The 121,896-nt window shown below is 45.6% G+C and overlaps 4 protein-coding genes and 1 long non-coding RNA gene across 6 annotated transcripts; 1 reads left to right on the top strand and 4 right to left on the bottom strand.

Moving 5' to 3' along the window:
- Positions 1-1,127: 1,127 nt before the first annotated feature.
- LOC125704115 (potassium/sodium hyperpolarization-activated cyclic nucleotide-gated channel 3-like) lies at positions 1,128-67,448 on the bottom strand. Its single transcript, XM_048969444.1, has 9 exons — positions 66,754-67,448; positions 40,398-40,821; positions 30,065-30,226; positions 24,876-25,094; positions 14,396-14,542; positions 13,775-14,015; positions 6,273-6,437; positions 3,546-4,205; positions 1,128-3,245 (listed from the first exon to the last, which is right to left on the bottom strand). The coding sequence occupies exons 1-9, from the start codon at positions 67,419-67,421 to the stop codon at positions 2,407-2,409; spliced, it is 3,525 nt and encodes a 1,174-aa protein (XP_048825401.1). The 5' UTR covers positions 67,422-67,448; the 3' UTR covers positions 1,128-2,406.
- Positions 41,677-42,751, bottom strand: LOC125704277 (uncharacterized). Its single transcript, XR_007381071.1, has 3 exons — positions 42,742-42,751; positions 42,042-42,137; positions 41,677-41,751 (listed from the first exon to the last, which is right to left on the bottom strand). It is a non-coding gene; the product is annotated as an uncharacterized LOC125704277 (long non-coding RNA).
- Positions 67,449-69,544: 2,096 nt separating the features above from the next.
- Positions 69,545-78,267, top strand: rec114 (REC114 meiotic recombination protein). Its single transcript, XM_049030868.1, has 6 exons — positions 69,545-69,761; positions 70,501-70,590; positions 73,342-73,425; positions 76,103-76,291; positions 77,608-77,685; positions 78,071-78,267. Exons 1-6 carry the CDS (start codon positions 69,627-69,629, stop codon positions 78,233-78,235), a joined length of 741 nt encoding a protein of 246 aa, XP_048886825.1. The 5' UTR covers positions 69,545-69,626; the 3' UTR covers positions 78,236-78,267.
- Positions 78,268-78,356: 89 nt separating this feature from the next.
- nptna (neuroplastin a) lies at positions 78,357-105,582 on the bottom strand. Its single transcript, XM_049030867.1, has 8 exons — positions 105,233-105,582; positions 90,970-91,147; positions 89,957-90,051; positions 86,628-86,761; positions 85,746-86,019; positions 81,182-81,203; positions 79,573-79,653; positions 78,357-79,421 (listed from the first exon to the last, which is right to left on the bottom strand). Exons 1-7 carry the CDS (start codon positions 105,303-105,305, stop codon positions 79,593-79,595), a joined length of 837 nt encoding a protein of 278 aa, XP_048886824.1. The 5' UTR covers positions 105,306-105,582; the 3' UTR covers positions 78,357-79,421; positions 79,573-79,592.
- Positions 105,583-108,801: 3,219 nt separating this feature from the next.
- On the bottom strand, positions 108,802-119,415 carry ighmbp2 (immunoglobulin mu DNA binding protein 2). 2 transcript variants are annotated; one of them, XM_049030866.1, is made up of 16 exons: positions 119,343-119,415; positions 118,969-119,049; positions 118,131-118,300; positions 117,830-118,025; positions 117,510-117,607; positions 116,793-116,956; positions 116,223-116,423; positions 113,887-114,034; positions 113,393-113,567; positions 112,757-112,939; positions 112,222-112,340; positions 111,794-111,888; positions 111,566-111,689; positions 110,459-111,256; positions 110,154-110,335; positions 108,802-109,091 (listed from the first exon to the last, which is right to left on the bottom strand). In XM_049030866.1, the coding sequence occupies exons 2-16, from the start codon at positions 119,043-119,045 to the stop codon at positions 108,894-108,896; spliced, it is 2,928 nt and encodes a 975-aa protein (XP_048886823.1). In that variant the 5' UTR covers positions 119,046-119,049; positions 119,343-119,415; the 3' UTR covers positions 108,802-108,893. The 2 variants fall into 2 exon arrangements, with proteins under 2 accessions (XP_048886823.1, XP_048886822.1); XM_049030865.1 differs by having other exon boundaries at positions 119,305-119,389.
- Between the last annotated feature and the right edge of the window lie 2,481 nt (positions 119,416-121,896).

Genomic DNA, 121,896 nt, shown 5'->3' on the forward strand with positions numbered 1-121,896 from the left:
TGATTCACTCCAATCCTGTCTGATTTACCACAACAGGAGCAGGTAACATAACAGATGGGAAGAGGGTTAAACCAATGATCTGTCCAACACTAGTCCACACTGCTCTGCCTCAGCCCCTGTCTATTCCAGAACAGGGTCTGCACTTGGCAAACTCCAGTGGTTTAGCTGTCAGCTACCATGTGGACCCTGGTGGAACATCAGTGCTTCAAGGACTTCTGGGCTGCGACTCACTGCCATCAGACACAACTTGTTAAAAAGCTGCAGAACAGGAAATATAAGCAGGGAAAAAAATCTACTGGATACCTTTGGCCAAATATGGGTCAGAGAAAATAGGATTTGTTTCAGGAGAAAATAGGATTTCTTTTCTTAAAATGGCGACAGGCGACAATATCCAGAATACCGTCACGGGTGTCTGTATCGTTCAGTGGCGGTCCACTCTCAACCGTCACTGTCACAATCGCTATGGACGACACCTCATCCATTAGGCTTTCTGGACACGCACCTGCCGGATGCGATGGATGCAGCTGTCTGTCATCGCAGAGGTGGCTTTGAGATGCTATGTTTCCCTAAATCCAGCTGTTACCGTCAATCCTGTATATAACTGTACAACTAGGGGGCACCATCCTGTCTGCCTCTTCCCCAGCTGACATCAGTATTAGCAACATACTAAAATAAAACTACATGTGTGTGTGGGGGGGGGGTGTCTGTCTCGGAGATCAAAACCACTTATTTTGCCTCGTGGTGGGGGGGCAGAATCTGTTGGAAGATTCTGCCAAAAGCAAACCAAAGGGGTCTTGAAAAAAGCGCCTGAAAGATATAGCAAGGGCCCTGCGCAAAGGGGCAGTGCCGGGATGATTGTGTTGGAGGCTGTCGAGTCTTCTTGTTACACGGTGACCGAACGCTGTCAACAAGCCGATGCAGGCCCAAAAGGGGCAAAGTGTGCAGGGAAGTTGAGCGCCTGTCTGCTCCAATTAAGTCTGGGAGATTGAGTGGCCAGCTGAGAATCCAACGCAGTGAGAGCTCCTGTAGCTGTCAGACAGGAAGAGGGGGACAGCCTGACCGGGACTTCCTTTGTCATATTAATGACTGACAGCTATAGCTACCAATAAATAGCGTATGGTAACACATTCCATTGGCTGTTTATTTTCATGGCTGGTTAGGCATGCTACCCTGTAACTACAATCTCTGGACCCAGCAGAACACTCATTTTTAAATCAGCAGCTTCTAAGCAGAGGAACACTGAATTTTATGGAAAAGGAGACCAATAACATGAATATGAATGAATGCATTTACTCAGCAGTCATTTGGCAATGCAAAGCACATGGGTGTACACTAAACATCCGATTCATCTTTAATTTAACTCCTTATTGCCTGTAAAGTATCATTTTCTTTGTAATCCCTGACTGGATTTGGGTTGGAATCTATAAACCTTTCAGAGAAGACAGGGGAGAGAAGCCACATACAGTATATTAGGAGAGAAGATCTGGTGAAGCGCTGCCTCTAGTGGAAAACAAACTCAGGGTTAGGCCCCCCCACAGCTATGTGCCCATTCCCCCCCCCACACACACACACAAAGGCAAACGTAAAGCCCTGTCTCCTTCCCTGCTACCTGTACTAGGAAGACTTTGAAAGTTTAGTGATTCTTTAGGATACTGCTGCGAACAGTACAGTCAGCCTGTCACAAAAAATCGTGACGTTTTCAGCATATAATCTCACAGATCTGTGACTCTCTGCAGTAGTATTCGATAACACTTCTCATAAGTAAAATGCTGAAAATAAGAAAACACCTGGAATGATTGCTAAAGGAGTTATTTTGGTTTTCTTTAAATGCCAAGCCACTTGCTCCACCAATGGACAGCGTGGCTAAAGCATTTCGGTAAAACAAAATCAAACAGGATCGGCTCCACCTGAACCCGCATGCGACGCTACAGGAGATATGTTTGCATCCCAGAAACACGTCTCAGGTCTATAAAAACTCGTTTTGTATAGAGGCCTCTTATGCATGCGGGGGTCAGAGCAGGAAGCACCTGCAGGGCCGGACCCGTATGGAGGATTACCATGACCTCTTCTCCATATCACCAAAAGAGCAGGAGATGATCACTTGGCATAGTTCAGAAAATATATACCCTGTTCCACGTGACCCTCACACCCACTGGGCACAAAGTTTCCTTAATCCTCTGCTTAAGAAGCAAAGGACACAAAGGCTAAACTAAATTTTGATCTAGAACCCTAATTCACCCCTGTCAACCTGTCTTTGAAAACACAGTTATATTATGAGGAGGGAAATAATGACGCTTGAAACACAGTGAATCTTGGGGATTAAAGGAGAAAGAAAAAAAGAAAAATATCACAGGACAAAATAGTTTCTCTCAGTCCAGAGGGGGTGTGGAAGGGCGTGACTCTGTTTCACAAGTTGGACGGGAGTTTGGAGCGAACTGGTTCCAGGTCAGAGGTGAGGCCTTTATGAGGCGGCAGCGTGGGTGACGACCCCGCAGATGGAGTCTGAGGCGAGCCTGTGGGGGAGGGCTGCCTGGAGAGAGTCATGTGACTGGGAAGGGCACTGCAGGGCCTGCTGGCCAGTGTGGGCGAGGAGAATGGAGAGAAGCACGAGCCCAGGTCCCGAAGGGGCGGCGGGTGCGGCGGCGAGGCACTGATGGCCCAGGCCGCGCCCTGGGAGAGGCTGGGGTGCGAGGTGGAGATGAGTCTCAGGTCCTGGGAGAAGCGGCCTTGTGGCGAATCAAAGGCTGAGGGCGGGGCCCCGCAGGTGGGCGTCTGCGGCTGAGGCAGCGAGCTACGAGAGCTGAAAGTGCTGGAAGGCTCGAGGAAAGGGAAAGTCCGGCCAGAGACAGGGCTCTGGGAGGCAGGGCTGGGCACCAAGGGCGTGCAGCAGGGGGAGCCATACTGTATTAGAGAGGCTAGGGGAGAGCGTTCCGGGGCTGGGGGCAACTCTGCGGCTGGCGACCCCGTAAAGGTCCTGCTGGGCGACGGGGAGCCCGATGAGGGCTCCGGGAAGAGCCCACCGCTTACAGAGGTCCTGCCCCCGATCATACACTGCTTGAGGGAGCCTGCCTGGGAGGGCCGACGCGGCGGGGGCTGGAGCTGGGCCTGGAGGAGGCTGGCTGAACTGGAGCTCAGGGGGCTTGTGTGGGGGGCTGACGAGCTGCTAAGTCCTCCTGTTGCCCCCCTACTGCCAACCCCGGTACCTCCCCCAGTATCTGCTCCTGATACCCCACCAGTAATTCTATCTGAAGCCCCCCCGATATCTGCCCCTAATAACCCACCTGTAACTCTTCCTGAGACCCCCCCAATATCTGCCCCTAATAACCCACCTGTAACTCTTCCTGAGACCCCCCCAATATCTGCCCCTGTTACACCACCTATAACTCTTCCCAAGGCCCCCCCAATATCTGCTCCTATTACCCCACTTGTAAATCTTCCCGAGGCCCCCCCAATATCTGCCCCTGTAAATCCCCCTGAGGCACCCCCACTAACTTCCACAGTAAGCCCTTTTGCAGATCCCCCTGCAGTGCCCCCTATAGCCCCACCCATTGCTTCCCCCAGTGCCCCCTGCTGGAAGAGGCCTGTCAGTGAATGCTGGCTACCCCGAGAGGCCTGCTGCTGGGGGGGTGGGTGATGCAGCTGTGCTGTACTGGAAGATGGCGAGCTGGACACGGAGAAGCGTCCCAGGGAGATGGAGCCAGACCTGTGGGACCTCGTTTGGGACCCGGGGCCTGACACTGGATGCTGACCCTGAAGGGAAGCCAGCAGGGGGACATCCGTACCCGTCCGTGACCAGGGAGAGGGCGTGCCAGGCTGAGAGTCGATGGCGGAGCTGGGGGAGCCAGAGGAGCGGGCCACCGACGGGCCGAACCTTTTGGGGCGGCTGGACGGGTCCTTCATGGAGCCCAAAACAGAGGCAGGAGGACGGAAGATGGAGGTAGGCAGGTGGGGGTGGTGAGTCAGCGCAATGGCGACTGAGGTGGTGGCGGCCGCCGCCTGGAGGGGAGCCTGGATGAGCGGGGCCCATATGACGGGCGTGGGCGAGGGCGGGGCCGGGGGCGGAGCCGACTGCAGCAGGTGCGCGCAGTGCGCCATCTCCCGGTCGTGCTGCACTATCTGCTGGATGATCTCGTTCTCCTGGTAGTTGAACATGCCTGAGCTGAGGTCGTGCTGCACTTTGTGTTGCAGAATGGAGTTCTTCTTCCCTGGAAGGTCATGGAGAATTAGAAGGTCACCATTTATAATGCTTTATGAATGCATTATTTAATACGAATGTGTTTATAAATGACTAAAATCATGGCCTTAAGTGTTACTGATTTTAATTTAAATTGTACATAAACAATGAGATGAATAGTACAAAAACTAGACAACTGCGGTGGAACCTTTCCCAGGTCCAACACACCTCTTAAAGGTACAACAGCAGAAGTGCACCTGAAAGTCAAACTGGCAAACTCATGGCCAGAAGATCAGTCGCTTAAGGACTCTTCTAGCTAATTGACTGTATCACCTGAACGTGCTCACAGACTATTTCAGGGAACAGGAAGAGCAGGGTGTCAATGGGGCTTGGAGTCATTCTGAAAGCGCCATTTGGTTTCACTGGTGCTCCTGAAAAAAGCGTCACACAAACAGCCAAGCGCACGTGTGTCAAGGAGCCGACGTTTGCTTAAGGGGAAGAGTGGCTCATTCCAGCAATTCTGTATGGGGCCATAAGAGTCCACAACAAATACTGCATTTAATTATTACTACATAAAAACGGCCGTTTTATCTTCCGTCTGGTCGCTTATCGAAGCCTGCAGCTAGCAGCCTCATAAAATATACAGTGAAAATGTTATAACCTAAACCACGATCCATCATTTCAAAGCAGAAACGGAAGATCAAACACCAGACAGTGTTGGGGAACACTACAGTGATACCATGCTGTAAACTCATTGTTTTAAAAAGCAAGAATAAAATGTCAGATTTTAGCCATCGCTGGTAAAATATGTCTATTTGCAGAGACAGAAACATTGCTTTGTATAATGCATATAGCATATGGAATAAGAGGCAGAGACGGGTCTATTTCCTTTCGGGGTTGTCAAGTGCATGGCAGGCAACTCTGTCTGTAAACATCGGTCGCATAATAACCCAAATTAATTTGGTTCGGGGAGGAAGGAGGTGACACACATGCTGGCCAGTCGACACCAAAGGTACACCTGCATTCTGGCTATGGACTGATTGCTCAGCCGGAGACAGAAGTCATCTCAGAATAGAGAAGAGCAAGGTCCAGCAGCACACCGAAGAAAGGGCATCTATAATGTACAGAGACTCTACAGATAGGTTACAAGGGCTGAACCATTCGGAGCATGGGGGAGGGGTGCTGCTGAATGTACCAATCGCCCACAGACACAGATGCACAGACACAAAACTGCACTTCCTCTATCTCTTGAATTCATAAAAATAAACGGCAAATATTGCTGCCATGCCACATTTTGTAAATATAAGTACAGCTTGGTCTGAATTAAAAAAATAAATAAAGTTACATAATAACAGATGGAACTGAATTATAGATTTACTGACAGATTATAGACAGATCATCACTGCAGGCTAGTAATTGACCTCTGACCTCTGGGGACCCCCGGTTCATCTGGTGAGTGGTCATCGGATTGCCTCAGCCTATTAAGGTTCTGATTAATTATCGGAGTAGCCGTTGTTTAAACAAGTTCATTATACAGAAGAGTTCAGAAAGGCAAACACGATTTATTTATGGGGCTCGAAGCAGCTCAAATCCGAGAGGTCAAAGGGGAAAAAATCAGCAGCTGATGACATCACCCTCGGTAACATGGATTCATCTGGGGGGGAGGGGGGACTAAAACCACAGAAATAGAGCAGTCCCATTCTTTTTAATTATTAATTTAAAAAAAATTTCTTTTCCACTACAGAAGGTCAGGAGAGTTAACAGTTTTGGTGACAGACCCATTTTTGGTCCATCCGCCGTGGAGAAGATCTGCTTCTCTGCACCAGGAATAATAACCTCGTTTTCGGGAGACTTTCACTCAAAATGGCTCCCAGCGAAAGCCCGAAATGTCAATCCCTTGGCAGCTGTTCCACAGCCAGATGTTGCCCGGGCTGTGCGGAGCGCGCCGTTTGGGGGCTGGGGAGGACAGGACTCGAAAGGCAGGGACACAGCGACTGGCACGCCAGCCTCTAGGAAACGTCCAACGCTTAAACAGTCGGGTCCCCCATCCATGGTGGTCACTGCATCCCAGACCGTATTCAGGACACCATGCTCTCACCTATGCGGTCGAGGCGGTCCAGCGCCACAGTCTCGAAGGCCCGCCGCATCATGGGATACTCCTCCAGCACCTCGTTAAAGTTGTCCACAGAGAGCGAGTAGAGCCGGCAGTAGGTGTCCGCCCGCACGCTGGCCGTCCTCCTTCCCCGGGTGAGCAGGCAGATCTCTGCAGGGGAAACAGACCAAAGCCATTACTACCACTGCTGCCGTCGTTATTAGTATTGAATTACTTATTATTATGATACTGTTGTTTAGCTGCTTTGCAGACGGTGTGTGTAGCTCAGCAGGTCAAGGCTCTGTGTCTGTCACCAGAAGGTTGGCAGTTAGAATCCCAGGACTGTCACATGAATGCCATTATCAGGCCCCAGAGCAAGGCCCCTAACCCCCCTCCCCCACCGGACCCTGCACTGTGACCTCCAAGGTTAGTCTCACCTGTCTGTGTGTCTCACGGACAGCAAGAGAATCCCCCCCCCCCACAGGGATGACTAAGCATCCCTATTGACACATGTATCTCCACTCCACAGTACCCTGTTTTAGGTGGGAGACATTACAGCAGTTACGTAAACATAAAAACCAGGCCTAATCGAAAGCAGAGAGCAGCACACATGTAATGAAATAACGCACCATGTCTCCTTCAGCTGTGAATTCAATTAAAACCCCATTGGTCGTCTTCCTTTCCACGGTGGATACGGTTAACTGGAAGATACCAATGAAACCGTCATCTGTGAACATCTTGTGGAGGAGTAGAGGGGAAGAAGTGAACTTCCCAGCATGCTTGCTTTCCTTCGCTGCATTATGTAAATGGAGCGTAATCCGGCACTGGCATGCTTTAAAGCGGCTCTGGAAACCTGGAGGACTTCCCCTGCCCTGCCGGATCCGAGGGCCTGGGCCTCGTTTAGGGGGCACCCTGCTGCCGGAAGCCTGCACCTGGCAACCTGTGACACTGTGGAGCACAGGCTTGGCGTCATGACAAATTCTGAAGTCTGAGAACAAAATTGCTTTTTGTGTTAGATTTCAAAAGGCAATACACGTTATTTCAGCTCAATTTATTTTTATATAGCGCCTTTCATAAGGATCGTCCCAAGGTGCTTGACTAGAGCATGTGGCAATCCAATATTACGTCATTTATACAAAACGGTGCATAAGAAAGTCAACAGGGAAGAGGGAAACAAAGAACGCTGAAAGACAATGGAGGAGAGGAAATAAAAAGCAAAAAAGCTACTGTTACTGCCATGTCTATAGCCCTTCTTTTTTTGAAGCTAATCCGCAAATCTTCTACGAGGTCAACATCAAATCCGGATCCCCCCCCATCTCCCTGACTACAGATTCTCCCTCCATCTCCCTACTCAGGATCCCCCCCATCTCCCTACTCAGGATCCCCCCCATCTCCCTACTCAGGATCCCCCCCATCTCCCTGACTCAGGATCCCCCCCATCTCCCTGACTCAGGATCCCCCCCATCTCCCTGACTCCGGATCCCCCCCATCTCCCTGACTCAGGATCCCCCCCATCTCCCTGACTCCGGATCCCCCCCATCTCCCTGACTCCGGATCCCCCCCCATCTCCCTGACTCCGGTTCCCCCCCCATCTCCCTGACTCTGGATTGTCCCCCCATCTCCCTGACTCCGGATCCCCCCCCATCTCCCTGACTCTGGATCCACCTCCATCTCCCTGACTCCGGATCCCCCCCCATCTCCCTGACTCCGGACCCCCCCCATCTCCCTGACTCCGATTCTCCCTCCATCTCCCTGACTCTGGACCCCCCCCATCTCCCTGACTCTGGATCCACCTCCATCTCCCTGACTCTGGATTCCCCTCCATCTCCCTGACTCTGGATCCACCTCCATCTCCCTGACTATGGATTCCCCTCCATCTCCCTGACTCCAGATTCTCCCCCCATCTCCCTGACTCTGGACCCCCCCATCTCCCTGACTCCGGATCCCCCTCCATCTCCCTGACTCTGGACCCCCCCCATCTCCCTGACTCAGGATCCCCCCCCATCTCCCTGACTCCGGATCCCCCCCCATCTCCCTGACTCCGGACCCCCCCCCATCTCCCTGACTCCGATTCTCCTTCCATCTCCCTGACTCTGGACCCCCCTCCATCTCCCTGACTCTGGACCCCCCCATCTCCCTGACTCTGGATCCACCTCCATCTCCCTGACTCTGGATTCCCCCCCATCTCCCTGACTCTGGACCCCCCCCCATCTCCCTGACTCTGGATCCACCTCCATCTCCCTGACTCTGGACCCCCCCCCATCTCCCTGACTCTGGACCCCCCCCCATCTCCCTGACTCTGGATCCACCTCCATCTCCCTGACTCTGGACCCCCCTCCATCTCCCTGACTCTGGACCCCCCCCATCTCCCTGACTCCGGACCCCCCCCCCATCTCCCTGACTCCAGATTCTCCCTCCATCTCCTTGACTCCGGATTCTCCCTCCATCTCCCTGACTCTGGATTGTCCCTCCATCTCCCTGACTCAGGATCCCCCCCCATCTCCCTGACTCCGGATCCCCCCCCATCTCCCTGACTCCGGACCCCCCCCATCTCCCTGACTCCGATTCTCCCTCCATCTCCCTGACTCTGGACCCCCCTCCATCTCCCTGACTCTGGACCCCCCCCATCTCCCTGACTCTGGATCCACCTCCATCTCCCTGACTCTGGATTCCCCTCCATCTCCCTGACTCTGGATTCTCCTTCCATCTCCCTGACTCTGGATCCACCTCCATCTCCCTGACTATGGATTCCCCTCCATCTCCCTGACTCCAGATTCTCCCCCCATCTCCCTGACTCTGGACCCCCCCATCTCCCTGACTCCGGATCCCCCTCCATCTCCCTGACTCTGGACCCCCCCCATCTCCCTGACTCAGGATCCCCCCCCATCTCCCTGACTCCGGATCCCCCCCCATCTCCCTGACTCCGGACCCCCCCCCATCTCCCTGACTCCGATTCTCCTTCCATCTCCCTGACTCTGGACCCCCCTCCATCTCCCTGACTCTGGACCCCCCCATCTCCCTGACTCTGGATCCACCTCCATCTCCCTGACTCTGGATTCCCCCCCATCTCCCTGACTCTGGACCCCCCCCCATCTCCCTGACTCTGGATCCACCTCCATCTCCCTGACTCTGGACCCCCCTCCATCTCCCTGACTCTGGACCCCCCCCATCTCCCTGACTCCGGACCCCCCCCCCCATCTCCCTGACTCCGATTCTCCTTCCATCTCCCTGACTCTGGACCCCCCTCCATCTCCCTGACTCTGGACCCCCCCATCTCCCTGACTCTGGATTCCCCTCCATCTCCCTGACTCCGGATTCTCCTTCCATCTCCCTGAGTCTGGACTCCCCCCCCCTCATCTCCCTGACTCCGGATCCCCCTCCATCTCCCTGACTCTGGATCCCCCTCCATCTCCCTGACTCCAGGTCCGGCTCTGAGTCCCCGACTTTTCCAGGACTCTCTCAGCTCGCATGGGGGGGTGGGGGTTGTTATGAGGCGAGCAGCAAACAGTGCACAGTGCCAGGACCAAGCGTGATTATATTAACGGTCGTCTGGAATCAATTAAAATGACCTCTGCAAAGGGCTGGGCGAAGCGAGTTAGTCCATACGGCTTGGGTTTGGCAGTTTGATGCTCCTGGTTGCATCTAAAAGCAGGCCGGGGGTCCTACTGTACCTCAGCATCCTGCCACAGCTGGCTATGTTTGACCCCTCCCTCAACCTACCATCGCTGTCAGGCTCCTGTGCCCATTACAGCGGGCAGCCCCCAGGGACGGGGAGGGGGGGGGCATGACCTTTCCAAGCCTCACGCAGGCTGGCCAGATTCCCCCGACACACAGCCTGCGGGGGTCCCTGTGGTTATTAAGGCTGGTAAATATGAGCTGTGTTGAACACCGGGTGGTGGAGGGGGGTGTCTCTGCCTCATCTTATTTTCTTATTTCTGTTTTTTTTTTTTAACTGTGTTTATACCGTATTTTTTCTGTGAGTCAAATGCCACACAATTCTGAGGAACACACATCACTTGAATGCCACCCCTGGGGGGGGGGGGGCATCCCTCAAATGACCCCTTCAGATCCCCCCGCTGCTTTGATCAAACAAGAGATGGGAGGGATGGGGGGAGGTCATTTGGGCCCCCCCTGCACTCCGCGGTAACGTATGGGATGCGGGGCTGGTATGCAGAGCCCCTGGATCTGCCTGCAGATTAGCAACATGCTGATGTGTGATGCCCCTGACTGGCCACAGGGCTCGGGGGGGGGGGGCAGAGGTGTCATGGCCACAAACAAGGGCTACAGCCTAAGGCTCCAGTAACATCAGGGACCCCACCTCAGAAAATAAAGGAACCGTTAACGGCTTATTAAATCGGGGCTATTGATCCACCAGCACACTGATTAGCACATTGACATTGCATCTTTTTCATCAGCAAAACTCATGTTTCTCTTTCAGCTCCAAAAAATAGCTCAAGCCACATCAGCCTAGAGCCCCCAGACAAGTTAATGCAGCCGGGGGCCACAGAACCACCCTTGAAACAAAAAATATCCTCTAAGGACAAATTAAGAAAACTGTGGCCTTCAAACTCTATGCATTACATTTCGGAAAATCAAGTAGAAAAGTGTTTCCCAATTCATACCTCAGGAACCCCCAGATGGTCCACATTTTTGCTCCCTCTCAGCTCCCAGTAGGGTTAGGGATGTGGACTGTCTGGCAGGGAGCTGTGAGGGAGCAAAAACGTGGACCGTCTGGGGAGTCCCGGAGGACCGGGTTGGGAAACACTAAATTAGAAAATGAGGAAAGTAACTAATCATCTATCCATTTATATCTTATTCTTTTGAGTCAACACTGAAAAATTACAATGGGCTATGAAATAATGTACCATACAGGTAAGCGATAATAGCAGCGTCCCAGAAGGTTAGTCCGGTTTCCTGTCCCGTTCATATTACCTTCAGCAATAATACACCTCCATCCCCCTGTCAACCTAAATCCTCCTCCCAGATACTGGTTACTCCACTTCTCCCCTCTGCCACTGAGAGATAAATCGCACCATCTAAGTGGAAAGACATGGATGGACTAGAAAATATAAATCAATGGCTCTAGTCTTCTGACACACCACCAACATAACCCCTCTGTTACAATATGAAAAGGAAAAACTACAAAAAACACAAGTATTTCCTTAGCTTTCAACAATTCAGAATTTCCCAATTCCCTCCCCACAGGATATTAATCTTGTTTTACTGAATAAAAGGGCCAGCATTTTTCTGTAAAATAAACTATGGAGAAAGATTTATGTCTAAAGAAATCATACTTAAATGTCACAATAATGTCGTAATTTTATGAAACACAAATCCATGTTCAGACTTGCAAATGTATGCGTGTGCCTTTCCAAGGTTACGAATTTCAATTTACGCGTTTACAAATTCAGCCTTAAATTTACGAATTACTAGTTAAGTGTGGAAAGTTACGTTGCCAGTGGCCAATGAGTTTTGACAAAAAAAAAATCTCAGTGCTATAAACATCGGATGACTGTATGCCAAATGGAAAGCTCCGGAGAACTGAGGGGGCTGAGCTGAAAGCGGAAGGAGACTTACGTCTTGCGAATCCAAAATCACAATGAGATTTTTTTTGTTAAAAGCCATCGAGTCTGAGGCTACAGATCTGCACTAGCAATCGGAAAGTTGCCAGGTCAAATGCCATGAATACCAGGAGTGATTCTACGAGGTACTTCTCCGTTGGACCCTTGAGCAAGGCCTTCAACATGCAGCTCCTTCATCCTGGGTATGACGTTAAACCCACGTCTACAGTAGCCCTGCAATCAGGTCCTTCAACTTACAGGGAAAATTTGGGGGTTGGTGGCAGGACTGGCACTGCAGCCACCGGCAAAACAAAACTTCACACTCTTCCATTCCATTTGGACTAGTGTGGTCCTGAGGTATCACCCGCCGCACGGCTGCTCTCGGGTTCTCACGCCTGTGATGGGTTGTCGTGTGGAGGGTACAGCAGCACACCGTATCAGCACACACTCCTAACCTCTACCTCACTGGCCACTGGCAACATAACTTTCCCCAATTAACTAGTGATTAGTAGTAACTAGTGTTTCATCAACATAGTTCTGAAGTTGCAAATATAAAAACTGTGATTTGTAATCACAACTTGAATATCGTAAACTCATCCACTTCCGGGATAGGCTCTGGACCCCCCGCGACCCAGTAGGATAAGCGGTTTGGAAAATGGATGGATGGATGGATGGATGGATGGATGGATGGATGGATGGATGGATGTTTAGCGTCCTCAAACTGAATCGTCCAGAAACACAAATCCCAAGGACAAAGCAGGAAATCTTCAGACAAAACACCGTACAGGCAATGTCGCTGAAACCCTCACTAAATAATAGGGGATTCTGGAATGTTCTGGCACATTTACAGTACTGGGGAACCCAAGTAGGAGCAGGGATTGCTGCTAGCATGTTTAGTCTCCCGATACACCAAGAAAAATCTGAAACTCGGACAGACCAAGTTCCAGGAAATGCCCGGCTGGGGGATTTTTCCAGGTGCAGCTTCCCTGGCAAGTCAGGAATATCTTCTGGGTAATGAGAGCAAAAACAAACCTCCCTGCTGGCCCAAGATCATTGCAGGATGTGCCATTCAAACTGCCCAAGGTAGTTCAGTTTCTTGATGCATGCTTATTTAAATACGCAAAACCAAATCGAACTGGAAATCCAAGAGTGTTTAGCAGGAGCTGAGTGTAATTTATCGACCTTTGGGGAAGTGTGTGAAATCATGTAAATCTCATAAGAATTCTTTATTAAAAAAAACCTACTGTACATACAAGTGTACAAAACCACCTATGTGACACTGAATTACATCTGCACCATTGCTCGCTATTTTTGAAACAAGATTAAAAACATATTTTTACTCGTTAGCATTTGAAGTACCCGATGGTTAAACTATGATTGTTTTATTCATTTTATTTATTTATGTATTTTGTTCTTGTGGTTCATTGTGTTTACTGGTGTTTTGTACAGCACTTCGGTTGAAACGTGGAGCCTTTAAAAGTGATTTATTGATTGATTGATCTGGGCACTTGTGCACATCAGCACTGAAATCTGATAACCATCTGAAGAGCGAAAATCACGCGAATGCAAGTTCATTTACTTTTGTTTTCTGACCAATTCTGCAAACACACAGAACAGCCACTTATGTCAGCTTTCTGTCTGTACCTTCTGGGCTCTTAAGGTCCCCCGGGAATCCCAGAAAATTACTAAAATTCAGCTGTTTGCGCAGAAGACTCGCTTTTACCTGGGTTCTGCTGGTGCTGTGCTTTTACCGGTGCTGCTCAGGAGAAGCTCACCTCAGAGATGAACACTCTGTCCACCTGCTTTGGTGTCTTCCTCACATGCCATGGAATGGTATTATGAATACTAAAGCTGAAGTGGGTTCTATCTCCCTGGCCACATGACCTCTTGTCTGAACCCCCCCTCCCTTTCCCTGTCAACGATCTGCCAAAAGGCCCCCTCCTTTACCCCCGAAGTAGGATCCATCGGAGAGTTTGGTCTCCTTGTTGCCCTTGGTGAGCACGCTCACCACCCCGTGCTGGATGAAGTACATCTTCTTGCCGATGGTGCCCTCACGGATGATGTAGTCGCCCGGCTGGAAGACCTCGAAGCGCAGCTTGGTCAGCATGGAGGTTACGAAGTTGGGGTCAGCGTTGGCGAACAGCGGCATGGAGGCCACCAGCTTGCGGCAGTTGAAATTGATGATCTCCTGTTTGATGAGAAAGGCATCGAGGCTTGATCTCTCTCCACTGAGAGTTATACTTTAACCCATTGAAAACCCAAATGCATATTGATGTCAACTTTCTACGATTCTAGGTCCAACACAAAGCTTTTCATGGGGCTCCAGCCATGCCACAACACTGGTTCAGGTACTGTAGTATTAATTGTAAATAACTCAGTTAATTAGTTGTTCGAGCAAATTTCAGGAATTGGTGGTACTCTTTCAGAGGAACCACTGCTGTGATTGTGAGATGATGAGAGGGACACAATGAGAATGATCGTACAGGGAGAAGATTCATAATGTCATGGCAAGAGTGATGATAGAGGGTGCAATGATCCTATTGGTCACACCGAAAGGAATCCACCCACCTCCCTCAGCGGCTCGTTCAGCTCCCCTAGGATACTCTCCTCATCAAACATCTTGCCCTGGTAGCGGTGCTCGTAGTAGTCGTGGATCCTCTGCCTCATGTCAGCAGGAAGCTTGTGGAAGGACATGTACTGCTCCACCTGCTTGTACTGCAGAGAGAAACCACAAGGGGGCCCCGTGATCACTGACGGGGCCCTGACACCCGCAGCTGACGGCCCAACAGATTCATAAACACAGCAGCTCCCGCTGAACACAAAATACAAACACGTCTTCCCCCGCCATAAAACATTTTCATTCCTGGGGCGCTGATACCATGCAGAGTCTACGGAATGTTTTCACCTGTACGCTGTGCACCCAGCAACGCGGAACAAAGAGCGTCAAAGTGTGACAGGAAGAAACTCCGGAAAGCATTAATCTCTGCATCTCGCTACAGTGCAAACCGCCGCGTCGACTGGATTCATTCTTTATTCCCAGGATGCAAAGAAACTTTGGGGCGCGGAGTTGCAATGGGAAGCAGCCGCTCAATTCAGGCGATGGCATGTCGTCGGCACGGGAACCTCGCGCTGTCACCTGTCACAGCACACCGGGACTCATTAGCCAGGGACACCGGCAGATCTCCCAGCGACCGCGACGGGCATCACGGGAGGGAGGGAGAGATGGAGAGAGGGAGAGATGGAGCGCAGCTGAAGAAACACAGCATGGGGGCAAGTGGGGAGACAGCTGTACTGGTGTAAGAGGCACGCATGTGCATACACACAAACACGCACACACAAACACGCACACACAAACACGCACACACAAACACGCACACACAAACACACACACACAAACACGCACACACAAACACGCACACACAGGGAGGCCCTGACAAAGACCCACCTATACACAATACATTAAGACACATATTTACACACATACACTTAAAACCACACTCACAATACACTGTACATGACAAGCTGTGGGAAGAGTGTACTGTATCTCAGAAAGGACCTCCCAAAGACTCTCATTTCTTTTTGACTCTCATTTAAATTAATTTGTAATCGAACCGCAAAAACAAGAAAAAGAGGAAAATTGATTTCAATAAAAAAGTAAAAACAACAGTGTGTCCTCTTTGTTGGTATGTCCCTATGCAGCAAAATGAACTGTATGGGGACTGGTTGAATAAACACGGCCTGCAGAAAGTTAGAAACACACTCACGGTGTACATACGCAAACACACACATACGCGCAGACACACGCAAACGCACACATACGCGCAGACACATGCAAACACACACATACGCGCAGACACACGCAAACACACACATACGCGCAGACACACGCAAACACACACATACGCGCCAACACAGACACACGCAAACACACACATACGCGCAGACACACGCAAACACACACATACGCGCAAACACAGACACACGCAAACACACACATACGCGCAGACACACGCAAACACACACATACGCACAAACACAGACACACGCAAACACACACATACGCGCAGACACACGCAAACACACACATACGCACAAACACAGACACACGCAAACACACACATACGCGCAAACACACACATATGCGCAGACACACGCAAACACACACATACGCAGGCCGGTGATGAATTTAGGGGGGCGGCGGCCCCTGGGCTAAAATTATTGTTGGGCCCTACCTACAGCATAAAATGCTGGTGTAACAACCAGAAAAAATAAGGCCCCCCCAACGACTTGAAGCCCCATGCTACAGCCCTGGTTAGCCTGTGCCTAGGTCTGGCACATACAGTATAGAGCACAGCAACCAGTAAGATCAGAGATCCAGTCATTGATTTTATATTTACACAGGATGGTCTTGCTAGGAGTTGGATGAGTGGAAAAGAAGAGAGAGAGAGAGAGAAACAGCAGTTTAATAATCAGAATTTGACGAAGATTTAGGCAAAGACTCCATGGGGAGAGCCCTGCTTAGTGCGGCACTGACACCGCTGTCAGAAAGGCTGTGTCTGACCGCAGCAAGGGTGGGGGGGGGCAGCACAGCGGGGTACACAGAAGACGCGTGTGTGGGGCCGTCTCCCAGTGCCATGCTGTGACACGCGGTTCACCGCAGGACGAATATTTTACCCCACTGTGACCCTGTGAAAACAAATAATCACCCTTTAGTGTCTGAGTGGCTGCAGCTCATTAGCATGCGCGGCGCAAAGCTCCAGGACGTCTTTGATGTTACGAGCGGCCGCATGCAGGGAGCCTTCTGATGATTTTTTTCTCCTAAGGAACGTTGTGCAGTTGCTGGATCCTCGAGGAACCTATTTGGACATCACAGACTTTACATTTATTACCTGCACATCGCCTATGGTTACAGCCAGCCCTGTGTTCCTGGGGGGGGGGGGGGTGCGGCACTCTGCACACAACAATCCTGCTGCAGACCAATCACACACACACACACACACACACACACACACACAAACACACACACACACACATACACACACAAGAAGGGAGCCTAATTTCCACCCAGTGGTCATGAGTCACGCAGATGCCTTCAAGGAGAACACACCCGTGGAATCAGGAGTTCACCGGCTGCCTGCTGGCTTGGCCTGATGGATGGACCCCCACAACGGCTGTCTGAAAGCCTGCCTGACAAAAATATACAACTCTCCAAATCATAGGCCTCGTCTAGTGCAAGAGGATCACTTAACGTTTGTCATCTATTGCTCTTTTATACAAATGCGGGTGTAGGAGATGAGGAAAGAGAAAGGGGTTATGCAATTATGCTCACCTTTTCTATCAGGGACAAGACAGCAAGCTAATCTTTCTCTCTTTTATCTTTATCTCCATTCGTGTACCTGGCCATGCTATTCTCTAATGCACATTCTCGCGGTCTCTCCTGTCAAGGTTCTTCTCAGCTATCTGTATCTGGCCCAGCCATTGTTTAAATCTCTGTTTTGTTCTCTTTAATTTTTTTTAAAGATGCTGCAGCAATGCAGTATAGCAGTAACACCCACAGCACAAAACCACGCCCCCTTTTAGCCCCTCCCCCTCTTCTGAATGGGTCCTTGTTCTGCCACTCAACCTTCGACAAGTCATCAGTGCAGAAGTTCAGGCTGCTGCACTGTACACATGCATGCACTCGCACACACACACGCACGCACGCACACACACGCACGCACACACACACACGCACGCACACACACATGCACACACAAAAAGGGTTATACGGAAAGGAGCCCAAGGGCACACTGTCTGCTGCAGAATGATTTGACTCTAAGCAACACAACAACAATCTTTACAAATTACCTGGCGGAGTCCTGCCCTATACAGTCCTGGCGGAGGACTGTATCCTGCCCCATCTTTGAAGTCTCCCATGAAGCGAGAAGTCTACATGCACAGAACGTAGTGAAACAAGGAGCTTCGAAAACAGCATTAAATAAATTAACATATTAATCCCCCAGGCTAGTGCGAGGAGAATTGAGCATTCTAGTAAATCAAGAAATCGATTTCTAAATAAAACCTCAGATCGACACAATCTAACAAACTGAACCACCTTTTCAGGTCACCTCTGCGGCGTGCCGGACCTGACAGGGCCTAGGATCGTGCCGCCATATGACGTCGTGGAAGCCCAATTGGACTCGTTGCTTAAGGGGAGTGTTACAGGTACCAGAGCGAGGAGGCTCTGCATGTCCGCAGAGAGTTTCACGCTTAAAGGGACAGGTGCTATTTTAGCCACGTTCCTCCAGGGGGCAGCGCTCAGTGCCCCCCGCCCCCCCACAAGGCTCCCGTAGCAGTACGCTAACGTCCTTCCTGCTCCCCCTGCGCCTCCACAATCCAGCCATGAGTCACTTTGCGAGGGGGGGGTGCTGGTTCACTGAGCGAGCACTTTAAGCTCCATTTTAATAATGGCTTACCTGCGTAAGCACAATAGCACGACTCCGCCTGCTGGGAGCGCCGCACCGCTCCACTCCCCACCTCGCCATCTGTTCCTCTGCTCCCAGGCAGAGGGGGCATCCTGTGGGGGGGGGGTCATAAATCACCCCTTTATGACGTGCCGCTGCGTCCCACGGGATGAGACCCGGCGTTCACACAGCGCGTTGCACCCGAACCCACTGCACTCGAACCCGCTGCTCTCTCCCTAACCAGGCACCTTTTACTCCAAGATGGCTGTCACCTGGATAACCGAATACAACTCACATGTTCCCTAGATGGAGGTGGGAGAGACGAAGCTTCGAACCGCACCATGGGTGGGATTCCGGTGATGCTGACCCACTACCATGGTCACGGTGCAGCAATACCAGAGCAGTGTGGCTTAGCAGGATCGGAGGCTGTTCCTGTCATCAGAAGGTCACCAGTTTAAATCCCAGGATAGGCAAAGTGATTTCTCTGTTGGACCCCAGAGCAAGACCTTTAACCCCCCGTTGTTCCAGGGACACTGTTTTCACTGTTCTATGCCACTTTGGATAAAAGCATCAGATAAATGAAGGTCATCTTCAGTTAATGCATCGTTTCCTGGTAACGTTAGAGAAATATTTCATTCTGTTTTCTTGGGGATCCGTGGCGGGGGCAGGAGAGTACTGGAATATTCCAGCTTACACCCCCCCCCCCCCCCAATCTGCTTTGTGCTTCCAACAGACCAGTCCCCAAGGAGAGGCACTTAATTGGCAAGTGTTAATTAGCGAGGCCCATAGCGTTAGCCGCTAATGCCATCCAGAAGCCAGCGCGTCACGACTTGCAGAGCGCAAACGGGGGCCCTCCTTACGAGGCAGGACCAAACACACAGTGAAGGAAATGCAACCTGCGAGGACAGAGACCATAGCAGATGTCCATTCACCCAGAAGCCTTCTGAAGAACATCACCGAGATCCTCGTTCCACAGTTGCGAGGTCACGTATTCGCGCTGCCAAGACGCAGTGCAGATCTGAGCCACGGGGGTGGGGTGGGGGGGGGGGGGGGGGCGATTAATAGCCCGTCAACAGTCCTGGGTCAGCACCGGTCAGGTTTAGATAGAGAACAAAACCCACTAGGAGACTCAGCATTGCGGGGAGAGTGATCTGAAGATGCTACAGAATACATCACAGCGTGGCTTTAAGGAAACGCAGCAATCGGGCAGTCAGCCGATTAGCTAGCAGTCATTACAGAAACTCCTCCTACACAAAGGGAGGAATGAAAAGCCGAGCGTGGAGACGGGAGTCATCATCACTGCAACCGAGAAACAATCACAGTGCAGACAGACAATGCCGGCCCGCTGATTGAACTGGAATCTCTAGCTGTGGGGGAGCTCTCTGCTACCCCTGTTGGGCCGATGCTTCCTCTGATAAGTTTTTGGAGAGCCTGAGGCAATCCTGCAGCACTGATAGAAGGTGGGGGGGGGGTGCTGTTTCACCCACGCTGCGGCAAAACTTATGCGGACGCATGCCGTCCGTTGTCCTCTGATGCTGGAGGTGCAATTTCCTCCGGGCAGTGCAGGCGCCCCCATCTTGCGACGATGCCCACTGGGACAAGCAGAGGTGTCGGCAAGATGCGGCCTGCCCGCCCCCCCTCCCAACCCCACAGAGCTCCTAGAAACACGCAGAGTTGAAGGGCGACGCTGTTCTGACACGACTCCTGGGGAAAATGAGATGTTTATGAAAACAACAATGACAAACAACAAAACCTAATTCGGAATGGCGGGGGGGGGGGGGGGGGATTCATTTCTTCTCTTCCATCCACTTATTTTGGCGCTGAATTTAAATGAACTGCTTAAATAGCTCCTCTGAAAAGACACAAAGCATATCTAATCAGTGCCCTTTTCGGTGGGAATGAGATTTTTCATGACAGTATTAACATACCAGTCCTGACAGATGGCACAGGACTGTAATGTCACAAGTTAATCTATAGGATATCAAAATCCTCTGCGACCAACTGTCTCTGCAGTTAATACAGTTAACCGCGCTAACTAAATTCCGGCAATTTCCCTCTCTAAGAACGTTCACTAATGAGCTATAATGTCACAGTCCTCTTACATGAAAACTTGCCCAGTGTTTTGTTGCTCATTGTAATGAAATAAAATTATTTACATGCTTTATTTATACAAGTATGAGTGCATGGAAATTGGAACGCTTTCTTGCATCTCGCTCTCCTTTAAGACAGACAGACAAAAGGGGTAGAACTTCATCATTTTTGCTGCTAGCCAACTGGGCTAGTTCAGTAAAAAAAAAAGTCTGTTTTTTTGTATTCACCCTAAATGACTCGCAGTTTAATTTTCAGCAATGCATGTTCAGGTGAGAGTGAAGCTTGAGGTCTGAGCACAGGGGCAAACGGCACCCATGGAGCAGCTGGTGGGGGTTAAGGGTCCTGCTCAGGCGCCCAATGGCAGCATCAGTCTGCTGGTCCTGGGATTCGAACCGATGGACCTTGCGCTGACAGTCCCAGGCCGCTGAGCCATACCCTGTATCATGCATTTCCTGTGTTGCGTGTTTTACTTTCTAAAAGGAGCATCGTCAGCGGACTTTGTAGCTAAATTGCAAACCAGAATATGCAAATATCTCCCAAATACTGCACTTCACATGCAGCGCTGCGCAGAGCTGGGATCCCACTTCATTCCGCCAGCCAATGTGTCACGCCTCCCTCCCCCCATCCCAGACCAGCTCAGCCCTCCTCCCCACCCCCCCCCCCAACAGCGAACCTCGTAAGAGTGAGCCCCAGTGCATCAGCTCTGCAGCCATCCAGACTGTCCCTGGTTCGGTTCCGCTTCACAAACGCTTTGTTTTGCTCTGTCATTAGGGGGGGAGGGGTAGCCGAGGCCCGGTTCTGCCGCATGGCTGCGGGAAAACCACGAAATGCTAAAGACAGAACCAAACCCGGCCCCGAGTGGGTGACGTGTGATGTCATCGCGCTCCACAGTCATGCACGTTTCCATTTTAAACCCCCTTCGACCTGCCTGTGTCATTCACACTTCATATTTCATAAGTCAAACAAAAAGTCCCCCCCAGTCATATTCAACAACCACAGCGGATCTGAATTAGGTTCCAAAAACACTTTCTCCCAGTTTGGTTTCATATCTACCAGTGGAACCCAGGTAGCTTCCATAAACACAAGGTCCACCAGATAGAGTCGATAACCGCAGTGAGGCTCAATTATGTTCCAATAGCACAATGTCTCCCAGATACGTTTCACAGACACAGTGAGGGAGCTTAGCGGCTGCACTGCAGTTAGACTGGTGGATGGAATAAGCCAGTGAATGTCAAAAACAGGCTGTGGAGAGGTGTGCAGGGCCTCAGATGCACTCTGAGGCATCTACCACTCAGGACCAAGGGCTACACTGGCTAGACTTACCATATTTGGTGTCCGGGGATCAGAATATTAATGCGTTTTCCACCCTATAAAACTAAAATTTGTATCTGGAGAAACCCAGACATATGGTAGCCTTACAGTTAACTCTCATTTTACAATCTATACATAATTGATGCAATATATGTGTATACAAGCCTTTTTTCGACAAAAGTTACAAAACGCTAAGATAAAGTTTCTTCAACATTCAAGCAAATCACGCGATTCACTGTTCACACGAAAGCAAAAATAAAGTGTCAAAGTGCCAGTGGTTTCCGGAGCCTGAAGTCACTTATGAGCAACGTGACACATAGGGATGTGTACATCATTCAAAAGCAAACATGTGCAGGAGCCCCGCAAGCACTGTGTGATGGTACTGAGCCGCTGCCGTACACTTGGTGCCTTTTCCTTCACATGGCACTACAGTGTATCTCGTAACTGTGGGTCATACGGGCTGCAGCCCTTAAACCTGGACAGGCCGGTGATTTTTGAAAAACGGCACAGACGCCAGGGGCCCAAAAAGACGAGGAAAACCTGGACATATGGCAACAGTGACACTGCATCGTATAACCCAAGACGAAGCAGTAGGCCTTTCTCCAGTACTCACAACGCAATTGCCCAAGTTGGCACGACGTGGAAGGACAGGGTTCTGAGGGCTCTAAAGCAGAACTTGAACCTACATGCCTGACTGTCATTTGCACATGCAACATGTTTGGTTAGGGGAAGAGGACTTACAGGCCTGGAAGCTATAGGTCTGTAGTTATTTGGGTGGGGTTGTGATTTATGTTCCGTGTGAATGAGGATTTTGGGGAAAGTTAACTGGATTGTAAAAACTGAACTTAACAATCTGACTTTGGGAATATTAACACCCTAGCTTGGCAGAGCTACTTATAGTAGTTCCTTAAATATCAAGAAATGAATCATACCTTAGGCTACTTTAAGAATCAGGTGGCTTCACCTAAGGACCAAACATCCTGTCGACTCAAATAAAATGGTTGAGGCAACTGGGCAAAACTCCTTCACAGAAGAGCCAAAAGTCAGGAAGCTTGATTGATATGATGCAGTCACCTTATCTAGTCAGATTTCAATGATACTGAATCAGATTGAAATCCCTCATTAAATTACTTTCAAAAATGACACCATTGATAACAGACACCTAAAGATTGACAGCTGGCTGCATTTATTTAATTACACTGAGACCAGGAGAGAGACTAGCTTTGCTGGCTAATGTCAGATTATAATAAGACCCTGGTCAGATAGCAGATGGGTAGGCATAGCGTCCAGGCTAATGCCTCTGAGTACGAACTGGGTAAGACAAATAAGCAGGCAGCGACAATTTTTCATATTTAAATCTTCATAGCTAAGTGGGGGGGGGGGAGCTATCTAGCTAGCTCTGCTATGGGTCATCTCTCAGGTCTTGTGGTGGTAAAGCTTATATTACTATAAGAGAGCTTTCATGTAACTCCTGCACTACGTTAAATATGCAAGAAACTAATACATCTAATAATTCCAAGTCAACATGCAGAATATTCATCACTGACCCTATTTATACCATTTATTGACAACATGTAATATTTTTTATTCTCTGTGTAATAACATATGTCTTGTTTCATGGAAGAACACAGTTGACCAAGACTAACCCATGCAACTAAGATTTCTTGCGTGAGCGTGAGAGTCAGAAACTGTGAGTGCCACACCAGATGCATGAGAGTTGGCGAACCCTGAAGAGGCAGCTGAAATAATAGAATAATTGAAACCTAAGACATCCAAGTCTTTTAGAGAAAAAATGGAAAAGTGAGTCCATCTATCCATTTTCTGTAACCGCTTGTCCTATTCAGAGTTGCGGGGGTCCAGAGCCTATCCTGGAGGCTACGGATACACAGCAAGGAACAACCCAGGATGGGGCACCAGTACACACAGCATTTGCTCACAAATGCACACCTACAGACAACATAATGAAAAATCAGTCAGTATATCTCATTTTTATATTGCGCAAATTTCACTCCAGAGGGACAGAAAAAAAACAGATATTCTTACAAATGTGTCTGGGCCTTTTCACTCTTACATCCGCATGTTCTGCTGCTCCACCTGCCTACCGAGTCTACCGGACCTTGACTCCTGTCCCTGGCTTGAAGGACAGAGTATCTCTATGTTAGCATTTAGCATAGCGAGGAGTTTGGGGGGGAATCACACTAGCCTCTCCCCGTACCCCCCGCCTGGAGCTGTTGCTCACCGTGGGGCCCTTCTTCAGGGAGGGGCCCTGGGCGGCCTGGCAGCAAAGCTAATTATCACCCAACCGGGCTCCACCGAGAGTCAGGCAGGCAGGCAGGCAGCTGCTGTGCCGTCACACTTTTGGGGGGGGGGGGGGAGGGGTTGCACACCAACATGCTGGGATTTGAATCTCAGAGAAGGTGAGGCGGGGTGACCAGATGTCACCGTCTGTCCTCAATAACATCCTAAACTTAGCTAAAGAGCGCTGAGCAGCTTATCGAGGCTGCGCATCGTACCGGGCGCTCAGTCTAAGCCTGTTTAATGTGAACATTGGCTGAAAAGCTGCAGGGAAGGGGCCACTCATTTCGGGACGTCTTTCAGATGACCTGGCCTCCATTCCGCTCTTCAGATATGCGGCAATTTACCTTTAAGCTGACAGGTCGAGCGACCACACCAGACGGTTATCAGTTTAAGCACAGGAAGGTGTATATCAAGCCCAGCCTTCAGTGGGCATCAAGTATAAAACAGGATGATTAAAGTGCTATTTACTCTCCTGCATTTCACATTTACACATGTAGTTATGCAATATGCAAAATATTATTAGTAGTTAGTGTTTGGCAAAATGACCATACATGTGCTTTACAGCTGTCCACATCAACTAACAACTCATTAGAGCGGATCTTCATTTGATGCCCTAACGGTCCAGAATGGGGATTAGTACGAGAAGCATATGAGGGCCCAGCCCATGGTACAATACTGAGCTCAGTTTCCCAACAAGCTGGTCCGTTTCCATGGTTACTGTAACATCCCATTCAGGCATCCACACAGGGCACAAGTACAGTCTGAATGGAATGCATTGATCACCCGCAGGGCTCGTAACGTCGTGTGGTGTAAAAGTGGGCCGCGCTTTTCGTACATCTAACAACTAAGGAGAAGCTGGCCCTCTGAACCCTATCCAGCCCAAACATCTCCACTCAGCCACTCACCTTCTCTTGGTACTGGCGACGGGAGGAATCCAGAGACTGGATGAGTGCCGTGGCGTGTCCCACAAACATGGCGTAGCAAGTGGCGCCCACGATCATGCTGAGGATGGTGAGCCAGACGTCCGTCATGCCCACGGGGGGGTACATGCCGTAGCCGATGCACAGCATGTGGCTCATGGCCTTGAAGAGCGCGTAGGAGTATTGCTGGCCCCAGGTGTCATTCTGCGGTGGAGAAGGACATAGGTTTACCACCAGGGGGCACTGTGTGTCTCGCATCCACCCCCCCACCATCCCGGCACCACGGGGACCATGTTGGTGCGTGTGGAGACGTCACCGTGACGACGCAGCTTTCCGTCCCGCTCAGGACAATCTGTTAAAGGATTAACAGTTCAAACACACTCCCGCATGCAAAGTACAAGTTCAACACCCGTCCCCTGTTTACCTGCCGCCTCCTGAATACCGAGCGTATTCATACAAACACACATATTTGCCGCGCAACGTGAGCAAATAATGAATGAATGATTCAACATGTCCGGCCCGCTTCCCGACACGATTCTCCGAAGGCAAAAATGTAGGTAGGCGGCTTAAAAGGAAATGGATGCGGACGAATCGCCCATCGCCCTTTTGTTTCCAGCGCTGGCACGCGCCGGATCGATATGGTCTCTCTCCCGAGGTGACACGCTTGAATTGGATTCAAACCAAATTCTCGGCGGAGAGAAACCTGGAGGAAGACATGGTGATCACTGAAAGGTCCTACAGAAAGGTCAAGGTCAGAACAAAGAAGGGCCAACGAGAGACGTACATATTCTGTGCGTGACTGAGGCCGAGGGTGGACCAGTCATGATACGAGCAGGGGGCTGCCGCGATGAAGACGATTATATTTTGCGAACACTCCTTAGCCTCACTCATGGCTGCTCGTGCATTTAAAATTGTGTCATTTAATCTGTCCAATTAAGTTGGCCAAGCGACATTCAGGAGGGAGAGCCAGGTCTGCGTGCATCGATTCGTTTCATCTGAGAAATCTCAGCACCCAGGAGTTGACACCAGTCCCAAGAACCGTAATCCCTGCTGATGTCACACACGTATTTCCTTGACATTTTCACTGGCTTCATTTATGTATCGATATGTAGCGATATTTTTTTTTACACAGTTTTAAGGTATTACTGAATAGGTAATATCACTTAATTTGTAGTATTACTGTATTTAAAGTATCATAGGATTTTACTACACTGATTCATGGTGGATGCATATATTCCTTTTTACCATGACAATAATGCTTACCAAACAAATGAACGTAAATGTTTATACTCTAGTGAATAAACAAAAAAGACTCAAATACATCTACAAAAATGTGCTGCATGTTTCCCTCTAATTTCTTTAATTTTGATCATTATGATTACTTGGATTGTGATTTGAACTGCCAAAACAGTCAGTGAGCCTACCGTTAATCTTTTATGTGAAAACTGACATTTTAACAACAATTAAATATTACCACCAAAAATCAAAACTGGGTTTCAACTTCAAGCCAAGTAAGGACTCCATTCAAAACAGCTCAGTCCTATTGGACCGGAACAAGTTTTCTGCCTGCTGAGTGGTCAGTGACCTGCATCTGCATTCTCATGAACAAATAAAATGTTTCCAGTAAACTACTTGTATAGCATTTACTCTCTGACAAACAAATCTGTTTTACTTCATGACTTTTATAATAGTATGATGGAAACCTGGAAGAGACAATTTTCAGATATTCTCACCATTTTAAGTCCCTGTTCATATTACTGAAATTTTTCACCATCTGTAATAACGAGCCTGCAGATCGCTGGCTGTGAATGTTAAAAACTTGCTTGATTGTTTTAAAATGATACAGAATGTTATGATTCCTACTTGCAGAAAAGGAGAAAGTCGATCCATCCATCCATTTTCCAAACCGCTTATCCTACTGGGTCGCGGGGGGGTCCGGAGCCTATCCCGGAAGCAATGGGCACAAGGCAGGGAACAACCCAGGATGGGGGGCCAGCCCATTGCAGGGCACACTCTCACACCATTCACTCTCACATGCACACCTACGGACAATTTAGCAACTCCAATTAGCCTCAGCATGTTTTGGACTATGGGGGGAAACCGGAGTACCCGGAGGAAACCCCAAGACGACATGGGGAGAACATGCAAACTCCACACACATGTGACCCAGGTGGAGACTTGAACCCGGGTCCCAGAGGTGTGAGGCAACAGTGGGAGAAAGTCTTGATCTAGTAATCTCAGATGTACCTGATATCTTGATATCTATGACTTTGAATGCCAGAGCCTCAAATGCCTTAATATCTCTGGGTTTTTGGACAAAACTGACATCCTTTACATTGCCTTCAATTCAGTGGCCCCTGTAAAAACTCAAATCATGTCCGTTAAATGCTCCCAGCTGCCGTTTACAGAACAACTTCACCTTATGATGTCCCACCAGTTCTACTATACAGCAGCTCTGAAGGCAACTTAGAGGGAATATTTTATAATGTTAGTCAGAAACTGGAAATTCCAAAGTCTTCTCTTATACAATACATCAGCTTCTCAGTACTGCTTTACCAGAAACAAATTCTGCATTCATTCAAACTGCTTTCGTGATGTTTTTTTTTTTTTTTATGGACAAAATGTCCAACATCAATCTATTTATCCACCTTCCAACCGCTTATCCTGGACATGCTGGTGGTGTGGCCTGTCCCAGGCAACACAGAGCAGAAGGCATTAGTGCCAACTCTAATAAAACACCAGTCCATTGCAGAAACTCTCCAATATTCAAGAAAAAGTTCTTCTATGTCAACTAATAAAGTGGTTTTGCTCATTAATCCTGATTCAGTTTATTATCATTTTGATTAATAAATCTCTTAAGACTGGTGAAGTTCCAGTACTGTTCTAAACAAATACTGTCACTCCTTCACGACAGAAACAAAGGCTCGATCACAATGTATTCTCCTCCAGTTACAGGCCCATCTCTCACCTCCCGTTTGTTGCTAAGGTACTTAAAAAGGCAGTTGCTAATCATTTGGTGTTTCACATGAGCTCCCGTAATCTCTTTTAAAAATTTCAATCAGGTTTTAGACCTTTACATAGTACAGAGATTGCCCTTGTGAAAGTCACCAACAGCTAGCTAATGGCTACTGACTCTGGTTCTCCTTCAATCCCCATTTTTCTTGATCTCTCAACAGCTTTTGACACAGTAGATCAAAACATTCTCCTGAAAAGATTAAGGGATTAGATTAGTCTACACGACACATGTCTGGAATAGTTTTCCTTTTATCTCTCTAATAGACGGCATTTTGTTTCTGTTGTTCAAATTGGGTCTTGTGTCACTTGTCACATGTGCTGTCTCCAAGGGTCAAGGCTGGGACATTGTTTTTCTCATCTTCACGCCAGATGTTCAATGTACACAGCTATGCATATGACATACGGCTGTGTATCAACACCCAGCCGGACAACTGCACTGTCACCGAGAATATAAACATCCGTTTTGGAAGAGATCTGGAGGTGGGTGAGCTATACTCTCCAAATCCAAGGCCCTATGAACTGCATCCCTTAGCTAATTTTAGTAGCCACTACTGAAGAGAATCTTATCGCCATATGTTAAGTGGTTTCTAAACTTCTCTAAACGTTCATGCCTGCTCACAAAAACTGCTGGTAAGCCGTCATACTCAAACATCTACCCAAAACATGTCCTGGTTAAGCTCCTCAGATGTTGAAAAGCTTATTCATCCATCACATATGGACTGTGGTGGTGCATTTTCATGTGACTTCCCCTACTATACACTTCTTCTCTAGGATATTGCTGCTGTCAGGGGCGGAGTTACTTATCTTGGCGCCCTAGGCTGACATCAGCATGGATAATTAGGTGTTTTAACTAACCATTCTATTCCCCCCAAGGCAGGACAGGGCCCTGATGTTTGCCGGGGTCCTCTGACAGCCTATGCATTAGTCTGCCCCTGGCTGCCGTGGTCCTTACAAGAGAAAGAGAGTTGACCCATATTGCCACAGTTTTAGCTCTACTGCACTGGCTTCCTATCAGACAAAGAATAGACTGCATCGTGCTCCTACCGGTTTCCCAGTCTATCCATGACAAAGGCCCCACTTATCTTATCGACCTCCTTTCTGCTCCAACCTCCATGTGTCCTTCATGATCTTTATGGTTCAACATGCTACACTTTCCCAGGACCAAATTAGGAACTACAAACACTGAACACCCATTGTTGTTTATATTACTTGACTATGGAACTACCTCCCAGTTTACATTCGACAAGCAATATTAATGGAATCACTTTTAAAAAGGACCTTAAACGTTGCTTAGATTTGCTTTGATTGTGAATTGCGACACAATTTGAAATTTTTGGACATGAAAAGGGCAATAGAAATTGAATATGCTATTTCGCCCACCCAGGTCCAGCTTTATCCTAACATTATACAGGGAATTTATTGATGGAGGATAGACCCCACCAGCACTAATCAATCAAGTGACAGACGCATTACCCAGGTTCAGGTCACATGACAATGCAGAAACAGAAAAAAGGATTAACTTGAGAGGGCTGAAAAATGTACTTTGCGTTTGTGTCCCACTCTGAGACTGTTGCCAAGGATTTAAAGGACTTACCTGGCTCATAGGACATACATCAAAGTAAATTTAATTTCTATAATTTACTTTCTTCCTTTCACTTGAGCAAAACCTAGGCAGGGTTTACACAATATTGCTTTACGTTGCCAAATTACTGTAATTTGACAAATAATCTTCTAAAGTATCGTGTCTATATAATCATACCCAAGTGACCCTCACAAACACACAAAGGCTGAGGAACCCCATGTTTTTATGTGCTGCCTCTTGGGGGGACAGCGCAGCCTGTCCACCGGAGCGGCACCAGTGAGGCCGTGTGCTACCTGGCCTCCTGGATGACCACGGGTACGAGGTGCTCATGGGGCAAAGCCTCAGGCAAAGAAAGACTGTCTATACATGCATGCATGGAACTGCCTTCTCACAAGCAAGATAGCTTTGGACACATCAGGAATTACAGATTTAAGGAGGTCTGAAAGGTTCCAGCTAATGAGGGCCACTGTGTCTACAGCTGCAGGGTCACCTTTAGTGAAACTCCAAGCGACACAATAAGACCAAACAGCCCACTGACCCCTCCCACCAGGGACCACATCCTTGACGAAGGACTCACCACCATCTTGTTCTTGGAGACCCAACAATCGGCGGGGAATTCCTGCAGCATAGGAACCAGGAACTGCAAGCAGCCGTCCCAGTGACACAGCAGCAGCATCATGCCGATGAGGTTGACGATGCGCACCATGGCGCTGGCCAGGTCGTAGGTCATGTGGAAGATCTGTAGGGTCATGGGGAGGTAGATAGGAGGGGGGTGGATATACAGTACTGATCAGTGACCAGAGATTGCTGTAGCCATGCTTAATGCTTATACTCCACATTTACCTCCTACGCTAGTTCAACCCACTCCAACCCAACGAACAAAGCAAAGCGCAGAGGATTTAACAGTTAAAAGTTTAGTTTTAATCCTAAGCCCTGAATAATTGAGGTCATGGTGTTCTCGGCCTGGTGTGGATGCCAGACCTAAAGAATGAAGCATTTTATGTAATACGATGTTCTTTTTTTTTTTGCAAGAACAAAGATTGCTTTGCCTTTAAGTGGGGAAGATAGGAAGGAGCGACAGGGCATGCAGGTTGTTCTATGCGACCCGGTACCGAAGTGCTCTTGGGATGTAGAAGTCTAGTCTGCATACATCACTGTTGTGAACCCTGACCCAAGTTTCGGGTAGCGAGAGGCACAGAGGGAATAACCTTAAATGGGTTCAGGTAGTCTAATAATTATGTAGTGTAGTAATTAGACAAACAGAATTCTTCAATGGCCAGGCAGGGGCCTCTACAGGCACGGCCCTAGCTGACCCTAGTTGAAAGCTAAGTGGCGCTGGAGTGCTTCACCGATTCAAAACATATCAGTGACACATCAATGACTAATGGTAAGGTTGGTTTCTGTGTATGGATTATGGCTCCTGTCATGCCCCTCGCCACAAAAATATCCTAGAATCTCCTTGCTCAAGATCCATCTAAGCATGAGCTACTACACAGGGCAAAGGCTAAGGACAAGGTTGCAGGTGGTCTGGAGCCTATCCTAAAAGCAATGGGCACGAGGCAGGGAACAACCCAGGAGGTGGGGCCAGCCCATCGCAGGGCACACTCACATACCAGTCACTCGCACATGCACACCTACGGGCGATTTAGCAACTCCAATTAGCCTCAGCATGTTTCTGGACTGTGGGGGGAAACCGGAGTATCCGGAGGAAACCCCACAACGACATGGGGAGAACATGCAAACTCCACACACATATAACCCAGACGGAGACTCGAACCCTGGTCCCAGAGGTGTGAGGCAACAGTGCTAACCACTGCACCACCATGCCGCCCCCTCAGTCCTGCTTCAAATTAATATTTTGTACCACTTCCTTTAGTATTTATGATTCATGCTAGTTTCCCTCAAAATACAGCTTTGAAGTTCAGCATTGCCTCAATACATAAACTAGTGGCCACAATTTTTGCTATTAGGCTTTAAAGATTACTACATGAATATCAGCTGTAATGCTTATAAACAATCAAAGAATGTTACAAACAGGGGCGCTGCTAAGGATTTTGGGCCCCATGAAAAGAATCTTGACAGGGCCCCCAACACAGTTTATTGGGGGCTTCTCTGGGCCCCCTCTCAGTCATGGGCCCCGAGAATCGTCATCGTTTACCCCCCCTTTACAGCGCCCCTGGTTACAAATATCATACATTGGACGATAAAATAAGTAACTGGAGCAAGAGTTCTGTAATCTCTAAAAATTGGAAGTGTTTCAACAATTTTGGCCCCTAGTGTTGATGAATGTCACAAACTTTGGAGGAAGTTCTGTTAAGTAAATGAATGACGAGGTTGGGGAAATATCCTGTGTACCTCACTTGGAGCCTGACATTGTTTGGTCGTGGTGTTATTCTGTGCCAAAATCCAGCACTGAAGATACCAGAAAACCCTGAAAATGCTCCATGGAAATGCATGAATGAAAACGTTTCCCTCAGAACACCTCATCATCGCAGACTGGACATCACATCAATGTGGCGCAATCCAAATATATTCTGTGGCGGCCCAACAATGCGTTCAGCTGCTCGGCCTACGAGGGGGGGCTTTTGTTACGGGGCCCTTTTCTCACGCTAATTCCTCACAGTTTCTCTCTACCATTACTAATTTCTGGAATGTTATTTTAGCACAGCTAGCTAGTGTTTGCTTTATAATGAAGACTTAGATGTTAGGGGAGAGATTATTTAATGATCTGTCGCTGAGCATTCTCAGCAGTGAATGCGATATTAACAAAATTAACCCAATAATTAGGACCATTGAGACTTCTGTGATATGTGTGTATGCTGAAGAGAATGAGGATTCTGCATGCATGTGTGTATATGAATACTTTCCATCCTAGATGGCTGTGAATTTGACTTTTTATGTAATACTTAGCACCCAACATGCTGAAAAAGTAGGGGCTTCTTCAAACGCATTCCTAAAATTTGAATCAAGCAGAATACCTTTGTCAAAAAATTGCTATAAACAAGGCCTTCGCATTAAAAAAAATGTTTTGCTGATTCATCTTACCTATTTTCCCTGTAAAGCCAAAACCCATGGTGGGCTTTCGTGGGCTGCCAACCACTGACAAGTTTAACTCACCTCTCATTGGATAATTTACTGGATCTCATTAGATTTAAACTAAGTGCCACACCCACTCCCATTCTCCCAATGCTTAATGATATAATTGCGTTGACCTGCAATTAAGAAGCTGCATCTTCTGCCAAATCCCTGTTGAACTTATGAACTATGCATAGCAGCAGAGTCTCCCTGATCTACCCTCAGTAATGCCATGCAAATCTCCACACAGCACTGAACATATTAAATGGCCACGGCTGCGAAACACGCTGAGTTCGGAGGCAGACTGATTTACACAGGATATTTTTTTCTGCTTCTCCTTTATTAAAATAAATTAGCTACGCGAACCAGCCCTGGACTCAGCCTCCATTTCGAAAGAAATAGTTTAAATCTGTTCTGATGTGCAGTTATTATAAATCAGTCGACCGGGAACAGAGACCGTCTCAATCATCTGAGACATTTAAAAAAATATCAAAATAACGTTCTCAGAAAGGCTGAACTGCTGGAGTCCAAGCAGATTAAAAAACAGCAGGGAAATTGCAACAGGGGTGGCAGTCTTTTCTAAAATCAGCTGAAAGCCAAATTATCAGATAGCAGTAAGAAAAAGACAGCATTGACGTTATAAAATGATCCCATAAACATACACTGAACACACATAATAAATGTGAAATTCACATGGCAGGGGAAGAGTCACTGAGGTGTGTGAGTGATTTTCAGTAAGAACTGGTAGCTGTAACACTCAGGCGTGGGCAATCTTATCCGCAAAGGGCCGGTATGTGTGCAGGTATGTCTGTGTGCGCTCTGCAGGTTTTGGGAAACTTTTAGGTCACCTGGTCAAACCCAGTTATGAGGACTCTTCAGCCAAGGAGTCCTCTGGTCTAATTAGGGCGTTGCAGCGAAAACTCACATACCCAGCGGCCCTTTCTGGATAAGATTGCCCATCACTGATATACGCGCTTATTATTAATCATTATTGGCTACATGTTCATAATTTTTTCATCAGGCCAAGTGAAACTTCCGTGCGTTTTGAATACTACTAAGTTATTAGTCAAACAGCACTTTGATAGACCCTTCAGTTCCAAGATCTCAAACCATTTGAGGGTTGTGCATCTGCAGGCTTTTTCCACTGCTGTTCCTCCTACTTTCCTCCATCCATCTTCCATGGGCTTACCCAGCATGGGGTTGCACGGGTCACCTGCAGCCAATCCCAAGCCTCATAGGGCCAATGGCAGGGTTAAGCCCTGGAATGGATGCCAGTCCATTGCAGAGCACATGCACTGACACTATGGGCCATTTAGTCACCGAGCCACAGTCCTGTTTGTTCATGCATTGCAGGAGCACCCAAATTACAAGGGGAGAACATGCAAACATCACGCACAAAGAGCAGGGGCAGCTTTTGCAATCCCCCAGTCCTGGAGGCATGAGGCGATAGTGCTACCCACTGCCCCACTGGGCTGCCCACTCCCGCCTGCCTAATTAGACTAATTAATTTTAGATTTTAAATAATCTTTTCAAATGACAAAGTACATGTGATTATCACAGGTCTCTGTGCCCCCTACTTAATGAACACCATTTTTCATGTCACTGATTCTGGAAAGGTGTATCGGGAATGGACTGCGATGGAAATCAGCACACACAGTGGACCACCATTTGTTCACTGATGAGCTCAGGTGGGTTGGGGGGAGGGGGGAAAATGGTTGAGAAGGTTGCTATTCAGCATGGGAGACCTGTGCGTGGCAGGGCAAGTCAATGCTACCATTGTCACTTGGATCTATGGAAACTCCTGTACCTCTTAACTAAGGACAGGACATCCATAGAAGCAGATGACCAGGAAGTATCTGCCCCCTACTTTGGTCATACCAGCAAGTGGGGCCAGGTTTGGGAAATTCTATCCTCCTGTTCAGATTACATATGTGCATACAGTGGTTCCACAAAACATCCAGCAGAAGCTGCCGATGTCACACAAGTTACACTCCTCAGCTCTCGGCAGGCTGCCCCTGTTGCTGCAATCAAATAACGCCCCATTAAACCCTTTATTATCCAACCTCTTATCTCTGAAAGAGCAGCCGCTGCCAAGCATCTGCCTGCCAAGTGGGCACTGATTAGTTGATTTGCATTATTTATTATTTGCCTCCTTTATCACTGACCCTTTTTCTTCATTCAAAATGAAAGGAGAGCCCAGCCATGCCACTCTTCTCTTCTGTCTGTACCTCCCCTTTGCTGTTCTGCCCGCATCATCCCCCACTGCTGTCTGTACAACCCTCCCACTGTTCTGTTTGTAAGACTCTCCTGCTGTTTTCTTTGTACAACCCTCCCACTGTTCTGTTTGTAATCCCACTACTGTTGTGTTTGCGAAACCCTTCCCTCGATTGGTTCTTGACACTTTTTGATGTGTGACATTCCATTGTTGTGTTTTTAATACCCTGTGTCATTCTGCCTGTAACACGTCCCCTTTATTTGCTTTGTAACATCATCTCACGTTTTGATGTGTAACGTTTCGTTGTCGTGGTGTTTGTAATTCCCTGTGCCGCTCTGCCTGTAACACATCCCCTTTATTTGCTTTGTAACACCATCTTACGTTTTGATGCGTAACACTTTGCTTGTAACACCTTCCCATTGTTTGCTCAGTAACACTATCTCACTCTTTGACGTGTAACACTGCTTTGATTTGTCCTGCTTGTGTCACCCTCCTGCCGTTCTGTTGTTTGTTACACCCTCCCACCACTCTGTTCTGTTTGTAACACCCTCCCACTGCCCATCTCTGTTGGTAATACCCTCCTGCTGTACTGTTTCGCCGCAGTTGTGCCTGTGACACTGCTCTGCTCTTTCGTTCGGTTTCCAACACCCCTGCCATGCCTGCTCCACCAAAAAGTCATGAGATTTCTTTCACATATTAAATCATTCCCCCACCAATCCAGCACGCAGCCAGTTGGGCCATAAAGCCATAAATCTTAACAATCCCAGTTTCCAATATTAATAGGGACGGACTGCCTCGCCGCTCACAATAAACAAACACAGATGGTACTCTTCTCGTTCCACTAAAGCTGAGATCAAAACCAGTGGCACTGTTGTCGGCATATTGAAATTGTTCTACCTTTCATGTTACCCTCATTAAACTGTTCATCCCAGTGCTATTTTATGATTTCACACTCCATCGATATGCATAGGTGACCACGTCCAGTTGTTTTGTAACCTGATTGGGAAATCAAAATGCTTTTTTTTAATCAATTTAACAGGCTTGAAGCATTTATGTCAATCTCCTTTGTGTTTTTTTTTAGTATCAGTAACTTTCTAACTGTGACTTCATATTTTGAACAAAATGCTTAATATGATAGAATGAATTTCCTCAGGCACACAAAATCACATTAGTCCTGAGAAGCTCTGGATTTTCCTTAAGTAATAATGGCGGATATTACCAGTACAACATGGCAAGCTCATCCAGGGTGTTTATGTATGAAATCCTGTCTCTATTACCTAATGGAAGACTAATGTTCTACTTTAATTAGACAGTGTGAAGCTAAGCCACCCTCCCATTGCTCCTGCAGTGTCTCCTCACTGGCTCCTGACTGTAAGAATCATAACATGAAGCAACATTATAAGTTTAAAAAAGAGGTGCTTTGAACCACTTGCCAGTATTCTGACTGTTCTCTCTGTGCAGGAACAAAAATGGGATTTTATAATCCAGTTTGACGCTTATAACCACCGCTAGCTAAATTATAAAGCAGCATATCGCGTACGTGGATGGAAAGCAGCACGACGATCGTTATCCCTGAATATCCTGAATATATACATATATTTATTGTGAGCAATAAAAAGCAAATATACATGAAAAAGGTTTGCTGTTTTTTCATTTTATCTTCTTTTATTTTGCCTTTTCTGTGGCCGATGCTGCAATTTGAACACAATATTCATATAGTGAATTGTTACCCACTCTGGTTATTCATTAATGATCATCAGTTATTATTATAAATGGCAGCACAGAACTGGCCTCTCCTAGACTCTACATGTTTAATGGACCCCATTAGAAAGATCTGTAAAATTTATTAAAATATTATAATTCTAGATTGGCTAGCATGGCTGCCTCGCACCTCCAGGGTGGAGGATGCATACCCCAGCCTTTGCTGTGTGTGCGTGTGTGTGTGTGTAAGCACGTGTGTGCGTGCGTGTGCATGTGTGTGCATGTGTGTGTGTTTGTGTGTGTGTTCGCCCGTGTGTGTGTGCATGTGTGTGTGTGTGTGTGTGTGTTTGTGTGTGTGTTCGTGCGTGTGTGTGTGCATGTGTGTGTGTGTGTGTTTGCATGTGTGTGTGTTCGCATGTGTGTATGTGTGTGTGTTTGTGTGTGTGTGTGCCTGCGTTTGCGCGTGTGTGTGCGTGTGTTCGCGTGTGTGTGTACGTGTGTGTTCGCGCATGTGTGTGCGTGTGTGTTCGCGCGTGTGCGTGTGTGTGTGCACGTGTGTGTGCGTGTGTGTTCGCGCATATGTGTCTGCATGTGTGTGTGCACGTGTGTGTGCGTGTGTGTATTCTCCTCGTCTTACACGGGTTTCTTCCCATAGTGCATTCAGACATTAAGACATTCAGCTAGGCTATCTGGCATCTCTAAAGTTACCCCTGATGTATGACTGTGATGCGACTGTGTCTATGTATCCTGTAATAAATTGCCTAGAGCCCCACGCTGCCTAAGAGAGGCTCCAGGTCCTTCCACAACCCTGACCAGGATGAGTGGGTAGATGATGCATTAAATGAAATTTGCACGATTGGTCCTCCAGTGCAGATATCATGGATAACAAGCAGTTTTCATGCGTATCAGTGACAGAAGTCAGTCACACGTGCAGCGAAGTCACTAAGAAAGAAGTTTGCTGAACTCAGGTCAACTCTGACACACATGAGGGACCCTTTGCGTACAGCAGACTAATGTAGCTCATCTGGAAGGGTGTGGCTAGTGGATGTATTTTACAGTGAGAGACAACGGAGCACTGCTTAAAGTGACATTACCGCTGGTTATTTCATCACTGCCATGTGACCCCAGTTGACATTTTGTGTTACTGCAGGAAAACACTGCCACTCAGAACAAAATTGTGGACTGCTCCAAATATCCCTGTAATCTGGAATCTGCATGCCTTCGCCTTAAGCCTGTCGTTTACTGTAGGGCAGTTTTGCCCCTCCTGGCTCCGGAGCAAAAATGTGAAATGTCTATGGGCCCTCAAGGGCCACACTGGGAAACACTGCTGTAGGGGAACATACCATGTCAGAGGGGATGGGCCGTCATGGCAAATGCGCGTGTGCGATTCCATATACCCCACCCCCCCATGCTCGATGGGTAAATTTATTCCTTGTAAGGAGTGAGTAAGGAGCAGTAAAATTCACAGCCCTTTGTAGAAAACTATCAGAACCAATCTTCAATGTTTTATAAGAATGTAACACTTTTAAGAGGATCTATTTTCCTCCCAATACCCCAAATACACATGCGGCGTCCTCTTATGCGTTTAGTGTGGTTACGGCACAGTAATTCCCTCAGTAATTCTCTCCAAAAACAAAAATTCAAAATAAAGCCATATAAATACGAAGTGAGAAACCTTACAGGAGAGCAGGCGATCTTACCATGTTCATCACTTTCACGGCACATAGAGGGAATTGTGAAAACATGCTGCTGAAGGAACAGAGCGATAATGACTGTGACAAACCAGCCGCATAGCTTCTTCAACCTTATCATTCATGACCCGACCTGTGAGGACCGATCTCTGACTTTATGGGGAATGGTCATCAGTCCTGTGAGGACCGGTCTCCAACTTTATGGGGAATGGTCATCAGTCCTGAGAGAACCATTCTCTGACTTTATGGGGAATGGTCATCAGTCCTGAGAGAACCAGTCTCTGACTTTATGGGGAATGGTCATCAGTCCTGTGAGGACCGGTCTCCAACTTTATGGGGAATGGTCATCAGTCCTGAGAGAACCATTCTCTGACTTTATGGGGAATGGTCATCAGTCCTGAGAGAACCAGTCTCTGACTTTATGGGGAATGGTCATCAGTCCTGTGAGGACCGGTCTCCAACTTTATGGGGAATGGTCATCAGTCCTGAGAGAACCTGTCTCTGATATTATGGGGAATGGTCATCAGTCCTGAGAGAACCAGTCTCTGACTTTATGGGGAATGGTCATCAGTCCTGTGAGGACCAGTCTCCAACTTTATGGGGAATGGTCATCAGTCCTGAGAGAACCAGTCTCTGACTTTATGGGGAATGGTCATCAGTCCTGTGAGGACCAGTCTCTGACTTTATGGGGAATGGTCATCAGTCCTGTGAGGATCAGCATCACTATTAAAGCAATTTGAATGACACAGCTGGCACATGAAACGATAAGTTAATTTATAAGTTATTTTAACTATTGAAAGTGGCCACAGTCATGCTCTTCTTTTTTCTTCTTTTCCTTTTTTTCAAGGTAACATACCGAGACAGAAACCTAAAAATGCCAGATTTTAAAATGGAGCTGATCTGTTTCATTTCACACGTTTTTGATGAAACAAGACTGTCCAAAATAACTCTCCAAATTAACAGTGGCACCCCACCATGGTCACATGTCACCTCAGCACTGTCAAAAATTCTGAAAGGTCAGTCATGGGACTTTCAGCACACTCCATCTTTGCTGCAGCTGAGACTAGCTATCTATCCCTGAGCAATGGTGTTGGGCTGAAATATATTAAAAGCTGCCATTATAACTTACAAATTTAAACAACCTGCAATGATTAGTAATATTCACAATAATAATGAGCAGCTTAGCTCTATCCACAAATACTGTTGACCAGGGTATTTATATACTATTTACAGCGCATCATGCCTTCATAACTGCACTTCACGTAAACATTTCTAAATGGTGCATAGCTTATGAATGTCTTATCCAAAAATTCACCACCTAAAAGAACTGCTTTTCCATGAAAACTTAAACCTAAAGAGGAATATGCAAAAATAAACATAATTATTTTTCTTTAGGCAGATGTCTCAAAAGCCCTGGTTTTGTATGAGAAATATTAAAGAGTTATTTTACAAAGCCACACAATTAAATTTAATTGCAATCGCTCTTTCATTAATGTGACAGGACTCTGGTGGAGAGGTAATTTCAATGCTAGCGTTTGATTCCACCAGGTAATCTGGGAAGAGCTCAGAATCTCAGACCTGACACAGAGTTTCCTTTTTTAATTAAGCCTCCGTATGGCCACGTCATTCCTCACTTTCCGCTCTCTGCAGACGGGAAATTGTTCATGTAAAACTTGGGTAGTGCAATACATAACTGAGATGCTGTGGTTTTTAAAATATTTGGTCCAGAAAGTTACATTTTCAGCTGACTATCAGCATTTTAAGCTTCGATTAAGACGGAGCATAATGTCTGACATCAATACCATTCTCTCCTTGCACTGCACCCTTTACCTCCATGTGAAAACACACCCAAAGGACCCACACTATATTTTTTCTGTATAAAAAGTTTTGTATTACACATATGCCACATTATTGTGCATCTTCATTGCCTGGATTTCAGTTGAGTTATGGTATATCTGTTTTACTGATGTTCCTTCCTATTCCAACTAGTGAAGCGACGAGCTCCAGCATCTCTAGCTCCCTCTACTGGTTTTCTTGGTAGTTACGTCTTCCTGCCTCCTAGCACTGTGAACTGTAGGATAACACTGTGAGCTGTAGTGGATCTACCCCCAACCACCACCACGCACACACCGACGTTATCGTCAACGCTGAAGATGTCGAGAGATGAAAATGTCAGTTTTCAATTCACCCCCATCCCATGTCATCCATGTAAGCTGGGATGTCCCTACCTCCTCCCATTGGTGAAGGTATCGTATGAGTCTGGAGAGCCTGAGAAGGCGAAGGAGGCTGAGGATCTTTGTGAAACGGACAATCCGCAGGGCACGGGCCGTCTTGTAGAAGTCTGAGTCAATCCTCGTCTCCACAATGAGGAAGATGTAGTCCACGGGGATGGAGGAGATGAAGTCAACGATAAACCAGCTCCGTAAGTACTTGATCTTGATGTGCTGGGGATCAAGGATGATCTCAGTGTTGTCCTCCTTTACAATGCCCGTGCGGAAGTTGAGCACCAGGTCGATGAGGAAGAAGGTGTCCGACACGACGTTGAAGACGATCCAGGGCGGTGTGTGTTCATCCTTGAAGAAGGTGATGCCCACTGGTATGATGATGAGGTTGCCCACCATCAGAAGCAGCATGGTCAGGTCCCAGTAGAACCTGTAGGAAATAGACACACAGAGTGGCATCATGGGTAACAGTGTTAACGTCATCATAGAGGGTCAAAAAAGAGTTAAAAATGAATCTCTGTTTCTGAACTATGACACTCTACCTATTTATTAATAAAGTGATAAATATTGATATCTGAAATGCCATCTTGCTTTAATATTATTTATACCTGGTTTTGAGTTATATTGTCGAGCAATATATAATTATGCTGTGAGAAGGGAGTGCTGGACAATGATGCCCACTTCTCCAGAACATTCCCTGGAGATCCACAGGACAAACAGAGCTATCTGACCAATGGCAATGTCCCTAGGGTGCAGACCAATGGCGGTCGTGACCTGACAAATCTCATTTTACCTGGCTGTTTAATGCACACAGTTATGGTTGTGTTTGTTCGCTTGTTTATTGTTTTATCATTTCACATACTCCCTTCAGAAGAAATTTGCCCCATCTTAGTACTTCCATGCTGATTTTTACAATGAACTAAACTCTTATATACTGAGCAAATTATCCTGCTCGTGTGGTTGTTTACCTCCGAAGCCTCCATAGACCGAAAGCTCGTGATCTTCATTAGCATGTTGACGGTGATGCAGCTTGGCGTCTGTCTGCCATTATAAATTGCACAATCACTCCAGCACCCTTATTTACAAACTGAACCCGCTTGTGAACTTTGAAGCACTACGGGCGACTGGAAGGGAACGGGACTTGAAACTTCCAGCTCGTCGTTGGGCCACGATGCACAGAGCGGATCCATCGCCTTCAGAGAAATCAGGCAGAGAGCGGAACAGAATTAAAAGAGGACCCCACTGATCATGCTGATGTCTCCGTGGGGATGACCTGTGATTTTTGCCGAGAAGGAGGATCGTGTTGGCTGTATATGTTGGACGTGGAGCGTCACGCGGGAACACCCGGCATCGCCGACAGCTGCCAGAGAGAGCCACGGGGGGGTCAAAGGAAGAGCAGGTGTGAGGCGGGGATATGCTGGAGACAGGGTACCCTAGTGGGGCAGGTCTCACGATGCTTCAGAGGAATCCTACCACCCTGTCATAAGCCTACATGACACGTTTTCTTTGTATCAGGAGATTATGCGCAAAAGGACTTTATTTTATTTTTGCACATAGTAACATTTTCACGATTCCCATCCCATGTCCATGCACCATCATCAACTCAATACTTCAAGTATCAACTCAATAAAAATAGCATCAAGGACATACGAGAAAAGAAAATTCAAATTCTCATTTCCTGCTGCTTGAAAAGCTGTGGCCCAGGATTCTGGATTCCCCAAATTTTGCTGAGTCGTGGGGGTGGGGCTGCAAAACAGGCAGTGAAACCCTGAACACAGTTAACTTCAAATTTGTTGGTGGAATTTTCCTTTAATTTACTACATAAATAAAAATATTTAGATATTGCATGCCCCAAAAATCCACAACTACAATAGTGTACTTCACTGAAGCTAGACATTTGTCACTGTAGGGATTCAAGCACAGGGGGCTGGATAACCAGAAACAGGAAGCAGTGCAGGAAAAAAGGAAATGGGGCCGGATAACCAAAAACAGGAAACAGTGCAGAAAAAAAGGAAATAGGGCTGGATAACCACAGCAAAGCTAAAAACAAGGGACCAGTTGCCTTGCGCGCTCGCACTGGCTAATCAAGACCATGAGTAAGATGCCAGCTAACCAGCGCTAACAAACTTCAGACAAGATGTCCGGCATCTTGGACCATGGACTCGAAAATACCAAAAAGACACTGGTACCCAAAATCGCTAAGCTGGTGACAATGCTAGCAACACTGACCAAAACCCATGAGTAAAACACAAAGAAACTAAACCCAGCCCCACATACTAGACACCAAACAAGATCCCGAGCCCTGCACTGAAAAAGCAACAACGATGACTGAGCAGCAAGTAATACTTACTGTTGTTTAGATAAGATTCACAGCCAACTACCCCTGGCTCAGAGCAAGATCACATAGACTAGGCTCAATTACCTGATTACAAATGCAGGACAGGTGTGATGCTACTAAAGTAATTATTTTCCCCGTTGTTAACCATTAGGATAGTTATTTCATTCTTTGACATGTCACTGTAATGTCGAGCACAAAGGCAGTTATCACTGTCACTCCAAGACAACAAACCATCAGCATTGTTATCCTGCTGGGGACAAACTCTCAGTAGTGCTTTATGTTAAGGAAATTCATAACTAGAGAGATTGCATGACGAAACTGAGAGTAAGTCCTTGACACCAACATAAACATTTCCCACACAAACCACATTTGTTATTTTGCCACTCAAAGGTAAGGTTCCAGAGTTTTCTCCAGATGGAGAGTGTCGCCGCGCTTCAAGTCTGCCAGCCTGCAAAACTCCTATAAATGTACGACTTTGTATTAATGGAAGAAAACATTTCGGAAAAAACAAAACAAACAGACCAGAGCGGAATCCTCCGGAATGCTGATATATAGCACTATATTTAGAAAGCCTTCCCTGGCAGTATGTCAGGCTTTTGTCGGGTTGTAAATCCCCCAATTATCAGAAATTTATGAAAATAGTCCTTCTAAATATTGCATTAAAATTATCTTTGCACAGCGAATTCCGGCTCAGGAACGGTAACCTAGAAGCAACGCGAAGTCATTTCTGTGACTCCTATCAAATAATCGGTTGCTTTTAGCCATATTGCCCTGCAGTTGAGTCAGGTCCTCCGGGTCTAACAGCCCGAGGCTCTGCATTTAAGATGGATCCCCGGTGAATAAATAAAGACACAGGGAAAGGGAGGGATTTGCACTGCGCTCCGCAGAGGACGGGCAAATTAAAAGGACCGCACTTCTTCGTAGGAACTTATAGACAGGTTGTATCTGTCCACCATCATCCCAATGCCTCAGCCTATGATGGTCGGCCTCCTGAAGCTGGATGGGGGCGAGCCTGATGATTTGATGGTTTTACTGGCAACACCAGAGATGGTCTGAAGCTGGACAGGTGGAGATGCACCACAGCTCATGGAATGTCATGCAAGTGATGGGTTTCCCAGCGGTGCATTGTAGAAACCAGCAGATTAAGGTGCCAATGTCATCTTCTCAAATTACATCAGCTTCTTAATTGCCTGGCTGATGCAATTATGCATCTGGATACTGGAGCAGGTCTTAATACTGCCCCCCCCCCCCCCCAACCTAAAGTAAATGCCCACTTTCAGTGACACAGCAGGGCCAAGGTTCAGACCCTAATAATATTCCAAGGTGTCTGTCAATTCTAAACCCAATACAGCCAGTCCACCTTTCTGGTTGCGTGGGTTTGCCTCCACATAGTGGCCGTCTTTTAATCGTGTTTTGTTATGCACTGGAATTTAGGAATGTAGGCTCATTGTTCTATAAATACACAGAGGGAGAGGCTAGCCTGTGTAGTACGTCTGAAGGACATCGAGTTCCTGTTTCCCCGCGCTGCTCGGCACAAACAAACACCTCTCGACGTATTAATAAAATAAGGTTTCTTCTTAAATAAAACAAAACCCTGTCTTCTTTGTTCTTGTCAGTCCCCGGCGACAAAGGGAGACAGACTCCCGACACGGTGGCCAAAGGCGGGGACGGCTGGCTCCACTCCCCGGCTGCCAACGCCGTCACGGGTACGAGCAGAACACAACACGCAGGTCTAGCCTCACGTGAGGTGGTCTGGGGGTAACGAGGGGAGTGCAGCACCAGCTGTCCATGGCTCTGCCCCCCTGACTCTGAGAGGTAGCCCGACTCGCTCTCCCCAGAGTGCCCAGAGTGTGCCGACCTTCGGAAATAGGACGCTGTCAGTGAACGGACGGACTCCTAAGCAGACCTCCTGTTACAGAGAGACAGAGACAATGCTGGGGGCTGCAGTCCTTAGTCACCTTAAATACAAGCAAACTGCGCTCAGCAAAACAGCAGCCTGATTACTTAGGGTTAGGGTTAGGGTTAGGGGGGTCTGCTTAGTTAGGGTTAAGGTTAGGGTTTGGGTCTCTTTTGTTAAGGTTAGGGTTAATGTACGGCAGTCTGCTTACCTCCATATCGGTTACATTTCCTTAAAGCAGCTGGCACAAATTTTATAAATTTTATATAACTAGACTTTTAACTGAAGCAAGTCATCTGTCCGTATTCACTTATCCAACATGGGGTGGCGATAAGCCTGGAGCTTATCCTAGAAAGCACAATACAGGGAACATCCTGGATGAGATGTGTCCATTGCAGGCTACACAGACACACACACACACTACAGGCAATTTAGAAAACACGGTTCTATAAGAGGAAGCTGGAAGCTACCAAGAGGAATCTCCTGTGAATACAAGGAGAAAATGCAAACTCCACACATATAGAGCCAGGAACCAAACCTCCAGCGGTGGAGGTGTGTGACCATAGTGCTACACGCTGAGCCACAGCACCACCCCTGGAAATGGGCAGAATTACAGCAGGAACCCTATTGAGACTAAACCAGCAGCCTTTCATTTACAGATCTGGGTCCTTAACTGATGCAATACCTGTTGTGCCTACAAGGTCATTCAATACCACCCAGTACCATCATGCTGTTTGAAAGACGCCTGTTGGCCAGTCATTCATCAGGTCAGCTCTATTGTCTTAACAAGGATTGCTCCCCTTATTCATCAGGTTGTACCCGTCTTACTCCATAATGACCCCCCTCCAGAACTGGACACGTGAGCCAGCAACTACATACAGGACAGGCGTTCCACATGGCCAAACCTCCACAGAGTAGCAAAACTGGCGCGACCTCATGTTTGACAAGAACAAAACGAAGTTACGGACACGAGCCTCGGGTTACAAAGGTTTTTGTCCTATTTCTGCGGTTCCGGACTCAAATAAACCACGACGACGGCTCCAGCGCCAGGACGGGAACACGTCACCTCCGGTTGCAGGTGACGCACTTTGGTGTGCAGCTAAATTTAGGTGAGCTGCAGTTTTTTCGCAACTTTGGTGCCTCATCAGTGGAGGAGCGAATGCTGCGGAGCGTGGAAAACAGACGGGCTCACCAGAGAAATGCTAAGAGGAAACCATCTGATGGATCAGAAGCCGGTTCCTAACACTGCATGACTGTCCCTGACAATAAGATCAACCCCCTAGACAGCTGGTCCACCTGTTAGTTGTCACCCCTCCCAAGCATCTCCTCAGATTTCAGTGGTCATGTGTGTCCAATGCCCTGAAGTTGTTCAGGAGACTCATAGAGAGGGAGAAACACACTTTCACATCAATGCAAGGCTTTGAGCATCTACTACTACAGCTGTGAGTGTGCCCCATTTCATGGAAGTTCTCCACCTCAGGGAAACTCTCCTTCTCACTGAGAACATGGGTAGCATGAGAGCTAGTTAACTACTAAGGTGAAAAATAGGAATGAACAAACACCTGATACTTTGACTGCCTCAACACCAAACGCATCACATCCAAATTTGGAGAATGTAGGGTCAGGCAGCCCCTGGAGCAACTGTGGCTGAGAGCCTTGTCCAACAGTCAATTTGTCCTTGGAATTTGAACCAACAACCATCTGATCACAGGCAGGTGCCCTACTCTGCTGAGATACACTCCTGGCTAAAGCATTGGTTCAGAGGTACTGAAAGTAAAAACAAGGGACTTAACGAAGGAGGCCAACAAGTACCTCATAGGTAAATTTCACCCCAAAAACAGATTATTTTAGTTGCCACCAGATGGCTTCCTTCATGACATTGCACACATCACACATGGAGAACTAGTTTTTAGAGGAGTTCCACATTTATAACAGAGGTCTACATAGAGTGAAATCCAGGGTTAAGTGGATCAGCAGCACTTGCCTGTGTCATTCACGGTATTCTGTGCTCCTTCAAGACAACACTTCTATCATGACATCTATATATCAGTGATCATGACTTCCGCATCAAAAGAGAAGATCTAGTTCAGTCAGAATCCTGGTATTGTCTTTGTAGATGGGAAGTGGGCTTTCCAAACTAAGAGCAGGCAGCCTTGGCTCTTCCAGTCCAACCCACCAAAGGGCTCGGGTTCAACATCAGTTAAACTCATTTAAGAGGTATCAGTACGCATCAGTGGGTGGATTTAATTAGCATCAGTTCAGAGCTGCTGTGGGGGGACAGACTGGACTTGCCAGCGTCGACGATGATCCACATCCAGATGGCAGAGTGCATGCTGGGAAGCGTGTGGTACTGCCAGCATCGCGGCAGGCGACCCCCGTGCAAGGGGACAGACGTTCCAACCAGAACACGGAGGGGAAAAAAACAGCAAACTGCTAGGTTTCAGTGGCATTTGCTTGCAGCAAAGCATGGGAGGGAACATTCCATTAGCAGCAGAAGACGGAAGAGAGACAGAATGTAGCAATGTGGGAAAGGCAGCAAAAGACACTGTGGGGTAGTGTGCGGGGCAGTGGGTTATGATGCTGTGCTTGTGATCAGAAGGTTGCTGGGTCAAAACCCATGGTCAACTGAATGATGTCACCATTGCATTCTTATCCCTGAATGGTTCCAGGGATTGTCAGATCTTGCTTTCACAACTTTATGCCACTTTGGATAAAAGTGTCTGCTAAACAAGTTAAATATAAAATAGTGTGGGACAGACAGGATGAAAGGGGGGATATTTTGAGAGCCCTTTTATAATCAGACATCCAGCTGGAAGCGAGGCCTGTTCTCCACGCCCCGTCCAGCTCAGGGCCATGACTGCAGCCACCAATAACGACATCCGCCTCCTATTACAGCCACAGCTGTGTGGAACGCTCACATCACCCCGACGGGCCCGTGTCTAATTTCTTTCGCAAGAGCATCCACGCTCCCCTTTTGCTGAAAAAGTGCCATTTTCCGGCTAGCCCAGAGGGCCTAATCTGTGTTTCCCTTAAACCAGAGGTCTTCTGCATCTCCTGGGCGCTCGTGTCATTTCTGGAATTGTTTTCTCACCCAGATGTTGAATGTCGGTGCAAAATAGCGACCGTTACCCATTATGCATGTGCCCCCCCCCTGTGGTAGGGGGTCCACAGCTGTTCCTGAGACCAGACAAACCACTAGCCTAATGCAGAAACTCCGTGTCTTCTCACCTCCTTCCGCCAACCCCCACCGTGCACCCCTGCCCTCTTCTGTGGCCCTCCATTATCTTTCAGGTGATGTAATCAGTTAATGGAACAGCCAGTATGAAAGTCGCCCCGTCTCTCTCGGGGATTTTGATACGGGGGTCAAAGGGAGAACAAGAAAGAGGGAGAGAAAGAGAGCAAGAATGAGAGACGGAGCAGTAAAAGGAATGAGGAAAAAAAAAATCTGAAATTAAAAGATGGGGAGAATCAGCAAAAGATGGAGGAGGGGGGTGTTGGGGGCGAACAAGAAAAAAATCACGCAGCCACACTCCGCTCTGTGGATAAAGTCGTATTAAATCCCTCTCTGCCTCCTCCCATGGGGCCCCGCATCTGAAAACATCTCTCTCATCTGGGTAAACGGCCTCACGGCAAATCTGAAAAGCAGAGCCCGAATTCATGCCGCCCGAAAGCAGGCATCTACGGGAGCCGTGTTATGATGGCACTCCGAGCGCTAATGCGCAGTAGAGCCCTCACCTCACTTCACTTCCCAGCGTGACAATAAAGGCGACAACTTAACCAACGTAACTAAGCTATTCAGACGGGACTTATCCTGATCATTAATTGTTTCCAGAGTTTTTGTATGGACTGTAAATGATAAAAATTTCCATGAAAGGAATCCCAGAGCAGAGTGAACAATAGTTCCTTTTAAATAGTGCCGGATACATCACACAGAACTATACAGTCTCATTTGCCATTTATATTTTGGGTATTATTGATGAAACAAATGAACAAACTGAATGTTCATAAAGAAATACCTTTGGAGACAAGGTCTTCTGAGAATCATGGGTTCCCTGGGGGGGGGGGGGATTTACCATATAGGGGGAGACCTTCACATCCAGACTGTCTCACAGATAAGCACAGTTTTTAATCTCCCAGGTTCCACTTTCGCTGCTGATGGACGAAGGTGCCCCCACTTGTCAACAGCGCAGCTGGAACAGACCCAGCTCTGCATGGACGTTGTTTTCATGTGGCAGGGTGGAGGTAACACCATCGCAAGAGTGGCAGGCGAAGAAATGCGGAGGGTGGGGCCTGTTACTGGCTCGCATGAACGCCCCCCCCCCCCCAGCATTATGAGGGAGGAGGGAACTAGTGCTGGTCAATCCACCAGATGACATAGGTGCTGGCCTAGTGGGAAATCTTCTGAGGGGGTGTCAACTTAGCAAGTCACCTTGTCTCGGGGGGGTTAGGTGTCGACCTACTGTAGGGTGCGACATGGGATTCTACAGGCACTATGGACTCAGGTCTAGCTACTGTGAGCAGCCAAGTGACAATCAAGAGTAAAGGAAACTAGCCTCCATTAATGAAGCGTTTTAAAAGTAAAATGGAAAAGGGGGAGGAATCAAGCACCTAGTTTCAGACTTTCTTGGGAGGAAACATTACATTAAAACAAGTGAATCCTCAAAACATTGATGCAACACCCCTTATAAAGTCAGTTAATTTAATAAAACATCATGCAACTGAGCATTAAAACTAACTAATTCATTACAGGGCTAAAAACAAAGTAAATGATTAAATGCTCAATTAATGAGTTTGATTTAACATGGAAACCAGTTAAGCCACTTATTTCTCTATGTGCATATTTTTGAAGTAGGAGTAGAATGCAAGAGACCAACTGTGTTAGTACAAAACATCCATCCATCCATTTTCCAAACCGCTTATCCTGCTGGGTCGTGGGGGGTACAGAGCCTATCCCGGAAGCAACAGGCACCAGGCAGGGAACAACCCTGGATGGGGGGGCAGCCCATCGCAGGGCACACACACACACCACTCACTCACGCATGCACACCTACAGGCAATTTTAGCAACTCCAATTAGCCTCAGCATGTTTTTGGACTGTGGGGGGAAACCGGAGTACCCGGAGGAAACCCCACGACGACATGGGGAGAACATGCAAACTCCGCACACATGTGACCCAGGTGGAGACTTGAACCCGGGTCCCAGAGGTGTGAGGCAACAGTGCTAACCACTGCACCACCATGTCGCCCCAATATATAAAATATATATTATATATTTTTGTGTCACACTATTGTGTAAATCATGTGAAATTGTATTTAATTTCTTGAATTACTTCAAACCATTAGTCCACGTTATCTCAGCAGCAGTCTCTGTAGCACCATATGTAACAACATTTGCTCCGGCCTGGTGTCCTGACAACGGGTGTCTTTCTCCCAGACTTCGCAACTGAGATGCTTCCACAGAAAACTAAGCAGAATGCTTCTCAAAATAACTCTAAGAGGGCTAATTTGTAAATTATAATGTTTGTAGCAGAATGGTGTGTGAGTGTGCCCTGCGATGGGTTGGCACCCCATCTTGGGTTGTTCCCTGCCTTGCGCCCATTGCCTCCAGAATTGGCTCCGGACCCCCGTGACCTTGAATAGGACAAGAGCTTTCGGCAAATGGATGGATAGATGGATGGTTTGTAGCACAGATCAAACAGGAATTAAATTGAATTTCACAAAATAATTTAACATTGTGAAGGTAATATACTGTGTTCATTTAAGTAAGAGCATATGCTAAACTTGTAATTTGTGTCTCTTTAAAAATGTGAGACCATAAAGACCAGGACAGAGGCCTTAAGGCTGACCTTTCTGCAACTGAGACTCTTAATTGCTTCTAGCTCTGTGCCAATTGCTTTCAATTAATGGTGCCCAGCTGGCTCCCGATGAACTGTTTGACCTTGGAATCCCATAAATGAACCAATCGGGCTGAGAGGGAGGAACAGCGGGGAAGCTGCAGGATGAGGGCCATCTTAAATGGGATTATTAAAGTGGGATTGACCACTGCAGGATGTGAGGGGGATTTGTTTTTTAGTCCATACAGTATCTGATATAGAATCCTGTTCCTCTGCTATTTCTGTTCTACTTATTTAATAATAGCTTTTGTTTTACCTTTATCCTGCACATCTAGAATAGAGACCAAAGGCATGATGCATAACATACCCTGATATGCTGGCTGCAAGAAGCCACTGAATTCCAGCTAAACATGGAATCCTGAGCAGTGACAGCTGGCTAGGTGACACCATGCCGGTACATTGCAGGTAGTAAACTAAAACTATGAAACTAATTAAACAATCAAACCTTATGTGGAAAGGTCTGTCTGGTGAAATGTGTATTTTCAATGTCCGTTTTGAGGATTTAGAATGTTAAAAATTATTTAAATTCTTCTTTAAATAGATAGGAAGTGACTATAATACACCTTTAATAATTTAGCGGATATTTTAAAATGAGTTCCAGTCCACTTTAACATATAATTTAATGATTCATACATTTAAAAAAAAAAAAAACACACAGCTTCAATTCAGGTGGGAGAGGAGCCTAATGATAGACATTTTTTGGACAGTATGAGTATCTACAGTGTGTAATGAGGTCTTTAATGAGTTGTTTTTCTTGGGGGGATGTTGAGGAGACAGGGAGATGGGGGTGGCGTGCTATCGACGGGTCGCCTTTACAGTGTGCCCGACTCCAAACAGCTGCTCAAACGGACAGCCATTATCGGCGAACAAACTCTGCTGACCCTGAGATTGATCTGGACGTGCGGAGGATAAGGGATGAGGCATGGCCTGCCATTGGCCTGCGAGCCACTATGGAACAGCTTGGAACTGCTGGACTGTGATGCGGGAAGAAGAACATGCCGGTGACTCATCTTGTCCATACACATACCACCACACAAATTATGTGGTTATCGTCTCTTCTGACGTTCGCTCTTGATATCACTGGACGGATGCTGCAGCCCGGTCTGATTGCTTCACTTTCAAGCCTTTCCAATGCATCTGTTAATCCAGAGCTCTGCCTTAAGTAAAATAAACAGAAGTCCTTGTTTGTGCCTGAGAAAGGTGTCAAATGTACATGAGAGCCCCGATTTCCCTCAGCACCCCGCAGTGTCGTAGCCAGGAATTTTCAACAGGGGGTGCATTCCAGTGTTAATTTTGACAGCAAATTTTTAATTCGTTTCAGTCATAGTTTTTTTAGTAGTTTCAGTCATAATTTAGTCATCTAAATTATTCTAGTTTTAGTTTACTAAATATCATAAGATTAAAGTCGACTAAAACCACAGCTGATTTAGTCCACTAAAATTAAAAGTGCAAAGTATAATGTTTAAAGTTTCCCTTCAATTTGAAACACAAACTGATGTTTATTTACCCGGAAACTGAGTTCTGTGACTGAGTCGTGCCATTAGTGCAAAAATAAAATCACTTCAAAGTGCAGAGGCTATAATGCCACCAGGCCTGCTCTCTCGGAATATTAAAATAGAAATATTAAAATAAATATTTGCAGACGTAGTTTATTGATGATTTCATGTTTGTTGAAGTTTCCGTTTTTTAACAACTGTAAAAAGTTATATTATTTGTTATATAAACAGCTTTTTAACAACAAACTATATACATTGATTGTGCATAACAGCAGACTAATTTATTGTGATTACAGTGATTTTATTTTTATTTGCTGAAAACTGAGCTTCAGAACGATGTTGAAATTGAAAATACAGTAAACTGATGGTCTATTTGCTGTGCAATTAATTCAAATAATTTAATTCCTCACAGTAGATCCCTAATCATGAGCGCAGGATGTGTTGTAACAACTCATGGGATTTCACACAGGTCTTAAATGTAAATATTTCTGAATTTTACATACAAAAATGTTTACATTTTTGTGATGGGGATGCGTGCACGCCTTATGCACCGTGTATGGCTAGACCACTGCACCTCACTCTCTGTGGATTAGTGCAAGGCTTCAGACCATGGCTAAATGCAGCACTAGGAAGTTAACGTGGGTCGAGTCTTGGGGGAGGAGCTTTGCGGTTAGGGACTGGGGCTGTTTATTCTACAGTAAATCATCATGTCATATGGTAGAGGTCCTGGGGGCAGCAAACAAATCAAGCCAGTATGCCCTGGAATAAGCTGTCATCAAGCTGACCAAAAGCATAAGGGATCTACGTCAATCTATCTGCCACACAAAATCTAGAGCAGGAACAACCCATTAGATTGATGAGGGGTGGTGGTTCCACAGTTTCCAGAAGTACCTTTCACCTCTCCTCTGATATACATCGAAAGGCCCATGTTGTACTATAGCTTACAAAAAACTGATTCATTGAAAATTATCCATACATATTTTCCATTATTTTTGTTTATTCTTAGAATGTCTGTACAATCTCCCACCAAAAGGCAGGAGATCACGGACAAATGGGTGCAACTAAGATCTATGCAGGTAATTTGTTTTTCAGAGAATAAGAGTAGAATACTCCAGAACCCTGACATCAGCTCGACATCTTCAGGACGAATCAGAACAAAGCTATGGTGCCTGTCTTTGAAAGTGGAGTTTCTAAATCAAAAACAATTTCACCAGGTTGAAACCAAAATGAACTGGTCTTTCCCAACACAATAAAGCCGCCATTAAAGTCTAAGGTGAGGCCTTCGGCTAATAATTTATCATTTATTTATTTAATCATTGAATTTATAGACCTAATTGTAAACAATGTACCATGACATCAGCAGTTCCTGAGAAGACACTTTTAGTCTCGGCATCGTTAACTTCATGGTTTAAATACACTTTAAATATAATGATATTTTCCTAAAGCAATTCAGGAGAGCAGTGTCACTCTAAGCAATGCTAGCGGCACCAAAAGCCCGGACACACAAATCGAATGAGACTCGATGGTAAGGATACTAGTCTCTGTACAAAGTGCATGATGGTACCGAGGAACTGGTTAATACTGGAGTCCAAACAGTACCAAGACGACATGTTCTGCCAATTACAAGCGGTGGGCTATAACCACAGAGTTCATCCTCAGCTGGACTTCTCATTGCCAGGAATATCTCATGGGCATTCCCAGAACTGCGATTTTGTTACCATTACTGCCTATTTGCAATATTAATTGCTTTGTGTTACAGAGAAACTCAAATGTCAGCAGCGTGATACAGCTATAAATTAACGGAACCATAAACAGCTTTCAAACTGCAGGATTTTTCATTTTAAACACACAAAAGCAACCGCTCTAAGCTAGATTTCTGTCCTAATGAATATTTCTAACAGATGAAGCAAGTTCCTTCGGCTCACTTAAACAAAGATCTTTTCTTGTTTGTTTCCTGCCCTCAGAATCTTTACAGCCAAATTAATGAGTCTTACCAGCTATATATAATTCTGTTACAATAATACATTCTGTAATTCCATTTACAAGAAGTCATATACAGGGTTAAATCTGGCACTTTTCAACAAGAACATCAATGAACCCCAACAGAATGAGACTGGCAAGCATTACTGTCCCTTTAAGCAGCTTCTCAATATCCTGACACTGTGGTCTGATGGGTGAGTGTTAGTATAGTACCAGCCATAATAAGGGGTCATGTAGCCTATTCTATTACCTCAATGAACCCTGTCCAGTATATATTGGATATACAGGGTTCATCAAGGACAGGTATGAAACCCCTGAATTAAACAAAATCTAAAGCATTTTTTACTACAAATTCCAACAATGAACCACGTTCTCTCAGAGGTGGATAGTTCAGGTCCAGACCAAGGTTTTGTTTCAACCAACCAGTTTAGCATAAAGAGTCACAGTCACAGAGTACTCAACTGATTGGTTGAATCAAAACCTTGGTCTGGATTTTCCACCTCTGCTTTCTCCTCATAAAAATATCCCAGTTTTTCTAAATCTCTTTTAAGTTTGGTTTTATACATGATGCTACAATCTTGGTGAAATCCATCCATCCATCCATTTTCCAAACCGCCTATCCTACTGGGTCGCGGGGGGTCCGGAGCCTATCCCGGAAGCAATGGGCACGAGACAGGGAACAACCCAGGATGGGGGGTCAGCCCATCGCAGGGCACACTCACACACCATTCACTCACACATGCACACCTATGGGCAATTTAGTAACTTCAATTAGCCTCAGTATGTTTTTGGACTGTGGGGGGAAAACCGGAGTACCCGGAGGAAACCCCACGACGACATGGGGAGAACATGCAAACTCCACACACATGTGACCCAGGCAGAGACTCAAACCCGGGTCCCAGAGGTGTGAGGCAACAGTGCTAACCACTGCACCACCATGCCGCCCCTCTTGGTGAAATAAGACTTAAAAAAACATAAGCATATTTATTGATTACACCCCCTGCTGGGGAGCAGTAGAGCAGCAGTGCAGGCAGGGGACGTGATGATGTGCCGTTGGAACTGGGGGGGCCAGGGCCAGCCTACCTATCCTGAGCTCCCAGCAGGGCCGGCCTGGTAGGAATACTGCGGCTTATCCACTAACATCATTATATAACTCATGCTAAATTTCTGCCTTCTTTCGAGCTGCCCTCAAAATGTCCGGATGCTTGACGCCAAGCCCTTCAAGAGGTTTTAAGTGGTGCATCGATGTGGAAATACTGACCAATGCGATTAACCCGTATATGGGCGACCCTTCTGCATCGCAAATTTTCCCGTCATGATTTCGACCTATTGCTGGGTCGGCATAAGAAATTAAATGGGAAAAATGTAGTATGTAACTGTATGAAATATCCGTACAGTGCTGGCATGGAGAAGGCCAAGCGTGTTTTCGGCAGCCCCTCACAAGACATCCCGCAGTGATCTCACAGTAATCTTTTGTTTCTCGTATCTTTTTGATTCTTGCATCTTTTCACTAATATCGCAGATATACAGTCCTGTAAACAGGAGCCGGGGGGGATTGTCGAGTTTGCAGGCGCAGATTAGCAGAATGACCTTAAATTGTTTTTTTATTCTGTTGGAAACAAAAGATCGATCTGCGGGCCAGATTAAATACGGAATTGTAAACATGTCGCAGGCCAGTACTTTGAGACCTCTCTTAAGTGGTAAATAAGCCGACAAAATCCCTCATCCTCCACTATGGCTGATCATCCAAAGCATTCATCTCCAATATTTTAGTAATTGTGTCTTTAGCTCTGGTGCTGCTAACTCTGAATAGTAATTAAGTTTAAATATCACCCAGCACTATCAGGCAAAGCTGACATATAGAACCGATTCTGATATTTTCAATTTTTAATGAATATCAGCCAATACTGATACGTTTACCGATACATCATGCATCTCTAGTACTCAGCTGCTCTGCTCTCTTGAGCTACATCCAAGCCAGACATGAGCGAGCCCATCCCAGCTCTCGCCGTTCTCTCAAACCCACTTCCACAGAAACCCATGGGAACCGGTGACGACGGAAGTGGAAACGGAGCACAGTAAGGAGCATCCGCCTGAGCCTCGGGCCTCAATGCAAGCCCTCAGATTATGGTGCGGCCTCTAATCCCCGACTCTGTGCAGGATGAGCTGCCCCCATCCCCGATCTGCACGTTACACAACGCTTCATTCTGCACACAGCCCTTCTGGATGCCACGGCTGTATGTCACACACACCGCAGCCTGTCTGACCTTCTGAAAGATACAGGCCAATGTCAACAGTCGGTTAAACAAGAGGGAGGAAGCTGTCATCTGCGGTGGAGTTTCCCGGGATTCAGCCTATTAAAAATAACCTTTTTGTCCATTTTTTTTCCCCCAGCGTGTTTTTAAACAGTTTTCAACAGTATTTAATGACCTGAAATAATCACCTGAAATTTACAGGTCACACGAACAACAGACAAGGGTAATAGTATCAATTTCCAATTAATCTGTATAGATTAGCATGTGTTCAGCTGCCTTAAAAGCTAACTTCACCACAACACTGCCATCCCAACCATGTGTGATAGAACCAAGGCAGGAGGATCTCACGGGAGGGGGGGGGGGATTCCAACCCGGTTGAGGGTGAGGTTCAATGATGGACCTGGGAACGGATGTCCCTCTGCCCACTCCCCCCACCACTTCCTCTGCTAATAGGAAAGCTGCAGTAATTAAGTCAGAAAACAGCGGACTGAAAAGCCAGGAGATGAGGGAGATAAGAAAGTCGTTTTCATACCTGTGAAAAAGTAGCATTAGCATGGCGCTTCTAAACAGGCTCCCAACATCCATTTCCTGTAACCGCTTATCCTGTCCAGGGTTGTGGGGGATCTGGAGCCTATGGGCGCAAGGCAGGGGACAACCCAAGATGGGGTTTCCAACCCATCGTAGGACACACTCACACCATTCTCTCACATATGCACATCTACAGGCAATTTGGTAATTCCAGTTAACCTCACCATGTTTTTTTGCACTGTCGAGGGGGAGGCGGGGTGGACCAGAGTCCCTGGAGGAAACCCCAAGATAACACAGGGAAACCATGCAAACTCCACACACATGCTAACCACTGCACCATCGCATTACTCAACCTCACAACATAAATATTAGAAGGCAGTCATGCAGTCAGTGTGGCCAAGAGAATGTTGCATATATATGCATCCTGTTAACACCTCTAAGTATATTTGCAAATTTATTTCCGGGGGCCTGATATTTCTTAAAATCAAGCGGGGGTGCACCACTGCGATCGACACATCCACATCCTGACCTCACCAGCATCCTTTATTCAGGCATCGCCCACACAGATTCAACAAAATTTACACTGATTAATGTCTGGAAAAAGAACCTGAGATCTGCTGTAGTTTCTTGTACATAATGTCATGATGTCATTATTAAATCCTCGCAAAGTCTGAACCCTTTATGCTGGGCCAGGAGGGCCCCTAACAGCCCCCCCTAGAGGGCGTCGTTGGAAATTGGCCGCCATATGGCAATCCACATCTGTCTGACATATTAAGAGTTTAAATAAGCCTTCAAAGTCCTCATGTCAGGGACTGCTAGTGAACATAAGTACAGCGTAATTCGAGGACTGTCCGTGCTGCTGACAGCATAGAGCAAGAATGACTCTGTGCTTGATCTGAATTATGTTTGGAAGTGTGCCTTTCATTAGCATGAGAGAAGAGAATGCAAGCTATAAGAATGCAGCTCCCTCACCAGAAAAAGTCAACTTAGGATGGATAGACAGATGAATGGATGCATTAAAGGCTATTTCAGTGACTCAGGACACAGACGATTCTTCAAAGGAAGCTACTAGAGATGTGTGCGGCCCGGCAGGTTAAGCTTCTGTGCTCCAGAGGTGCCAGGTAGATGACCTCAAACTTTACTCTCAACCATATATACACCGATTAGCCATAACATCAAAACCACCTACCTAATATTGTATAGGTCCCCCTAGTGCCACCAAAACACTTTTGACCCATCAAGGCCCGGACTCCACAAGACCTCTGAAGGTGTTCTGTGGGATCTGGCACTAAGATGATAGCAGCTGATCCTTTAAGTCCTGTAAGTTGTGAGATGGGGCCTCCATGGATCGGACTTGTTTGTCCAGCACATCCCACAGATGCTCAATCGGATTGAGATCTGTGGAATTTGGAGGCCAAGTCAACACCTTCAACTCTTTTTTCCTGTTCCTCAAACCATTCCTGAACAATTTTTGCAGTGTGGCAGGACGCATTATCCTGCTGAAAGAGGCCACTGTCATCAGGGAATACTGTTGCCATGGAGGGGGGATACTTGGTCTGCAGCAATGTTTCGGTAGGTGGTACATGCCAAAGTAACATCCTCACAAGTGACAGGACTCAAGGTTTCCCAGCAGAACTTTGCCCAGAGCATCACGCTGCCTCCACCGGCTTCCCCAATTTCATCCTGGTGCCAACTCTTCCCCAGGTAAACAATGCACCGCCATCCACACGATGTAACACAAAATGTGATTCATCAGGCCAGGCCATTGCTCCATGGTCCATGTTTGATGCTCATGTAAGATAACAGACTTTATTGTCATTGTATCAGAAATAAAACAAAATTTGTTTGGTAGCTCACAGCTCAGCAGCAAAGACGTATACATTAATGTACCACATTAATATAAAATACAGTCTCGTAGACATGGTATAAATATAAATAAACCTAAGATAGCTATTAGTAAAATACAATATAAAAAATATATTCCCTATGTCATGCCCGGCTCGTACGATCCTCGTGTGTGCCACGCCCCCTGATAATCCATGTGTGCTTCCCTGATCGTACCCAGCTGTGTCTAGCTATTTTGATCAGTCCTGTCTATTTAAGTCCAAGTCTTGCCCATATCCCTTGTCTGTCATTGATGTTCATCGATGTCTGATGTCTCCGAGCCCCGTATCCCAAATAAATCCCCGGTTTCCCCTATTCTGCCTGCTTGCCTGCTTTCTGCCTGCTTGCCTGCCCGCGCGATTACCCGCTTCACTGGCAATCGTGACACCCTAATGCAGTCTACAGTGTGCTGGAGGAAAGAATCCTAAATAATTTACAGATTAGTGGTATTTACAAGTCAATGTGATTTAAAATGACCGAGTGTATATTAGCAGCAATACAGGGGTGAGGAAGTGACTTAATGGTCAGTGTTCTGTAGTGGGAAGGGGTGTGATGGAGGTCAATGTTCCTCAGCAACCCATCATAAGTGTTTTCAGCAGTAGACAGGGGTCAGCATAGGCACTCTGACTGATCTGCGGCAATGCAACTCCATACGCAGCAAGCTGCTGTGCATTGTGTGTCCTGACACCTTCCCATCTTAGCCAGCAATTTTCTTTTTCAGCAATTTGTACTACAGTAGCTCTCCTGCGGGATCAGATCCGACGGACTAGCCTTTGCTTCCCACGTGCATCAATGTGGCTTGGGCGCCCGTCACCCCATCACAGATTCACCACTTGGTCTTCTGTTGATAGGTACTGACCACTGCGTACCAGGAAGACCCCACTGTACCTGCCGTTTCTGAGATGCTCTGACCCAGGTGTCACATCACAATTTTGGCCCCTGTCAAAGTCACTCAGATCCGTCCGCTTACCCATTTTTCCTGCTTCCAACACATCAGCTTCAACAACTGACTGTTCACTTGCCTAATATATAATACCGCCCTTGACAGGTGTCACTATAAAAGATAAACAATGTGATTCACTTCACCTGTCATTTTAATGTTATGGCTGATCGGTGTATTTGTGTGTATGGAGATATGTGACAAGAAGCATTCCAATGTACCCGTTCTTGTGCATTGGGCAGGTAAAACATTACAAAATTAAAATTACTATTAAAATGGTTCATTGGGGGAGTGTGGAAAAGTCAGATGATAAGACATCTGTTTGAGGCCACACCCCCAGATCCGTATAGGCATCCCTGATCCTGGACTGCCAGCATCCAGTATGTTTTCCATCTTACCTCGTCTCTCATGAACCACTACTGATCTCAGACAGATTGTAGTTAATTCAGGTAGGATAGAAAACATGCTGGACACCAGCACTCTAGGACCAGAGTTGCTTACTCCTGCTCCATACATTTGCTGACCTTCCCCAAACCTGACCCCCATTCCATGTACTAGTATAATTCGCTGTGCCGAACCCTAAACACCCACTTTTGTCTTTACTTTCTCCCCACCGTTTTGTAAGACCCCCTGTTCCATTCTCTCACCCTCCTGTCACATATATGTTTGCTAATTCAGCTGCAGTCTTATACGATCGTAATTGTAATCGTGCAGAAAAAAAAGAGCATTTGAGCTCTTTGCCTAAGAAAAAAACATGCTAAAAACACTAAGGTAAACATACCTGCTACAGCAGAAAAGCCAAAAGTCTGTTCTGACTTTGCCAGGCATTTCACTTGATGTGTCTGTTGATAAAGGCATTTGGAAAAACCTTTTTATCTGAAGGGCTTTCTGTAGGCTGTATTCTAAACCATTCATACCCACTACACACGTTCCCCTAATGTCATCTTAAACCCACAAGTTTCCTTGTTTGAAATCAAAGCTACAGTGAGGTGGGTATCAACATTCCTACAAAGAGGATAATGCACCTGTTTGTTTTCAAGAAGGTCACTGTTGACAGAGAAACCAAGGAGATCCACAACATGCTGGCAGTGAGAGCTAAGTAGGAAATACGATTTTGGCAGAATATGAGGATAAGACAGACAGAAGCTTATTGCTAAAAAAAAATCATTTCTTAAGAAACAAGCTATGGAGCCTAGTGGTCAACAAGTGGAATTTATTAACACAAAAAATATAGATATTAAGTCAGCTTCATTTTTTGCAAGCAGTTCATATAAATTTCATAAGATTTCACTGATTCTTCACTCTTTACTGTTTTTGCTGGTTCAATTCCTGAATCGTTCAGGATCGAAAAATCCCAGAGTTACTGGCAATCAAAACTATTAACTTTTTAATAAATAATCCTTCATGCTTCATAATATTCATAACGATCATATTCCTTTAAAAACAATCAGGAATGGCTATATTCTGGTTGTCATTACATTGCTGAGATGGTCAACAAACCCATGAGACAAAGGTATTTTTGGAGAATGGAATGCTGAGATTCATCGCCTCTTATGTAGCGAGGTGATCTAGCAGGAATTAAATGCTGTTTTCTCTACGCCTCAAAAAACAAACCAAACCCCCCCTAAAGAACTGAACTATTTCACCTGATCTCTCTCATATAATGATATACATAACATAAATTGAGAGGCTTGTTTCCTGTATTCACATTTTCCCTGGAAAACACCTTCAGTCTTCCAAGTTTCACAGTCATGTTCATTAATGCAAGAATGGTTATAGGCAACTCGTGGGAGTCTTACTTACACAAAAATGGAAGGAAAAAATGGAAGGAAAAGAAGGAAAAATGATTGGTTCAGAGAGATACCTGATTAGATTGTAGAGGAGGTGGGTCCAAACAACTAGAGGAACTGCCTAATTGGTTGGTTTCGCCTCCTCTAGCTGGTTGGACCCACTTCCTCTACAACCTGATTCGTGTATGCAAAACGCTTATTGGCAAGTTTGAACCAGATTCCAAATGAACATTTTTATGTTTTTAATAGAGGTTTTCAACTGTTTATATCTGTACAAGCCTCAACATTTAATTGACCTTGTAGGCTGGGGAGTGGGAGTGTATGGGAAACATCTTTTGCTAAAACCAGTGACTTGTTTATATATTCTACCTTTGAATCTGTGTCTTTATTGGATATTTGTGGGCCACCAATTAAGGACTGTAACACTGTTTGCCTTTTCGTAGCACCATAGACTGTCAGGAAGCGAAGGATTCAAAAATGGAAAGGGTTAGGGGAGCCCTTTTTTAAACGTAAACCGGGGGATTAGGAGTACTGTTTACACACATTAAACACTCCAGGTTATGAGATGAAAAAGAGCAACGCATGGAACGGTATTGAGATTTGGAAAAATACTGACATTTTCCAGACGCATACACTGTATTCCCGAAGGACTGACAAAACAGAAATCAGAAAACAAACATCTCTTCATTAGGCAAGCAAATAAAGAAAATTTTTGGAAATCAAGGGAATTTTGCATTTACCCAGAAGTTTCCTTGCATGTGTATCTGATACTGAACAAAGCAAGCATAAGCGGCAGAAATATTTTGCTAGAAATTCTTAATAAAATCAGTTATTATCGTTAGATCAAAATGATGACTATAAGTCTCAAAATCATAGCTTTATACAAACAAGCGTTACATGATGCAGCGCTGGATTGGAAGTGACCTGCAACATGCATCAAGTCTGTAGACAGTGTGACTTCATAAAGATCCCACTGTGAAATATGCCCTTAATCTCAGTCTATGATATGGATCAATCCAGGTTTCTGAATCACACTTAATGTTCAAATGATTTGTTCACTTGAGTCATACAGATGAGATAACAATGTTGTCTGTGTTCCACGATCCAGCTGGCATTGTTGAACAATCTCAAAGCAAGATGCCACCATTCAAGGGAAAAAAATCCAGTTGAATATGGCGTAAAACACATATTCTGAATTTCATTTAGCTAAACAGTTTTAAAATGCACTTAAGTACAATGCAAAAATATGCAAGGAGAAGAACTGCCACACCCATTGTTGACGCTGGTGTATAATTGAGCGTCCTTCAAAGGTCTAACGGAAAGTGCCGTGAAATCGGATGGCCTGGTGGTCACCAGCTGTTTCCACCCTTACCTTTAAGTCACATAGTACCCCTCCTATTGTCTATAGCGGGGCACACCCACTTTACCTCTGCACAATGAATCTTGAGATACGTTGGGCTGCAAAGGATCCACAGGGTGGATCCACAGGGTGGATCCTTTGCGACTCGGCAAACGTCGCTTTTCTACAAAAAGCATTTGAAGGAGTTTTTCAAATGCGACCGGCTTGTCGCGCCGCTGCGACGCATTCGGTCTTCCGATGCAGCCTTAGAAGAGTGCAGCCATAAATACCCAAGCTGAAAGGCCGTAAGGTACCAAGACCTAATGACAAGCTTTCCCAGAATGGAAGAGACCATTACAGCAACAACTGGCCAACTTCATATTAATAATGATGGACAGGCTGGTGTTCACATCCTTTTGGCCAAATTGTGTACCTCCCTGGTACTGCCACAGTAATATTATAGACTCAGTATTTAAAATAACAAAATTCTGAGCTCTTAATGCAGTATCAGACATGTATAACCCAGATGAGTCAAGGTATCGTTAGAGAATAAACGGGATAATTCCAGCTGAATGAGGTTTTTCTGCTCGGTGCTCATTATAAAGCTTTCACACATGGACATGTTTCAGCCTGACATCCTTCCTCTGTGTCTGGATGACCCAAACGTGTCTGTGTACCCTTCCGTCGTAATAAACCCTGAATAGAAAATGTTGCCGAGTTTCTGTTCAGCCGTCATATTCCACTGCACTGCATTTTCACCACACTGGACAAATACTTTGCTCTGCATAAAGGCATCGGCAAGATAATACTGAACTGTAAATGTTACTTGTTCAGAAGTCCAGTATACGGTGCGGCAGTCGATATCTCCCGAATTAACTGGAGTTATATGTGAATACATTTCTATATAAAAAAAAAAAAATCATGAAAGGATATGGAGTCTGTCCAGTAAACAATAGATGCAATTTTAATAGAGTCCTGCTACTTGTATAAGACTCCATGATATAAAACTGCAGGCAGTTCACCAAAGGCATAATTTAAAACTGTGTCTTTGGTTTCTTAATTATTATTATTACATTTGAAAGATCTTTTTTTCCTGCCATAAATTGTTGGCATTCTATAAATACTAAAAGTCCAACATACAAATGTGTATTATTCATTTGCAAAAAAATTTCTCTTATTTACAAAAATATTATGGTTTCAGTTTGTTCATCAATCCATCCATCCATCCAGAAGCTTATCCTGAACAAGGTGCTGGCAGGCCATGGGATGCCAGTGCACAACGTTAGTGTGGCCAAAATTCTGAACTGATAATCATCATAAACACTGCGATGCACATGTAATGTGCCAAAGCATTCATGTAATAGTAATGTAAGCCAGTGATGGTTAGCATATTAAGCTTTGCTGTGGGTCCTGAAGCACAGTGTCCTGAAGTCTTAAGGACGAGTCAAATGCTCTTTACTCTCCTTAATAAAATACAGATTACATTCTCCAAATCATAAATCTCTTAAATTCCTTTATAACTTAATTCAAAACGCTAGCTGATATTTATAGCAGCTGAAGAAGCCAGCTACACTTGACATTGGTTTTAAATAAACCTGTTAATGTACTAAATGGCTTATAATACCTCATGTTATTTTTAATACCAACAGCATTATTAATAACCCACATTCTCAGGATAAGCCGGTACGTTTTAAATGCTACTGAAGATCAATACATAAAGTGCGACTAGAAAGTTGCAGTGGCTTCCAGACAGTGCAGTGCATGCTAAAAATGCCTGTGCAGCTAAATTTAACCAAAGAAACAGAGTAATGCTTGGTGAACAGCCCCGACTCATGTAAAGATCATAAAACAGAGGTTTGCCCACAGCCATCCCCCAATGAAATGGCTCTTCCCAAAAGTATTACTAACAACACTTAAGTAACATTTCATTTTCAATGTAAAAAAAGCTGCAAGTAATGGCAGTGAGAAAGTTTTTTTTTAAATCTAGGCAAACCAAATTATGCTTGCATAAATCCAATCATCTTTTGCAAAGGTACAAGGCGAAGAATCGTCTTAAACCAGACAGTATAATTCCAGAACGGACTGTAATTCTTTATATTTGCTGGGCTAGATTTTATGGGTGCCTATTAGATATTTTTATTACATACTGTACATCAACACCGCTTATTATTCTGTTTCAAAAATAAGAGATTTAACTTGTGTGTCAAAATACCAATGAGGTCTTTCAAAACCCTGGTGACCTGAGTCATTAGAAACCCATTAGCCCAGGGGACATTGGTTCTGTGCATTGCCTCCCCTCAAATTACTCTCCAACTGCAAGACGGCAACACACCCTCAGCCCTCCGCTATCCAAATACCAGCACTACAGCATCCCAGCTTATGTTCTGCATGTTCTGTGAGGCTTCACCCACATGCTGAAATTGTTCGGATATTTCCAAGTACAAGATATCAATGTCAAGCCATGCTTTCTACATTTAAACGGGGCAATTCATAAAGAAAATTGAGGTGTGAATTGTTATACAATAACAATTTTGAACTAAGATCATAAACAAAAACATACCTGGTATACACTCTGAGACAAAAGGGTAAGAACTTGTACCTTTGCTTGTCACCGGGGCCGTACCCTTGTAATTGTATACATTTTAAGGTACAGAAATTGACTCTGAGGAACATGCCAAAGGTACGAACAGCATTAATGTACCATAAAAGGTACAGACATGTTCATCGGAGTCCATTTCTGTACCTTAAAAGGTACAATTACCTAAAGCTAAGGGTACAACTGGCAGACCCTTGAGGGTATAGCCCCGGTAAAAAGCAAAGTGTAGTTTTCTGAGTGTAGGCCTACTATAACGACTGATAAAGAAAGAAACAATTTTGCAGCACTGTAAACTGATTATTGAAAAACTATTTTTATTTATTTATTTATTTTCAGGACAGTGATTAATGTGGACATTCTTTGGTACTGTATTAAGTGGGTGATTCACCCCAGTCGGAAAAACGTGACCGGCCAGTCAGAAGAAAGACAGATACATCAGAATTTCTGTCTCACACAAATTATTGTCTAAAACATCTTTCAAACCAGCTATAAAATTGTCCTTTTAAAGCATTGCGTGAATAACCAGTTGCGTTTTATGAATGTGCCGTTGAGGCGGTTATCTTAAAATAATGCGAAATATTCACTTAACCCTAGCAGCGTGTCTTTTTCTTAGTTTAACTCGTGTTTAACTAAATAACATTTGCATTTAAATGTGCGTTATTGCTGATTTCATATGCAGGAACATTTAACGATCATCTTCACGTTATGCGTGATGAAGACCGATCCATAGACGAATTCGGTTAACTGCGCTTCTCGCTTTCTGTTTCGGGGAACCAGAGTATACATATTAGTTACTGTGTGCGTTCCTTAGTAGTTATTTAACTCAAGCGTGTTGCAGAAGGATTAAAGTATTGTGGTATATGGATAGAAACGAAAAATCTAAGGTTTTGGTAAGAAAACAAAAATGGGCATGCAATATGAGTATTAGATTTACAAGGTTACCTTAGTTTGGTGGAATCACTGAACCGAAAACGAATAATTATAGCAATAATTAAATTAACAACATATTCTGCATTCATAGGCCTATTGATATTGCAGAATTGTTCGGTAATATAGATTAAATTTAATTTGAAAAGAAGTATCAGTACTTTTACAGACTGATACATCCATCTTCCAACCGCTTATTCTGTATGTAGTCTATGGGTCGGTGGGGGGGATCGTAAGATTTTCGCGAAAGTCAACTAAAATATTTCACAATAAAGTTGTTGCAGATTAGCGTGAAAGATGTCAAATCCAGACGGATATTCAATTAACAGCTCCATCAAGCCTAGTTAATCAAGAGCTCCAGCGGAACCAGCACAAGTGGCGGCTCACATGGCCCGGGACCGATGCACTCCGCTGAATTAATTACCTTCCTCAGAGCCCCCACAAACCACCGACACACATGTACACACTGCTGACGGGACAGCCACGTATGCCAAGTTACCTGAAATCACTATATGGGTGGATTATCCAAAATCCGGCGGATTTAACCCGCTCTTGTTCGCGCTCGACCGCCTTTTCGCTGCCAAACATCCTCAGGGAGAACTTGTTCACTCCCGGCTGGAGCATCGCTCCCAGCTGCCGGTGAATGAAGCCTGCTTGATACAACCTCTCGTCGTCCGGCGAAATTTGATCAATGCTATCCAACTTTATGAACCCGGGCTGCTGATCGGGAGCAGAATGCGGGGTTCCGCCGCCGCCTTGCGCCCCTAAGTCTGCCCCGCTGTCCAGTGGTCCGGGGGGCTGCTCCTCACTAGGGGTGATGTCCCCTTCGGTGATAAGGCGTCTCTCCTCCGCCGAGTCCGAGTCGTGAACGTGCCGACTGGTTATAGATGATAGGCTGCCTTTGAACCTTCTACAGTCTCCGTTCGAACTGGTCTTGGTGGGCTTTCCAATGTCCGTCTCCATGATCATGCAGTCGCCGCTTTTGGTGTCCCCAATGCCTTTGCAGCCTCCCTCGGAGGAAGGCGAAGGCAAGGGCTTCATCCGTAGACTCTTCCTCCGGGTGTCCTTGTCGCCGTCGTCCCCCTCGCCCATGACCGAAGCTTTATGGCCAATGTGTTGCGGTAAGCTGTACAGCCGTTTGCGCATGGAAGAATGCAACCTGTCCATTGTGGCACCGAAATGGCCAGATGAGGCAAGAATATTAGAAGCAAGAGTATTACTCTTAATATTGTTGCCACGGATCGTACAGCTCCGTGGCACGGTTTGGACCTTATCTCAGACCTCAAAGGCTTCTGCTGATGCACGTGATCGCGGATCGTTTTTGCGAAGGACAGATGATTTCGCACATTACCTGACGCTTTATATAGCCTACGTCTTTTCGGAAACCTTTAGGCAGCACAGAGCGCTTCAGGTCCCACCGTCCCGTCCGCAAGGCACCGGTATGCTGAATGAAAGCCGTGGAGCACGAAACCATAAAGACACATGAAGCCACTTCTGCTGTACCTGGCGAGAAACGTGCTGGGTGACGGAGCTGAGACCTGGATGTCATTAAAAACGAAGCATGCTCTCTCTCTCCTTACAACCGGTGACCGCGGTCAGTAATAAAGGAAGCATCATACCCAAACCCACACCAACAAATTTTGGACCACTGACATCACCCAACAATCGTTACAGTCGCACTGATGTACTGTGAATATTCATGTAACTGATCTATTGGGTTGCCATAGGAGCAAGAACTGCAAATAAGCTCAGCCCACCTAGAGCCCCAGTATGGGCTTTTAAAGGGCTAATGCGCATCCCGCGTCCTATTGCGACAATTATTGCTCTGCATCTTTTTTTCCACGGGTGCATTTACACAGGCAAGCTTCGTTAATGTTGCTCCAGCGTTACCTACAAAAGTGACTGCGGTGGATATAATGCTCCTTAGCTTACTCACTGATCGATGTAACATTTAACTACACTGCGTGAAAGTACTTTGTTTTGGTACGATCGATTGGTACGATGCTGTTTTATATACAAAAATTGCTGGCATGATAAAAGTTTTAACTCCACTCTATGCTTTTTGCCTCCCCACTTGAATAAGTTAATAAGGTGTGGGTGCAGAGAAGAACTGAACAGAAACTCGTTTTTAAAACCTGGCGAGAGTATTCCTATAATTATCTCTGCAGCCGCCTTTAGGTAATCATCAATAATTCACGCTGACAGATATTTGAAGAGCATATGGCCTCTTATAAACGTGATCGAAAAACCAACAATAGTTTGATGTTTTCTCATAACCTACACATGGCTTATTGAGTTGGATTCAAAACATCGTATTTTAATCGCACGAGTTCTGAGATAGCCAGCGCTGTTTGCAAGTGAATTATATATGTTTCTTTCCACTTCGCCCGCTCGTCACCTAATCTGCTTTCCCATGTTTATCTATATACAGCATCTTGTGTATGTTCATAATTGATACAAGGGTTTCTTGTATCATTCTGGAACATGCACATTTTTTAAACATAGCTGGACATTGTTTATTTTATAGCTAACTGGATAAATAAAAAAGCACGACCCGATTTCTGATGCCTTGATGAGTTTGAGTTTATCTAGTATATAGTCACCTTAATGAACGGCTTTTATTAAACATTTACGGTAAATCGGGCAAGTCAGGATACACTAACTAGTTAAAGTGAATGGGTATCGCTTGCTGTCATTTGAACCCATAATAAGCATACGGGCATGCTTTCTTCATCACTGGCCGTTACATTTCAGCGGCATGATTCATTTACGCCATAATTATGAATTTAATACTTCTCAAAAGCAAATGCATTAAAGCACATGGTGTGTTATGTATCAGTAAATAGCCGCAAAGCTGTAAATTGTAATTTGGCCGTGAACGTCACTGCACTCGTAAATCCTGTTAATTCTTCAGAAATTCAGGATTTCTCTCAGGTCCAAATAGAATGCACATTGCTTCTATTAATTAAAAAATTTAGACTTTTACAGATTAAGCTAACTTTATAGACCTTGTTGAAGTCCTTCTACGTGGTTGCCAACTTTGGTCAGCTGGCTGGCGCGAGATTTTCAATTCGAGACAAATCTGCACACGCATTTTATATGTATGTAACAGTTTTATTAATTTGTAAATAGTCTGTAGGGTTTGCAAACTACACAAACGATTGTATGTAGCTAATTTTACGTTCATAATAGAATAATATAAATTTGCCGTATGATTTCCTACGTGAGTGTAACGCCAGGTACGCTATACTGGCTGACGCTAATTGACGAACAGTCACGTGCGCATCACTTTCTCCTTTGGTTTTAGGAGCCTGTGGTATTTTGGTGTCTTAGCAGACGCTGTTAGATCCGCTATAAGTATTTACTATAAAGATGACTGAAAATACAGATTTTTCAAGCAAAAGCGATGCGGGAAGTAAAACTATGAATAAGACCTGTTGGATGCTGAAACGATACGGACGTTTCGCGCGGAGCGCCGCGGAGGGCGAGGGCCGGTCCTCCTGGAAGGTGTGGACAGCACCGGCGGCTACCAGGCTAACGGCTAACGCCCAATACCTCTTAACACTCACAAAAACCGGCGGAATCTTCATTTCCAAGAAGCTAGGATTATCAGAGGCTAAACATCGCTTAGTTTAGTGTGCTGTTTGAGAAGTTTTTCTCGTCTCACTAGAATAAGTTACGAAGGTGTGGGTGCAAAGACTTCATATCTGAGACGTTGTCAACCACCTTGTTAGCCGCCTCGCTGGTCACCCCCCCTTCCCTTCCCGTCGATCATTTCCCAGGGCACCTTAACAGTAAATATATCTCCAGAATGCGCAATATATCATGAGAGATTCATTTAGACTATGTTATTTGGTGCTCATAATATTCTTAATGTTCACTTTTTTGATAAATCAATGAACATAAATTCGCTGTTGTATACATTTAAAGTGCATGTTTATAACATAAAATACAATAATCAACAATGGAAAGGTTAAAGTATGTCAGTAAAATACACGGATTTCGCTAGAAATGTATGCATGATAAATAAAAATAATTGATATTACCTTGTACTGTAATTTTGCAAAAAAGTTTTTCCTCAATTATGTATGTTTCAGTATTGTAATTTATATTAGAAAAAAATATCATTTTAGTAAATCCATTCATACATCTTAAAGCTACTTTTGACATACTTGATCACTGGATTTCCAGTATATTTCTCAAGTTGTAAACCTTTTAAATTTAAAGAATGACCCATGCTTTGCAGGTCTTTGAGAACGATGAAAGTGCAGGTCAACTGGTACTTAACATAGTGGAGTCTGGACACCTGCTTGTGTCCCAGGGCCCAGAGCTGTTGGTAAGTCATTTTCTGTTAATTATACATTTCACATGGAGGTGCTCTCCCTTTGTACACACATACACACAGAGGATGTGTTTATAGTCTGCCTGTTACTGTACATGTGGTTATTTTATTGGTTTCCATTTGGTGACTAACAGCACATACCTGCCTATCACTGCTATGTTGGGTTTCATAAAAGACACAAGTCCAGAATATAAACAGCTATTCAGCAAATTCACACACAGGTACTAACTGTTTAAATACGGAGATGTATGGGTAATCGCTAAATTACAACTGTATGTGTGCCTTGGAAAAATAGAATGGTAGGCTTCAAAAAAGTAATAGATATTAATAATCTCTTGCAGAGTGAATGTGACCTTTTTTTGGCTACAGTTTATGGAATTTGTTTGTTTGAATCTTGCGTTGTTTACAGTTCCTGAGTCTTTGGTAGACCGTGATAAACACCTTTACTGTACTTGGACTGAATAATGGCACGACACAGGTTTTGTTTGCTCATTGCAGAGAATTACCATTTGTACTTATTTACGCATTATGTAGAAATACAGGGGAAAGAATTTTTTTACTGTTCTTTTTGACTGACTTTAAAATCACTGTTATAATGGATCTGTATCGGTACGGGTTATTATTTTTGAATTTCCCATAATGTAGATGCAGTTATTCAGCAACAACTAAAGAACAAAAAAGGTGTTTTAGATTCTTGGCTCTGCTGTTGTTCTCCAAGAGATATGGTGCTGAATAATCCCCTCGTCAGCACCCCCCGCCACCACCTTCTGCACAGCTGAGTGCTTGCGATATATGCCCGACAATAGATGAGAACAGAGCCAGGACAGCTGTTGTAGTGAGTTTGTGTTTGCAGCGGACTTGCTAGCCAGTGCTGACAGACATGCTGCCCAGCTAGGCAGTGAACCAGGACTGCATACAGTAGTTTGAAGAGAGCTGGTGCCCGTTTATAACAGAAATGTGCCCTGAATCTTAATAATAGTGAATAGAACCAAAGGGTTTAGGAGAGGAAACTTCTCCTGCAATGTCTACATTCACTATTATAGACACGGTTTCTTGCTGCCAGCAGGATGCTGCCCGGGAGGGTGGTCTTCGCATGACCACGTCTCCATAGACTGTTCAGTATCTTGAGGGATTTCTGAGGGGAAAAGCCAAGAAGGATTAGGAGAGACTATCATTACACAACAGACTGGACTGTTTCCCCCAGCCAGTAGTGACTTACAGTCCTGTAGTTTTTAAAATGTCATGTTATTCATGATATGATATTTAGTATCTAATGAAAAATAATCTGATCCTCTCAGAAACGTCTCCTTGGGTGGTGGGGGGTTATTCAGTTTTGAGTCCCAAAATTCTGTGTGATGTAATGTTCATGTAAGAAATCTGATACAAAGAAAGGGTCCTACTCTGTGACCCATTCTGTGATTTAAACCTGGCTGTATTGGTGGCGGCGAGAATTTTAAAAAAAAGGCAGTAAGCTAGGTTTGACCAGTGATTCGCATAAGCCGTTGCATATAAATCTAAAGCAGTGGCACGCCATAAATTCTGAGTGCAGGCTAACACGCTTTTCAGTGCTGGTTATTGACCGTGCAGTCGTCTGAACAAGACAGCCACTAAAATATGTGAGCGCTGTGTTTGTTATGCATTGCTTTGCCGGGGTGGCCTCGTCCCGTGAGGGGACACTGCATAAACGTAACGGCCTTAAAGCATCCCGGTCTCCCCAAGCGTACGGCTGCTTTTCCGTGCCAGGAGAGGCGTTCCGGTGACAGAGATGCCTGCTGCACCCGGTCAGATTTGTCAGCAAAACAGCCTGCTACATCTCTCATTTTCATTGCCGACAGACAGAATTAGCACAGAACTTTTTTAGGATTTATCTGCAACACTGAGAGGGCCAGTGTGTTGAAACACTCACAACACAGTTTACATTTTTAATCTGGTTTCATACCGTAGAAGGAAAGATATTTTCCGCCCTTGTAAATGTCCCTATTGTTATTGCTCCCTTCATAACAAAATGGCCCATTAAGGGACATACTGGAAGCACTGACCATAAGCCCAGCATGTTTCTGTGCTAATATTCTGCATTGTCTTTTAACACTGTTTTATTCACAATATTGTTTGCTTTTTAGACTTCCTTTTTTAAAGTCTCATATATATTTGTAACTGTTTTCAGAATATGAATTGGTTTAATGCATTTGTCATTAGTTGGAGCACTGACTTACACCTAGATTAATATGAAGATTATTATGATATCAGAGAGGCATGCTTGGTCGGGATTCATATATACCCAACAAATTAGCCTGTTATTGTTCTTCTACATGAACTGTGGTCCAAGGTCAGTCAGCTAATTAGTACGTAACCATACACAGTTTTATTATAGATAATATTCCAACACATCATATATGTTGGCTTAGAAAAGTAGCTTGCTACTGCCTTTTTATATATTTAGCTGAGGTGGTGGAGCCCCCTGCTGGATGTATTTGTGTCACACCACCTGAAAGCCAGTTAAATTGCTGTGTAACTCACAAGACAGTATTTGGACATGCTTTTCAATATTGTTACCACCAGACAATTTCTGTGGCTAGGGCAGATGGGACATCTTGTTTGTATGAGGTCATGTTTGATATCGAGCAACTAAAGAGGCAAAAAAAAAAATTGTTGCTAAATCAATTTAAAAAGAAAGGGAAGCAGGGGAGACGCTGGTTTGGGTGCTGAGAAGCTCACCTGAATGTTTGTGGACCATTTCTCCCTCAGGAGGGTTTCTCCTTACTCAACGCATCCAGCTTCCTGAAGGTGCGGCGGAAGACAGATGTCTTGCTGTTTCGGATGACGGCCAAGGTCAGTACCAGGCCCGGCTCTGGCCATCCTCACGTCCCTGCGTAGTGGGCATGCACGCTGGTGTGCTCTGATGCTCTCTTTGCACACAGATCCTACCGGACGTCGGGCCTGTCCATGTCCCTGTTAGCTTGCCCATTACATTTTTCTCAACAGTAACAATATGAATAATCAATGTCTTATAGTCTCCATTCCAGTTTTCTGTATGTGATAGAAGTCATCATGAAATATTCCTGGTAACATTTGCATTGGTATTTTATATATGCATACATACAAACATTTTATATATACATACATAAGATACAGATGCAGGAGAATCACTATTTCAAATGGGCTGGGCCTTTAAAATATCTCTATCTGCATCTGAGCCAGTCCACCCGCTGATTGTGGGGGGGTGGGATTAAGTTGGCGAGGTTATCTGCAATGACTGCTACAGAAGGGCTCCCTCCAGGGACCCAGCAGGCACCCGTGGGCTGCAGGCAGCTCCTGTCCCTCCGCTCAGCAGCAGCTCCCCCATGCGGCACCGTGCTGTGACAAATCGCCGCCTGTTCTGCTCCCTGATGCTTCCCAGCAAGTATTTTTTTAAATGGGGGGGGGGGGGGGTGTCATGGACAGCTGAGTGTAAAGCAGGGGGAGTGCACCACTGGTACGGTAAGGGCTGTCATCCAGGAGCTACCCAGGTGGCAGTAAGGGCTGAGATGGGAACATCAGTGCAAATAGGCACTCTCAGTGCTACCCTACAAAGGCAAAACACAGTAACTAAGCTGACACTAAAACGGTGAATATGGGCTTAAAAAGTTTTTGACTCTCCACCCGTACGTGTAGCAGGTTGGAAAATGATAGTGTTTTCTTCAAAACTGAGTACAGCTGCAGTAAGACACCTGATTTGGTTCAACTTCGGTCCGATGTGCAGTTACAGTGTTTTGCCTTTGTACAGCAAAACAACCTCAAAACATACTGCTGCAAATGATTTTCTTTGTTTGTTTACTGGGTAGGGGGTAAAGAGGTGCAAAAATATTGAAATGATGCTGTATATTTGGGGATACAGTGGCCTTCGAAGGGCAGCAGAAAAATGTATCCTCAGGAGCAGTTTCTTTTGCGAAGGCGCACTGTGCCTCACTGCGTCCTTTTCAGACAATGAACCATTCATTTCATCTTTCAAGTAATTGATCTGTGAAGTTTTTTTTTTTGTTGTGTTTTCTTGTTTCTCTACGTTTTTCTTTTTGCTTATTTGCTTCACTGCACCCCACGCAGTTACATGTCATTGATCATGGTCTGTCTGAGGACGCCATCGATCTTTTTAATGGCTGCAGTTGTTCTTCAACAAGAAAACTAAAGTTTGCCAAGCACATTCTTTTTTTCCTGTTTTACGAGTTTGTCTTTGGCTTTTGTAATGCCATTGATTTTTAGAATAAAGACTGGAATGAAAACTAAACAACCTGGAAGTGTCGGCGTATGATGAACGGAGTTCAAACTGTGACCAAAAGGGCAGCTTGCGTCACTGTGAGAGAAATTGTCCGACTTTGCTCTCGTCAATGTTGCTTTACGTTCTGCGGTGACAGCTTTTGTTATTCTAAATATATGTGTTGATACCCTAGGTTTTCTTAGGGATGCGATGCCGCCAAACTAAGTGAAGCCTGAAGCTCACTTAGAAAAATAAATGCAGGAGAATTACCCACTGTCACGCCAAGAGCAGCACTGCAAAGCCAGCCGGGGACTCTTCTAATTGTTCTCATTTGCTGAACATGTGGCATATTAATTTTGGTGGGGTGCCCCTTTAATGCCCGGAGAGTGCTGAGTCATTGCTCGCAGCACTCTCTACGCATGGCGACAGTACGGTGACGGCGAGCTGTCATCCCACCCTCCAGTGATCCCTATCTCACAAATCATTGTTTTCAGCTTTTCCAGACCTGAAAGCAGCACCACACCTGCTGATCTCAGTCCGTATCGAGCAGATCCTTATATCAGTATTGTACACGTCGTTTTGGTGATTTGGTGGTCATGCATTACGAGGACTCTTCCAAGCACTGCTTGAGTTCAGGGTTATAGGGTGCCTATCCCAAGGCTCGGGCATGGAATGGAATGCCAGTTCATTGTAGGGCACAGGTACCCAGACACGCTCACATGCACAATAATACCAGTATGAGCAATTTAGAGACACAAATTAGCAAGTGCATGTCTGCTAGAGGAATCCAGTGCACCCAAAGGGAACCCTTACTACACAGAGAGGACACGCCCCTCCTTAATGATTGGATCTGATATGGCTTACATTTTCTACCTGTTTTTACAGCTTCATATTTAACTGGAACAAGTTATTTTGAGCATTTTACTCAAGGCTTCTGCTATAGGTCCCATCTGGGTTTTCATGTCCTCAGCCATCATCCCACACCCTGTCCGTCATGATTCATAATTAATGATCCAAAAATAACATTAAATATTACAAGTACTGATATTTTCATCATATTTCCATGATCATTTTGCCATATTTTTCCCAAAATGGTTTTATTTGCTCGGAATCTTGCACTAACACGGTGTGGCTCATGTGCTGCGCACGAGGAGGTGTGCTTGCATCGCATTGATTTCTGCATTCGATACCCACTTATCAGCTGACTGCAGAACAAGCCAGTTCCTAGTGGTGTCCTTCTATCAGCTCTTGAGTGACGCGGCCGTGTGTCCACAGGGCGAGGGCCGTGTCTTCCAGGTGCAGTTTGCGGGCAGCAGCAGGGAGGAGGCCCTGGAACTGTGTAGCTCAGCTGTTGCCTGCCTGAAGCAGCATGTCCCAGTGGAGGACGCACCCGTCCCCAACAGCAGTGCCCAGACGGCCCCACGGGCCGACCCAGAGCCACAGCACAGCCTGCAGCAGCCAGGGGTATGACTCGGCTCCAAACACGAGTGGTCGTGCCCTGAACCTCCACACAGTTTCAGGTTGGTTAACTGGTATGGGCACCTCCTATGTGGCTGTCACACGGTTAAGAGAGATTAATGAAATTCACATTTTAGTAATGCATCCATTAATCATAGGGAGCATACTGCAGAAGGCTGGGATACACCTTGGATAGGAGGCCAGTCCATCACGGGGCACGTTCACACACAGACTTCGGGCAATTTGGGGACGCCAGTTAGCCTAACTGCATGTCTTTGGGGTGTGGGAGGAATCCAGACACACAGACACACACGGTGGGATTCAACCCCAAACCTTTAAAATATGTGACAACCATGCTTTTCATTATCTGGTAATGTTCCTGTGTTAAGGGCTTTTAATGTTCATCTCCATAGTATTTTAACCTGACAAGTTATTTATATTCTTATATTAGAGACTACTTAATTCAAAGTAGCATTCTCTTGTGACTACTGTGTTATAATTAAATTCGAAGTAGTTCTCCGCCCAGCTCCACTTTCTTTCTCAAGGTCAAGATCTCTTGGTGTCCACTAGATGGAGCTATTTACATTCTGGCATCATACTTCTGGTCTGGCGCTACGAGAAATAGCCCAGATGAAAAAACCTGCAGTACTGGAAATTAAGAATACAGCGTGTTCACTGTACATTACACTGTACTGTACCTTTTAAGCTAAAATGCATATTGCGTACAAAACGCGTGGTAACACATCATATTAACTGCACCTTCAAAATGCATTCATAGAACATTCATAAGCAGTATGTAAGTACACCTTAACATCTTTAATATATATTAATTATACACAGTTTAATAACAAGCATTATATCATATAATCATATAATGTTTGTTAAGTTCATGATCATAAAAATCTTTATAATCATATCACATGTTTGATATTACTATACTATATATTTAATCTGTTGAGGTATATTTACATGCTGATTATAAATTCATAATTTCATAATATAAAACAATTCTAATATTTAACCTGCTAACAGATTATGACAATTGCAAAGAAATTTCTTTTCTATGATCTTTATGCCTGGTTTGCCTTTTAAATTGAGTACTGATTTTATACTGGAAAAGAATCTGGTTTTAAATGTTACTTGCATGGGATCGACCCCCCCCACAACTTTCCAAACAATTGGAAGATAGATGGTTATTATTTGTTTGCAGTAAATTATTGTATTTCATATTATATATCCTCTACGTATCTATACACAAGGTGTTCTGTTCCTTAGCTAGCTGGAGACTTGGGCTGTGACACTCATTTGGCTTGACATCACAGGCTTGTGCTGAGCAGCCTGCAGGAACCTTGAAGCCTGAAGAATCCGAAAGCTCCCTGTCCGTCCAACGACTTGCCCAGGTACCGCAGTGCTCAGACGCACAGTTTCTGCTGGGGAGTGGAACAAATTGGGGGGGGGGCATGCATGCTTTCTGAAACACTGACCCCTGCTGGCAAACCAAGGGAGCCAGTGGTGTTACAGTGTAAACCGGTGGAAGCTGGATGATGGGAATAGCTGATCTCTATATCCAGGTCTAACTAAAACGATTTATGTGTGAATCAGTGATAAAATCTTCTTGTGTTTAATCTTAAATTCACCAGACATTGGGCTACAGAAACCAGGTATGGTTAGCGGTTCCCTGCACGACGTAGCCGCCGTCTTCAGGCTCCTTTGCCTGCTCTCGTCGGACTGGCACGTGAGCTCGGCCAGCCTTGGTATGTTAGTTTCACCTGCTTGTCTCCTCAGTGCTTCCTGGGCCAGGCGGGCCTCTCCCTGCCCCTGGCGTACCGCCACCAGGCCCTGCCCAGCGGCAGCCTGGGGCCCCTGCTGCGCCTGTGCCTGCTCGACTGCAGCTTCCCTGCCTGGGTGGAGCAGGTGGAGGCTGAGTTGACACGGCTGGCCCAGCAGTGACTGAGTGGAGCGACAGGATGGGCACCTCTTTGGCGGCAAGCAACAGCGCCACCTGGTGTCCGAACGGTGTGGTCCGCCTGCTAGACGTTTAACGAGCTCGTTCAGAAAGTACCAAACGTCATATGTTCAGAGGCTTTTATTTCTTAAAAATGTTCCGCTTCACATGTTTCATAAATGATAAGTTACCCGCCCCCCTGTCTGTCTTCCTCCGTCCCAAAGGCCTGGCAGCACTGCAACAAACATGGGTACTGTACTTCAAAGGGATCATGCAGCTACAGCAGGGCAGTCTGTTACACCAGCTCAGTAAAAAGTTTATCCCACAACATTAAAGCTCCATCGTCATGAGAAAATCCTAACAACGCTCACCTCAAGGTTCTGTATCTCTATAGGAATAATATTGCATAGGATAGTAGCCATGCTGTACGGTAAATATTTCCATTAAATTAAATGAATGAAGTAAGGAATGTGCATTACAAAATGAAGTTTATACACGTTTGCTATAATCTGTAATTTTTAACACTCCATTGCAACATATACAGGACATCTAACTATAGAAAATAGTAAAACATAGAATTTTTTTCTTCTTAAGTTGGATAAATATTACAGTAATAAATATCTTCATTATTTTCTCTTGGTTAAATACTGGACATGGTGAGATCCTTATGTTGGAACTTAACCTTAAATTATCTTTTATGATTTGACACCTCTATCGAATTTTATGCAGTGGAACAATATATATGTAGGTATATGTATTTTTTTTGCCGGTTTTCCTTCGAAAGTAAGTTTTAAAGAGTTTAAAAGATACAAACAATTCGGTTGGACGCAAAGCCATCCGAGGGAAAAAAAAAAGTTGTACAGTAAGGTGAGGCTTTTGCATGCATTAGACAGTTATGTAAAATGAAAAATACTCTCTGCCTGAGGGGAAAGGAGAATAAATTAAAAAAAGCAACACCAATCAACAGCACACAGCACAAAAGTGTACACCTTCATAAAGGACTCAGTCATCTCCATTCCCGCTGCCCCAGAAGACTGAGCAAGGCATGCCTATGACCCATTTTGTTGTCCTCTGTCAATGTCTTGATGCTATATAGTTGCCCTGGTAATGAGCCCGTATATGCTTTGCTAAGAACAACCTGCCGATGCTTCCTCAGTTACCTTCCTGTGGTCAGGAGATGCTTTTGGTCATCTGAAAGGGAAAAACAACAGAGAGCTCCAGTGCGACCTACGTCGGAAGTGACCTGCTGCGGCTGGTGTCAAACCCCCGCCCAGGGCAGGGCAGAATGAATGCGCATGCGTGCTCCAAGGTGCCTTTCCCCATGGGCCCCCGCAGTACTCACTCGGGGGGGCGCCAGTCTGCTCAGTTGGTGGTCCTCTGACGTAGGTTTTTGTCCTTATGGTTGTTTGTGGAGTTGGTTTTCCTGGTGGAAGGAGAGCATTGGCACAGTCACCTCAGGCCATTGGCTTCGAAGGACACAAGCGACGTCCCAGCCTCTGAAAGCTGCCCCATACGGAACAAAGGCCTGTTTGCATGCAAGGGCTGCCACAGCACAAGCCTAATAAATAAATGAACCACACAAGACACCCTGGCAGGCTCCAGTGGGAGGAAACAGAATAGGACCTCTATTCTGTGCTGATGGTGTTTCAAAACTACCAAAATATTACATTGATATAAGTACAAAATAACACGTAAATCTGCTGTTAATAGGCAGTGCCTGAGTTAGGAGCGTCCAACTTACACACAACTCGTACTTTTGAACAGACTGCCATAAAGTGTATTATATTAAAAATTCGGGTTAAGTACAACTCTGTGACACTCATGAAAACGTGTATCTTCAGCTGTTCATCAGCTCAGGGCACAGAACGGTACCACGTGTAGTTACTTTTATTATTACTATATCATTTTTATTGTTATGCACTGTGTTGTTATTTTTTCTGACAACTACAAATTAGTTAAAATTAGGGAATGGATTTTGTTCGTAACTTGGGCACTGCCTTGCATATACTTGATATAAAATTATACTTTTCACAGATTTAATATTTTTTCCCCAATATTAGTCCATCCATCCATCTTCTATACACACTCATCCAATGCAGTGTAGTGGGGAACTGGTCTCTATCGCAGAAGTTACAGGTGCAAGGCGGGGAATGAGCCAGGATGGGGCGCCAACCCATCGCAGCACACACTCATACATTCACACCTACGGAAAATTAAGCAACTCTAATTTACGACGATATAGGGAGATCATGCAAACTCCACAAAGACACAAACCCCAGTTCTAGGGGTGTGAAGCAACAATGCCAATCACTGTGCCACAATGCCACCATAGTCCATCGCTCTGAAAGCCTAATCTGATGGGGGTTTTTTTTCTGTGACTCCAGAAATATTGCTATTGTGCAGATGTGTGACTGTGTGAATGCAGAGATTCCAGCAGATAGCAAACATGTTCATGGCTCCATTGTAATGTAACAGTAAGCAGAGACATCTGGGGATATTTATAACATATTAGAATCAACAAAATTAAGACTTTCTTTGGTATAACAGAGAGGCACATCAGATTTCACAAAGACACTCTTGGACTTGGACATGAATGATGCTGTCATGTTTCAGGTGCAATGATGTGATGAATGAGTCTGGTAGCAGGGATTATCAAGCGCTGTCAATTACAGACATTCTATTTGCCATTGGGTCAGACTACCCACCCACCAAGGATTTCAGGGCCTAACTTCTTCTATTGCTTGTATATGGATGTTGGAAGCGTACAAGCTGAGAGTACTGAACATTTCATTGTGATGCTACCTAAAGCAAAAAACAAGGCTGAACTGTTTTCATGGAATCGCCGTTAGAGAGAAGGCTTGATACAGCTATCAAACAAGCTGTGAAGCAGACGCTCATTATGAATCTGACTACGAGCAATGAAAAGGATGTTCATTAAATGTGATTCTTACATTGGTCCGGCTGGCTCGTCATCTTCAGGAGGAAGGGCGGAGGAGGAGAAAGAAATACAAAGAAACCAAGTTAGACATCATCCGAATAACCAGTTAAAGCAACAACCTGCACACCCAGAAATTAAGCCAGTACTGGAATCTTTTATAATGTGTTAGTTTTGTTCTCTTAAATTAAGCTAATGCAATTTCATTAAAGAAAAGCGATGCGTGGCTGTTACATGACTGTACTGAACATTGAAAATGGGCAGCGCGTCATGCTGCGGTGGATGGGGATGCGCGGCATCTTCCCTTCCTTAGGATAATTCAGGATTACAATGATCCTGTTCATTTCCACCCCAAGTGTCTGCGATTCGGTCGCTGGAGAGTAAGTCGGCCGTGAATAAACACCTTGAGTGTGGAATCCTGCTGACTTCAGCCTCCTGGCCTCAGCAAGCACGTAACCTTTCAGGTGAAATGGTTATGCAGCTAATTGGCTCATGCTAATTGTCCATAAATGACTGAACTGAGCGTATTTAGCAGAGATGAGCTAATTTAGAGTTAATTTGCTTCCTGATATGCAGGATCCAGGTCTTTGTGGGGCTTCAAACGCCAAATGATTTAAAATAAACTTTACATAAATAAAGCATTAAGGTGACAGGTGACTGTATCTGCAGGTTACAGACTATGGCACCCATCTGCCATAAAGGTCAGGGTAGCGGGTTGTGGGTGCAGATCTGAAAACTAGGGCAGCCAGGTTTGCAGCAGCCTGAGGTCTGAGGATAGCGGGATTCCAGTGGTGTTCAAAAGGCATGGAGGGAACGGTGCAGAGCAGCAGAGGTCCGGGGGCAGAGATGGCCTAAGGCAGAGACCACGACCCCCCCTCCATGCCGCCATGCCAGAGAGGTCACAGCACCTGACAGGGCACACTGGCCAGGCAAATAAAAAAAAATAGGAAACAGCATGTCTGACAAGATCAAAATCAGAATCCAGAGCAAACACATATGCACGCATGACGGACCCAGGAAACAAAAAGAACACACCCACAAAATCTTGAAGATGAATAACTCAATATATATATATATATATATATATATATAAAAAACTGCATTGTAAAAGTAATTTAGTAGCGGCAAACGAGGCCTGTTAAACGAGTTTCTGTTGTGGGAACTGAAAACACAACACAGAGAAGCAGCTGTGGTGTAAAAAGCAACGATTCAGAGCGGATCCCTGACTGGCCACCATCCTTCTTGTGGTTCAAGAACCACATGAGAAAGAAAAGACCCGTAACTGTACATACATAAGAAATTAGAACAAGGATTAAAACAGTCTAGACACAGTCTTCAGATATGTGTTCATATCTCCAGCTCTGTTGACGAGACCCCACGGGACATAATTTCCTCTTGGTCCTAATCTACTCCTCTCCCCAAACACGTGCACCCCGTGTGAACCACAGTGCATCGCTGCAGGCAGGGCCAACTGAGCCCGAGGCTGTCTGTAGACACATGCAAAAAAGCCGAATGCAACAAAAACATCATCTGAGGACAGGGTACCTGACTATGGTCCTTGGGGGCCTGATTTCTGCAGCGTTTAGAGATGTTTCAGTTTACACCTGACTGACAACTAAACCACTAATCAAAAACTGAAATAAAGCAATTAAGCATGACTAAGCTGAACCTATGACTTTCAAGAGCACGGGTAGAAAACCCTTGTTTTCGATTTCATGGTAGAGAACCCCACCAACGATAGCTGATGTTGCCTAGTATGGTAGATAACGCTCCCTGTTACGGTAGAGGTTCCCTCCTATAATACATTCTGTTCCCTCCTATGATAGTTGACATATCCTGCCTTGATAGATGTTCCATCCTATAGTAGATGACAGTCCATGCTTTGGTAGACATTACCTGCTATAGTTAATGTCCACTCCTTGACTGTGCAGTGAATAGAGCATGCTTCAGGCTGCCCTAATTGCTCTCATACCTTATCCAGGTAGATTTGCCAATTACCATGACACCTTGTCATGGTCTGAAATTTGCCGTGGTCTAAAAATGTGCCCTCATATCAGACTGCCTTAGGTTTTTGGTCTTGTGTGATTTAACTGTGACCTGATTTCTAAGCAAGCAAAATAATAAAGCCTGTGTTAAACAGTACAATCATTTTCAATGTGCTCAACAACCAGCTTCCTGGTAAAAACTGAATTCTGACCTCCCAGAACCATCTCAGGGGAAAAAAAACACACATCACAAACAAATAAATAAATAAAATACTGTTATTTAAATGAAGCAAATGGGAGGGATATTCAGACTTTGAGATGGGAGGCTTATGTCCAGAACCAGCCATGAGTGCATGGAAAAGTATGAGGTTTAACACACAATCAACAGCATAAGAAACACAATTTTTCATTTGAATCGCCAAATAAACATCATGGTCTGGATGGACTATAGAGAAGAAGCAGCTGATTGGAAGACAAACTGCAGAGGCATGCACGGGATCTCGCACTTACCACCCATTTTAGGTTACGATGCAGATTGGAAAAGGTGGAGGGGGGGAAAGGAGAAATCATAGTAACCCATCATGTAAAAAAAAAACCAAAAAAACACCCACACTCCTCTTTCTGTTTGGTCATATTTCTTGTGACTGAACGAGAAACAACAGGCCTTCAGATCAGGGAGGGGGCATGTCCAGTAAAATCAGGTGCCTCGCGTGTGGGGTTGCCTGTTGACTACAGCCGCAGACGATGGCAGGGTGACAACGTACAGAACGGAAGAAGAGTGTGAAGCTGCAATGTGTTATTAGAACCTCACAGAGCTCCTTAAGGCATCATTCGAGCTCTGCGGCCTCTTCAACTCCATTTAGAACCTCCACAGCTACAGTGTTTTCGTAACAAGTTAAGGTAGAGCAGCATGAAAACACTAAGCAGCCTCCGAATGAACAAAGGGCATGGCGTGGCTTTTGCACGTTAGTGACGCTGAGGGATTACGAGTCATACATTACATGTATGTAAGTATGCATGTTTAACATTTATTCACTGGGCTCTTAGTAGATTAAAAACTCGGACATGTCATCAAGGGTTACGGTATAAACTTTTGATTCTGCACTATACATTTTCTACCCTAAATTCAGCTTAACTGCTTTGATAAAAATATGCAAGGTGTAAACTGTGAGCTGCCAAAGTCTCACTGCTCATAAGTGCCTGCTTATGAACTTAATGATACTACTTACTGTGATGTTACTTTAAAATAGGTCGTATCGCTGACGCGCACAGTAGGGACTGAAAACGGGGACCTGTGACTGCTTGCCACTTCACGCACAGTGCACTGATAACAGCTTTCCAAACATATGAACAGTAAGCAATTACAAGCTGTTTGTCTTCAGTGCTTCTTATGGATAAGTAATGTCTGGGCATTAATAATGCAGTTTAAGATGGCAATTTTAAAATGACACTTTTTAAAAATACTGCCCCGTCGAAGGTTCTTCTTATTTACTTACCTGAAGGATAGCAAAAAAAAAGTGGTAAATAAATCATGATTAGTTTTGCAGCATTATGACAATTAAAGGACAAACAGTGATTATTCATTTTTTTTTACCCATGCAGAGTCAACAAACACTGATGCTACAGAGAGATTAAATCAAAGACACAAAGATAAACGTTCCTTCTTTCTTTCTTTTTTTTTACCAAACTAAACCTCAAATAATACAACTAATCTTTGTTTTTTCCAATAGTCAGATCACCATCGTGAATTCATTCCACCTGTAACATTTAAGTAAAAATAGCACTATTTTCTCATTGCCACAAAGGAAGAGGCCTTTACACTGTCCGGCATGTCATTCTGTAGTTTGTTTAAAAAATGTCCTGGAAGCTGCTGCAGGCAGTTTAATTTAGTCATCAGATTCACACAAACGTCTCTAAAGTTCCCCCTGCATTGGTCAGTAGGTAAAGTATTGGAGCATTGAGTAATGTACTTTCAGTCCTTATTCAGTCAATGCTTAATCATCTTTCAATGTGATATCCCTGAAGTCTTTCCCAAAAGCTGAAAGGGTTCCCGACTATCCCTGCTTCCCTTCACAAAACACGTTTTGAAAAACAGTTGGTATTTAGCTAAACCCAGCCTTCTCCTCCGGGAATCAGGGAAGGCCTCTTTCGCATGTGACCGTGACGGGCAGATGGTACGCGTGCGTGGTGATCCTCAACACCAGAGACGTACAGAACTCCCCACAGGCCCAACGCTCTGCCTTTACACAGCAATGAATAATTCACAGCAGGCCACTCCTGCCGTCAGCAAGGAATCACATTGCTTATTAATATTAACAGGTGAGACGGAGACTGTGAGATTCTCCTCAGTAGGGTTAGGCTCCGTGACAACGCACCATCGAGGGATGGTGATCCTCAGAGAAACATCGTCCACGCTTACGGTTACCTTACAGAAAGCAAGCGATATATTTCAAAGCCAGGATTACATCTGAGGTTAAACGTCGAAAGCCACCTTGGTGATAACACCCACACTGCTGGGGCGTGACACGACCCTCGGGAAGAAACGCTCGATTCGAAACCTGGGGTGGGAAATCTGACGCTAACGAGACCGCTTACCGTCAGGCACCTCGTCCGGCCGCTTGCGCTTCTCGTAAATCACGATGATGATCACCAGGATAATGATCTCTGCCAGAACTCCCAGGAAGGGCCAAAGGGGTGCCAGGTGACTGCGCACCCGCAGGATACAGGTCATGGAAGCCGTGCCGATGATGTTCGTGGCGTTACACCGGTACTCGCCCGGGTCTGTGGCAATGTCTAGGTGCATGATCTGCAGCTCTGAATAGTTGTCCTTGTTGCTGATCAAAAAGCGACCACTGGAATTCTCAATATCCTGCAGGGAAAGGAGAAAGAAAAGTGTACAATGACTCAAAGGAAAACAAACTCCTTTAGAGGGACCATCATTCCACCTGCAACATCCTCGTGAAATACATAACTGCTGTTATACTCCTCATCTATTACAGTTATTTACAGAATTCCATGTGTATTCTCTATGTTACCATATCTATCCATTAAATTAAGATAAAGCACATTTTGTACTTGAAGATATACAGCATGGTCTTATTTATATGAAGTTTTATATACATACAGTACACTCTTTATTCTGTACTTAATCTATTATCTTATTGTTTGCGATTCTGCTATTGTAGTGTTCCATTCTGTTATTCTATTTTAAACTGGTTACACCAGTTCTAAGAATCACAAGACACTATAATCAGAGATGGAAAGTACAAATCCAGTTGTTTCAACCAACCAGTTTAGCATAAAGAGTCACAGTCACAGAGTAGCCAACTGGTTGGTTGAAACAAAACCTTGGTCTGGATTTGTACTTTTTGGACCTGAACTTTTCACCTGACTGTAGTGACAATAAGGTTAAACTGAAATGGCCTGAATAAAACCCAAAAGCTTCAAGCCTCACTGGGACCAGCAACGGTTACACACCATTAAGATTCCCCCCTCCAGCTTGCGCCAGGTCCACACAGGATGGGGGTAACCCACAGACTTGCAGTACAGCAGTGCATTCTGTCCCTCATTCTTATTGTCGCTCCTCTTGTGACCGGTTATGTCAGGAGCGGCTAGGAGGAAAAAACATGAGGCAGAGTCAGCAGGCAATGGCTCCAAGAGATGTGGCTCCACCTAGCGCATTTACCAGGCAGATTTGAAGTAGCGCACCAGATGACACATGAGAAGGAAATTTCACTTTTATATCCAGCTTTAATAATCATCATCATGGCTGAAACGGACACACGCACCAAAATGTATAGTTTCCACAACTGAAAGAAGACCACGGCATGGCATTACATGAAGGCCGTGTGCCACACCAGCATTGTAGAGATGGAAGCAGATACTAGCAGTGTGGACGTCAGAATTAAACATGTTTTCAGAAGGAGAACAGTCATAGAGTGAGTACTGCCTCATAGTTGCCATTTCCATCATCAGCTGACCTTGTGGGAAGAAGGAGAGCAAGTGTGTTGTAGTGCAAAGTCCTTGTCTAACTGCAGAGGACAAAACACGGAAAATACTTCTACACAAACACTACCGTGAGGCTGAAAAACAAGGAAAACAATGTGTTCTGGGACAAAAGCACGTCAGAAATGTGCTCAAATATCTTGTAAAGGAACCGCTTCCTTGTCAGTCTGTGGCTCCATTTTCACTATTTATGTACGACAAAATTCCTTTTCTATAAGCACAATCAAGCAGCTTCTCCAATCTTACCCACTCTTTGCACTGATAACTGGCACTAATAATTGCTTTTCTGCCCATTTGTCATTGATTATTCCCTGTGGATTCTTTTAAACGAATATAATTTTTTAATATTAATGGGAAATCAAACAAAGCAGCTGTTCAATGATTCAATGCCACATGTTGAGTGACTCCACTACCCAAGCATTTCCCATTTCTTCTGAAATGACTTACCCTTATTTGCTAAGCTCTCGTTACAGTGTTGAGTATGAGCATAAATAGGTAAGCTGTGCGTATCCTATTGCAAGACAGTGGCCTGTCGTTGAATAATAATAATAATAACAATAATAATAATAATAATAATATGTAAGATATCTACTCGAGCAACAAGGCGGCCTCGGTCAGGGATTCATTATGGAGCATAAATTCAGTTCACAGACAAAGTGGGTTATCTCATTAGGTGTCCTAGTTCTAATAAATGTGAAGCACACATGCTTTAATTTAGTCCCAACCAGTGAACTCAAAGACAGCCCACAGCAAGGCTGCCCCACTGAAGGCAGTGACTGCAGCCTACAGCTCCCTGCACCCTCTGCCCTGAATAACGTCAGCCGACACGTGACGGCCGAGCAGGGGGTACCGTTTAATCTCACTGTCCTCATAGATGCTTAGCGGAGAGTAGCCAGGTAGTGCACAAAGCGGGACAGAACTATCCATTCTTGCGTGCCTGGGCATCTTCCCTATGGAGCAAGGCAGGGTTGTCATGGTAAAGGACCAGACTGCGAAGCGACGACAGTCACTATATTCCATTGATCGTCCAGGTGAACCATACGAGATCACATTACATAATTGCCGTTATGCCATTTCTGCCCAGTCATTAATCATTAATTTAGGTTTTTTTCCTATTCATTAGTAATTCATTACAGTCTGAAAAATTTTAGAGGGACATTTCAGAGAATCCCCCTCCACCCTTCCCAGCTGTGTGATGATACTTTCCATCAACATGACATAATTTAGCATTGAATCACTCTTATCTCATCCTGGATGTTCACCGCGGGTTACCATTTATCCTTACCCGGATTTTGTCACTGTAATGTGATGTTACAGCACTTGAAATCTAGAGAGAAGACTTGAGAGGAAAAATACTGTATTTGAAAATGATTGGTTCATAATAGGTGAAGCAGTCCACCCAAAAAAATGCCAGGCCTAGCTGCAAAACATGCCCATTCACAACAGATTATCATCATATACAATAGAGCCTCGCTATTAGAAGAGACTGGGACCGGATCCAGAGGCTTAATCCCCAACCATCACACACAAGCCTCCATCTGTTGCCTCTGAGCCGTGTTCCTAGCCGATGGAAAAGTCAAGGGCACTGCAGACTGCAGCTAATGCTGTGCTACTACAGAAAACCTAGCTCCCTGTGCTATTACAGCTAACGTAGCTCCCTGTGCTACTGCAACTAACCCAGCTACCCTGTGCTATTACAGCTAACCCAGCTACCCTGTGCTATTACAGCTAACCCAGCTCCCAGTGCTATTGCAGCTAACCCAGCTACCCTGTGCTATTACAGCTAAAGTAGCTCCTTGTGCTCCTGCAGCTAATCCGTTTTAATTTAGTTACGGCAGCTTGCTAGGTTACCCTGTGCTGCAGCAGCATAACACGAACCCAGGGATCCTCTGGGACCCAGCCTGTCCTGTCACTGTGTGGTGAACTCAGGGAGGCAATACAGGCCACCCATTCATATTCAGCAGCGCAGGATACGGCAGTGTGCTGAGCGGCTCTGGCAGCACATGACGTCGATCAGACGTAACATTCCAACAGTCACTGAATCCCCGTGCCCTTCAGCTGACGCTGCTCTCACGCTCACCGGCGCCTACCCACGTCCCACATTTTCACATGCCAGCAGCTGTGGGATGCGACAGTCCGACTCGCGCCGATCTTGTCCCTGCTGACGGGGGTGTAGGATGCAGTCCTGCAGTGGGGAAGACCGCACTGTCCGTCCTGCCGCTTGGGAGCTCTGTCGTCATTCATTACGAGTCCCATCCAGCCCCAAATGCAGGAGAACAGACTCCACCCAGCTGCAGTGACCCACATAATCAGGCTACTAAATACATTTTCAGGGCATCACCATTATAAATATATGGTTACTATGAACTATATTATGAACCATCCCTGCTGCAGCTATGACGTCGCTAAATGACCAGTGACCCGCATCTGTCCCCACTGCACTGCACTGCACACTGTTTTTAAAATTCCACTTCCACATTGTATCAGTACTGCACTACCTCTGTGGCTATTTGAACATCCTTCCCCGATGCACCACCTATTTATTGCATATTTATTGTTCTACTTGTCAGTATATATATAGAGGCGCAGAACACAGTTTCTACCAATGATTCCTGGATTTCGTATCTTGACTGACAACTGTTGCCTTGGTAGTGGATCCACACCACGTCTTAATCCCTGGACTTTAAACCAATCAAACAAGTGAATGAGGAAAAGACCCGCCTTATATATTCAAATGAATGCTATTGGTAGGCCAATCGCTGGGTTTGAAGCAGCCGCTGCCAGCAGGATAACACTCCTACCTTTCACCTCGATCGTGGCGTTGGCGTCAGGTGCCATTTCGAAGGTGTAGACGCACATGTACTCCCCAGCATCCTCTGTTCTTGGTCTGTTCAGCCTGTGGAAAGACAAGCCGGGTAGAATGTAGTCACTCTCAGCTCAGGGCGCCACCATGACTCAACATGCATCCTCCACACAAACGGAACCTTCAAGGTCGGGGCCTGAGATACAGACTGCCGATCAGGGTGCCGCGTCCCGGGCTCACGCTGCACTGGAGCGCCAGCCCATGCATAACGGACTGGAACAATGTGACTATGACAGCGCTGCGGATGGGGTTCACTGGAGACCAAGGGGGCCGCAGCTAAAATCTCCCAGAGCTAGCATAGCAGTAAGCACGTTCAAGTGTAGAAAATGGACACAGGCGCGCACACACACACACACACACAGACTTATACATATGTCATTGTGGGGACCGTCCATTAATTTCTATGGGTAAAACCCTAATCCCAACAATGATAACCTTAACTCTGACCCAGCTCCAACCTTAACCACAAGTAACCGAACAAAATACGAGACATTTTTGGCATTTTCAGTTTTTTCTTGATTGCATTTACAGACATTTATAAAAATGTATTTCCCCTTGTGGGGATGAAAGAAAGGGGTCCCCGCAAATTACAAAGTGACAGATTTTTATCACATTGCAGGGGACCACAAACACATCTGCGCCACACAGATTAGTGTTACTTGACCAACACTGAAGGCATTCTGACACCAAAGGACAGATCTAAAGGTCACTGAATCTCCGTTGGATGTTTATAGAGCAGCAGTCTCCAAACTATTTTACAGTGATGGCAACTTTTGCAAAGATAATATGCTCTTGGTATGTTTTGCCAATCGGGGACTAGACCTAGGGGTAGGGCGGGTGGGGGACTTTAATATGTTATGCTGAGATCAACTAGAAATGTCTTGGCAATTGACCTTTCGATCACTGTTCTAGAATATGTGGCGGCAGAGGGGAGCAGGTCACATGCCCTACTTGTATTCAGTCAGCTTCAGCTTGAAGCGGGTGCCTGCAATCTCCTCGCCGTTCTTCATCCAGTAGCTCTCCTTGTGGTTGCTGGAGGCGCTGGTCAGGTTGCACTGCAGCGTGATGGGAGGAGTGCCGTGGGGGTCCACGGAGAGCACCATGTGATCCGAGGCGTTGATCCGGGGCTCTGAAACACACGCATGGTGAACGGCTGACAAATAAAGGCGCTGGAGGTGGGCAGGGACATGGGCCCCGGATACGTAGGAGAAACACAGTTCCTCCAAAGCATGTGGGATGCTGGGAACAGGGTGCTCCAGCCTCATAGGAAAGGCATGTATGGATGCCTATAACAGACAAACTGTGCGAAACATAAACATCTACTACATTCAACAGTTTGAACACAATAGACTGGATGGCTTGAGATTTGGTTTGCAATAAAACCTTAGAAAAGCAGAAAATTGCATATACAGTACTGTGATCTTTATATTGGTGTAAATCTATATCTGTAAATCTAATATAATTTCTGCCGAAATGTTAGCTTGACCATTTCAAAATCTCACCTACAGTCACCACAGAATTTGCAACAACCGTGCAATGCACCATGGTTTTGACTTAACCAGTAGCACACGTCATATATCTAATAAACTAATTTAATTAATTAAGTGAGCTGCCAGTGAAATTTAATAAATATATGGAATGGCTGAGGTGCCCCTAAGGAGAGGTTTGGGATCTGAGTCGATGTTCATCTAACCATCCAACTAGATATCAGTAACTTTTTGGAGAGCAGAAGAAAATTTTACTAGTGTTTATCGTGTTACTCATAATTTGCACATGGTCTCATATTAAGTTCTGAGCAAATATACACCTACTACCCTTTGACTGCTTAACTGTGTACTGTCAAAAAGCTCATGGATGGTATAATACTACATGATGCACTTTCCTGTACGTTACATCCATACATTACAACTTCTGAGTTACTGCTCATTGCTATGTTTATGAACTTTGCAAACACCAAGACACCCAAAAACACTTACAGGAGCCGGGTCTCTGCGTGCTGCTTATACAGATCATTAATCCAGTACAATGGTTTCTTGAAAGGCTGGGTTTGTGGAAGGAGTTCAAATTATTAAGCCAGAAAGAACGATGCATTATGACATCCTCCATAACCGAAGGTCCCCAGGATGCCAGACCATTGCAAGGCACATACAAACACTTACGTTATTGGCAATTTAGAGACACCAATTAACCTAAATTAAACCTGTTTTTGGACTGCTGGAGGAGAACGGCAAAAACAGAGAGAGAACATGCAGGCTTCACACAGGGAGAGCCAGGAGCTGGACTCAAAATGCCAGCCCAGGAGGTCCACAGCAGCGGTGATTCTGAATCACTGAGCTACCATGCTGCCCGTAGTATGACATCAGCAAAAATATTCAGAATTATCAAGGCCATCATCTGATATAAACTGCTATGGATGCCACCTCTCAGGAAGGTCACCGAACCCAAAACCCAGAACAACCGAGTGAACCCGAGTGAACCGAAAGACATTTTTTATCATGACCTACATACAACTCTGCTGTTTCAGATTTCACAGAACAAGCTGACGATTTTCATACCTCTCGAGTTCTCTCATCCTTTGAATTTTAAACAGACTCTTTCTACACTGAAATCACACACTCGGTCATCATATGCTCATATACACCTACCCAGGAGGCACTCGATGAAAGAACGAAACTGTTAAACAAAAAAATGAAAAATAACGTTACGTAAAACCAGGGAAAGAAAAAATTCATTAGTCATAAAGAAGATGTGCTCACTCATGTAACTTAAAACTATGGAAAGATAATTAGTGCAGTGAAGCTAAAGAAAGATTAAGACGGGGGTCAGTACTCGTGCTCAGGTCTGTGTCGGCCTTCAGCGCCCTCGGAGCCCCGGTTCACTGTGAATGTGCACTAATCGCCTCACTCCCTGAACAGGCACTCTGCTGCTGCTCGTTTCCAGGCCCACCACCTCCGGCTCCATCTGTCCGGGGGCGTGCCGTGTGGCGAGGGTTTCCTGTGAAACCCGCATCCCCGGCAAGCTGGTTAACGCGGCCCCGGCCCGCTCCACCACCCTCGGCCACATGTTGCCACTGGGATTACATGGGAAACTGGCTTCTGTGGGTTATTTGGGGACGCCGTGGGCAGGGGGTGGTGAACCTGTAGGATGATCCCCCCACATGACAGCTGTGAAAATGAGAGACAGTGGGCAGTAGCTGCTGCCGGTACACGTATAGATCCCTCACCTTATGGAGGAAAGCTCACACACCTAACATCCACCTCGACTATGATTTTATGCGTTCCTACTTTCTTGTAAATGAAACTGTTCTACACAAGACGGTACCATCAGAACAGGACGTTTATTTCAAATACATGTGCTCCTTAGCGCACAACGCGGTTAGGTTTCTGATGAACCCATCGTAAGCGGAAAATATCGTAAGCTAAAATGCATGACAGATAAATAAACAAGTAGCTACTGCAACTGAATAAGTAAATAAATAATTACTGTAATAATACCAGTATTTGAAAAGTAAATAAATAAATACAACTTTATTTGGCCAAACACAGAAAACAACCCTGTACGATATAAACACTTTATGAAATGTTCACGCTCATGATCGCTACAGAGACTTAAAGCACAAATGCTGCCATTGCAGTTACTATTGCACCATCATGAAGTCAATATATCATAAGCTAAACCACCATAAAATGAGTAGCGTCTGCATTATATAATCTAGAACAATCTAGCAGCATCTCTTATTTCTGTCACATTTGTTACCTGTCACGTTCTCCCGTTTAAAGGGGCAAATCTGATTTTGTTACCTTTCCATGAGCGTGACCTGTTGTTTAAAACAACTTGCGGCACCCAATCAATTGACAGCCGTGCTTCCCTTTGTTTCTAATAATAGCACATTTTTATTTTTATTGTCATCATTACCAACAAAAAAATTACAATGTTGCCTTAAAGAAAAACAACCCAGGTGGCAACAAGGACGAACAGAGAAGTGAGGCAAAGAGAGACAAGGTCGGCAGAGAGTGCGGCAGGCAGCTCCGGGCTGGGAGCTATGTGTGACGAGGGAGGGGGGCTCCTCCTTTAACACAGGGCGGGTCTGTCAGGGGACAGAATCCCAGCCTGGTTCGGGGGGCGGGTGGGAAGCACAGTCCTCCAATCTCAGCCCTGGCTCCGATATTAAAGCCCCACGCTGGTGCCGTTCTTGATAGCAGGCCTGCTGGCCCGTGACTACTATTAGAATTCACGGCACCTTCTCCTGCAGTGCCTTGCGGCCAATAGCCTGAGAGGGCCCCCATGGACAATCGCTGGTTCTGATTGGCTGCCACCAAAAGCGTGCCGCCCGTCTACAGTGCCGTCTGTCTCACTACGTTCGCCCATCATGAACCCTCCCCCCCCCAATATGCTTACATACATGCACACAGGCTTCGCACTGTTGATTTTTTATAAAAAAAGGCACAATGGTAAGGAGGTAAAGGGATCTCTGTAACACACCTGTTTAGAAGAGGAATGTAAAAATCAGTAAAGCAAGAAAATTCTTCTTTGAGGGCCTCATTATGTAAACGCCACCTGCCAAATGTTCTCCCTAGCTTAGCGCTAGCTAGGTGCTAATGCTCCTCTTATTCGTGTGGGTACTTGGCATTAGCCCAGTTAGCCACAAAGCTGTCAGTGAAATACCTGCCACTGCCCATATGTCTGACTTCCTGTTTCCTCCTGACACAGTGTTGACTGACGGGTGTGACATGCTGTGCAGACACACGAGGAAATGTTGTCACAGACTTGTTAATACCTTTAAGCTCACTGCTGTCAATGCAGCCCTATGGACGCATCCACTGATTCACAGTGGAAGCATCACCGTGACGACTGGGGGGGGGGGGGGGGGGTTGGGAACTGCATGCAGGCATCTGTTTCTCATTTTCCTGCAGTAATGTCAACGCATGCCAGAAGAACAAATTAATTATACATAAAAAGGACATTTTAAAAGCTTGTTGAGTCCTGTTGCATAAGCCGCTAATTGCATTATGAATCTTGATGCAACGCAGAGACCTACACAGCCAGCTGCAAAGTGAACACCACACAGCCAGCAGGAGACTTTATGGTCTCTAAACAGCAAAATATAATTATTATTATTACCCACAAGCACAGTGTGTATAGCCTGTCATGTACACAAGTCATCAGAATTTACATCTATATAATCTGAGAACCACAACTTTCAGTAATGACAAAATGTGATGTAGACATATTAAAAGTTTCTATATAAGAACCTTCACTTATGCTGTTGTTTATTTATGCACTTTCTGAACCGCAGCTGGGAGATGCGATGTTCAGCCTGTGCCTGCCTGACACCACGATACGGCAGCCCACTGAAGAATACCTAAAACGGACAGTTTACATAATCCTGATCCATTCCCGTCTTCTTCTCACATACATTCCAGCCCCTTCCAGGCACACAAAGGCACGGCGGAGCAGCGGAGATCGTCAAAGTGCTGCGGCAGTCAGCGCGATGCCAAGAAGCGAAGGGATGTCAGCCTTTGAAGTTAATAAGCCACGTGACACAAAAGCCGCGCAACAAAAACAATACCTCTGAAAGATACGGCCTTGGGCGGCTTATGCAGATGTGGCCTTGGGAGGCTTATGGATGGAAGGAAGAAAACCAGGTTAGAAACAGAACATAAATCGGAGCCCTGGCGAGGATGGGATAGGTAGGCAGGTATGGAGGAAGGTAGAGACTGGGGCAGCATTTGGGACTGGGGTCATCTTCAGCAAGACCCCCATGGGAAAGGCAAGAATAGTAGTTCTATACCATCAAAAAAGTGGGTTTTTAACGGTCTCAAAAAATAAAGGTTTCTTGTTTTGTCTTCTATAATCTTCCTGGGAGGCTGGTCACAGGGGTGGTAGAGCACTGGGAGCACTGGGACAGGGGTGGGAGTCGGATGGGGGGAGCTTCTAGCTGGTCACTATCTACAGTCACTCACTCTGCAGCACGGTGACGGTGGCCTGTGCCCGGATCCAGGTGAGGGCGGGGTTCTGCCTCAGGTCGTTACGCCGCGGGTCGTTGCTGGCCCGGCACTCGTAGGTCCCCGAGTCCTCCAGCGTGAGACGCGTGACGCCCAGCACACTCACGCCGTTGGTGCCGTACGCCGCGCCGATGGAGACGCGCCGCCGGCGAGCGCCGTCCCACAACTGCTTGAAGGCATCGGCGCGGTTGGTCTCGGCGTACCACCACTGAATCTCCGGGGTGGGGCTGCCGACCACGTCGCAGTACAGCTCGAAGGTGTCCCCCGTGAGCTTGGTCTCGGACAGGGGCGACTTCACGAACCCGGCTGGAGGTGAGGAGCGTGTTGGGGCAACCGGGGAGGAGGGGTGAGGACCACGGGCCGAGGAGGAGGTACAGGGCCGAAATCAGAGAGCAGGTTTAGAGGGAACAGGAGGAAAGACCCCAACAACATGGGGAGTGATCATGGAAGAGTTAGTGTGGAGTGGAAGATGGGAATGAAACGGGGAGAGAGTAAATAAAGGAATAGGGAGGAGGAACCAGCAAAGAGGAACAGAGTGGCGAGGGACAGGAAGTTGAGGTCAGAGGGCAGTTGGGGAAAAAGGGACGAGGAGGCAGAGAAGGTATAGGGAATGTAAAGATGAAGGTAAAGAAGGAGATGGGGTCAGGATGGAGAAGTATGGGTGACAAAAGGGGTCAATCAAAGAACAAAATAGCCAGTGATTAAAAGCAAATAAAGAAGAGGCAAGTGTTAAATCAACCAGAAACACATGAGAGACTGAGCGATAGAAGCCTATGCATGAATGAATAACAGGTCAATGGCTCCCGGTGACACTGAAGCTCCTTCCTGACAGGGCCTGGTCTGGGCCGCCTGCCAAACGCAAACCTGAGCGAGCCTTGCTCTTGGCGTTCATCAGAAGAGACAGAAAAAACAACAACAAACTACAAGGGACTGCCCCCCCCCCCCCCCCCAAACTGTAAGCCTCCCAAACCCCCAGCTTGAATTCATTACCATACTGCGTCAAAGGTGTATTTCAAAGACCACCTTCGTGCATTAAGCAGTGCTTCTCGATCCTTTGCCTAATTCATGAGTATATTCTTCCCACTGCCAGGTACTGTGATCTAAACAAAAGTGGAAAAAAACCTCATTATTAACTCCCTTTGCAAAGCCCATTATGTGTTGGAAATGTTTTTTCCTAAACCCCTAACAAGCTCATTTCCAAAGACTAATTGCACCCTATGCTGCTGTGTTACACGATACACTATGATCACATAAGACAAACACTGACCGATAAATCGAGAGTAGGCCGGTTACTATGAAGTAACCACGGCAGTAAAGGCTCTTTGTGGTGTGACACCTCTAACCAGCAGGACGGCCAAAGAACACAAAGACCTGATGAAAACCCCCCCCTGCTGCTAGGCTCCGCGGGACGGGTATAAATATCCAGGTGCATAAATTTGTAATGATGAAAGTCCGTTTTGATTAAAGCCTTTCCCAAGCTAACAGGCTGGGTTTTGACCCATTTCAGGGCGAACTTACAACATGATTAACAGAAACTTAAAGCACAATCGGCATTCAAGTGACTGTTTAGCTCTCGCTTAGTCTTCTGGGTAGGTGCTCGACTAAGAGCAACACAAACAGCCCCATTCCCTGCACAGGTAGATTACAGTCTCTTAGGATCCCTGACTATGACTCACTGACAACAACTCAGCAGTTCAGATACATACCGGAGAACACTAACAGCATCGTGAATATTTAATGCCATCTTTGAGTTTCACCCGTGCACCAGTATTCCTGAATACTCATGTCAGGGCCACTCCCTCTCTGCCTCTGCATGAAAACGGCATGTGACGCTTCCCTTCTGGGCCCATAAGGCATCTGCCAACTGCTTCACAAAGTGTGCATTTGACAGTGAATATGAGGCAGAACCAAATCTCAAGGCGCCAGAGAAGGAAAATGAAAAAAAAAAAACTCACACCCACCAGGCATCAAACTACGGACGGAGAGAGGACGAGCTGCGGACACAGTCTGAACTCAGCCCTGTCCGTGGTCCGCAGAGACAGGGTACAGCGCGGCCTGCTGGACCACCGCCAGAGATTGTGCAAGAGATGGTTTCCTGGCAACATACCAGCAGCTGTGAGAGACCCGTTGCTAGGGGCCAATAATAGAACTTGTGCATTAAGAACTTGTTAAATCAGCCAAGTGCCTGACAGACAAATTAAAGGCAGTCATTTTGCACCTTCAGATTAATTCTTTGACAAATAAACAAGTGAGTAAATTAATTAATAAATATGGCTGTTCTTTTCGGGGGTGGCATGGTGGTGCAGTGGTTAGCGCTGTTGCCTCCCACCTGTGGGACCCTGGTTCGAGTCTCCGCCTGGGTTACATATGCGTGGAGTTTGCATGTTCTCCCCATGTCGTCGTGGGGTTTTCTCCGGGTACTCCGGTTTCCCCCCACAGTCCAAAAACATGCTGAGGCTAATTGGAGTTGCTAAATTGCCCGTAGGTGTGCATGTGTGAGTGAATGGTGTGTGAGTGTGCCCTGCGATGGGCTGGCCCCCCATCCTGGGTTGCTCCCTGCTTCATGCCCATTGCTTCCGGGATAGGCCCCGGACCCCATGCGACCCAGTAGAATAAGCAGTTTGGAAGATGGATGGGCTGTTCTTTTCTTTTCGCAAAAGTGAATTTTACACCATGCAGGCCACACTTTTATGTCATGTGCATAGCAAGAGCCCAAGTAAATGAGATTACGGTCATACTCCCCGAGTCAAACAGATTATCTCCACGTTACAGCGTGGGCTGGATCAGAGGACAGGAATACAGGGCTTATGATGAGATCTGAGTCCTGGGAGAACGCTGCAAGGCTCCTGGGCTGAAGGAGACCCTCGGCCACTTTTCAGGATGAATCGAGAGTAACATCTTGAACGGGAACAGCAGAGCCGATCCAGTATAACGGGTCTCGACCGCGGCCCTGCCATGAGATGAGTAAACTAGGCTAGAACATTACCGCCGCTTTGCGGGGCCTGTTACTGTTTCAGCTGCCACACAGCCCTCCTCACAGCCCCCCACCCCCGTGGGAGCTGTCCCATGCATACTGAACAGCCTCGAAGCAGAAGGGATGCCGCTGACAGGCAGCATGGCGCCAGTCAGCCATTTTAAAGGACGAGACCCACCGACCTCCAGGAGGCGCACTCTGTCTCCCGTCACACTCCCGCCATTGCTGCCGGCTGCCGCCAGACTGGGCCGTAACGTTACGCTGTCTGTAGTGATTAGACTGCATTTCAAAAAATATAGAAAAATCTCTTAATAAATGCGCTTAGAAATTGAATCAATGACCCAGGAAACCACTCAATTAACAGGCTTTTGCCAGGGGAAATTAATTAAAATACTCTCCGATTATCTTATTTATAGACTTACTTCACAGCCACCACCAAGATTAAAAAAAAATAATAAAAACATCCAGTAGTAACTGGTTTTGAAATGGGAAGCATCTCGCCTGCCTTCAGAGAGGTTGTTGCCACCACAAGATGTTCCATCTCCTGAGGCTGTGAGCGTCATACTTCCCGGCAGCCTGGGGAACTGCCTCTTAGCTACCCCCCCCAATGGTACGAACATAACCAAAACACAGCGCGGTCTCTCTGTAAGGTCCACGTGCAGAAACGCTCCCCAGCTGTCCACTCCAACACAATGGAATCATGAACAAGTACAGTTCCGTGGGCACCAGGCGCTCGGAAAACATCATGGCAGGAAGTTTGCTACGGATCCGCCGGCATCCATAATGGACTTATTCCACTGCCCCGTAATGGAATCTCATTGCAGCCCCCGGCCGTCACGGCATGACAATAAAGGTCGTTACAGGAATCACCCATTTAATTACGTCCGCCCCGTGCGTAGCTTCAATGTTGTTGAAATCAACATCCAGGGCACCTGAGGAAGCCTATCGCAACCAAACCTGCGGGGAGCGTACCGAGGCATTTCAGGATGCTGCAGCATCCGCCCGCCAGGCCCGGGGGAGCCAAGGCCTTATTCCATGAGATGTGGACCGTGGCAACCCCAGTCCCACATACAGTGTGTTAATCACTCCTCCTCTTTCCAGGAAAGCCACCTAGCACCTGCCTGCTGTGCCCCGAACCTCTCTGACCTGGCCTTTTCACCACAAAGCCTTGGCAGGCGGCCTCTTACAGGGACAGAAATCCTATCACAGGCCAGACTGGGAATCTGAAAACGTCCCGATTTTCCTAATGGGTGTGCGTCTTTCACAGCCTAAGAATGCATCCAATTGTCTGTGTCCAGACATCTGATTTTGTTATAAATATAGTGATGTGATTTTGTTGTCATAAATGTATGAAACAAGAAAGGTTCATAAGTTCATAAGTTCGAGTCTTCAAGCGGTTTAAGCGGCAAGGATGAAAATGATTATGATTGTCTCAAAGAATGTATGCAGCGCTCGTGCAAGAGCAGCGGAAGCACACTTTAAACTGATTTTAAGACATACAAGAATCTATAAAAGGAATAATAATTATAATCACAAAGCTCGCCAAGTCTTTTTTTCCTATGACAGCAAAAATATTTTTCGCAAAACTTTAATCCCCGCACTGTAATGTCTGTACAGAATTGAAAGTAAGAAAAAGCCTTATTTTAATATAGCTGACTAGCGATGTAAGAATTTTATGTGCATAATATGTTGGTATTAATATTCCACATCGGCAAGTTGTATAATATACTGCAGCCATTTTTCAAATTCAGTACAAAATATCCTGCCTCACGCTGTGATGCCATTTCATGCTGGTACCAGTTTTTACACCAGTGGAAAACCAACACTTTGAAGTACCAAAGGTACGGTACCTGGTGCAGTGGGAAAACGCCCTTACACAAACAAATGGAAAACTTGTGATAATTTTTGTTCATTTAAATGAGACTTTTCAAGCAATGGCAGATTATAACTTTACAGAGGCCTTTGTAACTTGGACAATGGAGCATTACATGGCTCTGAGAGTCCGAGTCAACTATGACCTCAGGTCATTCAACGATCAGAGGCCAGAGATCCTGCGATCACGCCTCTGACAAAAGCTGACAATCCTCTGCCCTCGGCCCCCATCCGAAAGCTCCCAGAACCTCCCAGAAAATCCCGGTCATGCTGCTTCAGAACAATTGTTTTTTTTGAGCCAAAAGAGAGGAATCTGTTGACTGTGTGACTTTTTAACAGAGGTTAAAATGTAATTTACGCTGGAGAGGGATGCAGTCCAAAAGCCCTGCTCCTTCTTGATGAGCAAAGTCCCATCTCTTCCTGGACACACCGGACGCGAGTGGACAGGCGCGCACGCCTCCTCTGCCCACCCGCAAAGAACTCCACAGAACAGTGATTCTAGTACCCCCATACAGGAAAAGGACGGAACAGGCCCTAGTCCCTCGACTGCATCTCAGCTCTAAATATAGAACCGGCCAACAGAATGAGAAAGTGCATCGCAGAAGATGCGTGTTGCATAGACTGGATGCTGCCCATTTCTACAAGCACAGACAAAACGGGAGGGAGGGGGCTGGGGTTGATGCTATCCCAAACCCAATACGATCTCTGCATCCTTATATAAAGCAAAGATATATGCAGCCACCGCCCTGTAGGAAATGCCTGTAAAGCAATTGGACCCCAGACAAGAGAAATGCCAAAGAAGAGGCATGCATCGTGAGACAACCTTTAATTCCAGAGGTCATTCAAATAATGCGCCGCACAAGAAATCAATTAAGACAAATGACCCCTCCCCCCTCCATCCAATTCACATCTTCAGCACTCAGAGCTGCAGCCCAGACACTGCATCCAGGCACAGGTAAGGGCTGGTGCACAGTCCTGGAACTCAAGAATAGTGGCGAGGATACCGTACATAGTAGGTATTAGCTTGCATGCCAAGAAGGCTTTAATTGGACGGTATGGTTGAAGCAAAACTACACTTCCTGTTTTCGCACTGTCAAAATAACACAGAAGTAACCACACAAAGTTTTTATTTTTAAATTCTGAATTGCACTGCACCAAAGAACGCCTTTTAAATGTCAAAAGACATCTTATTCAGTATATTGTTGAGTCTTAGAACCTGGCCCCTACTCTGATTAAGTGTAAAAACAGGGCATGCACTAGGCTAGAACACATAGCAGCAATAATGCACCAAGTGGAATGAAGAGAATAACATTAAATAAGTGTTAGACGGCACCATGCAATGTAATGTGTGGTGTTAAATTTTCAAAAGAGGAAACAAACACCACATGTTATAAATAATGAGATATGTAACATCAATTCATGCTATCGCACAAAGTAATTACAGACTGCAGATTTCAATTGGAAATCGTGGCTCTCCTGGGCTTCTCTGTGGTCACGTTATTGTCACAATTTGGGGCACGACTCTTCAGTGCCGTGGACCGTAATGTATTTCCATACAACGGGATATTGATTACCGGGCAGGGGTCCAAAGCTTGATACCACATTTCAAAAGTGCATTATTCCTTCCTTAGGGTCGCTAATGACTTAACCATGTAATTTGGAATGGAAAAGAAATAATTAAAGGATTTCGTTAAGCTCACTACAATACTGCATATCTACAGGCTTTGGAAAGCAGCGCTCAGATTCCACTACCAGGTAAAAAGGTAGAACAAAGATCAGATCAAAATTTATTCAAGTAACAGAGAAAGGAACCCCCACCCAAAAGAAATACAGAACCTAGAGTTAGGAACTTGTGTGTTACTACAAAACTGCCTTACAATTAACCAACCAATCTATAATGTACCATGGTTAACATTTTTTAATGAAACACGGGATTGGAGGAAGAATGAAATAGATTTGGTGGTATAACAAGCTTAACCCCCCCAAACCTTCCTCCAATCCGGCTTGTTTTTTTCTTCCTGTAATATAATAATAAAGTCTCTGAGCAAAGCCCTCCAAATTCCTCTCCACGTCACCGAGCCGCTTGTGAAATTAGCAGCATAAGTCATGCAAGCATTCATGCTGGCAACAGGCAAACGGAACTCCACGGACCTGGCACCCAGCTCATTAAAATCACCACTTTCCTGTTTCTGGACTGTACTGAGGAAGCTGAAATCAGATTAAAATACACGTCCTCTCGCTGAACATCAAGGATGCACTTGGCAGCTGCGTGGAGCTGACAGAAACGCGGGCCTTGCTTTTTAATGCCTTTCATTAGATTTTCATTAATGTACGCTTAGTCATGCTTTTACCCTTGTTCAGAAATCAATGTAATATCCCACACAACCCCCCCACTACAATCTGGGTTGAAATGACAAGCTACCAGAGAATCATCTTACAGAACACCCCTCCACCCCCATATTTATCACATACATACATACAGACAGACAGACATACATACATACATACATACAGACAGACAGAGAGAGAGAGAGATGATATATGTATACTATCATGCCAGAGACTTTCCAAGTTTACTACTTCACCAAAGTCTTAAACAGCTGTAACTTAAATCATGGTGTTAACCATACCCTGTTACCCCTGTGCATTTTAGAACAAAGGCAATTAATAGATGCTTCATCCTCGTAAAATCCTTTTTAAAATAGCTTGTTTTCTTGTTTATTCCAACTCTCTTGCCACTGATAATGTCATAAATGTCCTAACGGTGTTCCCTCGGATACGTACTGACGGAGTGGATTTCTGTAACATATTTTCCGCAGTGCTATCTGTCTGTGTGACATTTCCACCATTTGCGTGCGGTTCCCTGCAGCGGAGCAGCTCTTCGCATGTACAGTATAGCGTGTGACTCCTGTAAGCGCGCCGGCGTGTCGCTGGGCCTACCGCAGCAGACTGTCCTTACTTTTAACACGCATCGAGCTTCTTTACTCCTAGACAGCGATCTACCCTTTTCTTGCTGAACGGCAGACTGAATGATGGTACTTGTACTGATGGTACCAGTTAGTAAGAACACACATAGTAACGGGATTTCAGTAGCGGTTCAGCACAGACTCCAGAATTACCGGGAGTAAACAGCCTTTGTCGGGGCTGCAGAAACTTATGGCGAATCCTTGTGCATTTACACGACCTTGTGAACGGCTGCACGCTAAACAGTACGTAAAAATGACCCTCGAGTTTATATTACAGCAGTCCAAATTATGCATTCATTATTCACCTTTGTATCACTTTCTTTCGATAACAAGAAGTCCATAAAACCTGCTCAAACTAACCATTTCTGAGCAGCTTAAAAAAATTCCCTTGCCAGAAAAGCCGAGACAGCAACCTCATCATTTCTGAACACAAGAAAATACCAACCGTACAAAACAATACATATAACATATTGGACAGTAATATTAAAAGCCATATAATAAACAGATGTTTGAAACTGTTTACCCAGATATAATTACTGAAATTATTATGCGTTATCATATGATGATTAATGTATTAGTTGCAATCAGCCACACAAGTTACACAATTCCCTGTGGAGGCCGCCTTCTGCAACGGTGTAACGTGGTCCTCTCCCGTGAACGATGGACAACCGGGCCACCAAATGCCCCGCATTCAGGGCGCCCTCGGGGTTCCGCTCGCCTGGCGGACGGCGAGTTTGACAGCCGGCAAACACACACACGCGCGCGCACACACACACACGCACACACACGCACGCGCGCGCGCGCGCTGTCCCCCAAAAGCGCACCTCGACCCGCAGCCTCGCGCGACACCCACGCAGCCGCATCACCGACAAGCTCCAAACTGCGGGCTAATGTTTCTCACAACTATGTATTTACGATTAAATATTAAAATAAAAACGCCAACGCGCAGCTAAAACCGAACACGGGCTAATTTATAACGAAACGGCGCCTGCGGCGTTCGCCAGCGAATAAGACATTAATAAGTTTACCTTTATCCCACAAACATTTATCATCGCTAGGCTTTTTTATTATTGTTGTTTTCTCTTCCCTTCCCCACGAACGAAAATGCATGTATTTCTGAGTGCAAAAAAAGAAAAAATAACGGTATCTATTGAAATAAAGGATAAAAAAGACACCCCACGTATGCAGCCGGTTAACATAATCCCAATTACACACCGAGCGACGGCATTTGCATTGCAGCCGTTTTCCCTGCCGTAACGGTGTTAATGAAACGTTTTATCCGTTCATCTTATAGAGCCGCAATCCATCATACGTCCCCCCTCGGATACGGTACTCCGGGCAGGATCGTCGATCCACCGAGCCCCAGGGTTCGACTGCGGTGCGGTGGAGAGTCTTACCGTTCTGCGCCCGGGCGGAATGCAGCACCGAGACGGTGGAGAAGACGACCAGAAGCATCACCGGACAGGGCATGGTTCCCAGGCTTCGGTCGGGAGATCAGGGGCCGGCGGGGATTCAGATGTATATAACGGGGCTGAGGAAGGGAAAGGAGAAGGAGGAGGAGCAGCGGAAGGGACACTGCAGCCTTCTGCCGCGCTCGAAGCGGGTCACCTAGTATCGCGTCGCTGAGCGGTGGGAGGAGAATGACGGCACCTGGGCATAGGCGGCGTTTCTGCGGCTCGGGCGTGTGCGGCGGGGGGCTGAGCGCCGGCGCAGCACTTAGGACTCAATTCCGTTGTAAAGGGAAAGACTAGCCGAGGCGTATCTGTCGCTGTACTGCGGAGGAGAGGACGCTCCGTGGATAGGGAGGCGACTCGCAGGGAATATGTGTCGTAGAGACGCCCGGCAGACTTGCGCCTTGGCTGGGTGGGCAGTGAGACGGGACACTTTGTGCGTTCAGTTGGGGAGGCTCCACTTCAGGGTCGGGTCACTTTCTACAGGACGTTACACTGTCATGTAAATGTCCCCTTTTTCATAACGCATCTCACACAGAAAACAAGTCAGGTTGCAGATCCGGTGTAACAGATTTTTTCTGTATTATTTTTATATATATATATACACGGGACGTGTTAATGCATGTCATTTTAATCACATGTGCACATTTATCGTCGTCTGCAAAACATTAAGAAATACATCCCTATAAGAAGGCGCACGCATGTAATCTTGTGAATAAAAATGAATGATGAATCCATTAGGAGTAAACCAAGAGTTGGCCGTCCTGGTTTACCAAGGAAATAGGACAGAAAAAGCAAGTCCTAATGATTCATGTGCTAAATGGGCTGTTAGGACCTGGGGCTTTGCGCTGTACAGCAGTACAGGTTGAACATTGTTATAATAGTGACCCGTAAAAACAAGATAAATCAGGCTATATTAATAGTGAGTTACTATGTTCATTTATATTTATTTATTTGTATTCCATTTTCAAACAGCTGGTGCCTTTTTAGCAAAGGACACGATGCTTGCAGAAGGATTAATGGCTGCATCTCTGTAACGTACAATCAATAGTATGGTTGCCTTGGACTATATCATGTGTCTAGCAAAACCCAAGAAAATAAGATATAGTCTTATGGAGCAATGTTTTAAGCTGAGTGTCCAGTAACAGGGAACACAGGAGTGGTGGGACGGAGCTGGGATGCAGTGTAATGACATGCCTGCTAATCTATGAAAGCACTGGGGGGGGGGGGGGGGGGGGGGGGGGCTGCAGTATTCATTAGAGAGCATGTAAATATTTATATGTAGGAGATACATATGGTTTGATTGGATCAAAGCCTTTGTTGGAATTATAGCATCGCATTGTACTTATAAAGAATGTCTACATTCTTTACATAAAAAATATTGAGAGACTGAGTAGGTCCATATTGATAGGGGAAGCTGATGAAGCTACACACTGTAACTGTACTGGGAGGAAGTTAGACAATGAAGAGCAGAACTATTTGTATTATTTTTTTTAAATGCCTGGATCATCAGGACACAATTACCTTCCAGATTAAATCAACCGTGAGTTTTTTTTTTTACTTAAAGCACAAACGCTTGGGGAAAAAAAGTGAAAGATGGAGAAATAACTGACAGCAATATGGATGGAAACAGTCAACACAGCCATGAGTATGCCGTGGGGACGCTGGAAGACCCTGAGAGAATATGGCGTTCATCAAGTACATCTCTGGTTTGGTTCATAATATCTTGAAAATGGTACTAGGCAGTTTTCATTGCTTACACTATCTGTCAGTTAGAATTGATGGTAATCACCGCTGTAATAACAGCAGTGATGCACTATTAGTTTAGTAATATCATGTGTCTGTGGATACTTAGCCATGTGATTCAGATGGTATTGATACAAGGAAACACATCTGTCTGTCTGCTTAGTGGAAATTCATACAGGGGTACAACTAATTACATAAATGCATCAACATATCTGAATAAAAAAGGATTCACTTTTCTTACTGGTGACAGGTACTAGAGCTACAATAAGGAATGGAAAAAGAAATCAATAAATAGTTCTGGAGAATTAAAATAGTATGTTGGGATATAGCGGGGCACCTATAGGTAGCTGGTGGGGGTTTTTATGAAGAATTTAACAATTGCATGGAAAATATATTCATGTCACCTGGAATACAGAAAGACAACACTGTCTTTAGTCATGGCCTATAGATATTATTAGATCCATCTTGTTTGTTTGTTTAGCTCAGGGATTAACTCCTAATTCCACCCACAATCTGTTCTGTTGCTTCTTCACACCGGAACATCAGAAGCTATGGTTGAATCCTGGCATGCACAGACAGCACCCCCTGTCATTAATCTTTCCTCAGTTGCAGGTATTGATCAGCTGTAGCACCCAGTGCTATCTGCTGCCCTGGGCCCTGCCGAGATCCATTTCGGCTGCTGATTATCCTGACAAGATGAAGACGGTGATGGGTCCAGGTTAAGACGTCTAAATGCACTTCTTTAACACAATGGCTGAGCTGCCTGCACTCCTCGTCCTGAGACATTCCATCCATTTCGCAACCCACTTATCGCAGTGTTTCCCATGCCAGCCAGTTCATATTTTTGCTCCCACCTGACTACTGGGAACTGGGAGTGAGCACAAATGTGAGCACTTTGGGGGACCCCAAGGACCGGTTTGGGAAACACTGTGCTAAGGGCTTCTCCTGGTTGGGCACTGCTGGCATCCAATGTAAAGTGTCCCCAGCTTCATGGCCTGAACTTCCTGGGACAGAACCTTGCCTCAAGAACACTGCATAAGCCGCAGTGGAAAAGGAATGTATGCAAATTCAAAGGCCAAACTGAAATGTAATCAATGTGATCACTTCTAAGGTCCAGATCAAAGATTCTCAAAAATACTGTCAGATATTCTAAAACACTAGCAATTACGCCTAATTTGGACGGGAATATGGAAAATCATAAGTTAAGGTCTTTTACTGGAGACTGGAGCACATTGATTGAAGAGGACAGTGCATGACTGTTAAGAATCTTCTTCATCAATATTCATCTTAACATCCCAACCACATTTCACTTCATTTTAACGATGCATTTTTATCTTAATATCTCCTTCAAAAATTATGCTGCGCTTTGTCATTGGCATAACACAAATTCTGTGATAATTGCAGAATATTTCAGCTAATTATTTTGCTGATGCCGGGGAGCAAGACTCTGTGTCTTTTGGAATGAGAAACACAAACGGAAGGTGGGCCATCAGCACAGAGAAGCAACAGCCACTCGCAGGCTTCATCCAGGGGTCTCTACAGCTTCAACAGAGGAAAAAATATGGGGAAAAAACCAAAGAGCCAATACTGGCAAAAACAGAAAATTATTTCCTGAAATCTGCAAATCAATTACTACACAATTATTCAAGGACACACAACTGTAAATGTATAGCGAATAGAATTCGTATATAAACAGCGTCCACTATGTAATGCAGGACTGACAATCAGCCAGATCCAGGTAGGGGGCCGACAGCATCATACTACATAAGTCTGTATAGTAGATATATTTATTTAAGATTATTTTTATTACTTGATCAACAAGCTTTATTTTCACAATTTCACATCATTTAGAATAAATAATTCATTGCTCCTTTTCTCTTGGCTTGGTTTTCCGTTGGTTTGCGAGGTCTTTAAGCTTGGAGTCCAGTTTTCTCTGGAGGTAGGCCTTTTTGCTGGGGTCCATGGATTTGTCCTTTGGACCCCCGCCCGCATACAGAACCCCTTCTCTGCTTATTCTCCTCCGGGTCTCAGCCTTGGCCTGGCCCCCGCAGCCATGCACCTGTGTGACAAAGTCCAGGTGAACTTCTGGCAGGGGGAACCACTCAAACACCACCACCCACTAGCACTCTGGGTATCATCTACTAGTCTGCCGATTACCTACTGAAAACAAAAGGAACATCTAAGCGGTCACTATCAGACAACTCACATGCACAGCTAGTTGTACCAACAGATGACTGGGCATGAGGTATTTAACATATTTATACGTAATCAGGTTCCGATTATGTGGTAGCTGATGCTCAATCACAAGTGTGAGGTTTTGAGTTCTGTCTGTCTGCACAAACTAGCATTTGCTTGTTCATGGGGGGGGGGGGGGGGTTATGTGCCTGTATGGCACGTACCAGTCCTTGCTCTTTTTTTCCCTTTTTCCTGTTTCCTGTTTTTCCCGTTTTGTTCCCTTTTTCCTGTTCAAACCAGGGTTTCCGGAAAAACTAGATAGCTGCTTGGACCAATGCCAGTGTGCTGTCGCTTGGCAAGGAAGGGGGCGGGGGGGGGGGGGGCGGATGAGTACTCCGGTGGCGATTGGTGTTTCTGCGCCATTGTCCCTGCAGCTGCTAGGCGACCTGCGCGAAGGTAATTGTGGGATCTATTAATTGTTTGTAGATAGATGGATTTCTTCCCATTCAGGTGGGGTATTTCACGAATAAGGTTTGGAGCTGGCAGATGTACACACACCTATATTTGCCCATAGGATGATGTTTATTTAAAAAAGACTAGGTTACGGGGAGAGCGCCAACCCTTCTACTTTCTGCTTAGAGTAGTGTGGCAGCACCCGTTCGGTGGCTAGGTATGCTAGGGTCATTAGAGCAACATTTTATTCTTTTCTCTTCTTTAGTGCCTCCCTTGCTGCCCGCCCTGGCGAAGCCCAATGCACCAGGTTGACTACTACCCTACAGCATTGAATATATTCCCTTTGTATATAGTTTTGGAGCATTGAAAGTGTAGACTGTGTTGAGTATTCTGATCCGGTTGCTGCTGACCCACACGACATGTCACTGTCACCTGACCTGGCCCAGGGGTCATAACAAGTACGGACCCCCGAGGTCCTGGGCACGGCCCCTACCTCTGGGATGTGATGACTCAGGCAGTAGCGCCTGTTGCAGAAGGGGCAGAGCTGGCCCAGGGTTTGCACGTTGGCTTTACACTTCACAAAGCTACAGACGCTCTCAGCTTTCACCACAGCGTCGATGAGCGTGTCGAAGTCGTCCTCGTGGGGGGGCACCACTGTTTTGATGCTGCTCTTTCCTTGGGGGAGAGAAACATCGTTAGCCTCAAGCTCATTACACCACATAACCTCTACGTCTATGAAACTGCACAGTTTACATCCCATTCCTGTCCAGAACAGCTCTGACCCAATGAACAAATTACCTTTGTTTGCATGCTTGGCCTTTTTACAGGTTTTACTCTGAGTTGCTGCTTCTGGATCCTTCCGCTGCTTGGCCTTCTCCTCCCTCTTGGCCTGCTCTCGCTTCATGCGCTCCAGGTGCAGGGTCTTCAGGTCTACCTGGTTGGCCGCCCGGGTCTCCTCCTGAAGATGCTCCTCGGCGTCAGCCTGCGGTGGTTCCGGGGGTGTGACCTCCACTGGAGTCTCCTCCTTCTCCTTGCGGGTCACCCGGGTGACAGTGATACGTCGCTCCCTGCCTGTGCCTGCACTCTTGTGGCTCAGGCCCAGCTCCTCTGCAATCTGGTGCACCAGCAGGCGATCATGGCCACTTAGTGATGCGGGGAAGTCCAGGCGGCTCCTCTCTGGGTCCTCCATGAACCCCAGGAGCTGCTCTTTAAGTTCATCTTCACGGTTCTTTGTCTGCCCCTCCACGGTGGGATGGGAGACCCTGTCGCTTCCTGGGCAGGAGGCCGGTGGTCTATCCACTGCCGGGCTCCTCTTCTCAGACACTTTCCTCCTCTCCGTCTCCCTCTTCTTCCCCTGCGTCCGGACCTCCTTATTCCGACCAGTCTCCTGGTCCCGGCTATAGTTCTGCGGCACGGCATGCTCCAGGTACTCGAAAGCCGTCCGGACCTCTCCGTGCTCCGTTAAGTAGTCCACCAGCGAGCGTAGGAAGCCATGGTGCCGCACTGTCTGTGAATCGCAAACCACCGCCAGGTGGCGCCGAGCGCGGGTCACTGCCACATTGACCCTCCTGTCCTCAGCCAGGAAACCCACTTCTCCTGAAGAAACCAAAAAAAAATAGAAAAAGAATGAACAGTTGCTGGAGAGCGCTAACTGGCTTAATGACTGTATTAAGGTTGATAGAATATCTATGATAAGAAAACCAGATTATAATCAGTTAGAATCACACATCTGTTCATTATTTTGTATTGACAAGTTGCAGAGGTCCACAGAATGCATCTGACGATCAAAGCCGACACAAGTTCTGCTTATTTGATCCAGGGTAACAGTCTGGATTTATACTTGTCTGATTGGACTGCTGAAGGCAGTCCCCAGGTCTACTAAACCCAGAAACAATTCTATCCTACCTTTTCTGTTAGATCTGACCAATGAAAGCACCACAGCCTCCTTCTCCCTCCCCTGGAAGCCATCAACAGACTTGATCTCCAGCTCAGGATGCTTCTGGGAGAGTCTCTGCCTAAGGAGTTCCACCTTTGGAGAAAAAAAAAAAGTGTGTCTCAGTGCAGAAAAAACACGAGGCAGCAAAATGTCGCAACGTGCTGGCGATAAACTGAACGGCTGCTTGAGGGCTCCACCTGCAGGTTATAAGGTGCAATGACGGCTATGTCCCTGGCCTTCACTCCTGCCTTGGTCAGTGCTTCCACGTGCATCGCCACCACGTCTGCTTCACCTGTCGCCGATGACATAACTCTCTCATAACTCAACAGCAACTGCGCTCCATAAGCAGTGCTTCATCATGTCCACGGTACAGCTCAAAATGTGCAGTGTGTGCTCACTGCCAAAAAAGGCGCTAGAGAGTGTTCCAGTGTATGGCGGTACAAGCCTTATTACACTAGAGAAACTATGATAAACTGGTGAATAATCCAACCCACGCCCCATTTCTGCCATGTCAATGAGACATCACTGATATTACAATGACATTAGCCTATACAGTACACCAGGGTAACGTCGACCTGACAGTTTCACTTTTCAACCACTAGGGGGCCTGGACATGGCTGGTCACCTTCATTGCCTCGGGACTGCTCATCTGCGGCCTCCATCTCACAGAGGCCGCAGCCCGCCGTGTCGATCAGGAAGAGTGGAGTGTCCGTCTCCTCCACGCTGGACACTCCCGCCAGATCTCTGGGAAGCAAGAGGAGATGCACTTGACACAGCATGAGGACCAAACAGGCCTAAACCTGCCCAGCGCAGGCCAGACCAAACCCATTTCCTAGCCCAAATATTGCCGGCATGCTGCAGTAAGCACAGTGCACTCCAGCCTGCTATTAAAACGGACCAGACTGATCTGCTCTGGCATTATTTTAACTAGGAAGTGAATGATTGTGTTCTGGATATTAGCAGAAGGCATTCATTGATTATGTTTCCATCAAGCTGCATTAATCTATGGGACGAATCAGTAATACATTATTAATAATTCATGAAATACTGGTCATTCCAAATGAACATTTGCCTCCATAGTAACAAGGTCCAGGTCAGGGCCTCCAAGATGACCTGAAGTGCCCAGAGCATGTCCTCTGCAGCACTCAAGCCACGCCCACCTCAGCAGGTGCCCCTCCACGGAGCTGTGAGCCGAGAGCCTGCCCTGGTACATCTGCTCGGAGGCCCAGCGCATGATGCTGCCGTTCATGCGGTACTGCATGGTCAGCATTCGCACCACACCGTCGCCCAGCGTCTGGATGAGTCTCTCCATCAGGCTCAAGCCCAGGCCCTTGGAAGCCGCCCTGAGGGAGACGAGGCAAGGAAGGACGCAAATGGTCAATCTACTTACACATTCACATTACATTTACATATAGCAGAAGCTCCTATCCAAAGCAATGTACAATTATGAAAACGGGGTCAGCCAGTCCCCAAAACAACTGGGGTTAAGGACCTTCTTTAAGGGCCCAACGGTGAAATTCTGCTGACCTTGGAATTTGAATCATTGATCTTCCGATCACAGGCACAAAGGCCAAACCTGCAGAGCTACACACCACACGTATGTCAACTTCAACCACCCAAGTACTATCTTTGCTATTCAGCCTCCTTACAAATCTATCCACAGATCCCTATGGGTCAGGTTGTTACAGATATGACTGCTGGTTAGATAGAACCACCGCATCAAGCTTTATTTGCAAGTTCAGATAATAAACCCCGGAGGTGCAAGGACAGCTTAGGGGCTGGCAGCGAGGCCTTACTCGGGTGACTTGACCACAGGCGGGAGTTGCTGGTGGTCTCCGGCCAAGATGCAGCGACGGGCCCTGAGCAGGGGAATCCAGCAGCTGCTCTCCAGCGCCTGGCCGCATTCGTCGATCACCAGCAGGTCAAAGTGTTCAGCGGGCAGGACCTTCAGTGGCCCGTCGTCGCTGGCCCCTGGCGAGGGTGGAACAGCATTTATGTCATCAACTCCGTGTGGCAAAGTCGGTCACGTGACCTTGGGCCTGACTGTCACACAGAACTGCCGCCTGCAACAACAGTGCTCATTCTGTCAGTTTAGAAATGCTGTTACACGTATCATAAACCAGATTCTGCAAGAAAGTGATTTTATAGGGACAGGTCAGTAGGGGGTGCAGTCATTAAGGATCTATACCAAAAGGCTAAAGGTGGTGGTCGCTTCTAATATCCAAGTGCATGACCTGCCATGTAGGAGAGCATGAATGTGCGATGGGGTCTCTCTCTCTATGCAGCTCACCCGTGTTAGTGGCCAGCATCACATCAGCGCCACTGAGAGCCTGCCTCATGGCCGCCCCCTCCCTGCCCGCCAGTTCCCTCCGTAGCTCCCGCACCTCCGCCCGAAGCTGGCTCCGCTCGCCTTTGTCACGCACCCTCTTCATCTTCGCCTTCATCAAGACCGAAGAAGAAACAGACCAGAATAGACAAATAAGGGAAAAATGTCAGCCTTGGGGTTTGTGACCGGATTGGGACAACAGCGAGTGTCCCGTCAGCCACATCTGCATGGTGAAAGTGCAAAAACCTGACATGGAGGAGCAACCATGTGGCGTGCTGAATTATAGAGTGCTGAGTTATGCGACTAACCACAGCCTTCTTGGCATAACACCCTGGATGGCATCTCACACCCCCGCATTACAGAAACAGTGTCAGGCCACGAATTTAAGGCCTAAATTTGTCTAGGACCAGAGGCCCAAGCGTGTCGAAAAGTTAAACAAATTCTCAGACTGGGCCGACAATTCCAAAGGTTCGGAGTGTTTGGCGCCGTCACATTTCACATGTCTGTGGGATGACAACCAGAAGTCTGTGGGACTGTGTGGCTCAACAGATTCGGCTTCCAAGCCTGTGATCAGAAGCTCACCAGCTCAAATCCCACCCTTAGCAGAAGGGAGATGTGCCCACTGAGCCCTTTAACAACCCCCCCACCGCCCCTCCCCCCAAAAAAAATAAAACAAGCGAACCACAAAAGTGGCCTGACCCTGTGTTCAGACCCAAGCTTCAACATCAGTTGTAGATACGTGTGCGTTTCTCAAAGGAGAACTTTTTGGGATATGTGAAGAACTTTCCAATACATCTGTACTTGATGCTTTATTCATTTTTGGCACATTAATTATTTTTTTTCTATATTTCCAATCAAAGGAAACCCAATAAACCGCATCTTCCCCATCAAGCAGACAGATGTAGGTTAACAAAGCACAATGCTTGGCTAACGTATTGTGCCTGTTCCATGTGTACCAGCCATGCTGATGGCTAGCCACTTCCTGTATGGCTGGGATATTTTAAACTTGCCAGAATGTCCCATAATGTGTTGACGTCTGGACTGCAAAACTCTGTCTGGGCTCCCTGATGCAATGACTTAATTCTATGTTAATGTTCAGGCAATAAAAAGTTATAATTATCCCAAAAGAAAATCTCCCAGGGTCCATTTTGCTGCAAGCAACACATGTAGTGAGTCATAGTGGTGGGAAAGAGAGTTTGTTTACTCAGAGTTTAGCACTGTACAGCTCTGCCGCGACGACTCCTGTCACTACCCATCGGGTTTCAAACAGAAGTGAGTAAACTGGGACCCAATACAATTAAACTCAATAAAAACATCCACATAAGTGCAACAAATGCAGGCCAAACTAAGCAAAACAAAAAAATGTAACTATAATGAGTTTTCTGTCAGTACCAAAGATCTCCACTTTGTAAAGGCTTTGTTTGCAACTTTGTGTATAGCAGTCAAGAATGGTAATGAACACAGAATAGTTTTTAACGCTTTTTTTATGATATGCCTGTTGCCTTCTTCAATTCAAAAAGCACACAGATGAGACAGGCGGGCACATTGTGTCCTCTGCACCGCAGGCAGAAACGTTACGGTCCGAATATGATGCTGAATCCACAGAGCGTTTCCCTGCAGGCCACTGACTGGGCAGACAGTGTGTGACAACCTGCTGACAGACCTCCGGTAGGAACGCTGACTCCCAGGCTCCACTGAGAGGGTCTGCAGGACCAGCACGTCCTAGTCCTTTTGGAAAATGGGCCAACCGGCTTCATTCAGACTCCGGGGAGACATGAGAACAAAGGCTTTGACTTTTATGATGTGGTGTGTGTGGGTTATGTATATATTACATTGTGGGGACCAAATGTCTCCACAATAAGATGAAACTCTGTTATTTTAATATTGTGGGGACCATTTTTTGGTCCCCACAACAGGAAACTCAATTTTACACAAATCTGTAAGAAATGTCACAACTCTTGTGTTCTGTTTGGTTACTTATAGTTAAGGTTAGGGCTGGCTACAGTTGTCATTGCTGCGATTGCGATTTTATCCTAGGAAAAAATGGACGGTCACCACAAAGATATGAATACAAACATATGGGTGTGTGTGCGTGCGCGAGTGTGTGTGTGTGTGTGTGTGTGTGTGTGTGTGTGCATAAAACCACCCGTATATTACGTTACATATGCACTGTCCATAAAATAACCTCAGGTCATTTACCAGCAATTCATATAACAGCAGCCAATGAACATGAAAAACACTAACAACAAATGGCTTGTTGTCCTCAGCTTGCAAGGAGCCCAATGGGGCAGCACACATACCAAGGCCTTGTCGATGTCGCTGCGGATGTCGGCGACGATGGAGGCGCCATCGCCATGAGCCAGGGCAGCCTCCAGGGAGTGCCTGTGTGCTGCCTCCAGCAAGCGTGCAGGGTGGCCCAGACGTAGCACCCGGGCCTTGCCCCCTACCAGCCTCTCCAGCAGGTTGTCAACAGCCACATTAGATGGAGCACAGCAGAGCACCTGTGGGAAAGTCCAGGATTAGCGCTGAGCAAATGTAGCAAAGGACAGCTAGACCTATGTTAGCCACAAACACTGCAGTAGTTAATTAGCATCCTTAACTTTGAACAAACACTAGAGAATTATCGTAGCATTATGCATTAACATCACAACAGTCAACTACGCAATTTAGGCTTGATATTAGAAAAATGTTAATGTATCTCCTGGGATCTGCAGTCCAGTTACTTCCTTAAAACAATGGTCACTGCTGTAAGTTGGCTAACCCACTAATAAAAACAATTGTTTTTTTTTTCTTTCTTCCTTCCTTTTTCATTTAAATAAAGCAACAGCAACAAGAGGTCACATTCCCATGGAGACAAATCTCCTGTTCACCTTCAGCCCACGTCGAACAGCTTGCAGGATAATCTCCACCACGGTGGTGGTCTTCCCTGTTCCAGGGGGCCCGTGGATGATGGCAACTTCCCGCTGGGACAGAGCGAAGAACACAGCTTCCCTCTGGGACTCGTCCAAATCAGGGTTGAAGAACTCCACATCGCCTGAAAATAAAAAAGGAAACCAATCAGAAAACAGAAAACAAAAGGAAACCAATGAGAAAACAGAACTGATAAGCACATGCAAAATAATCCCACTCCCAGAATGCCCAATGGTTGAGAGACTGAAGCCTGGCTTTGTTTATTAAAAAAAATACCTTTGGGGTATAATGCCTTTTCTTCACGGTGGGTAAAGAAAAAAGAAAATTCTGAGTATTTTCTTATTAGCTATAATATATTTACTATTACAGCTACTTGGATAGCTTGATGGAAAGCTCAAAAAACAATTCTGAGCTCTGGAAGGTACGTGTAATTCACATGCCAAATTTCAACAAAATTCAAAATGGTGATTCAAAGGCCATTTGTTGAATTAAAATGGAATGACCTATATATAATATAGGTAGAAATATAATTATGCTTTTACAAGACACCTTTTTCCCCAAAGCAACTGACATTCATTTATTTATTTAGCACAGTTGATCATGGGTACAGCTACAGATATATTCCAATAATAATAAAATAAGCAATGAAAAACATAAATTAGGAAAGGAAATCTTACTTGACTGTAGAGGGGTGCCTGGCTGAGAAAGGCCAAAAAATACATTTATGAGACTGGAAGCTACACCACCACGGTAGTTGTTGAGGGCAGTCAGGGCACTACAGGCAGGGCCAGAAATTGTATTAGAAATCATCAATGCAGGACATGCAGGGCTAATGATTGGTAAGACAGTGCTTCTCATAGACTTTCCACAAAGGGAAAAAACTGCCTAAATACTATTACAGAAGATGACAGATAAAGAGCCTCATTTTAAGTATTTACTTGTATCAATAAGCACACGACCCCATGAGTAAAATCTGTGCACAAAAAAAGCAACTCACTTTTTCAAGCGCTTGTAGGTAACATCATTGGCTAGTTTCAGGAGATTATAAAGCGCCTCGCCATCCAAACCAAGGCCATCATGAGATTCGTCAAACGCCACAGATACAGCCGACTGGGTCACGCGTGTCACCACCCCCGTGCCCAGCTGCGAGGACGCGCTGATTCCAGCCGTGTCGTACACGCCCACGATGTCTCCTAATGAAACGATCGAAAGAGACACTATGAAGACACGGACGTTATTTCAATCATACTGTTCTAGCATTTATATACGTCATGTGTTTTCATGTAAGCTGGTCTTACCAGGACTGAAGCTGTTGCTTGGCAAGGTGGAACTGGCCACATGCTTTCGCGGTTCAAAGACTACAAGGAGGCGCCCGTACAAGCTGGTCCTTTCACTGGCTACATGCAGCTTCAGTAGACAAATGCCTTTGCGTTGTAAATCTTTAAGAGAGGCATTCTCCTGCAATAACCTTCAGAAAGAATTACACAAATTTAAGCCAATTACTGCAAGAGCTGTCACTGTTGTTACTACTAGCATATACAACCTAACTGCAGTGAAAACAGGAAGTCAGGTGACAGAAAGCTTTTACGTTTCGGAAAGCTCCACTGATCTGTAAACTTTGACAAATAATGCCGGGGAAGTTTCGCATCCGTCTCGACCATTTTAGGCGCAAATGACAGTGGTGCCGCAGAACAAAATTACTACCTGCCGTCGCAGCAGAAACCCACCGGAGTACTCGTTCGTAACCCGTAAATGAATACAGGAAGGCTAAAGTTGGTGGTATATATTTTTATGTATATTTAGATAAGCCTCCATAGCAGATCATTTCTGAACTAAAATATTTTTTGCGTGGTTTAACCGCATCACAATCCGTGAGATGTACATCTCACAGTCGTGAGATAGCAGCAAAGAAAAAAACGTGAGTCTTACGGGTAAAACCTACGAGCACTATACTTACACTGATCTAACGTCTGTGTTGGGTTATATTTAATACCAGTTAGCACATACAAGTATTGGATTTGGCTATACGAGTGGTAACAGTACTAATTCGTGCCAGAATACACTAGTTTTCACATGCATTAAATTGCTTTATTCTGATATATTTCATTTATACGACACGGGAGATCTGCACAGTACCGAGTCTCTGCCAATTCAGCCTCTCTTTCTTCCCGTAGCAGCTCCAGCGATTTGGAGACAAAACTTTCAACTTCCATGTCGCTAAAAGCAAAATTTCATAAAACATCAAATTACTGATCCAGTCACCAGAATAGACACTGCACTGTATACAGGACAATGAACAGTCTACAAGACAGTTATACAAAGTACAAAAGACATTCAGGTGTCATGACTGATGTGTTATCTATAGTTACAAAACATTTTTATAGTTACGTTAAAACAACTGAATTATTTAAATGGTGTATCTAGTATAGAACGTTTACGTAAAGTGTATATCTAACCGACACCGAGTTATACCTCGTATTATTTGCATTTGTACTTCTCATGCAAGTTACCTAAACACCGGATATTGCGGAAGCTGGTGTTCGGTTGTTATTGTTCCAGACAAGGGTTTGGCGAATAGCGAATAGTTCCGCCTCCAAAATATATACGAACCTATTCTCCGAACTAAAAAAATATTTTCTCCAACTAGATTGCATTATTCAAACATTCTATAAACACAAAAGGTACAGCTGTTATTATTACGATAAAAAGTACGATTTATAAACTTCAGTGTAATCATTTGTTGTTGAAACATTATGCAACTATTATGTAGTGTTCATACAGTACATCTCTAATAATGTTAACAGAGAAATGCAACATCATTGATTCGATGTGTCAAACATTCAATTCAATTCAATTCAAAAGTACTTTATTTGATGGCCAATTCAAAACAAGTAGGTAAGCAATAATAATGACCAAATTTTTCATCGGCACACACGCTGGAATGCTAACAATCTAAATTGCACTAAATACTGACGATCTAAAAAAATTATGGGGTATAGATTTGAATTACGAGTCTATAACTAATAAACTTAGTTAATTAATAACATAATTTCACTTATATTTTCAAGTACAGTGTACATAATAAAAAACATCTTTTGCCGAAATATTGAGACAAATTCAGAAGCTGTAACTCGCTGGAGTAACATTCGACTCTAAATTTGACAATAATAATACTACACATAAGCCTATTCGTCCACTAGGTGGTGCTATGAAATTGGAGTAGGATATATTTGAGCGAAAATTAAACGACCGATAATGGAGTTACGGTTAACTGCAAATTATGATTTTCTGTTAGGTTCTAAATCAGTTCTGCAAAATGTATTTGTTTTAAACTGAAATAACTGCATGAAGTTTAAGTTCAGTTAAGTGAACTAGAGTTAAACTAAAATAAATTCTCAGGCATGATATAATTATGCTAAATTGAAATCATATTGCTTAAAATAATAAGTATATTTCATTTAATCCATCCATCCATTTTCGAAACTGCTTATCCTACTGGGTCACGGGGGGTCCCGAGCCTGTCCCGGAAGCAATGGGCATGAGGCAGGGAACAACCCAGGATGGGTTTTTCTTGCCTTGCACCCATAGCTTCCCAGCAAGTGGGTAAAGGGAAAGGATCCAGCTTACGATCTTATATCCAATACAGGGAGTGGGGTAAACATCCAGGATGGGAAGCCTGGTCATTGCATAACTCAAGTCATGCACACAATGTGGTGTATTCAGAGACAGCGATTTGTCAAACCCCACGTCTTTGGGATGTTTTCTACGGAAACACTTGTAACAAGGAGATAAAATAACAAAACTCTACTCACACACAAGATATACTGGAGATGCCAGGCAATTGTGTCAATGTAGGAAGTCATCTTGAAAATCTAAATTACATTTTATATCAGTGCCATTTTTTCAGTCATACGTTTCCTGCCTCAAGTCCTGCGCTGTGTCTTTGGGTCCCTAATACATTATATTACTGAATTGCCATCTGCGGTCTGTGTAAACTGGACAAACATTGTTTAAAGCAATCATAATGAGAATGCTGGGTTGCCAATTATTTCAGGGACAGCACCCTTTCGTTCCAGTTTTTCGTGTCGTCTCCACGTTTGAACAGCAGGTGTCACTGTCCATCCTGTCCTCCCCGTTGTCATTCTTTAGTGTGTTTACTCTGCTCCCCAGATGACCGCATGGCTCAGTGAGCTGAGTGTGTGATGACCTGTAAACCCTTTTGTCCAGTGTTCAAATCCCCCCTCCTCTGTTTTTGTATTTTTTTAGATTTTGTTCCCTAATGTTTCATTTGTATCAGTTTTTTTTTGTTTTGTGACTTGTATTCAGTTTTGGTTTCCTGCTTTGTGCCCTTGGTTGTGTTTTACCTGTCTTTGTTATTCCCCAGTGTTAGATTCTGTTTCCTTGTTTGTCAGTTTCTTAGTTTCCCTGTTTGATCTCCCAGTTCCTTGATTTAATTAGGTGATTAGGTGATTTAGTTAGGTGATTGCTCGTTGTCCCGCACCCTCCTTCACTGGTTAATTGTTTCATGTCTTACTCCTCCTGTGTTGTTACCCGGTTCGGTTGTGTATTTAGATTCCTGTCTTGATTCAGTTCCTCGGTGGGTCATTGTATTTCTGAAGATGTTTCAGAATGTTAGAAGTTACCCTGTGTTGTTTCATTTTTGTACTTTGTTCCCTGCCTGCTTGCTCCTCGTGTTGCCCTGTTCCTAGACCTGGTTCCCTTGACCTTTTTTGTAGTTAGTCTTTGTTTTCCCTATTTTGCTTTCTGACCCCTAGTGGTCTGTTTTTTGTAGTATTCCCAGTGTTTTCAGTTTCTGTTAATAAACCCCTGTGTTCCTGTGAGCCACCAGTTCGCCTTTTCCTGCCTGCACCACTCCGCACCCCCATGCCAGAAACTCCCAGGATCGTGACAAACTGATGCATCTGATGTGACACTCATGCTTTCAGATGCAAGAAATCTCATGGCAAATCTATATTATTCCATTATAAACCTAAAATTAGCTACATCAAAAGTTTTGGGGCAATTTGCACACCTTACAGACTATTTACAAGGTAATAAAACTGT

This window comes from Brienomyrus brachyistius, chromosome 11 (genome assembly GCF_023856365.1).
Source record: "Brienomyrus brachyistius isolate T26 chromosome 11, BBRACH_0.4, whole genome shotgun sequence".
In the NCBI taxonomy this organism is placed as follows: domain Eukaryota; kingdom Metazoa; phylum Chordata; class Actinopteri; order Osteoglossiformes; family Mormyridae; genus Brienomyrus; species Brienomyrus brachyistius.

What these genes read in the sequence shown, in the direction of transcription:
- rec114 (XM_049030868.1), top strand. Translation starts at nt 69,627, where the DNA reads ATGACTGAAAATACAGATTTTTCAAGCAAAAGCGATGCGGGAAGTAAA. An exon ending in AGGGCCGGTCCTCCTGGAAG is followed by an intron (nt 69,762 to 70,500) that starts GTGTGGACAGCA and finishes CATGCTTTGCAG; the next exon opens with GTCTTTGAGAACGATGAAAG. An exon ending in CCGTCCAACGACTTGCCCAG is followed by an intron (nt 77,686 to 78,070) that starts GTACCGCAGTGC and finishes TTGTCTCCTCAG; the next exon opens with TGCTTCCTGGGCCAGGCGGG.
- LOC125704115 (XM_048969444.1), bottom strand. Translation starts at nt 67,421, where the DNA reads ATGGACAGGTTGCATTCTTCCATGCGCAAACGGCTGTACAGCTTACCG. An exon ending in CACCCATATAGTGATTTCAG is followed by an intron (nt 40,822 to 66,753) that starts GTAACTTGGCAT and finishes TATTTCCTACAG; the next exon opens with GTTCTACTGGGACCTGACCA. An exon ending in GGCACTGGGGGAAGCAATGG is followed by an intron (nt 3,246 to 3,545) that starts GTGGGGCTATAG and finishes GGGGGGCTTCAG; the next exon opens with ATAGAATTACTGGTGGGGTA.
- ighmbp2 (XM_049030865.1), bottom strand. Translation starts at nt 119,333, where the DNA reads ATGAGAAGTACAAATGCAAATAATACGAG. An exon ending in ACCTACAAGCGCTTGAAAAA is followed by an intron (nt 117,608 to 117,829) that starts GTGAGTTGCTTT and finishes CCCTGCCTGTAG; the next exon opens with TGCCCTGACTGCCCTCAACA. An exon ending in AGGCACCCCTCTACAGTCAA is followed by an intron (nt 116,957 to 117,509) that starts GTAAGATTTCCT and finishes TTTTATTTTCAG; the next exon opens with GCGATGTGGAGTTCTTCAAC.
- nptna (XM_049030867.1), bottom strand. Translation starts at nt 105,305, where the DNA reads ATGCCCTGTCCGGTGATGCTTCTGGTCGTCTTCTCCACCGTCTCGGTG. An exon ending in TTCCGCCCGGGCGCAGAACG is followed by an intron (nt 91,148 to 105,232) that starts GTAAGACTCTCC and finishes CGTGTGTTTCAG; the next exon opens with AGCCCCGGATCAACGCCTCG. An exon ending in GACGAGCCAGCCGGACCAAT is followed by an intron (nt 79,654 to 81,181) that starts GTAAGAATCACA and finishes TCCTTCCACCAG; the next exon opens with GAAAACCAACTCCACAAACA.